Raw genomic sequence first — 144,179 nt, 5'->3', positions numbered from 1 at the left:
AAGTTTTTCAGAAAAGCTGGTTTTCATTTCTGAACGAGTTCTGTGGCTACCACCAATGGTGTTTCACCAAGGGTTATTTATAGGTCTAGATTTTCTTATTGTAGAAAAAGCTCATGTACCATATGTTTATACAATGTAATTTTTATGGGTGCTAGCTTCCCTCCATTGTCTACATGAGGTCTCTGAGTGCAGAAGTTTACAGCAGGATCTTCACATTAGCAAATATGCATGTAACCATTTGAGTTCTGTCTGGTGTCCCATCAGTGAAGGATACTGAGCCTAAGCTACCCCACCTCAGACATGGAATACCATGTGCGCCTGAAATGCTCAGCTAGAAGGACTTTCAGTGCTTCCCATGATACCCTTGTCAGATTCTTCCACCAAAGGGAAGAGATGGTGCGGGGGATTTCCTTGTTTCTGATGGAGTCATACTCTTTCTGGATGCTCTTATACTCCCTGTGCCAGAGACAATTCCTAGTAGCTTATGCGATGCCCCAGTTTTAACTAAGTACACGGACCACCTGCCTGCCAACCCTTAGCCTTCTGCTGCATTATCTTTATCCTCCTACCCCTAACTCTCGCTGACCTTCAAATGATAAAAGCAGAACATGGTGCTACACTATAAATATACATGGTGGCTGAGATTTCAAAGCAGCCTAGGGAATTTAGTTTTTTGTCTTCCAGGCCTAAAACCCTGAGTCCGCTTTGAAAATCAGCCACTATGTTTTTTCAGGAGTAAAATATAAAGGGTGTGTAAATACTATAGTGATGAGCCTGGTATAAGGACCTAGGCCTCAGTCCTACACCAGGACTACACAGGCTCAGGAGAAGCTAAATCAGTACAGTACAGTACCAGGCCCTAGATAGCTAGAAGACCTCCACTGATGTACACTTGCTGTAACTTTATCAGCTAAGTGGAGTTGTCTCCTTCCTCGGTTATGGTTAGGAGCAAAAGTTTAGATACAACAACTTCTCACCTTTTCCTGGTACATGAGATTTATCCTGGACAAGGGAGGGTTATGTTCTGTAGGAGATTCTTGTTAAAATATTGTCAGCATGTGACTGTTTTTTTTTTTTTATCTCCCAGCTGGAAATAGTGCATACACAGCCTCATCTGCTTAATAGCACATCCTGGCTAGAGTCCTCAGCTACTTTTGTTTCCCTGTTAATTGAAGACATTATTGGTGATTGCTACAAGCAGGCACTACTTTAGAAAAAGCTGGCAGGCCCCAGCATGACACAAGAGACTCTCAATGAAGGAGGGGCAGGCCCTTCCTTCCCTACACAACAGCAATCTCGCGGCTCAAGGTACCCAAGTAGCAAGTTGGAACTCGGTCTGGCATGGCTCGGCCTCTGACTATTATTAGAACAGCAAAAATGCCTGCCCCAGGCCAGTGTGCCAAGTGAGAGTTGAACGGCAAAACAATTAAATCCATCTTTAGTTGCAAGCTGTTAAGGTATCTTGAGACAGTGTCACTTCCATGACCTTGTAGAATGTCTGCAGCATTGCGGAAACAACTCGCTCCTCTTTGTAGCAGAAGAGTTTTTATGTTATTCTCTCCCTCCACCCTAACCCTCCTCCTCTTTCCTGAGCAAATCCCCATAACAAATAAAGTTACACTTCAAGACTGGATTACGCAGGCTGTTAGGTTTGCATGCCAGTGTTTACTTTAAGTTAAAAATGATACTTCTGAGAATTCAAATAATATGTTTAAAGTATTTCCAGGTTATTGCTTTGCTTGTATTCATTTTGGCACTGATTCTCTCCACGGATATGTCAGTTTTGAAGGAGAGATGAATGCCGTTCAGTTACAGCCTTTGCCTATTGATCATATGTTTAACATCTGTTTACTTTGTTTATGTGCCGTTTTGAAGGGATTCACTGAGAAGTTAAGAGCACTCACTGCAGCAAAATTTCTCCTACAGGAACTTGCTGGCACTTGGGTAAATTCTCTCTTATGGCAGAGAATCATAAGAATTATTATTATTAGAATTATTAGTACACACAGAAGTTATGTCTAAATCAGACCAGAGGATCACAACAGTCCCTTCTGGTCTTAAAATCCATGGATGTATGAAAGTCGTTCGCCCCAATGTGTCACTATAGTGGCTCGCCTGGGACTCTCAGATCAAAGGGTTGCAGAACTTCTGTCTAGGCTGCAACCCTTTGGAACCTATTCCCCTCCTTGGCTGCTTGTTCTACACACCCCAGCATGCCTGATCTCATCTGCTCCATCCCTGGACCACGATCCAAATCCCTGTTCCCACAACTATGCTCCATCTTCTCCAGAGTCTGGTAGCTTCTCCAGCAACCGTCCTTTGCCCATTGCTTCCCTTCTGCTTCCATTCCACCTGGGTGTTTGCCCCATCAAACTCTCACACCCAGTCATAATATACCCCATGTGACAGGGTCTTCCAGACAAACTACACCCACACACACATCTGGGGTAAAACTCAGCCCTCAGACTTCAGTACAAATCAGATGGGAGTTGTGTGCAATGTGTGTTTCAGAGGGCAAAGCCTGGCCCCAAGTGCTGCATTATACTGCAAATGGGACCAAAAAAAAAAAAAAAAAAGATAAGGGACATAATATGCTTTCAGTTCTCTCTTTGAAAAGTATATCTATGAAAATATTAAAAGAAACTCTTTTAAAGAAAAAGGATCCTCAATTTTTTAGTATCCAACTTGAGATACAGTACCTGAAAGGAGCTTAAATTTCAGAAAGTGTTGAGTACCTACCCTTTGAAAATCAGGCCCCTTCACTAATGCCTGGCTCCTACACAGTATTTTTCATGAGTAGATTTCAAATCACCTTGTTAAGGAGATCAGTATCTTGATCCCTGTTTTACAGATGGGACCCCAGGAGGTGCAGTGATTTGTCTATAGCCACCCAGCAGCTAAGGTGGGACTAGAACCAAAATTTCCTGAGGCCCAGTCTAGTGCTCTATCCACTAGGTCACCTCTTGGATGAAAATCTTGGCCCATGGTGTTTTAAGTCTCTGTGAGAGAAATATGAGGTGAAATTCTGACCCAGTTGAAGGCTGTGGCAAACTTCTCATTGACTTCAGTGGAGCCAGGATTCCAGCCCTGGTGTTATCTCTATTTGTGCTTTTTCTAATGAACCCACACATTGCTATGATGCATTTATTATTTCCCCCCCAATTAGTAGCAATGCATCTGAAAACAAATGCTGGTTAAAGGGTGGAAATCCTTTTGAAATCCTAGTAGAAAGGAGAGTGTGTATGAGTTTGAAATAGTCTCCTACCCTGACCAAACAATAGCATATAATCAGGGAAGGCAGAGTATTAATCCCTCCACACCCTGTATATGCATGAAGATGCACTTGACTCAGTGTATTATATACACCTAGTTGAAAAATTTCCATGAAGGAAATAGGCAGCAGGTTTAAAACAAACAAAAGGAAGTATTTTTTCATACAATGCACAGTCAACCCATGGAACTCCTTGTTAGAGGATGTTGTAAAGTCCAAGACTGTAAAAGCATTCAAAAAAGACCTAGATAAGTTCATGGAGGATAGGTCCATCAGTGGCTATTAGCCAGGATGAGCAGGGATGGTGTCCCTAGCCTCTGTTTGCCAGAAGCTGGGAATGGGCGACAGGGAATGGATCACTGATGATTACCTGTACTGTTCATTTCCTCTGGGGCACCTGATATTAACCACTGTCACAGGACAGGATGTTGGGCTGCATGGACCTTGGTCTGACCCAGTATGGTTGTTCTTATGTTCTTATATGCTTATGTTTTTCTTTTAAAAGTGGCTTTTTTGACAAAATGGAAATTTATATGAACAAATTTCAGTTTTCATCAAAAATGTTTGGGTTTTCTGTAATTTTTTATAAATTACTGACACAAGCTAAAGCGATCTAAGCCAGGTTTAAACCTATATAACCTGCCCTAGGGACTGTGCTGTGATGGGGTGGGAAAGCTTGTGTGTCCCAATGATACTGAGAGCTGCGCTGGTTGGAATTTTAAGTGCCGGTGGCACCCCAGACAGGTCAAGAGGCAGGAAGGGAGACGAGTTGCAGTCTACTGGTCCTCCAGACTGGGGGAGGAGCAATAGCCAACAAACTATCCTCATAAAAAAGGTTAAGTTGCAGAAACACAGTAAGATAGCCATTCCAGCAAACAGCATGATAGACAGACAACGCAGTGCCTTCCTCATGCCTTTCACAGGGTACTGTTAACAGCTTCAAATTAGGCCCTTTGGCAACCAGCACCCTGGTCATTCAGAACAGCCGGGACACTGGGTGCATTAATGTAGCACTTACCCCTGCTGGTAGCCTGATGAGTCAATGAGGTCACTAGCTCCCCAGCTGGAGAACCCAGCAAGGATGGCAGGCAGTGTAAAAAGCCAACCCAGGGAGCAGAAAGGGGCTCCTTGTAACTGCTGCTATATGCTTGTATTGTACCTGGAGTGTAAGAAGGAGACAAACAATAAACACATGTGGTGAAGGTACCTGGGTAGACCTGTGTGCTGCTTAGTTCACCAAGAGGACTTAGCAGCCAGGGTTTTCCTGGAGTAGAAGAGTCCATTCATAATGCCCTAAATGACATCTGACAGCTCAGGAAAGATTCAGATTCAGAAACCCATGTAGCCGTGTTTATACAGGAATTTGCACTAAATTGGTTTATCAACCAGTTTGACTGAAATTGATGCAATTTTTGTGGGTAAGCAAGCCCCACACCTTCCTTTCTTTGCTCACTGTGCAACATGTTTAATGGTCCTCCTAGAGGACACGTGGGTATATCTATGCGGGAACTGGCAGGTGTAATTTCTGGTTCGAGTAGATATATCTTGCTAACTCTGTCTGAGGTTGAGCATTAAGATAGCATTGTATTGTGGCAGCACAAGCAGAGGGAGGAGCTAGCCATATGAGTATGTGTCTAGGGTCTCGGATGGGATCACACCGAGGGCTGCTAGCTCCTTCTGCTCGTGCTGCTGCTGCTATTTTTATTCTATTTTTAGCACACTTTCTCAATCAGAGCTATCATGGGTGTGTGTCCTGGAAATTACACCTTCAGAACCAGTGTAGACCTACCCCATGTGAAGACTGGGAATGTATATAGCTCTGCCAATGTGTGATGTCTCAAAGAACTTCACAGAACAAAGGGGCTGTGCTTGAAATCCTCCAGCAAAATTTCTGGAAACTCTTTTTTTAAAGGGAGGGATATAGAATATGAATGTTGTAGAATAGGAAATCAAGTCCTGAAAGTGACTGGACTCTGCAAATAGTTAGAGAGAATATAGGAATGAAACCATTCACATGTGCTTTATTATGCTTTAAATAGTGGTCAAATACAAAGAAAGGAAAACTTGGTCAAATTAATTAACACTTAGTCAAAGAAAAAAAAGACATAACAGGACTTTTAGGAATGACATGACATTGAGATAAAGGAATAAGTCATTAATTGGTTATCTTAGTAGGGCTATAGAAAGAGCCCTAACAAGGTCAACATGACTTTGACAGTGACCACAGCTATATTGCTCTTAGGAACTGAAAGTGAAAGAGCAAAACATAAAGGAAGAATGGAGATAAGGAAATTGAATACGTAATTATGCAGAGGTCTTTAGGGAGGGTCAGATGATTGCAAGACAGGTCAAAGGGCAAAGTGTCTAATCAAAATGGCTGAAATAATAGTTGTCTGTACATGCATTGTCCCTTTTCAAATTGACATCAAAGAAAATTGAAAGCACGGATAATGGCTTTAAGAAGATAAGTAAGAGGATAGACATAGAAATTTAAAACAGATAGATTAAATAAGCTAATGAATAATGTACCAGAAAAAGAGACACGAATGTGTAAGCTAAGGTACAGGCAAGTTGAACAATAAAACAAACAATTACAGGCTTTGCTTACTTGAAGATTGTAAATAATGGAAATATTAAGATTTTACTGCTTAACAACAGAAATTAATTTAATGGCTGGATTTTTCCTATTTCCATGCTCCTTAAACAGTATGTCTTTTTAAACAGATTAAAATTGGGAATGGATGTAAAATAAGAACTGACCTTTGCTCCCCCAAACTATTTTAGCATCTCAGAAATATTACTAATTTTTAGACATTTAAATTTATCCATTCATGCTTCTGCCCTTCCTATTTTTGGCTGAATGTGCTGTGTTCCCTCCTCCTGAAACGGGGAAGCACAGTGTTAGAAGTCTTGCAGGTATTACAGTCTGTTCTCATGTTCCAGCTCAGGTTTGCAGACTCAGGATGTGTTTTGATGCAAACTGTCCTTGGAACAACTATCATGTCAGTGAGTATGATGCTGTTCATTTCAATTCCATCGGCAGGAAGGTGTTTCCACTTTCCTGCTGTAGTGTCCCTTGTGGAAGAGAACAGAAAACACAGGCGTAGGTGATTTTTTACTGAATCTGTTATACCAATTAAAGCCCTAGTGTGGATGTAGGCATACCAGTATAAAGGTGCCTTATGTTGGCATAATTATTCCTCCTTCCATATGGGAATAAGAGCTTGTCTCTACAGTGCTTATGAGAATGTCAAGTAAGACAGTGTCAAAAGCTTTATAAAAATCAAGACATAGCATGTTCTGCTTCCCCCTCATCCACTAGGCCAGTAATTATGTCAAAGAAGGAAATTAGGTCGGTTTGGCATGATTTGTTCTTGACAAATCCATGCTTGTTATTTCTTATAACCCTGTTGTCTTCTAGGTGCTTACAAATTGATTGCTTAATCATTTGTTCTAGTATCGGTCCAGGTATCGAAGTTAGACTGTCTGGTCTATAATTCCCCGGGTCCTCGTGCCTTCCCTTTTTAAAGAGAGGTACTATGTTTGCCCTTCTCCACCCCTCTGGGACCTCACCTGTCCTCCATGAGTTCCTGAAGAAAACCACTAATGGTTCTGAGATAGCCCATTACATCAAGGCTTCATATTTGTTATTTATTTATTATTTTTATATTGAGGTAGCATCTAGAAGCTCTAGGCGTGGGACCCCATTGTGCTAGGTGCTCTACAAACACAGAATGAAAAAGGTTCCTGACCCAAAGAACTTACTATCGAAGTAATACAAATAAATAATAATCAATTCTCTGCACTGCCTGCAAATTCATTTCTCAATGAAATACAAGGTGCTAATAACCGTTTACCATGCAAAGCCATAAATGGTCTAAGCCCTGGTTGTTTCAGGAAGCTGCTTTTCCTCTTATACTCCTTCCCCACAATTGCAATTGGCACAAATGTTTCAGCTGTCTCCCCTCTGAAGTGAGTTCTCACCCCTTGAAGTTTTGGGAGTTGCTGACACTCAGACTCTCTTAGGATGGGTTTTTTGCTATGTACTGCATCTTCCAAACAAATGAATAAATAAAGTACTAAACATGTTTTTCAGAATTAAATCAGACAACAGCAGAGTTAAATTATAGTAGAGGGAAGGGGAAAAACTAAGAGGCTAGAGTGTAAAGGGAGGAAAGCAAGTAGAGCCAGACCCTTTGGCCCACAAAGTCCTGATTGTGGTGCTCTGGCAGAGCAAAGGGGACGTAAAGTGGCCCTTACCAGGCAACTGGAAATTCCAGTGTGTCTGGGGGAGAATTCCTGAGTGGTGTAAAACCTGCACTACCAGTTTTTCACCCCCTTCCTGGCCTCCAGCCTAAGGGGCGTGTTGAACATGTGAGGCGGATTGCCGGGGGGGCATAGCTAGAGTGCACTTCCACTCTGACCACAACGAGGCTGTTACAAGTCGGTGTAACTGAAAGCACCTGTAAGGTGTTTCTAAAGTACGCTGGGGGCTGAGTCCCCTGCTGCCGCCACGGCGATTGTGGAGTGGGGTGAGGCAGAAACGTGGCCCAAGACCATCTTTGCCGCATAGCCTCACCTCCCCGAGGAGCACTGGGCATTGAAGGCATTGTTTTCATTCACCTGAGTATGTTAAGCACAGGCCAAATCCTATGTTCGTCTAAGGCCTTGTCTACTTAGGAGGGTTTAGCTGGTTTAGTTATACTGGTTGAGCTATACTGGTGAAACCCTCCAGTGCGAACACGGTTATACTGGTATAAAAGTTCTTATACTGCTATAGTTTATATAGGATTTCCTGACCAGCATAAGCTATATCAATGTAAGCATGGTTTTATCATTGTAACTGTGTCTACACTAGGCTTTTATTGGCATAGGGTTTGTCTACTTGAAATATTACAGTGTAGAGAGTACCTATGCTGATAGAAGGGGTTCTTCCATCAGCATAGGTAATCCACCTCCCTGAAAGGCGGTAGCTAGGGCAATGGAAGAATGCTTCTATCAATCTAACACTGTCTACACTGGGGGGGTTAGGTTGGCTTAACTACATCGCTCAGGGGTGTGGATTTTTCACACCCTTGAGTGAAGTAGCTGGGTTGACCTAAATTTTTAGTGTAGACCAGGCCATAGTTTCATAAATTCCAAGGCTAGATCATCTAGTCTGACCTCCTGTATAACACAGGCCAAAGAACTTCCTCAAAGTAGCTATGTCAGTAAAAACATTTTTTTTTAAAAAAATCACACCTTACCTGACATAGCTATGCTGCTAAAACTTTGCAGCGTAGCCCAGGCCAAAGTTACAAAGCAACTGACTTTTAAAAGCTCTCCAGGTTTCGAGGTTGCAAGCCCGATTTATAGTGCCATGGCATGAAGATATTTGTCACAGTTTTAATGCTCTCACATCTCTTAATACATTGCTTTAAACTGCCAAAAAAGGTAATATTCTCAATCAAGCCAACTATATTTTATACACAAGTTATGACTTACTCCTCTCAGCACTGGTGTTAATCAGATTTCATTTATTTTTATAGCATAGGGACATTAACATTACCCTCTAGAAATGTTCCTCTTTCTATTTGTCCTTGGATAAGAAATCTCCCATATTAGGATAACTTTCTTCCTCCAGATAAATGTTTCCTGATAAAATAATATTGTTAACCTGTAACAACCGCAACATGAAATAAATGCAGTTGTCAAATAAACTTTGAATGGGGAATATAAAAAACAACCAAAAAAAAAAAAACCCAACAACAAACAACCGAACCCAGGATACAGATTAAAATATTGTGGTCTTGTTCTTTGATATTCCCGAATCCATTTATTTCCCTGGCTATCGCACATGATTGAATAGCAGAGAAGTCACCTGAAATAGTACCAAATGGCAAAAGATGTATTAGTGTCACAGATGTAATGTGCTTCGTCTCAGGATGTATAGGCTTGTGTGCCGTTCACACTGCTGCACGTAATAGGGATGAGCCTGAATCAAACACCCTTGAAGATACTTTATTTGCACATTTCAACTATAGACGTTGTGATGGGGCTTCAGAGGCTCAGAAAAGGTTTAAGGGAGCCTGAGTGCTCTATTAAGCTCACCTGATACACCTGGGGAGGATGAGGTCACGCTGAAGGAAGAACTAGAAAGAAAAAACATAAGACAGTCAAAGGGAGAGGCAGTTTTGAAGGCTCCTCTTGAGAGGACAGGCTAGTTAAAGACCTGGTCAACGGGGAAAGAAAAGATGTGTAGCTATAGGAGTCAGGATCAGCTCCTGCAGTGGACTCTGTAAAAGGGCAGGGCTTGAGTGAAAGGATCCTGTGAGTTAATGTCCTGAGAAAAGGGTGAAGAATCAGAGTGAAGAAGAGGGCTGGAACCTCAAACCAGCAGAAGTGAGAGAAATCTAGGGGAGTTTATGGTTGGAATGGTATTTGCTGGAGAGTCAGGGACTGAAGGGAAGTCCCACAAGGAGCAGAAGACCTGTTGTTGGGGTTTCCTGAAAGACATTATTTTGAATCTGAAAGACACTATAGCCCTGGAGGGATGGGACTTAAGAGGAATCTGTCCGGAGGGCCTGGTCAGGGATGCAGGAGACCCTCATGAGGGAGCAAGGTGGAGGGATGCTGTGGGAAGGGGAATAGAAAAGTTCCAAGGGGGTGCTCTGGAATAGTAAGGCTGCTACAATATGTTTCAAAAATCTTCTTATTCTTATTTGTCCCTTTAGCCGTTATTTCAGTTTGCTAGAGTGCCTTGATCTAGTCCTCTGTGAAACACGACTAGCTCAAAATGCTCTTATGAACTGTAATCATGTGCCAGCAGGGTGAGCACGGAGAGTCAGTCCGCAGCAGTCTAGCATGGAGTAGAGTCTCACTCTCGCTTGCTGTGAACTAATTATTCGTGTAGCCAAGCCTCTAGTGAGGTCTTACCCAAGTCCTAAAGAGAAACAGGTTGAAAAATGCCAGTTTTTTGTCACCATGTTGGTCCCAGATATGAGAGAGACAAGGTGGGTGAGGTAATATCTTTCATTGAACCAACTTCTGATGGTGGATGGGTCAAGCTTTCGAGCTTCACCAAGCTCTCCCTCAGGTCTGGAGAAGGTAACCAGAGTGTCACAGCTAAATTCAAGGTGGGACAGATCGTTAAGCATAAAGTGTTTGAACCCTTTTCACAAAGTGATTCCTCCATATCTGACCTCTTTGTCCTCAAAGAAAACCTGCATAATGCCTTCAAAAGATGAGCCTTGGAACTTAAATTTATAACTCTGGGAGTTAGAAACCACAGACTTAAGAGAGACACTAGTTTTATGGCTCATTAAAACAATTTGTAATATACTTTGCTGCGTACTAACCCTCCCTTGTCGTACAACTGCAGAGAGATATTACCTCACCTACCTTGTTTCTCTCATATCCTGGGCCCAACACAGCTACGGCAAAAATGCAAACAATTAACTTCTCTGCAGCTCAGTTGCTCTCATGTAAATGGAAAAAATGATACCTACCTACCTCTTGTGGTTTTTGTGATAATTAATGAATGTTTTTAAAGTACCTTGTGAGTTTGTTGGAGAGAAGGAGCTATATGCTATATGTGCAGCCTAGTCTAACCCAGAGGTTCTCAAACTGGGGGGTGAGCCACCGGAATGTATTCTGGGAGGGGGGCAGTGAGAAGCTTTAGGGGAAAGAAACTTACCGGGCACATTTGACCCTCAGCAATGAATAACTAGCAACGCTGATTCCTCCAGACGTCTCAGGTCCTCAGAGGTCGCTGTGCATTTTGGCGGATTTCTGTTAAACTTGCGGAACATTATGCAAAGTCGTTGCCATCTGTACGTTAATCCGTTTGCCACAACGCGGTGCGCACATTTCATTACAAGCATCGACCGCAATCGCAGACTTGCTTTTACTGTGATTACAATGGACCGTTGGCTCATTGGTGCTATTCGCGGAATTGCTCTGCTCCAAAAAAGGGGTGCACCCGTCACACTAGCAACAATGTGATGCCAGTAAGCAGTATCTCACTTAAAATTTTCATTACTCTATACTTAAATGGCTCCGTTTGAATCGATGCCTTACTGTTTTTAATGTTTAGTGAGAGTTTCATGCTGATATTTTTTTATTGGCATAAGGACTTGTGTGGCGGGAATGTAGGGCATAAACTGCTAGTGCCACAAAGAAGTGGGGCACAATCAAATAAGTTTGAGAACCACTGGTCTAGCAATAACTGCAGCAAAAACTCAATTCAAAGACATGACATTAATGTAGCTCTTCTTTCTGACAAGCAGATATACTTTCATTTGTAGACACAGAACATCTTTGGTTGCACCATCTGTGGCCTGTTCACCTTGTCTTACTCATGAGAACAGCCCCAGTGACTCATGGGAATAAATCAGGCATTTATTTATTGGACCATTGTCACTGTTCATACAGCTACACTTTCCCTACTGGGCCTACTGGCACTTTCAGACTTTTCAGGTCCTGCTTTGCCGCTCTCAACGGTCAATTTTTCTTCTTCTCTCTGGCTTCTCTCCCTCCATTTTTCTGCACATTCCCTGTCATCCTTCCTGTCAGACAGGAAATTTTCTCCTGCCACTGCTTCAGAAATTGTCTGATTTAATTATGTGTCTTTCCAATAGACAGCAGCCTTTTTCATTTAGCCAGTGTTCCACTCACATCCCCACAATGGTGGGAAGACCAGGGGATGGAAAAGATGTCAGGAGCTTTTTTAATTATAGGAGCTTTTCTTAGAGCTTTGGCTACCCATTAAGTAAATATGTTTCTTATTTTAACCTCTTGAGTGCCCCAGGCCTTGCAAGTGTATTTCACATACATGGATGTATGCTGTAAGATGTAGGTCATGCTATTACACTGATTAGAATGGACTCTGCCTTTTAAGATATGCCTCTGGGTGTTGGTCCTTCAAAGGAGTAACTGGATTAGCCACTAGGTCAAAGACTAAGTACCCAGTCCTTGTGACCTAGAAACTCAATACCTTGTCCTGGGCAAGAACTACTGCTCATAACAAGCACTATTTTCTGCCTCCGTGTCCAAAGTTTACCTGTTTTTCATGCTCCTATTCCAGTCCCAGTGCGCTGTCTCCTAGTGCTCTCCCAGCCATCAACAGTTGAGGACAGGTTGATGTCAGATGATGGAATTGGTTATCAGTTTTCCACTAGTGACTAATGTAACTTTCTGAGAGGCATTGAAATCCAGTCACTTACATTCCCTGGGAACTATCAGAGATCCACATTTGTAATTTCAGCTTAATCTCCTGAGTTCCCATCCAATGTGTTAACCAAAACACCATCCCTTCTCTCTAATATGTACATTACATTCACTTATGGGGACCAAATATAACTTCTCTCTCTCAGTCCCTCCCTCCCTCCCTCCCCCTGACCCCCTGCTGAGGATCTTTTTCTTTTCCTAAATTCAGTCGTTCACATTTTTTCTTATTTCATTTTTTCCCCTTGCTTGTCTTTCAAGATTAAGGCTTATTCAGAAAAAAACAGCATTCTGTGGCTTATGTGAATCAAGAGTTTGTGCTGTGTATATTGAGCCATGGAGGCCTAATGAGATTACACAGGCAGTATCAGTGGAAACATTGTAATTTTGTGGTGAGGGTTTAGGAAAGTAATGAAAGTAATGTCACATATTTCCTGTTTTATTACCTCAAAGTGTACCAGGTGTTGTCAACAGTGTTAGTGCTGTTTATTACGTGGAAGACTAGATTATTCAGGCTCGGGAAATTAGAATTAGGTAACAGTCAGTGGTTCAAATGCAGCCCACAGCCCGGATCCAACAATTGGAGCCATGCATGCCTGGGCAGCACCCCATTGACGCCAAATGAGCTCTATGTGGGCCGGAAGGGCCCATCTCTGAGTTCTGATTGCAGGGTCTAGACCCTTGTATATAGTGGCCAGATGTCATGCCCATCTGATAGGTGTTTGCTGGACTATATGAACTGAGTTGTGATCTCAGCCTGGTTTCTATTGGATAGTATTGATGACACAAGCCACCACTACAACTGGTAACTTTACTGGACCATGTCATTGAGAAGACAGGGACTGTATGAACATAGAGACTGAACAAGAATGAAGCCATCCTCTACACCTCCAGAAGTGGTTTCTCTGGATCAGAAGTGGGCAGTAAGGGGAAGGTTGCCCTATCACAAGTGATGCTAGACCTGCCTTTTAGTCACCAATGCAGTGTTTCCTGCACTTCCGATTAAAATTGAACCAACTAAAATACTTTTATTTTTGATCATATATAGCACATTATATTTTTGTTACTGGCAGAAGACTTAAAGTAATGTCAATGACTTTTTTACTTAGAAAATTTCTATTTTTACTTGTGTAAGAAGCCTGTCTGAAAAATGTGATATAAAAACTTGACATTTTATATCAAGACACAATGTATATGTCATAAACTTCTTGTTAACACTGCAAACTCCTTGGGTCTAAAAATAACCCACCTCTTTCCAGATGAGTACTAGCTCCCTCCTGTTTCTTAGAATTTATGTTTTTCCCTCAGAGTAACCACAAAACCACCCACCTCTTTCTTACTGCATGCATGTCTAAAAGTGCTGGTGCCAAACAACTGTTAATTTCTCTCTCCTAATAGGGTAAAACGGTTCCTTTCCCACAAAACCTGAATTCATTGGGTTTGTAAGCCATTATGAGTTATTTACACAGAGACAGAGCTGGTCAAAATATTTTCATCCAAACCTTTGCCAATAAATGGCTTCTTGACCCTTCGAAGGGGGGTTGAGGGGGGGGAAGAGTGATTAAAACAGAAAATATTTAGCTTTTCGTTTATTTTTTTTCTAAAATGAAATTAATTTTTTTCCATTTTTGTTCTTTGATTTCCCCTCCCCCCCACCCTTTTCCACTTTCCCCTTTTCATAAGGGGAAAAAACATAAAAAAGGGGAAGAAAAGGGTGGAAACTTTGTAGTGACAGATATGGCAGTTTCCTGCCATGTCTTTGGGAGATCTTGCTTAAGTCTACGTATGATTGTGGGCCAGGGATTGTAGATAATTACATGGCGGAGGGTGATCACAACTCCTACAAGAATTAAGAGCAGTGGGGATGATTAAGCAAATTCACTCTGGTTGTAACACCTCCAGAGAGGTACCACCACTTGGAGAGGTGTGGTTAGCCCACACTGGAGGTGTGTACATTCTAGTGTGCACTAGAATATTGCACACTAACTGACCAATATGGACCGTGCTAAAGTATACTACAAGTTCCCCAGTGTACATTAATGTATGTTTAGTGCATGCCGCAGGGTCTGCATGGGCCAGTTAGTGTGCAACACACCAGTGTACACTAGCATGTACACCCCTCTAGTGTGGACTATTACACTGTATAGACAAGCCCTTAGAGAGCCATTGGCAGAACTGGGATTGTAATGTAGGAATCCCTGGTTCCCATTCTCTTGTGATAAACACTGGAGGTGAAATTTAAAAATGAGATTATAGAAAGCAGTCAGTATACTCTGTTTTAGAGCAACCTAGGGCCTAAAAGTGAAGGGATGAGGCTGCTCAAGAGGATTTTGGTTTCATGTATGTGAAAAGAAGATGAATTTTCTCACTCAGTTCATTTGTCTAACATGGGGGCGGACAGGGGGAGGGGGGATGAGAAAAAAGAGCCTTTTCCTTTACTTGGAAAACCCTACAAATACTAATTTGTCATTAAACTTCCCCTTTCAACAATGTGTTTGGCTGAGCTGAAGCTTTGAAGGTTATGGATTCTGAATGATTGTGAAACTATCTGGGGGACATGTTCAACAGCATTCATCTTAACTAGGGTGACCAGACAGCAAGTGTGAAAAATCGTGACAGGGGGTGGGGGGTAATAGGAGCCTATCTAAGAAAAATCCCCAAATATTGGGACTGTCCCTATAAAATCAGGACATCTGGTCACCCTAATCTTAACAGAGTAGCAAGAGCCAGGGAATAGTCTGTAAACTATCCACATCAAATGACATAGCACAGAACTAGCCCTGACCTGCACAATGGCCCTGGTTCAGCAAGGCATTGGGACCCAAGCATGTACATAAAGTTAACCACATGCTTAAGTGCTTTGGAAAACCAGGACTCCATTTGTGATGCAGCTTGGAAAGGATTTTACAGCTAAAGGTTACATACAATTTTCCTGATCTGAGTGATTTTACGATGACTGAAACAATGGTTTCTCTCATTAGTCAGTTCTGGATGGTTTAAAATCAGAATCCAGGAGAAACTGGAGATAACATACCAGTGAGGCTGCTTTCTCCTCTGTAATCTATAAATGAGTGTATAATTTCTATCTGGATGTAAGGTAAAAAGGCTTTAGGAGCTTGACTCTACTTCCATTGAGTATCGCCCACTGATTTGAATGAAGCAGGATCAAACCATAAGTTCCAGATTCGCAAAGGTTTTGGGGCACATGGGGGTTATGTGCCTAAACATCTTTTAAGGTCTGGATCTAAGTGTCTATGTAATTCAGTAGTGATGGATGGAGCATGGCAGTGTTACTGTTCATTCACTGTCCCTAGCAAACCACCAAGTATGAACAGTGTCTCTGCAGATTTCAGAGTAGCAGCCGTGTTAGTCTGTATTGGAAAAAAGAAAAGGAGGACTTGTGGCACCCGGAAGCTTATGTTCAAATAAATTTGTTAGTCTCTAAGGTGCCACAAGTACTCCTTTTCTTTTTGCCTCTGCAGAGAAACTGCTGGGGGTGGCCATTTCTATTTGCTACCAAAGGAAGCTAGTCTTTTAGGGATGGGTAGCTGGATTCTTTCTAATCTCACTTGGTGGGCGGTAAGTGATGAGGATCTCATCTAATTATAACAGGAACATGGGATTTGCCATGAAGAATCAAGCCATATGTCCATCAGAGTCTAGTATCCCAAATCCAACCACAATATCTGATGCTTCAAAGGAAATAAAAACCATATACTGCACCTGGTCAGTTGAGCAGTGTTGTACAGGGGAGAGAGAAAAAAACATAACCTGTAATGATCAGCTCAGATCCTTTAGCCTGAGATTTGAAGTTTTTACATATGGCTATATAACAGCATTGATAGCTGGATTTTTCTTAGTTCTTATGAGATAGATGATACCTTCCAGTGGTAAATGGAAACTGAGGCACACAGACTCTTTGTATCCATTTCAATAAGGACACTAGGTTTCTGGGAATTAAATATTATATGCACAGAATGGATATAGCACTTGTCATCCATAGATCTCAAAGCACTTTACAAAGGCAGTAAGTATTGATATCTCCATTTTATAGACGGGAAACTGAGGCACCGAGCGACTTGTCTGAGGTCACCCAGCTGGCCAGTGGCACAGCCAGGAATAGAATCCTGATCTCCTGACTCCTAGCTCAATGCTCTATCCACTAAGCATACCTCCCTTAGGTACAGGATCATCAGAAACATTTTCATAACTCATTCTAAATTATCATTTGTTTGCTTAGAGTGTAAGCTCTTCAGGGCAGATTTTGTGTCTTCCTCTATGTTACCCTGTTCCTGTTTGAAACCTCTGGCTGTTACCACTATCTGAGTTATACATGATCAATAATAATTAATAGCACGTACATAAAAATGCATAGGGCTTAACAATTAATTCAGTGTTCTGCCTACAAGGAAAGATGGAATCTGGGTATCTAAAAGCATACGAATGGCCATACTGTGTCAGATCAATGGTCCATCTGGCCTAGTATCTTGTCTTTCGACGGTGGCTGGCACAGATGCTTCGAAGGGAATGAACAGAACAAGGCAATTTATCGAGTGATCCATCCCGTTGTTCAGTCTCAGTTTCTAGCAGTCTGGCTATCAGCAATGCAATGTATAGGATGGCACAGGGAGCACGACCAGCAAAGTGACAGCACTGGCCTCAATTATCAAACACAACATTACATCAGACAGGTTAATGTTATGACTCAGACGCCCAGTGGTCCAGTATATATGGCATGATGGGGGAAGTACATTTCTATGAGATTTATTGATCACTATGACGCATTACAAGCATTCACACAGGACTCCCCAAATCCACTAATCACTGAACTTAGTGTAAACGTGGGCAGGATTCTCCGCGGTGCACATCTCTCCTTTGGTTGATCAGAAATTGTGGTCAAGGATCCAGAAAAGATATGCTATCGGCTTTGAGAATTTGATTTTTCTTTAGCCAAACCTGCCACCAGCGTGCTAAAGTCGCAGACTGTGGCCTGGTCTACACCACACGGTTAGGTCGACATACAATGACTCAAGTTGACCTGACTATGGCAGTGTCTTCACTTCAGTTTGTCTCCCACCTACATAAGTGCCACTCTACGGCAGTTCAGTAACACCACCTCTACCAGCGGTGGTGTAGAGTCACCGGTGATATAACTGGCTCTATGCAGTGTCAGTATAGACACTGCATTGCTTATGTTGACTGTTATTAGCTTTCAGGAGCCGTCCCACAATGCCCCACACTGACAGTACAAGCGCTCCTGCCGAGGGTGTCCGCCACTGACACAGGACACCGAATGTGCACACACACCAACCATTTAATAACTGCTGTGGCGGTATGCCAACGGAAGTTAGGTCGACATAACTTCGTAGTGTGACTTTCAGATCATTCTCTTGTTTTGTTGTTGTTTCCTGTAAGAAGTCAGAACTTCAGCTTGTCCGCTGTTGACTTAGCAATGATGTCAGAATGCTTGCTTTTTCAACGCTCAGGTCTGGGCTGGAGCTCAGAGCTGGAAAGGAAGGAGCTGCTGCTGATGTAGCGTTGGGCTCCATTGTGGGTGAGAACTAGAGAATCTGCGATCCCTAAACAGCCTGCTTGTTCTGACTCTTCGTCATCCCAGGCAGTGCTGTTTCAGTACGGAACCAGAGACACGTCCTAGTCCAGACTTCAGAGCCCAGACTGCTTTTGACTCCAAAGACACAATTCCAATTACTCATCAGACGGAGAGGCTAAAGAAAAAAAAAAAACAGCACACTCAGACACTGAGTCCATGTATTTTTGCTTATTTATGTTGTGTCAGTAAAAACTTGGGAACTCTCCTCCGCCCCCCCGCCCCAAAACGACTATCCCAAAACTATCCAGGCAACTTATGGTCACTCTTTCAATGTGTGTCCAGTGAGGCATCATGTTAGGCTGGGATTTTGAAAGAAGGCTCAGGGAACCAGGGGCTTTTCAGATGCAAGGCTTAATAAATAGCATTTTTTGGTCCTCCGAGCTGGGCAACCTTTTTTGTCTGAAACTCATTCTGGTGGAAAAGGCAGATTCAGCAACACCCAAATGTTCTGCACATTCATGTCTGGGTCACCAAACTGGGCGTTTGGGAAAAAAAACCAGAATGTTTAATTTTGTCCTTTTTGAAAAGAAATATTGGGCTTTTGGGGTTTTAACCTACTTTTCATTTCAAAATTTCCCTTTCACTTTAATTTCAAAAATGTTAAATGATTGACATCACAATCAAACCTTTCAGTTTTGTTGAAATGAAACATTTTATTCAACTCAAAGAACGTTTTTGGTTTGCTAAACATTTCTAAAAAGTTTTGGTTTTGGTTACACGTGAAACTCTTTTTTTTTTTTTTTACATAATACATTCATTATTCACTCAGTGTTCCTTGAGCTTCAAGTCAGAAGCCAATCTCTAAGGTTATGTCTGTATTGCTTTGTAAAGTGGGGTCTGTGGGACCAAGGCTTCTGGACACTGTTTTTCCAAGTTCATACTTGAGTGTTCACACTGCATGGCACAATGAGGTTTACAGTTCCTGGACCTGAGTATCACAACCAAGATCATGTCTCCATATTGCACTACATAGACCTTCTGACTCGGATCTGTGGTTTAAGCTGCATCCACACTACAAAATGACAGGGCTTGGACCTGAGCCACAGGATCCTAGGGCTCAGGTCTTGAGTGCTTTTTGGTCGCAAACCTGAGATAGAGCCCAGGCTTAGTGTGCCACGTACACATACAGTAAGGATATGTCTACACTGCAATTAAAAAACCCACAGCAAAGAATCTTTAAAGTCTGGGTCAGCTGACTCGGACTTGTAGGGCTCGGGCTTCCAGGCTAAAAATAGCAATGCAGGCATTCGGGCTTGCGCTGGATCCCGGGTTCTGAGATCCTCCCAGAATTCATGAGGTCTCAGAGCCCAGGCACCAGTCTGACCCTGAACATCTACACTGGAATTTTATAGCTTTGCAGGCTGAGCCCCACAAGCTTGAGTCAGCTGACTGGGACCTGCCCCGGCCATGCTGCGGGTCTTTCATTATCATGTAGATGTACCCTAAGAGACCTGGACAAGACCTAATGTGAGGGGCAGATTATCCCAACTCTGCCTACTACTGAGTTCTTAGATCTTCCTCTTGAAGCATCCAGTGCCGGTCACTGTCAGAGACATGATACTGGACTAGTTGGACTCTGGGTCCGATCCAGCCTGGCAATTCCTATGTTCTATGAAAATCAAGCTCCCGTCACCTCTGGCTATGATGTGACCTTCTCTGCAGTCTCCAACAATTTACCAGACTCCAGTGGAGTCTCCAATAATTTACCTCGATGACTCAAAGGAAAGATTAAAGACAGAAAATGTGGTGTGTTTGGCTATGGGACTGTGGTGACACATCATGATGCTGTTTTCCATGCACTGCACTTTTAAACACGTGGAGGCTCTGTTTGGCTGCTAGGGACAGCCTGGGGTAGTTTACAGAGCAGACACCATGCTCTGTTTTCTCTCTCACAGGAACTTATATTTGTTCTGTGAAATGGAAATACTGTCAAAATTTCACATTCCCCTCCCCCCACAAAACTGTCTTCCCATTGTTCAAACAACTCTAATTAAAATGCCAGAGGGAGGTGGTCAGAGCTAATTCAGTGTAGTCACACCATTTATTTTCGACCCTAAGGGTACTGCAATCAAAAACCCATGGCACTGCATCTCAGAGCCCAAGCCAAAACATCTACACTGCCCTGCCGCCTGAGCCCCAAAAGCCCGAGTCAGCTGACCCGAGCGTCGATGCAGGTCTTTTATTGCAATGCAGACATACCCAGTGCCTGTTTGCATATTGTCTGCAAATAAGACCTGGATATTTACAGATTTGTTCACTATTTGGAATCATTCAATGTATGTTTTCTGCTAATGTATCGAGGGATGACTGTTCGTGGACTTTTCTTGGCTGGTATTGCTGATAACGTCAGACCCTTTGAAGTAAGTGAGTAATGCATATTGTCAAAGTGAACGTGTGGTTTTTATTAGAAGGAGGGCTCCCCGGTGTAAAACTTGACCAATACTAGAACTGAACTAGATTTAGTAGTGCCTACCGGCGGTTTCATTGAATCCAGAGTTTTCCCTTAATAAGGACTTCAGGATTGGGCCAAAAATGTCTTTCTAGTCAATATTGTTTTTGTCTGGAAAATGTGGATAATACCCTTACTTATCTACCTCAGGGGATTTTTGTGAGGGTTATATATTCATTTATTGTATTGTGGTAGTGCCTAGGAAAGCCAGTTGTGTCCCAGGCCTCCATTGTGCTAGGCACTGTACAAACACAGAACAAAAAGATGACATTTGCCTCAAAAAGCATAAGTTTGTAAAGCTTTGGAGGCATAAAGTTCTATACAAGGGTGGCTATTGATTTTATTGTTAATGTCTAATTATTATTTAGTAAAGAGCTCTGGAAATATGAAATACAGAGGCCCAGTTTCACAGAATGTTTGCAGAGTATTGGCCTTTTGTAGTCATCATAATTAATAATGATACTACTTAGCGCTTATCTGAAACTTGATCCAAAGCAAATTATAGAATCATAGAGGTGAAGGACTGGAAGGAACCTCGAGAGGTCATCTGGTTAAGTCCCCTGCACACAAGGAGGACCATTCCTGACGGATGTTTATCTAACCTATTCTTAACTCCAATGACAGATATTCCACAACCTCCATAAGCAATTTATTCCAGTGCTTAACTGCCATGACAGTTAGGAAGTTTTTTCCCCATGTCCAACCAAACCTCCCTTGCTGCAATTTAAGCCCCTTGCTTCTTGTCGTATCCTCAGAGGTTAATGAAAAAAGTAGTTTTCCACCTTCCTCATTGTAATAACCTTTTATGTACTTGAAAACTGTTATCATGTCCCCCCCTCAATCTTCTCTTCTCCAGACTAAATAAACTGAGCTTTTTCAATTTTTTCTCATAGGTCATGTTTTCTAGCCCTTTAATCATATTTGTGGCTCTCCTTTGGACTTTCTCCAATTTGTGCACACAATATTCCAGCTGAGGCCTTAATCAGCATGGAGTAGAGTGGAATAATTATTTCTCGTGTCTTGCTTACAACACTTCTGCTAATACATCCCAGAATGATGTTCACTTTTTTTGCAACAGTGTTACACTGTCAAATCATATTTAGCTTGTGATCCACTGTGATCCCCAGTTCCCTTCCTAGGCAGTGTTTCCCATTTTATATGTGTGCAACGGATTGTTCCTGCCTAAGTGGAGTATTTTGCATTTGTCCTTATTGAATATCATCCTATTTACTTCAGACTATTTCTTCAGTGTGTCCAGATCATTTTGAATTATAATCCTAGGCTCCAAAGCGCTTGCAACCCCTCCCGGCTTGGTATCATTTGCAAACTTTATAAGTTTACTCTCTCTGCCAGTATCTACATCCAACACAAACAGCCACGTATGCCTGCGCACAAGTAGTATACCAACTTTGAGAGGTGTACGCTGATATAACTTGCAGCAACTCAAGTTTTTAGTGCAGACGTGGCTCCAGTATATTAAATGGGAGTCTTTCGATAGACTTCAGTGGAGATTGGATCAGGCACCAGGGTGCTTTTGGTATACTTAAGATTTTAAAGCAGAAAAATCCCTCCATGTTTGCGTGTACAGAATATACCAGATGATATAAAAACGAAAGATCACATTATAGGAAGATGTTTTTACTTTGGAATTCTTAATAAGTAACTGGGGCTGGCTGAGAAGCATCAGAGGATATTATCCATATAGAAGTCCAATGCACCATAGGGGACCAGGCGAATGGCTACATTCTGCAGCACCATCCCTTGCAGAATATGGAGCTTCTGGAAGGAAGTTAATATAGCTTGGAGCTGCGTTAATTCTGTCAGGATCTCTCTCACTGATGCCACTGTGCAGCCATAGGGTACTAAAAGCTTGATCCTGCCAGGAGCTGAGCACTCTGGCACTGGCCCAGCAAAGCTCTTAAGCATGTGTTTAAGTACATGTGGCCCAATCCAGGTGTCGTAGAAATTAGTAGAAAGAGTCCCACTAACTTCAAAAGGTGCTGGATCAGGCTCATGAGCATGTCATTGATGGATCACAGCCAGAGTGCTCAGCCCCAGTATGATCGAGCCTTAAGTCCTGGAACTGGAAGCTGTATGAAATTCATAGACCTCTTACATGGACCAACCACTAAAGGTTAGTAAGTGTGGGTTCCATGGGCATCTCTATGAAGAGGTTTCCTGATCCTCTGGTCCCAGGTCCGCAGATTTCTTCATGGGAGGGAGCAATCTAACCCCTAGGTAGCTCAGAGTGAGTCCATCATTTCACTGGTCTTTGCATTACATCTAAATAAATTACATATATAAATGTACCAACACTTAACTGTATTGTGAGTCAAATCACTTTAAGTGTAAGCTGAGCTCCTGATTCTTAATATACTAAACCTTTAATAGACTTACAATTTTGAAACTGAAAAGATCAAAGTAATAAGCAGTGGTGTGTATAATACATAGTTGGAAACACAGGTATTTTTCTAGTATATCTGTATCTGTTAATTTATGCTGCAGGAGCAACAGGCTTTAGGAACACAGAGGCAAACATGATAGTTTTTTTTTCTAGAATATTGAATGCATGAATTGATTTCAGCCCTTTTCAGTTGCTCATAACTTTCTGGGGAAAATTCTTTTTGAGGATGAAATTTTCCATGCTTGGACTCATGTGAAAGATAAATGTTTTTCTAAAGTTTTGAGCCAAATTGTTTCAGTTTCAATTATTTAAGAGTGAACTAAACATGTTTTTTCTTGTATGTTTCAGTTAGGAATGTTTCATTTCGGTGAATTAAAAATGACTAAAATTAGAAACGTAAAACATTGACATTGAGGTTGCAGACATTTGCAGATGCACTTACGTTTGTGTTTGGGAACAGTCCCACAGCTTTCTAGAGGACTGTCATGGTACTACTCATGGGTGCAAAGTAAAGCATCTGCATAAGTAGTTGCAAGATCAGGGACATTCTTTGTTTTTTAGGTTCCATAGTGATCTAGGAATAAAGGCAATTTTTTTTAAATAGTTTTAAAGGTATGACTATTTCAATTAGGTGGTTTCACTGACAAACAAATGCAGTGAAATTTTTATCCCCATATTTTAGTGTGACGGTTCTGGTAATATCCCAGTTCAAGTCATATATTGCCAGATTGAAACAGGTATAAGATTGAAACTCCTGAGCCAATTTTCTTCAGGTCTCATTGAGATCAACAAAAGAAGTCAAGTTTGAAGAAAACCACATTAATGATAGGTATAAAGTTATAAATGGCTGACCTCTGCATGTACATCCAGTGGAGGACCAACTTCACAACTGGCATAGCTTTCTAAAAATGTCAAGGTGTCCCATAGACCAGAATGGAGCTGAGTTTGAGATGACTCTATTTTGTGTAGGAAAAGCCAATTTGTTTACTTACTTACTTAATAATTATCTGACAAATATCATAAAGTGATATATAGAGAAATCTTATGGTAAGACTGAACATGCAAGCTAAACTTTTGGAAATTCTTGATTTCTCCACACTAACATTGCTTTAAAGATAGATGAGGAGTACTTGTGGCACCTTAGAGACTAACCAATTTATTTGAGCATGAGCTTTCGTGAGCTACAGCGACTGTAGCTCACGAAAGCTCATGCTCAAATAAATTGGTTAGTCTCTAAGGTGCCACAAGTACTCCTTTTCTTTTTGCGAATACAGACTAACACGGCTGTTACTCTGAAACCTGTCATTAAAGATAGATGGAATTATAAGTAACATGTAGCTAATACTTTACTGGCAAAATGCTGCCTTCCTTGGTGCTGATGCACAAAGAGAGTAGGAAGAGGACATAGCCCCTCTGTTTTGTTAACAGTAAAGCTGGTTAATTTTTTATTCAAAATTTTGCAATGTAGCTGAAACGTTTAGATCCGTGCCTGCGGAAACAATGCATTTACTCACATGGGTTTGATCTTGCAACCTTTGCCCTATAAGAGCCGCTTATCACAATATACTGTTTTGTCAGCAGATAGATAGGAAAAGTGATTCCGATACTGTAAAGCAAGTCAATGGTTCTGGTTGACCTAGCATCTGATTTCAACCTTGTCTTCTGTCACTTAATATAACAAATTATATTTGTGGCACATTTAGCTGTTTCTACCAGTTTGGGTCAATGGACTAACACACTGGCATAGACAAGAGGTTTTTCCCTTTTCTTTATGTATAGTCATGCATGTTCCAGGATCCAGCTTGCAAGTTCTGATTGATTTGGCACAGCGACAGATTCTGATTTTTTTTCTTTTCCATGTCACAGAATCTGCTTTTAACAACTTGTCAAGCAGTCTCTGATTTATTGGCATAGCAGAATATGGGGTAGAATCTAGTCATTTTCTTTTACATACCACAGAATTTGTTTGACAATTCACTGTGCGCACTCTGGTGGCCTGGCACATTCACATTGGCATAGCCCAGTGCATTGCTCCATACCCTTAGCTGGTTGTGTTCAGCTCAGTTCTGCTTTGAACAACGCTTATCAATCTGCAAGCCCATTGCTTGTTAAGATCACTGAAAATGTTGGTTAGTAACCACTTTGCTGCTTCCTTGAATAATTAGCACACTATACACCTTGGAAATGTGCTGACATCGCAGGAGATTATCAGCATTTAAAATAATGCAACCACATTCCATGGCACCGAAGGTCAACAGGAAGTGGCTAATCATTCTGGCCCTGAGAAAAAAGCTAGAATTATGTTATCATGACTCACCATGGCCAGGGCAGGATATAGTCATTATCTAGAAAAAATCTAAGAAAAATATCCGATAATAAACTGAATACTACACTAAATCCTAGCCAAGCCTCCTAAAATTGTGGTTTCTAAAAGTTTTCTCTCTTTGGACAACCCACATATGACACTGAGGGCAAAGTTTTCCTTTCTGGTCTACCTGTGCTTGTTTCATGCTCAAAACCAATGTACAGGTCAGACTGTGGGGCTGTAAAATCAATCTGGGGCTGATCTGATGGGCCAAAATGTGGTATTGTGTCAAAAGATTCTACTAAATAGTTAAAACATTTCTTCCCTCCTGAGCAAGATTAACTTTTCCAGAGGTGTCTTCCCTTTTTAAGCAAGAGAGGATGTGTTTCTCAGACCAACAGAATCTTTCAAAATATAAGAAACTTCCAAAATGGGACCACTGTATTTATGTGGTTAAGGCAGAGCTAAATCTATGTCCATACTCTGGACAGAATCAAGAGGGCTCCTTTTCGAAGCATGAATGGTCTGTGCTGGAATAAGGGGTTGTACAGTGCATACATAAATATGAGGACCACAACATGTAAGGCCCAACGAGGGATTGGTAGGGGTAAACAACTTGTGCCCAACATTCCTGCTACTTCCTACTACTTCCTACTACTTCCTACTTTATAGATCATATTGTATGGCAACTACCAGAATTAGGCTCAGGCTGCAAACCATTTACACACCTCAGAATTCGGAGGCGTTTTTATCTTATTTCAGTTTTGCTAAAACTGACCCAGTGGTCTCAGGTTGTAGGCCCAAGGAGATTGTGTTGCAATAATCTAATCTCAAGGTGACAAAGACTTGGGTATCTGCAGTAAGGCCTGCATTTGAAACAATAGGTTGAACTTGCTTTGCCAAGCCACCACCCAAGCCGCAATCTCAAGTAGGCACTGGGCAGCAGCACCTCGTCAGCAGGTATAAATGGTCATAGCTCCAGAATGACCATTTACGGCAGCTGAGGATCATTCATTCCCCAGTACCATTGCTGCTTCACCATCCCATCTCTAGAGTCCTTCCCAAATCATGGGTATTCAATACCAGTTGCTCTGGCAAAGATTCTCAGATATCTAGATGGATTTCAGCAAAGGTAGGAGGAAGGTTATTGGGAATCAGGGAGCCACTCCTAGAATTTATGCCGTGGTGGTCCCTGGTAGTGTGTTACCCCTAGCACCTGCTTTTCTGGGTGTTTGACCACTGACATAGACTCTGCCCCGATATTAAATCCCCAGATTCTCATCAAACTATAGTGAAACTCCAACAGTATGGACTTCATAGTGTCTTACACAGCTCCATTGCAAATCTATGTCATAGTCCAGGAAGAAGGTGTCTGTGACCAGGATCTGACCCCCTGGTCTTTCCTGTAGCAGTGCAGAGCACTGAGAATTTTGCAGGGTCAGCTTCTCCACATTCATCTTTGAAAGTGAAGAGTCAGAATCTGCTCTCCTTACTGATGGCTTTGCTCTCAGCATGGCCTTTCTTAGTGAGAAGAAGAGGTTTAATATTCATGCTGTGTATTTGTTTTAGCTCAGCCTGTCTTAGGAGTTTCCTGTGCTGTGTACTGTGGTTACTTTAATGCCACCTTTCTGACACAGCTACGGAAAGGCGGGCTATATACAACATTTGGTCACGCTCAACAAAGCTCAGCGTAATGAAGGCCCTTCTTAATGTGCTCAAGCAAACAGCGCGCGAACATGTGGGAAATCCATTCTGTTGCCCTAAAAGGAAAAGAGAATGATGTGGCACAACAGTGAACCCTTGAAGTGAAAGGTGAGCAAGGCTAGAGTGTTGCTGGATAATCTTAATTTTGCTTCCCTTTCCTGCCATGAAACAGTGCTCTCAAGTGCATCCATCTCATTTCCTCTGCCTTTGTACACAGCACAGAAACTATTCCTCTCTTCTACCCTTTGACAGTAAACACCTCTCTTCAATAGTCAAACAGCCCCACAACCCGTTTCCCCCCCCAAAACATGTTAGTCCACACACAGTATTTTATGCGTAACGGGGGCTCCACAACTGTAGATCGACTAGCCTTTATTTGTGGATTTATGAATATTATTTATTGAAGGAATTGGTGTTTCATTTTATAATCTTCTCAGACTGAGCCAATGCTAATGCAATCAAGGGCAGTCTTTCCCCTGATTTCAAGCAGCACTGGATTAGGTCCTTAGCATGGGAAATAGCAAAAATAACACATAGCTGTGATCCAGCAACAAGCATCGCATGGGGGCTCATTTGAAATGCAATTTACCAACTAAGATTTGGCCAATTCCAGACTGTGATGTGACATTCTTAACTTTAAAGAATAGTAAACTGGTCAGCATTTTATTACAAAAATAATACACTTTCTGTTGTGACAGTATCACACTCTACTGGGATGTTGGAGGCCAATATAAATTTGAGAACTGTCTGGTGGGAAACTGCAAATGAGAATAGACATTGATAGATCTGTTGTTCCTTTTTCACCCCTTCTGTACACAGGCCACTCCCAGACAGTTCTTAAATTTATATTGGCCTCCAACATCCTAGTAGAGTATGATACTGTCACAACAGAAAATGTATTAGTTGGGTTTATCTTTAGTAATGCTCACTATACATGTATCTGTAAGCTTAACTTTCTGGGCAGTGCTGCTCTGTCTATAAATAGGTACAGGATTTATGCCCATAAGTATACATTTATTCATGTTAAAAATCACTTGAGTATTCCCCTGGAGCTTGGTACTCAATAAGAGTATCAGATTCTGGCCCATAATAATGTTTGACTTAATCAAATGGTGGAAAACAAAAATGGACGACAGTAATGGTTCAGAACACTACACCTTGCAGTTTAGTCTGAATTATTAATGTGCATAAAATATCATACTAACTATAGATACGTCAAGAACACAGGGGGGGAAATCTCTTATGGGCATAAATACAATACACATTTACAGACAGAGCAGCACTGCCCAGAAAATTAAGCTTACAGGTACATGTATAGTAAAGATAGATCACAGCTAAATACAGAGGAGATCCATTTGGTTATAATATGAGCTTTAACAATTATAAATTCATATAGGATGGCCCAGTGGATAGGTGACCAAATGAGGTGTCAGGAGATCTGGGGTCTATTGCCAGTTCTACCACTGACCTATGTGAGCTGGTGAAGTCACTTCATCTCCCGCTGCCTCTGTTCCCTCCCTCCCCATACCCCTTGTCTTGTCTATTTAGATGTATGTTCTCTGGGGCGGGGACTTTCTTTTCATATATGTTTGTACAGTGCCCAATACAACAGAGCTCTGATCTTGACTGAGACCTCCTGATGCAACTGGAATACAAATAATAACCCTGATTCAGGGAGGTACCTCAGCACGTGCTTAATATTAAGAAGGCAAACAGCCTTATTGACTTCATTGAGTCTGCTCATGTGCTTTAAGTTAGGCATGTGCTTAAATAACTTCCTGAATTGATTAAAATCATAGTGTACACAAAAATACACCTTTGTCCTTTTTATATTCTCCTGGTTAAATAAGGTTGCAAAATACAGCCTTTCATGAAAATATACCTTGTCTTTTATATATCTATATCTATTTACAAGGGGATTTAGTAATCATTTTTGGAATGGATTTCATAGCATAAATTGTATAAGCACCCAGAGAAGCACATAAAACTAGTAGGATCTGAGTGTAATTTTGCAAAGTTAAATTACTGTTATGTCAGAAGGATAAGAAATGTGTTTCGTTATTATGATATAAACAAATATCCCTGCATTGCATTCAGGTCTTATCATTTAATGATGTATAACAATGTTTTGCTGTTAGCCATCAATATAATTTTTTAAAATCTAAATTACTTTGTCTTATATCTATTTTACGCTGATCACTATGTGACTTTAAAAACCACAGGGCAGAGTAGTTTTCAAATGGTTATCAGTCTCACGGGCTAGGTGTCAGTTGTGGGCATCTTTCAGAAACTGCAGGTTTTAATCTAGGTAAAGAGGATAAGAGCTCAGCACAGGAAGGAAGAAACTGCAAGGATCATTGATTAGTTTAGGCTCCTTTCCCATCTCTACTCCCGACCAACTCCCTGCTATATTTATACCTGCACCATTGACCCTGGTAAAGGGGTAAGTGTGAGGGTGACTCTGCAAAGCAATAATTTCGGTATAATTCAGTAGTTTAAAATTAGTTATACTAAGGCCTCAGCCAAAGCCCACTGAAATCAATTTAAAGACTCCCATTAACTTCAATGAACTTTGGATTAGGCCCCAGTTCATCAATGCACTTAAGCAGTTCTTAGTTCCATTTTTATTCAGCAAAGCACTCGTACACATTCTGCCTGTAGTCAGGGTATCAAGCCTTTCTCCTAATCATTGTGAATCTTCTGTTTTCCCTAACCGTTCTCACCACACTCTGTGACCAGGACAATTGTACCGAAATGTTCTACAGAACGCAGGGCCTGAATACATATTAGCACAGCAGAGCTTTTAAACAAAAAGATGAGTTCTTTGGTGCAAGGAAGCGTCACCTCATTTGTACTATACCTAGATAAATAAGGAAGATCCTGGTCCCAACTCCGCCCTGATGTGCCAGTGCCACCCAGTTGACTTGAGTGACATTCATCTGTGTGCCTCCGGGTACGTCTACACTGGCAGAGCTGAAGTGCCGGCAGTTACAGCGCTGCTCAGAGCGTGGCAGCTATCCCAGAGAGCATCTCTTCCTCTTCTGCCGCTAAGATTTGTGGGAAGGCGGAGGGAGTCATGGGGCATCCTGGGTCCTGGCCCAATGCCCTGTGATGCGTTGCTTCGCATCCCAGCAATCCCTGTGCTTCCATACACATTTGACACCATCTTTCAACGGTTTGTGTACTGCACACTCTGCTCTGCCTCTTTGGTCTGCAGGAACGGATCCTGCACTGTTGACCAATGTGCAGCTTGCTCTCACTCACATGTCACGAGTGGCGGCGAAGATATTCCTTAAACTGCAAAGGCAAGAGCAGTTCAACATTGATTCAAGTTGCACTGGGGGAGGTCTAGGTTGGATATTAGGAAAAACTTTTTCACTAGGAGGGTGGTGAAGCACTGGAATGCGTTACCTAGGGAGGTGGTAGAATCTCCTTCCTTAGAGGTTTTTAAGGTCAGGCTTGACAAAGCCCTGGCTGGGATGATTTAACTGGGAATTGGTCCTGCTTCGAGCAGGGGGTTGGACTAGATGTCCTCCTGAGGTCCCTTCCAACCCTGATATTCTATGATTCTATGATTCTATGATCTCACCAGGTGTAGTAGCTACAGCACGAGATTGCTTGTGGCATTCACGGAGGTGCTGACCACAGTGGAACGCCGCTTTTGGGCTCAGGATACAAGCGCTGAGTGGTGGGATCACATCGTCCTGCATGTCTGGGATGACGAGCAGTGGGTGCAGAACTTTCGGATGAGGAAAGCCACATTCATGGGACTGTGTGATGAACTCGCCCCAGCCCTGCGTTGCAAGGACACGAGAATGAGAGTTGCCTGCCGTTGGAGAAGCGTGTGGCGATCGCACTGTGGAAGCTGGCTACTCGAAACTGCTACCGATAGGTTGCTAACCAGTTTGGAGAGGGAAAGTCGACCATTGGACTCGTGTTGATGGAAGTGTGCACGGCCATTCATCCCATCCTGCTCCTAGACCACGACTCTGGGCAACCGGCATTTCATTGTGGATGGCTTTGCCTCCCGCACCTTATGGTAGGCATTCCGCAGCTCCTTCACTTTGATCCTGCACTGCAGTGTGTCCTGGTCATGGTCCCTTTCTGTCATGCATCGTGAAATCTCTCCGTAGGTCGCATAATTCCTCCAGCTGGAGTTCAAACCGATGAGCAGAGAGGCGAGAACAGGCACCGTGGGACACCTCCCGGAGGCCAATCGCAGCGCTGTGTTCACCGCGTGGAAAGCTCTACGCCTCTTGTTGGGGTGGGTTTTTTACAGCACTGCAACTGTGCAGTTTCTGCACACTAAGTGGCTCGGCAGCGTGTGCACCTCGGGAGTCACAGCGCAGAAAACTGCTTTGCTGTGCACAAACTTGCCAGTGTAGGCAAGGCCTGAGAGCAAAATTCAGGGCCTCCTGAATATTACTGGTTTCTATTATCGTAGCACCTGGAGACCCTTCATGAGACTGGGGGCCTATTGCAATAGGCACTCCGCAGATACATAGTGAGAGAGAGCGACACCCCCTACCCCAACAATTATGATCGAAATTGGCCAGACACACAAAGGGTGGAAGGGGAAATAAAAGGTCTGGAAGGGTGAAATAACTTGCCTGTAAATTCACACAGCAGGTCTCCTGACTCCCACTCTAGTGCCTATCTTTTAGAACACACAATCCAGCATGTTTCATGAGGCTGGATAGTCATCTGTCTTGGATGGCGCAGACACAATGAATCCTACATCTGAGCTGGGGGTTAGACTAGATGACCCTCACAGTCCCTTCTAACCCTATGGTTCTATGCTGTCATGTTAGCCTGTGATTTTAGAACCAGCCTCAGCGGGAGCCATGGGCGCTCGGTAGTCTTCTCTGAAACAGCTGGATTACTTTTACCTTCCTGAAATGATTCATTTAATTGAATCCAAAACCCGCACGAGTTCTGATGCCCTGAGGACCCAAAGAAAAACTGCTTTGCTTAATTCGACATCATCTTTATTTTTATTAGAAGAAAACTACGTTGAGGGGTGGACATTTTCTTTGGAAGGTTCCTGTGACAGCCCCTAAAGCAGAGTGATTGAATCACTCGCAGTAGTTTTCTTTCAGAAAGAAAAACCCTCCAAATGTCAGCTATTGCATACTTTATTGCAAGGTTCCCTAATCATCGCTTTGCAGTTTCAAATCTTTTGAAGCCCCCATTTTTTCCCCTTCCCTCGGTACTGTGATGAAAAACAATTTGACATACAGCTGGTTTTCTAAGAACAAAGTGTTGTTTTAAGTTGGTCTTTAGCTATTCATTACTGTAGTAACACCCACATACAGTAGCAGTAAAAATGATTTAAGCATGATGTATCTCATTTTGCACCTTTTTCCATTATTCTTAGAATTGCATTTGTTTTCATTAGGGTTTTACACAGATCAGATTGAGCTGGGACTAGGGCGAGTGAGGTGATACCTTTGCAGATAATAATGCATTGCACCAATCATGAATTGCACTAAATAATCTTCAGATAGGGGATTGCCATGAAAGAAATGACATGCTAGCAGTTTAATTGTCAGAAGCTAACTCATGTTAGCAAGATGGACTAAGGATGGGTAACAGCATTTCCCAATAGTGGGGGAAAAAAGGAAAAATGAAGGTAAGATCAATAACATTAAGACAAATGCTTTAATAATGTTGCTTAACTCCATTTGTAATGAGGGGAAAGAACAAGATCCTCTGGAAATTAAAACCAATACTGGTTTGCTTAACAAATGCCTTGTCTGCATTTAGAATGAAATATGGAAATGCACTAAGATGAAAAATTATTGAGGAGAAGCATACACAAAAAAGCATATTCAGAAAAAAGAAAGATTTCGTTAAAGAAACACATTGGATAGGATAGCGGAAAAGGTGTGCAAAATAAAAACTTTGCTCGAAGTAAAAGTCACAGGTCATTGAAAAAGAAATTCCGTGAAAAATGCCACAGAGTGTTTTTTGCTGAAATTGGAACGTTTCAAAAATTTCCAACAACCGCTAGTTAAAAATGGATTTTCCCATCTGGTAATAAGCCGGACCAAAAGAGCCCCAAAGTGGTCCGTGGTTTGATTTGCATAGGAAAAGAATGTGGTTGTCAAAGGCAGCCCACAGCTTTGTCATTGTCTGTATGCTGTTGCTAGTCTTCTTAAAACTTTTATTATCCTTCAGGACATGAGCTGATCACCAGGCAGGTTCAGAAATTAATTTCCACCCCTGGTGTAGCAGTGGTTCACAACTGGGTGCGTTATGTGGGGGTGGTTATGGCTTTTGAGTGAGACATCAGCACACAGTTTCCGACAGGTTATGGGGTTAGATGGATTTTGTTCCACACTGGACTTTGCTCAGTTGTATGTTGGAAGCTATGTGAATGGGACAGCCACTGGGTTATTAAGTTCTCAATGCTCTTTTAAGTTTCTTAGTATACAGGATTTTGAGACAGATCCTCAGTTGGTGTAAATTGGCTTAGTCAATTGAGATCACTGGATCATAAGCAATTTACACCAGTTGGGAATTTAGCCTTACAAGTGTATTTAGTAACAGAATGTTGCACATACATGATTTATTTGTTACAGGGATCTCTGTTCTTTTTTAAAGAAAAAAATCAACAAGTTGTTATAATGATAGTACTCTGTGCTTCTCATCAAAAATCTCAAATCATTTTCCAAATATTTATTATTACACTTTACAAAACCCCTGTGAGGCAGTTCAGCATTATTATTAAAAAAATGCTGGTAAATAAACTAAGGCAGAGGAAGATTAATGTGATTTACCTAAGGTTACACTGAATCAGTAGCAGCTGGGATTAGGACCAAGAGGACGTGATTCCCAGTCCTCAGCCTTAACAACTAGACAGCATTGCCTCCCATTTGTGCTACAGAAGCTAAGGGATCTTAATTACATAGACAAGCAATTCAACTCAGCTAAGTAAAGTTCAGAACCTGTTGTCACTACAGTTAAAAACAGTTTGGTAAGTGATCTGAATAGGAGCAAAATCCATTCTGAGATGGGTGAGTTCAGATCTTGAACATAGAGAATGGACTGGTAGTAGGAAAAAAGCTCATTCAAATAAATTTTCTTTCTATTCCTTGAAAACTTCAAGCTCTTATCAGGATACTGCAATTACATTCTATGGAATCAATTACACTCTGGCCCCCAAACAGCAAAGCAATTTAGCACGTGCTTGGCTTTAAACAACGTGAATGCCCAGTGAGACAACACACATGGGTAAAGTTACTGCTGTGTATGTTTGCAGAATCTGAGGCTTGCTGGGGCATCTCTTCTTCTGTCACTACGCCTGCTGTTTAATCCCTTATTTTAAGAACCTAAATAAAATATTGCAGCATTTAGGTAGCTACATTTGACAACATCGTGGGGTTTCATTTCTTGTTTATACACAGGAATGATTTGTTGAGCATATTCTCCTTTATTATTTTCATAGCAAAGTAAGAAAAACATAGTCAAGTTTTAATTAAAATTTCCCCAGAAAAACCCAGTGGGTTAAATCTAAGGGATTTAAAACAAAACAAACAAACAAGCAAAACCATTCTGCAAATCTCTTTTTCAAAAGTTCTCACTTGGAAAACCCAAAGCGCTGCTGGAATTGCCACAGTTAGTGCATGGTAATCTGCAATACACTAATCTAAAGTGGTTGCATGTAATTGGAGTTGAGATGACAATTCACGAGGAAAAAGTGGTGAAAATATTTTCCCCAAAAAAATTCTGTGTAATTTTTTCAGCATTTCATTAGGAGTGATTATGTACACCTGAAATTTAATGTTTCCCCCTAAATTTGGTGAAATTAAAAAAGGTTATTTTTGCATCGCAAAGTGCCCAATTTCTGTTTTTGTGACAAAGCTTCAACTCAACATAAATAATTTCTATCTTGAGATTTGGTCTCTTTTTGAAGAAAGAAAAAATTTGCAAAATTGTTAAGCTGAGTTTAGGCACTGAAGATCTCGTTTGCATTTTTAATTTGCTGTGTTAAAATGTATTACTCCGACAAAGGTGTTAAGGAGAAGGTTGTCCATAAATTATGTTACTTTACATTTTATATTTCTCTGGCTCTGAATTGCTATTGGACTTCAGATGCTTTGGGGGATATGTTATCTATGTGGCAGGCTTATTCCGCATGATTTACAGAAAAACAGATTTTTAAAACAGAAATTTTACACACAGAGCAAATTATTCAATTTTTGAGCATTTTTTCATTTCATTATAAATATTTCAGAGCCCTTTATGTCATTTTTTCCCCCCAGGGAAATATACAAGAGCTGATATCTTAGGAGCAGTTTCTGTCTATCACACAAAATGTGTTAAACAGAAACCTCTTGCAAGGAGCACTCAGCAAATGGGTGCCAAACCAAAAAGAGGGGTAATAATAATAAAAAAATCCATTTCAAAATGAAAATATATTTTGGGGTTTTTCTTTATTAAATGAAAAACTGAAAATTTTATTCAGAAATGTTTTGAATGTTGTTTCAAAATGTCCAAAAAAAAAAATCAACAATGTCAGTTTGATGCAAGATTTTCATAGTGGTTGAATTTTGACTTTTTTCTAACCAAGCTGTTTTGTCATTTCCAAAATATTTGTTTTCAAGTTTGGGTTGTTGGGGTTTTTTGTGGGGAGGTGTCAAAATTATTTTCCAAACTCAACCTGAACCCACAAGTATTTTCAGTGCCTTAAAAATGCATTTTTGAGTGAATTTACTATTCACCAAAAACATCTCTGTCAAGTCTTCTTCCAAATACACGTTAAATGATTTCAGTCGGAGCTTTGTTAAGAAAGGCCTTCAGAAGTTGAGGCAGAATTTTGCCCTAAAAAAGCCACTGAAGTCAGTTAGAGTCTTTCCATTGACTTCAATAGAATTTGGTTCAGGCCTCAAATCCTTTATTATCGAGGGTGGATTTTTTGTTTGTTTTTTTGTTTGTTTTTGTTTGTTTTTTGTTTTTGTTTCTTTTTGGTGTGTGTGGAACAGGGAAAAACAACAACTACAAAACCCCCAAAAAAACAAAACAAAACACCCATGACATTACTGGAATTCATGCAGTTAGCGGTGGCAAATTATTAGCTGGAGACGTACAGTGCACTAAAGAGTAGAGATGAGTTTCACTCACCACATGAGGCTGGGGCTCTAGGTTTGTAATTCCTGAAGCTCAAGTGGGTAGACAGTCAGACCAAGTTTTCTCGTGTTAGCCTTCTTCTGCAGACAATCTGACTGTATTTGATTAGCTTTAGTTTGGAATGATTTTTATTAGAAATATGTTGTAGCTGGCTTTAATCTATGTTTGTCGCAGAGTAGAGGAAACATGACTGAGTGGCAAGTATATAAGAATATAAAACTTCTTGCATCCAGTGATCGGCAGAGCGCACCTCAGACTTTATTCCTTGTAAACAGGGTTTGATTCATTCATCTCAGGTTGCTAGCAACTGGGTTTCATTTTGCATAAGCAACCAGAAGACTAATGTTAATAGCCCACAAAGATGCGGTAGCCAACCCAGAAACGAAACACATTCTGAAACGGAGAACTGTTGCAACCGAGCCTTCTGTCAGGCTGATTCAAAACAGCAGTGTTCTAAATGATGGGTGAGACGTAAGATTTACAGACAGGTAAAAGACCAGAATTTTTACCCATGCGTGGCAGCGAAGCAAATTGTTAAACTTATGAGATTCTAAAGGCCTGTTTTCATAATATCTCCTAATGCAAAAGTCCCCTGAGACAACAAGACAGCTTACCTGCCAACTTTGACATTTCTATAACCAAATCAATATTTCAGTGGCCTCACACTATAAATCTGATGTTGATTTGAATTTTCTGAAAGTAACAAATGATCCAATTAGAAAACCAACAAAAAGGTGAGAATAATTATGCTGTTTATTCTTCCATGATGATAAGGTGGGCTTGACAAGACAGAATACTCTTCCTAAACCAGAGTCTGTCTGTGCTTGCAATTGATCTTAGAAGTTAAAGGTTTCCCTTGCATTTTTAACATGCTAAGTTAAAATGTATTACTTTGATAGAGATGTTAAGTAGCAGTTTGCCTACAATATCACATACCTTTTGTTTTATATTCCTCTGGCTTGCTGCAGAATTTCAGATGCATGTGTGGATATATTGTCTACATGGAAGTGAGCCTTGCTCTGCAATGATTTACAGTAGCACACAGCAGGTTCACCCAAGCAGCTCTTTTCTTCACAGTATCATTCATATGGAAAATATGGAAATGGTAGAAGTATTAAATGCCTTTTCTGTTTCAGTTTTCACCAAAAAGGTTAGTAGTGATTGGATGCCTAACATAGTGAATGCCAGTGAAAATGAGCTAGGATCAGAAGCTAAAATAGGGAAAGAACAAACTAAAAATTACTTAGACAAATTATATGTCTTCATGTCACCAGGGCCTGATGAAATACATCCTACAATACTCAGGGAGCTGACTGAGGAGATATCTGAGCCATTAGCAATTATCTTTTAAAAGTTATGGAAGATGGAAGAGATTCCTGAGGACTGGAAAAGGGCAAATATAGTGCCAATCTATAAAAAGCGGATAAGGACAATCCGGGGAATTACAGATCAGCCATTTGAACTTCAGTACCTGGAAAGATAATGGAACAAATAATTAAGCAATCAATTTGCAAACACCTAGAAGATAATAAGGTGATAACAGTCAGCATTCTTGACAAATCACATCAAACCAAGCTAATAGCTTTCTTTGCTAGAGTAACAAGCCTTGTGGATGGGGGGAAGCAGTTATGTGGTATATCTTGACTTTAGTAAGGCTTTTGATGCTGTCTTCTATGACCTTCTCATAAACAAACTAGGGAAATGCAACCTAAATGGAGCTACTATAAGGTGGTTGCATAACGAGTTGGAAAATTGTTTCCAGTGCTTTACAGTCAAGCTGGAAGGGCTTAACGACTAGGGTCCCACAGGGATCAGTTCTGGGTCCGGTTCTGTTCAATACCTTCATCAATGATTTATAAAGTTTGTGGATGCTACCAAGTTGGAGGAGGTTGCAAGTGCTTTGGAGGATAGGATTAAAATTCAAAATGATCTGGACAAACTGGAGAAATGGTTTGAAGTAAATAGGATGAAATTCAATAAAGACAAACGCAAAGTACTCCACTTAGGAAGGAACAATCAGTCGCACACATATAAATGGGACATGACTGCCCAGGAAGCAGTACTGTGGAAAGGAATCTTGGGGTCATAATGTTGTAAGCAAGACATGGGAAGCAATTCTTCATAGAATCATAGAATATCAGGGTTGGAAGGGACCTCAGGAGGTCATCTAGTCCAACCCCCTGATCAAAGCAGGACCAATCCCCAATTAAATCATCCCAGCCAGGGTTTTGTCAAGCCTGACCTTAAAAACTTCTAAGGAAGGAGATTCCACCACCTCCCTAGGTAACGCATTCCAGTGTTTCACCACCCTCCTAGTGAAAAAGTTTTTCCTAATATCCAACCTAAGTTCTGCTCTATTCCATACTGATTAGACTTCAACTGGAGTATGGTGTCCAGTTCTGGGTGCCACATTTCAGGAGAGATGTGGACAAATTGGAGAAAGTCCAGAGAAGAACAACAAAAATTATTAAAGGTCTAGAAAATATGACCTATGAGGGAAGACTGAAAAAATTGGGCTTGTTTAGTCTGGAGAAGAGAAGACTGAGAGAGGACATGATAACAGTTTTCAAGTACATAAAAGGTTGTTACAAGAAGGAGGGAGAAAAATTGTTGTCCTTAATGTCTGAGGATAGGACAAGAAGCAATGGGCTTAAATTGCAGCAAGGGCATTTTAGGTTGGACATTAGGAAAAACTTCTTAACTGTCAGGGTAGTTAAGCACTGGAATAAATTGCCTAGGGAGCCTGTGGAATCTCCATCATTGGATATTTTTAAGAGCAGGTTAGACAAGCACCTGTCAGGGATGGTCTAGACCAGTGGTTCCCACACTTGTTCTGCCGCTTGTGCAGGGAAAGCCCCTGGCAGGCCAGGCTGTTTGTTTACCTGCTGCGTCTGCAGGTTCAGCCAATCACGGCTCCCAGCGGCTGCGGTTCGTTGCTCCAGGCCAATGGGAGCTGCTGGAAGCGGCGGCCAGTAGGTCCCTCAGCCCGCGACGCTTCCCGGAGCTCCCATTGGCCTGGAGCAGCGAACTGCGGCCACTGGGAGCAGCGATCGGCCGAACCTACGGACACGGCAGGTAAACAAACCGGCCCGGCCCGCCAGGGACTTTCCCTGCACAAGCAGTGGAACAAGTTTGGGAGCCGCTGATCTAGATAATACTTAGTCCTGCCCTGAGTGCAGGGGACTGGACTAGATGATCTCTCACAGTCCCTTCCAGTCCTATGATTCTATGTCAACAGGAGCATCTGGGGGTTTTTTTGGTTATTCAAATTGTTGTTTGGATGGAACATGCTTAGAGGTCCAAATTTCCAGCTTTCTCTTTTTTCCCCCATAATTATCTTCAGTGATCATTTATATCCAGTTTTTTCAATTAAGGGGCACACAATGTAACCCCTTAATTTTTAGTTACCTGGAGCTAGATTATGCATGAAAGCAAAGAGGAACTCCACCTAAAAATCATGAGCAATGATCTCACCCTGTATCTGTGTTGCTAATGGACTTGATTTTCAGAGTACCCACAGCCCCAGTTAGTGTCAATGGAGCTGTGAATGCCATTGACCCAGTTTAAAAATCAGGCCCCAAAGATCCCATTGTGCCACTTGTTTATACTCCCAAATCAGGTCAACTGGTTGCTGACTTAAAAACAAAACAAAACAGGTATGAGAAACAAAATGAAGCATTACACCAGAAAACTATCCTGATACCACTGGCTAAATCTTCCATTGCATTGTACTTTGAGTAGTCATTTACACCTCAGAGAAAGTGGGTGTAAAATGCTACTAAATCAGGTTGGGGATGATTTCCACCCACCCTATCCTGTAAATGACTGTACAAAGTGCAGAGCAATAGTGAATCAGACCCAGTAACTCCATCCCAAGGCAGTGCTGCGAGGCTGTTCTGAAAGTTTTACAGCAAAGTTTGTTTTGTGGGATCTAATAAAAAGACCACAGTTATTGTTCTCTGACTATTCGTATTCTTTCCCTCACACTGCAAAGAAAATTGGTTCATTCATATTCTTATAGGGTGGGCAAGATCTCCTTGCCTGGCATTCTTCTGAAATAGGAAAGAGATGCCCTACTCAGCCTGGCTTAACATTGCCATTATCTGTATAATAAAGCTAGACCGTAGGTACAGTATTTATACACACACACACACATAAATTTATACAGATATACCGGGTATGCACAAGGATAAACTGAATAAGAATGACAATAACTTCAGAATAGAGGAAGAGGGATGCAACTTAGTAAGTGACATCCAGAACAGATCTGATAATGTCAAATGACTAAACTAAGAGCTTTTTATGAACATCTCTTCTCAGATAGACTATGTGGGGAAAAAATATACATGAGCTGATAATGTGAGATTTCCTCCTCAATTTGGCAGAAAAGTTGTTCCTTATTCATTTTTCATCCCTTTTTCTTTTGGCAGATTTTTTTTTCATATTTAGCACAAAGAAAGACAATTTTCTTACATTGTACAAACCTATGTTACATTTTACAGAAATGTAAGGAGACAAGGTGGGTGAGGTAATATCTTTTATTGAACCAGCTCCTGTTGGTGAAAGAGACAAGCTTTTCAGTTTACACAGAGCTCTTCTCCATGTCTGGGAAAGGTACTCAGATGACTACACTGCAATTAGACACCCGCAGATGGCCTGTGATAGCTGACTCAGGCTCATGATAAGGGGCTGTTTAATTGCTGTGTAGATGTTTGGACATGGCCTGCAGCCCGAACTCTGGGACCCTCCAATCTCGCAGGACCCTAGATCCAAGGCTGCAGAATGAACCTGAACATCTACACCACAATTAGATAGCCCCTTAGCCCAAGCCCCATGAGTCAAAGTCAGCTGGCTTGAGCTAGCCCTGGGATTTGACTTGCAGTGGAGACATACCCTGAGCCTCACAGCTAAATACAATAGTGGAATTGATAAGGAGTTAACATGTTAACTACGACTGAAGGTGTGTTAACTGCTCACTTCAACTTGAATTAGGGTGACCAGATGTCCCGATTTTATGGGGACAGTCCCGATATTTGGGGCTTTTTGTTATATAGGTGCCTATTACCTCCCACCCCCATCCCAGTTTTTCACACTTGCTATCACACTTGCTCACCCTACCTTGAATTCTCTCTTGCAACATTTGTTAACTGCTTGTCTGTTCTACCCTTCTGTTTAGCTGTGACACTCTGAGCACCTTTCCCAGACCTGAAGAAGAGCTCTGTGTAAGCTTGAAAGCTTGTCTCTCACCAGCAGAAGCAAGTTGGTCTAAAAAATAATATTCCCCATCTTGTTTCTCTAGTATCCTCGGACCAACATGGTTACAACAATACTACAAACCGCAATGTAAAGGCCTGCACGTTGGATCATAATTGGATCACAATGTTGGTAAAAATGATACCCCTGAATCTACCTAGGTTGCTCTGTGTCCCTAGCATCCTACTAGTAAGCATCTTCCAAGTAATTGAAATAGAAATAAATAATTACATCACAGCTGTCTTCCTTCCTCCCAGCTCGACAGGAAAAATACCTGAATTAGTTGCTATTTATTTTCTATGCGTGTGTGTAGACTTTGATAATGAAAAGGCATGCTAAAGATGTACAAAGCCGAAAAGTCTCAAGAATTTTAGCACAAATGGTTACTTTTCCAAATATTGTTATGAAAGTCTGTTTTATTCATCTTCCCTGCATCCAATTACAAAGCAGAAACAACAAAAGAAAAAAATTAAACTTATCATGGAAACTGCTGTCCTATGGGTCTTACACCTATTTTCATACCAGAATTGAGGGGAATTTTGCCATTGGCTTTAGGCCCTGATTCAGAAAGGAACTTAAGCACATGTCTAACATCAAGCATGAGTAGTTCCAAATGAAGTCTGTGGGACTACTCACATGCAAAAACTTCGGCATATGCTTAAACACTGCTGAATCAATGCCTTAATGGGAATGGAAAAAAGGCTTTTAGCTATTATCACTACAAAAGCCCCCCCACCCCCCCCGCCCGCCTCGCTCTCCTGCAGGTAATAGCTCACCTTAAGTGATCACTCTCATTACAGTGTGTATGGTACCACGCATTGTTTCATGTTCTCCATGTATATAAATCTCCCCATTGTATTTTCCACTGAATGCATCCGATGAAGTGAGCTGTAGCTCACAAAAACTTATGCTTAAATAAATTTGTTAGTCTCTAAGGTGCTACAAGTCCTCCTTTTCTTTTTGGAGTAACACTAGTGACTCCATAATAAATAAAATATTCTCAAATAAATACTTCCCTTGCTCAGGAGATACAATCTGCTGGACTTTGCAGAGCATCTATTTGCATTAAAGCTTTTTCTTCCTTTGATTACATTTTTCCCCCCCTTACTAGCCACATTTGGATTTTGAACTCATGTTTTATTTATTCCTTATCAAAGCCACCAAAGTTTCTAATCCATTAGTTCACCAGTTTAGGCTTCAGTAATAGGCAACATGTCAATTCTTGTTCCAAAGCGGGTATTAATGAATAGATTTCACTCAGGCCATGCCGCATCTGATTGGAATGGACAGTGGTGCATTTCAAAAGCATCCGGGTTCACAGATCACCTTGGCCCCAGTTTAGGCACTTCTGGTTTCTAGCACCACAAAGGCATTAGAGAAGGAACTATAAAAGCAGGATTTCTTTGACTGGATTCTTTGCAACAGAGTCAAGTAGAATAAACCTTTTTCAAATGTAAAAAAAAAAAAATTAAAAAATCCTAAAATAAAAGGGTTGGATTTGCTTATGTTCTTTGAAGCTTTTCTTTGTAGACAGTGTGGGTAGGAAGGAGAGGAGGAATGGAACCCAAAATAATTCAAGAAAACTTTTAGTTCTGTCTTTGAATTTTATAAAAGCAGCTGCATTTAATTAATTTTTTTTACAGAGTGCTGAATAATCACTGACTCTGCAATACATTGGGCCCGAGCCTTCTCCCATTAAAGTCAATAGGGACTGTACTACAATGGGAGCAGGAGCAGGCACCGTATTTTTCTCTAACAAAATAAAAATTCCCAGGACTTGCTATGATTCTGCTCCCACATTAGGAGCTATTTCCTCTGAGATACAAATGTGCTCCTAAAATATTGGTTAGTCTCTAAGGTGCCACAAGTACTCCTTTTCTTTTTGCGAATACAGACTAACACAGCTGTTCCTCTGAAACCTGTATTGAAGATGTCAGCCACCAGGAAGCAATTGCTAATTGAGCAATAAAGGGATATTTTCACATATACCAAGAACAAATAGGGCCAAATAAATAATTCTGCTCACATCATCCCTTCCACCTGGAGAACTCAAAGCACTTTCTAAAGAGTAATCAGTTAAGCCTCAAAACACCATGGTCCACGAGAGGGGGATTATTACAGCAATGGTACATAGTCACCCAAGATTACACAGTGAGTACTTGTCGGAGCACAACTTAGTCCCAGCCACATCGGACCACTGGACAACCCTGTAACAAAGGAGTTTATTATAGTCTCTCCAGCAAAGCACACATATATGCAGGGCTTGACCGTGCACCCACTGAAGTCACTGTTAAAGATCCTGTCAGCATTAAAAGGGCAGGATCAGACCCTGAATTCACACAGCTCAACGGGCTGTATATTTACTTTGTACCGTAGCTATTCTGCTGTGTCTATACATCTGTTTTTCGCAAAAGATGGATTTTCCCCCACCACGCAACACAGCTTCTATGCGCTCATCTTCCTTAGCTCAGTCTTGACGGATAAGGCCATAATGGTGTCAAACTCATTTGCTAATTTGGGAGAAATGTTCAACTGCGTTAAGGTTGTGTTGCTCCTCTAGAAGATGGTGATCCATTTGGACATTATGCTTTAGGTAGTTATGCTGTGGGCATTGTGTATATGGTTGTTTGAAGCACAGCTATATAAATCCATGCGTTAATAACTGTAAATTATGGTTTATCTGGCGGAATTTTCTTTTTCCTCCACGTGCAAACACCTCTAATCTCCATTGTGCTTCAGAATGTAGCTGAAGGTGAAGCAATATGTGTCTCCTTCATGGGCAACAGATCAAACTATTAACAGCATGGTGGAATAGCAGGCTAGGATTTGGTGGGATTTATGAAAGGGCATCTGTAGGCAGCATGTAAAAAAGGTTCTTGATTTCATAAGTGCTTCTATTTCCTAAGTGCATAACTGTTTTCTCCTCCGTAGCTAGTCAGTGGGCACAGAGAAGGCTTTTTATCCCATTGAAGAGAAAATTTGGCACCAGTGATTAAATTGGATTAAGGGTTTTACATATTTCAGTGGCAGTTCCTAATGATAAATTGACCTCAATGTTTCAAACATAGAGGAGGAAAGGAGCACACCAGCCTGTCTTTGTTTCCTGTGCTGAAAAAACAGTGATCTCCCATCTGAGGGGACACTATGCCAATTCCCTGCAAAATCCCTTAGGTCCAACTCCGCAGCCCAGATGCCAGTTAGCTAGGCTGGTGCTGAATAGCTCAGCAGGGGTCTGGGTGGGGTTAGGAATCTGCTCTCCTCCTCATTGCAGACTACATGAGGAACTGCTGTATAGATGCTGCTTCTGCAGTAGCCACTGTTGTTGCCCTCATTGCCAAGAAGGCCAATAGCATATTGGGCTGCGTTAGTAGGAGCATTGCCAGCAGATCGAGGGATTATTCCCCTCTATTTGGCACTGGTGAGGCCGCACCTGTAGCATTGCGCCCAGTTTTGGTCCCCCCACTACAGAAGGGATGTGGACAAATTGGACAGAGTCCAGCGGAGGGCAACAAAAATTATTAGGGGGCTGGGGCACATGACTTACAAGGAGAGGCTGAGGGAACAGGGGCTATTTAGTCTGCAGAAGAGAAGAGTGAGGGGGGATTTGATAGCAGCCTTCAACTACATGAAGAAGGGTTCCAAAGAGGATGGAGCTCAGCTGTTCTCAGTGGTGGCAGATGACAGAACAAGGAGCAATGGTCTCAAGTTGCAGTGGGGGAGGTCTAGATTGGATATTAGGAAACACTATTTCACTAGGAGGATGGTGAAGCACTGGAATGGGTTACCTAGGGAGGTGGTGGGATATCCATCCTTAGAGGTTTTTAAGGCCTGGCTTGACAAAGCCCTGGTTGGGATGATTTAGTTGGTGTTGGTACTGCTTTGAGCAGGGGGTTGGACTAGATGACCTCCTGAGGGCTCTTCCAACCCTAATCTGCTATGATTCTATATTCTAAGCACAGAGGGGAGAATCCATGGAGCCTCTGACCCCCACCACTCTTTTCACATGGACTCCCACAGGGCAGAGCTCTGCCTACTTAAATTGCAAGCTCTTTGGGGCAGGGACTGCCTTTTACTTATATGGGTGTTCTATGCCTAGCCTGGTGGGCCCCAGTCCCTAATTATTAGGGCTTCTGGTCCCTACTGCAGTATAAATAAATGATAACAGCACATGGAATCTGCAGCCCTTCCAAACCCACTCGCCGCCCCCTGCATAGCAGAACAGCACCGATTCTACTGCCATGGGTCGCAGAGCATAGAGTGCAGGATTTAAAAGCAGGACAGCCATCCCCACTGTACAACAGATTCTAATTGGCACGAGTTTTAACTAGGTGCAGATTAGCCCCTGGGCACGATCTTTGTCTGGCTCTTTGATCCTTCCTCTCCGCTCATAAAATAACTCTGCATGCACATGGAGCAGACAAAGAGCTAATGAAATGAGAGCTGAAGCTAAGCTTTGCCGATTTTCACTTTACAACCCATATTTGGTAAATTCCTGTTTAATTGGTCCCTCCAAGGCCTGGAATATTCATTGGTACGCACATGGCAGCAGACGCAAATATGCAAAGTTAAATGGTCCACGTTATTTTAGAAAGGTGCCTACAGAAATGGTTAGACAGAGCTATTTCACTGATGTCTATACCAGGCAGGTGCACTGTCGTTTCAAAGGACATGGAGAGAGAGAGAAAGGAGGAGCTGTTCTCTGGTAGCTTTATTTAACTAGCGAGTGAAGTATGGTGCTTAGAAAAGAGGAGAGAGCTTTAGGACAACTGGGTTCTTTTACCATCTCTGCCACTGATCTTGTCCAATTCACTTTAACTTCTCTGGGCCTTAGTCTACTCGCTTGTAAAACAGAAATACTACATGGCTCCCTCAGAAAGTCCTACTGAGGTTTCATGTGTGTAGATCCTATAAGAGGTGCTGTAACGTGATAAATTTCAATGGCAGTGAGGTGCCTAAATCCCTTAGTCTGAGCTAAAAATTCCATATGTGTGCAGCCCAATGGACGGACATCCTCCAGTATATTTATGCCAAAGTGCTTTATAAACAACGTGCACATAGCGCTGCTGGATGGTTGTGGCGGCCACCACAGAATAGCATGACAGGGAAGGAAAGTGCTGCCTAAAGACACCAGGGCAAAATCCTCCTGGGAGTAGAGGGCCATGGGATCTTCAGTGTCTTTACAGAGCAGGCAGGACCTGGACTTTCACAGATCAACATATGCCTTCAGTGTGAAAATCATATTTCTCTTTGCTACTATTTTATCTGCTATTGTTACAGGTAAGTAACAATACGAACCCACCCCTGAAGCAGAGGTTTGTGGCACTCAAAATCCTGTCTCTTTCACCAATAGAAGTTGGTCAGTGAAAGGTATTACCTCACCCACCCTGTCTTTCAGTCAAGAGTCCTATAAGTGAATGGGATGAGTGGGGGGAAATCCTGTCTTTTTTCAAGTAGTTTACAATGTGCATCTGGCAGCATTTGTGTGGTGAGTTTTGTGGTTTGGCCTTGGTCAGTTTCCCCTGTTGCTGAGGTAGCATAGCAGGGGGGTGATAAATACCTTTTGAAAAATAGGAAAAGGTGGTTGCAAACCCATAAAAAGGAGCAGGGCCTCTGTAATACCTGAAACTAAGAACTTCTGGGTGGTGGTTGGTTTTTTTAAACTGACTAATTTAGATATGGTCTACACTACAGCCCTATATTGGTACGCCTACGTCGCTCAAAGGTGTGAAAAATCCACCCCCGTGAGTGATGTAGTTTACTGACCTAACTCCCTGTGTAGATAGGAGAGCTTTTCATGCCAACATAGCGACCGCCTCTCGGAGAGGTGGATTAACTACGCCGATGAGTTAGCTCTCTCCTGTCAACTTAGAGCATCTTCATTGAAGTGCGACAGTAACGCAGTTGCGCCGATGCAGTGTTTGAAGTGTAGACTTGCCTTTACGTTTCAAGTTGACAGTGTCTTTTTTATTTATATCCTTGTGGCTTTGTCCCGTGTGTGCCAGAAGGAAGGAACGATGGAAAGAAGAAGGGAAGAAGGATTTGTGGAGAAGTCTGGGTTTTAGTCCCGCAGGGCTACAGATGCCCTGTGTAAATTTTGGCTCGAAACATGACCTGTGAGTCTCTGTTTCTTCATCTGTAAAATGGGAATAGTAATCCATCCCTCCCTCACATGAGGAAAAATTAATTAATGGACACTATGGTGATGCACACCCTAGTAAAGCCCATAAATTCACTGGCATTATTTAAATGCCAAGAAATTTTGGCCTGTGGCATGGCCTACATGTGAGGGTTAGCGATTTGTTTTAGTGCCTTTCAAACTATTAAAGGACAGAGACTGTGTTAAAAGGCATGAGAGGTGGGTATCATGAGAATCCTTCCCAATGCCCTTATCCTGAAAATCCTTATTTACCACGAGGAGTCCCATTGACTTGGCTGGGCCTGTACATGAGAATAAAGGACTGCAGCATTGGGGCATCTTTATTATGTACACGCAGAAAGTGTGTGACATGTTAATCTGCAGATCGCAGTTATTTTCCATTCATTTCAGCTGCTGTAATGAGGTCACCCAAGAGGTTATCTCTGGACAATTAGCAACCAGTTAATTACACAAAGACAGGGCCAGATCCTCCAACCATTCGTCATGCAGGGAATAATACCTACCTCTTAGATAGCACTTTTCACCAATAGCTCTGAAAGTGCTTTACAAAGCAGTTCAGTCATTTACAGATGGGGAAACCAAGGCACAGAAGTGAAGCAGCTTGCCTAACGACACCCAGCAGGCCAGCAGCAAAGTCAGGAACAGAACCCAGATCTCCTGAATCCTAGTCTAGTGCGCTATCCACTAGGCCACACTGCCCTGGCGAGAAACAAGAGTTCTATTTGTTACAATTTTATTACCCCACTGACTTTTTAAATATTATTTGTATTACCACAGTAGCATCTATTATCCCCAGTCATGGACCAGAATCCCATTGTGCTAGGTGCTGTACAAACACAGAACAAAAAGCCAGTGCTGCTTCAAAGAACTTACCGTGGACCTTAAAGGGTTATACAGGATTGGCCCCACAAAAACAATAGCAAAATTCTGAGTTCACTGTAGCAGGTACTGGAATCAATAACCCTCTGGCATTGGTAAACACAGTTCTTGTGAAGCTGAGCAATATTAAAATCACTCTGAGTCATCTGATATCCTCCAACATGAGGGAGCGTGCTTTATTCCTTTTAACAACCTACACAGCAATTGCTGCTCATAACAAAATGATTGTAGTCGTGATTTCCCTAGAATGGCACCCTACGGGCCAGACCAGGCCCCCTTGAGCTGCACATGGAGTGGAACCCCAGGGGCATTTCCTCATGGCTCTTACCACAGCCCCATGGAAGGGGGACTCCTAGTACAATCCCCCACCTCCCTCTGGGGCCTGGACTGAAAGTGGAGGTGAAGCTGGAGCAGGGTGGGGGAGGAATGTGCACAGGAAGAGGGTAGTGGGGACACATATCACATACCCACCCCCACTCTGGCCCTGGTGGCTTAAGCTGAGAAAGAGAACACAGCCCATGCTGTTAACAGTTCAGTGTAGGCCCCTGCCTGTGGGGATGCACAGGAGCTTAGACTGTGCTGTAGTGGGTGGCAAAAGTAAGCAGCCATAGGTGCTGGAACTAGGGGTGCTGGGGGTGCAGCCGCACCCCCTGACTTGAAGTGGTTTCCATCATATACAGGTTGTACATTTTGGTTCAATGGCTCTGAGCACCCTCCCTTTAAAATTGTTATAGCACCCCTGTAAGCAGCAGTGGTCAGAGCAAGCTTGGACTTTGCCCAAGATATTTTTCTTTCAGAAAGGACCAGTCAAAAACTTTACAGATATCTCCCGAGAGTCTTAGTTGTTTTAGGCCAGCAGGACAAAACACTACTAGCATCCTCCAATCCCTCAAAGATTACATTCTGGAGAGCGCTACTTTGTGCTCGATATCTTAAGTCTGTATTCCTACTCTGTACGTGTATTTATGCCGCTAATACTGATAAAAAAGTCATCTAGATAACCTATTTAAACAGCTAAGAGAGTTCAGTGTCTCTGCTGAACCAGACGGCCTCTGAATTTAAGTTTAAAAAGGATTCAGTCAATTATCAATAACATCATGCAATATGAATGGAGCAGGTGTAGACTATTCAAACGTTTAAAAGACAAATAGGAGACTGACAGACAAAAGAAAAAAATGTGTACACGATTAAAGAGATAAATAACAAGATAAAAGAAAATACTCTCACTGAATCATGAATTCTTAATTTTAATGAATTTGCATGGACATGGCATACCAGAAAGTTCACCTTAGTTCTTCAAGACTTTAGGGTAGCTCTCATTGTTATTGAAAACTTAATTATTCTATGTTCCCAACAAGAAATATTCAAAATTCATAAGCCAGCCCCCACACCAAAAACAAGTCATGAGATTAACTGAAAAATCATGAGGTTTTTTTTTTTTTTTTTTTAAATAATAAACGTTGGGTTCTTTTTATTTGTCTCCTGGGTTTTAAGTCACTAGGGTACGAACTTTTCTCTTTGCAATCATGAGGGCTAGACTCTTAGTATTATTACATTTTTTTTAAATGAAAGCTAAGGTTCTCATATAATCACGTGGCTCCAGTAGCTGGGGCTTTAAAAAGCTGATTATCACAAGAGCTGGCAACACTAATTGCTGTTAGGGTGCTACAAATTTCTATCCTGGTCCTTTTAAAATTGTTTTGATATCAAAATAAGTAAAATAATAAAATACAAAGAAGGTGAATTACGGCAGTTATGACACTGGAGATGCTATCGTTTCTGGTTTAAAACTCATTGTTTCTCTGAGCTTCAACTTACCATAATGCATGTTTCGTTTTCTAAAAAGACTCAATAGTTTCTTTGGGATGGAGTCTGCTACCCTACGGTATTCTATATGGATTCTTATATCGCACTTATCATCATACTATCCCTTACTCATGTCTCTCAGCACTTTGGTCCATAAGTAGCTACATTAAAACCTCCTAGACCATTTGTAGAGTAAGACTCTTCTCGGCGTGAGGAAAGGTAGCAGAGTGTGGCCTTTGATTCACAGATTAGGACTTAAAGACAAGAGCTTCACATGCTCAGATGGGGTAAATTAGTGTAGACCCAATGTTTCTTCAGCTTTTCAGGTTGGTGGCCCCTTATTTGAAGTCAACTTTTCATGACCCCCTGGGGATTTACTATAAAAGTAAGAGTAAGAAAAAATAAATGCATCCAGGGTAACAATGATAAGGGTATCTGATGTATTGGTATATGTGTATTTTGAGAGAGTGAAGAATGCTTGGCTTTGAAGAGCAAGGGTGCGCAGGGAATGGGAAAGTGAATGTTCTTAGATTGTAATAATTTTATTCTATTTCGACCCCCTGATTGCCTTTCATTACCCCACTGGTTGATAAACACTGTTGTATGTTTGTTTGTTTAAACAATCTGGGACTATCCTTTCCTTGAGTGCCAGTGAGTTTCTGGGTTATGTTTTAAGATGTTGATTTTAATCTTGAAAATCCTAAAAACCCATATTTTTTAAGAGACAAGGTGGGTGAGATATCTTTTATTGACCAACTTTGGGTGGTGAGAGATCCACAAGCTTTCGAGATACACAGAGCTCTTCTTCAGATCTGGGAAAGGTACTAAGAGTGTCACAGCTAAATAAAAGGTGAAACAGATTGTTTAGCATAAGGATAAGTCTTAACTGAGTTCTTGATTTTTAGTATCTCACAAAGTTATGAATTTAAGATCCCAAGCTTGTCTTTTGAAGGGGTTATGAAAGTTTCCTTTGAGGACAAGACTTTCCAAAATGCCACCTTCTTAATGGGCGACCTGGAGGAAGAATTTATGGACCAATGCAATATGAAACCAATGTTATACCTGAGAAATTTTCATCCTCTGGACAGGCAACATAAACGCCTGCATAGATTTCCACCACAACTTCAGCAACCAATACTCATCCATCAACCTCTCTCTAAAACACTCCCACACCTGCATCAGCATTGTGGACACAATGATCAGCTTCAACAAAGGAACCCTACAGATAACTATCTACAAGAAACCCATGGATTACCACACCTACCTTCACAATCCAGTAACCACCCCAAACATACCAAGAAATCTGTTATCTACAGCCAGGCACTCAGATACTACAGAATATGCTCCAAGGAGTCAGTCCAAGGTATATACCCTGACACACTTTAAAAGGCCTTCACCAAACAAGGACACTCCATCAGAGATGTAGATTGCGTCATGGAATGAGCCACCCAAACACCCAGAAAACCCAGTCACACCTACCTCACACCCTTAGTTGTCACCTACCACCTCACACTGGAACCCATAAGGGGTATCATTAAACAATTACAACACATACTCAATGGGGAACAGATCCTGAAAGAAATCTTTCCTGAAACCCCTCTACTGGCCTTCAAACAATCCCCAACCTTGCCAGGCTCATCATAGCATAGCATAGAATCATAGAACTGGAAGGGACATCGAGAGGTCATCTAGTCCAGTCCTCTGCACTCAAGGCAGCACAAAGTATTATCTAGACCATCCCTAACAGGTGTTTGTCCAACCTGCTCTTAAAAATCCCCAATGATGGAGATTCCACCACCTCCCTAGGTGCAGAAGGAAGCTGCCCATAGACCAAGACATACCAATTCAAAACAGAACCAGACCCTGCCATAACAACAGATGAAAAACCTGCAGACATATCTCCACTGATATAATGATCAATACCCCACAAAGCACATCCGTCAAGATACGTGTCCTACACATGCCTATCACAACCTGTGGCATACCTCATCCAGGGCACTAAATGCCCCAATAACAATTATGTGGGTGAAACCAGATATTTACTACACTCCTGAATGAACGCACACAGCAAAATGATAAAAGACAAAAACACCACATCAACCACAGGCAGACACTTTTTATAGAACAATCACTCCATATCTGACCTCACAGTTCTCATCCTCAAAGGAAACCTGACCAACACCGTCAAAAGACAAGGCTGGGAGCTTAAATTAATAACTTTATTAGACACTAAAAATCATGGATTTAGTAAAGACACTGGATTTATAATCTACAATCTTTAACCCATTAACCTTCCGTTGTCCTGCGATTGCAGAGGTGTTAACTGTGCGCTTCACCTTGAATGATCTCTTGCAACGTGTGTTAACTCCTTATACTTAACAATCTGTTCCACCTTGTATTTAGCTGTGATAGTCTGAATATCTTTCTCAGACCTGAAGAAGATCTCAGTGTAAGCTTGAAAGCTTGTCTCTTTCACCAAGAGAGGTTGATCCAATAAATTATATTACCTCACCCATCTTATCTCTCTAATATCCTGGGACAAACATGGCTACAACGACATTGCAAACACATTTTCAAAGACAGTTAGGTATTGCTGCACTCAGCAGCATAACTGAGTTAGGAGCCTAAATTTCATTTTCAATATTCATTTTCAATTGTTGGTGGAATGTTAAATTCCTAAGCACCTAAAACACTTTTGAAAGTGAGATTTAGGGTCCTAAAACAATTACCCATTTTGATGATGATCATAGCAATCCCTAAATACCTTTTACAAATCTGAGCCTAGATGCCTTAAGACCATCCTGCCTGAGTAATCACCTCTCCCATGACCTATTGCCACAGTAGGGGCACTCATGCTGAAGACCTATTGGTATAAATGAGAGGGAATTGCTGGCTGGATGGTTTTTATTGTGTGGACTTCCCGTCTTCGGAATTCACTCTTCTCCTTGTTCTGAAATGCCCTGAATCTGCTAACCTTCATACATTGCAAAATCTCTTTTCTCAGGCACTGGAACATGGGTTGGAGAATTGAAAAGGGGAGGAGTTGTTTCATCGATTTTTAAGGTCAGAAGGAGCCAGGACAATCATCTAATCTGACGACCTATGTAACACAGATCAGAGAACCTTACCCAGTAATTCCTACATCTAGCCCATAACTTCTGTTTGAATTAGAGCCCAAATTTTAGAAACACATCCAATCTTGATTTAAACACAACCTTATGTAAATTCTACCAGTGGTTAAGTACTCTCACTGCTAAAAATTTGCACCTTATTTCTAGTTGCAATTTGTCTAGGGTCAACTTCCAGCTACTGAATTTTGTTATGCCTCTGTCTGCTAGATTAAAGAGACATCTACTGGGTTAGAAGTTGTTTGTGAATTTTTAAGTTGCCTGTCTCAGGTGGTGGGTTACCTTAAATTGTACTGCTGTGTATAGGACTTATTTTAAAGATATGACTAAGGCCTCTGGCATATATAGAAAGGCTCCCTTTTTAACATTTTTGTATGTCTGAATAAATGTATATGTACAGTGGAGCTGAGTAAATAATACATTTTTTGATTAGTTGGTAATTTTGAAAAGTAAAAAAAACTGTTTTGGATCAAACAAAACATTTTCTTTCATTTTGAGCTTTTTTAAACATTTGAAATAAAATTCAAAGTAATTTCAAAATAACTTTTTGTTTGGAATCAAACAATAAAAAATGGTTCATTTTGGAAAGTGTCAAATTAAACGGGGTTTTTTGTTTGTTTTTTTTTAGAATTTTTAAGGTTTTGTTCAGAACAAAAAATTTGGTAAACAAATTGACACATTCACAAAATATTTCAGCCACGCTGAATTTATTTATTTACCGACCAAAAAAAGTTGTGATCAAAATATTTTGCTCAACTGTTGTGTATAGCACCTAGCAAAATGGGGCTCTGGTAGCAACCGAGGGTTGTGAGTGCTCATGTAACATAAATAATAAAGCTTATGCATATGTTATATCTTCAAATGTTTGTAGGATGGGGTCCTTACTGGAAAACAAGTGAGCCCTCTTTAGCTAATTCAGCACTTATGAATATCCATAGAATGCAGCCAAAGATTGTGCAGCCAAGAAAATAAACGTTTATATTAAAACAACAACAAAAAAGTAAGTTCAAATCTTGATAACACTGCACTTTTGTCATAATTTTTAAGAACTTTTCCCCTTCATTCAATTATGGTCTCATTCATTCTTGCCACTTTTGGAAAGCAATTTTTTTTTAAAAGAAAAGTCCTATCTGATTGAAAGCATTTCACATGCAAAAAAAAGCCAAGTTAATAAAAGAACAGTTCCTCTATATATACAGAAAAAGATCACATTATAAAAACTGCCTCATTAGAAAAGCCTAGCCACTGACGATCTGTCTTATATATTTCTATAGCGCCTTATCACTGCAGCATCTGATTAAGGAGTGAAATGATTAAGATAAATGACACAGTTACGGTAACTGATCCCCTTCCACTATGATTCTTAAATCTGCAAATGAGAACTCTGAATTTGGGAAGAGGGAAACAAGGGCCCAATCTTTCAACCCTTAATGACATTGAAATCAATGGAGGTCTGCTTGAGTAATGACAGGCTTCAGAGTAGCAGCCATGTTAGTCTGTATTCGCAAAAAGAAAAGGAGTACTTGTGGCACCTTAGAGACTAACAAATTTATCTGAGAATAAGCTTTCGTGAACTACAGCTCACTTCATCGGATGCATTCAGTGGAAAATACAGTGGGGAGATTTATATACATAGAGAACATGAAACAATGGGTGTTACCACACACACTGTAACAAGAGAGTGATTACTTAAGGTGAGCTATTACCAGCAGGAGAGCCGGGGGTGGGGAGGAAAAAACCTTTTGTAGTGATAATCAAGGTGGGCCATTTCCAGCAGTTGACAAGAACGTCTGAGGAACGGGGGTGTGGGGGGGGGGAAATAAACATGGGGAAATAGTTTTACTTTGTGTAATGACCCATCCACTCCCAGTCTCTATTCAAGCCTAAGTTAATTTTATCCAGTTTTCAAATTAATTCCAATTCAGCAGTCTCTTGTAGGAGTCTGTTTTTGTAGTTTTTTTGTTGAAGAATTGCAACTTTTAGGTCTGCAATCGAGTGACCAAAGAGATTGAAGTGTTCTCCAACTGGTTGATGAATGTTATAATTCTTGACATCTGATTTGTGTCCATTTATTCTTTTACGTAGAGACTGTCCAGTTTGACCAATGTACATGGCAGAGGGGCATTGCTGGCACATGATGGCATATATCACATTGGTAGATGTGCAGGTGAGCGAGCCTCTGATAGTGTGGCTGATGTGATTAGGCCCGATGATGGTGTCCCCTGAATAGATATGTGGACACAGTTGGCAACGGGCTTTGTTGCAAGGATAGGTTCCTGGGTTAGTGGTTCTGTTGTGTGGTATGTGGTTGCTGGTGAGTATTTGCTTCAGGTTGGGAGGCTGTCTGTAGGCAAGGACTGGCCTGTCTTCCAAGATTTGTGAGAGTGTTGGATCATCCTTCAGGATAGGTTGTAGATCCTTGATGATGCGTTGGAGAGGTTTTAGTTCGGGGCTGAAGGTGATAGCTAATGGCGTTCTGTTAATCAACTTAGACTTGAATATAGACTGGGAGTGGAGACTGGGAGAGACTGGGAGAGACCAGCTCTCCTGCTGGTAATAACTCACCTTAAGCGATCACTCTCTTGTTACAGTGTGTATGGTAACACCCATTGTTTCATGTTCTCTGTGTATATAAATCTCCCCACTGTATTTTCCACTGAATGCATCCAATGAAGTGAGCTGTAGCTCACGAAAGCTTATGCTCAAATAAAATTGTTAGTCTCTAAGGTGCCACAAGTACTCCTTTTCTTTTTGCTTGAGTAATGGAGTTTTCTAAGGGTTCAGATATGAACAGACCTCTGCTTCTGCCCCTTACTATCTGCATCATGGGTTGGAGCTTTTGGAGAGTGGAAAAGCAGATTACAGGGCTGGTGTGTGTGCAGTGGGCAAAGCCTAGGTTCAACTCCCAAAATGCTAATCAGCATCACTCAGCTTGCGTGGGGTGGGGTGGGGGAGTGGGTGGGAATTGTGCCAAGAAAAGGACTGGCACAGATTACTTCCTCCCTGGAACAAGAGGGACCCAGCTGTGGCCTACTAAGTCATAACTAGGTTTTCGCTCTGCTCCTGGGCCAATCCAGCTACTTGCTGTTCTATAAGGCAGAATGCAAGGTACTATTAGCCCTGTTGACTTCAAAGGGAATTGGCTCAGGCCCTAAAGTACTACAACTGCTGAAACTCTACAAAGGTTTGCACAAATGATTTATTGCAGGGTGCGGAGACGGTGTATTTACATGCATTTAAGTTTGTTATAAACATTTACAAAACATTAGGACAAATACCAGCATTCTCAGCTAAATATGTCTGACCGCAATTATTTTTGATGAGTAAAATGGCTTGCAAAACAACTTGAAGGGGTTGTGTGTTTTTTTTTTTACTTTTTTTCCGTTTTGTTTTCAAAATCCTTTGGCTTTGAAAACATGTATAGCACTGACGGGCAGATAATCACACCCTGCAAAGGTTCATGTAGAGTTAAAGAAAACCAGAGATTTTCAAGAGATTAGGGACAGAGATATCTACTTTAAACTGGTTTGTGTTGCCCTTCAGTCAGCTGTTGCGGTTTTTGCCTTTCATAAAGCCCACCTTAAAACCTGAGTGTAATGAATGTGTCCAATTTGGCTCAGATCTGCTGTGCCAAGCAAGTATTTTTCTTAACTAAATATTGTATTTTGGCCCCAGTGAGGCTGATTTTTCCATTGGAAATGGTGGCACAAGGGCTGTTGACCATAGCACAAGAAAGAGTCCATATGCTGAGCACTTCTTTGAGGCTGCTGGTTATAAGGATGAGAATGAAGAAGCCAATCAGGGGGTTCACAAGTTGCTTAGGCAAGACTGACTTTATAAAATTGGCTCTTTTCCTGGTTTTTAGCACTGAAGGCAATAAGAACATAAGAACGGACATGCTGGGTCAGACCAAAGGTCTATCTAGCCCAGTGTCCTGTCTTCCGACAGTGGCCAATGCCAGGTGCCCCAGAGGGAATGAAAAGAACAGGTCATCATCAAGTGATCCACCCCCTGTCACCCATTCCCAGCTTCTGGCAAACAGAGGGTGGGGACACCATCCCTGCCCATCCTGGCTAATAGCCATTGATGGACCTGTCCTCCATGAATTTATCTAGTTCTTTTTTGAACCCTGCTGTAGTCTTGGCCTTCACAGCATCCTCTGGCAAGGAGTTCCACAAGTTGACTGTGTGTTGTGTGAAAAAAATACTTCCTTTTGTTTGTTTTAAACTTGCTGCCTATTAATTTCATTTGGTGGCCCCTAGTTCTTGTATTACGAGAAGGAGTAAATAACACTTTCTTATTTGCTTTCTTCACACCAGGCATGATTTTATAGACCTCAATCATATCCCCTCTTAGCTGTCTCTTTTCCAAGCTGAAAAGTCCCAGTCTTATTCATCTCTCCTCATACCGCAGCCATGCCATGCCTCTAATCAATAGGAGCTTCTTCACTGTATCTCCCTGTGAATCCATTTTTGTAACATTGTGCACTGCAGCAGTATCTTCCAGAAAGGTTTCCCCACTCTAGGATCAGTGCATTTGATCCTGCAATCCTTACTCCCATAACCAGTCATCACTGACTTGAGTAGGCCCATTGTCTTCAATAGGCAATAGCTCCTCAGGGGCACAGGAATGAAGCTCCTTACTGCACACCTTACAAAGGGGCTCATCTCCACCCAGAAGTCTCCTCTGAGGTGGCGTTCAATGCCTTGCAGAATTGGACTCACAGAGTGCTTGAGTCCCCACTCCACCCAGGTGAAATTCACTCTACGGGAATGCTGGATACAGAGTAGAATGCTCATAGAATAAATAGAATTAGTACATGAATGGTAAGGCAAAGCTTTACATGTAACAGGGCTCACCTGCATTCCGATTACTAATCATTCCTCACCATTAAGAAACAATGCATCTCTCCTTCCCTCATCAGGCTGAAAATGGCAGATGAAATTTAATGTTGATAAATGCAAAGTAATGCACATTGGAAAGCATAATCCCAACTATACATATAAAATGATGGGGTCTAAATTAGCTGTTACCACTCAAGAAAGAGATCTTGGAGTCATTGTGGATAGTTCTCTGAAAACATCCACTCAGTGTGCAGCGGCAGGCAAAAAAGCAAACAGAATGCTGAGAATAATTAAAAAAGGGATAGATAATAGGACAGAAAATATCATGTTGCCTCTCTATAAATCCATGGTATGCCCACATCTTGAATACTGTATGCAGATGTGGTCGCCCCATCTCAAAAAAGATATATTGGAATTGGAAAAGGTTCAGAAAAAGGCGACAAAAATTATTAGGGGTATGGAACGGCTTCCGTATGAGGAGAGATTAATAAGACTGGGACTTTTCAGCTGGGAAAAGAGACGGCTAAAAGAGATATGATTGAGGTCTATAAAATCATGACTAGTGTAGAGAAAGTAGCTAAGAAATTATTGTTTACTACTTCTTATAATACAAGAACTAGGGGTCACCAAATGACATTAATAGGCAGCAGGTTTAAAACAAATAAAAGGAAGTATTTCTTCACACAATGCACAGTTAACCTGTGGAACTCCTTGCCAGAGGATGTTGTGAAGACCAAGACCATAACAGGGTTCAGAAAAGAACTAGATAAATTCATGGAGGATAGGTCCATTAATGGCTATTAGCCAGGATGGGCAGGGATGGTGTCCCTAGCCTCTGTTAACCAGAAGCTGGGAATGAGTGACAGGGGATAGATCACTTGACGATGACCTGTTCTGTTCATTCCCTCTGGGGCACCTGGCACTGGCCACTGTCAGAAGACAAGATACTGGGCTGGATGGACCTTTGGTTGGACCCAGTAGGGCCATTCTTATGTTCTTAAAGTACATGAAGCTTTCTAACACTTAGTCACACTGATACAGTAACAGTAATTCTACCAGTAAAACAAAATCTCACTTCCAGTGCCCACACATAACAGCCAGGAAGAATTTCTTCCCAACGCACAGGAATGGCAAGGTACATTACATGATCTCTTCTTCTAGAGTGACAATACCAAACTGCTATAGGTAGATGGGTGTAGTCATTAGAAATGGGCCATAGGTGTAAACTGCAAGCTGCTGTTTGTGGGTGGACCCCTCTGCTTGTGCAGAGCCTGGCTGATGCCATTGGGGTCCACATGGGTCTGCCCTCATGGAGCAGGATTGGGGCCTTGAAGTTCAGTCATGTAATACCCGGAGATTTGAAGACATTGAGCACTTCAGAGGAGGTGGATGGCAGCCTGCAGGATGAAGTCTTTATGATCCAGATTCAAACTTGGGGTTGGGTGTGTTTAACCTTGTGTCTTGATCTTGGCCTGTCTCTTGTGATACTTTCTGCTGTGAAGTCACTCTGAAATTCATGATTTCTGTGCTGTTAATGTAGCACAGAAGTCATTTTTTATATGAAATGTCCTTTTGTGAAACAGCCCATCATGAACAAATGAGGTCAAGCAGCTTCTAAGCATCCAGATTGTTCCCAGAAGGAGTTGAAATAGAAGGGAAGAGAATGGAAAATATGGAGATGTGGATCAGCTGAAAATTGGCACCACTTTGTTTAAACTCTGTAGACCCAACTCTCAATCAGCCTCTATCTCATATGCAGTCACTTACACCATAGGTTAGTGAATGCAAAGTGGGTATGAATTACCACCAAATAGCAATGGTAGCATTTTACACAGTTTGCACAGGTAAAAAATGACTACACAAAGAGCAAAGCAATGACCAAACGGGTCCTAAAAGTTGCCTGAGTAAACCAAGGGCTTGCTCCAACTCCCATTGATCTGAATAGGTTCAGTATTGATCTTTATATTTGATTTAATCATGGGGGCTATAATGAATTTCCCACATTCTCAAAACGTAGCATATTCATGCTGAAAATAATTAATACTGAACAGGAGATTTTTATCAATCTGAGAGATAGCTGAAATTAACTATGCTTTCATGTACGATTTTAAGTAGGTCAGATAAGGAGATCTGTTGTAACCAACTCTTATTTTATAGATAAAGATTGCTCTGTACAGACACACACGTACACTTTATGTCTATAGAAAATCTAACCCAAGCAGCAAAGTCTCCTTACCCCACAGAAAGTAGTAGAAAGTTCATTGAGCAAGTTCATAGTTTCACAGGTTTTAAGGCCAGAAGGGACCATTATGATCTTTTGCATACCACAGGCCTTATAATTCCACCCAGTAATGCCTGCATCAAGCCGAGTCAGTTAAAGGTTTAAATGAAGATATTTTAAACAGAAAACAGCTTCCCTATGCTTCATTTGTTTTCTCGATTTTATCCTGCCCTCTCTCTACATTGAATAACTCACAGACTGAGGCAAAATATCATCCAGCAGTGTTTTAAAATGCTTACTCTTTTAATTACATTTCCCTTTGGGTAGTAAGATCAATGATAAGAATAAAACTGATATAGAAGAAGACTAAGAAGTGCCCCACAATGGAATATGTTATCAATTTGATGGAGTTTCAGTTAGCCTAATTCTCTGATGGTGTTCATTAATCCCTTGAGGAGCACAACGTATCAAAATTGAATTTCTGGAACATATGCTAGAAGAAGCAGGGAAAAGATGTCTTTATCCTGTGATACGTTGTAAGCACATATTTAACAACTTGTGCTAAGGTGTAAAAAAAAATTACAGATCACTTTGTGCTGTGAGTCCTTTTTTCTTGTGTATACCTTTTACCCATCTTTTAAATTACTGTTTATATTATTATTTATTTGTAAGTGCTTAGTAGCCCTACTCATGGACCCATAGTTCATAAATATTTGTTTAAGTGGGATTTAGGCCTAGGGCTGGTTGAAAAAAAAATTGTGTGGGAAATTTGGAGAAAAATTGTTTTTCATTTTTTCCAGAAAAAACTATTGATGAAAAGCCAAAACCCCAAAACCTAAATCTGGGTGGATTTCAAAAATTGAAACAACTTTTTGGTAAAATGTTTGGTTTGGGAGATTTTTTCCCCATTTCCCGCCTTTTTTTCTCCTCACAGAAAAAGAAGAAAGAAAGGCAATGGGGGGAGGGTGAAGGACAAAAGAGAATTGTTTTTCTAAAAACTGAAACAATGTTTTTTATTGAATAAAAAATTAAAATCTTGAAAAACATTGTACATCGAAAAGGTTTTGTTTCTTTTAAATAGCCATGGAAAATTTTCAGTCTGCTTTATTTAAGCACACGCCTAAAGTTAAGCATATGCTCAAGTGCTCTGCTGAATAGAGAGAGATATAAGTATGTGCTTAAATGATTTGCTGAATTTGGGCCTGTTCCTAAGTCCAGTGAAGTCAACAGAAGGATTCCCTGGACTTCAATGCACTTTGCATCAAGACCTAAATGCACATTCAGCATTTAATCCTGCAACATTAAAGTAAATGGGAATTTGTCAACTGACTTGAATGGGAAGAGGATCAGACCCAAAGGCCCTAGTTCTGTAAACAGTTTACACATGTGAGGAATCCCACTAAGCATGTACATAAGTTAAGTGCATGAGTAATTGCGTACATGTTCAGAGGCTATGGGCCAAACCACTGGTCCACAAACATAGTGTAGGACAGACCCACACTGCAATATGCATCAATCACTAAACTTTCCCAAGCAGCCGTGGCGTTTAAGGGGTGGTACAGCCTCCTGCCCCAAAAGCAGCTTTCCTGCTCTGCAAATCAGTGTGTGAGGGGAAATGGGGCACTGGGTGCCCTAAGGGCCTGATCCAAAGCTGATACAAGCCAATGGAAAGACTCCCATTGACTTCAGTGGACATTGGATTAGTCCTCAAGGGAAGGCCCTGTCTCCTCCTGCTCACGTATTCAAGCAGGCTGCAGGACAGCGTGAGCAACAGACTCCTTGCACATCAGCGTAAGGGCCTATCACAATCTGACACTTCTCCACCATCCTTTGTTTTGACAGAATCATGCTATCCATGATTGTCATCACAGAGTGCGTATAGTGGATAGATAAGGAGGGACCTGAGCCAAAGCCCATCAAAGTCAGTGACATTGGATCAGACCCTTAAAGCACATCAGTGATTACAACAGAACAGTTAGATACATCCCACATGCCTAAAATAACTGTCAGCAAAAACATGACCCAAAACTTGGGTGCTGTTGTAATACATAAGACAAATAATATTTCCTCTCCTCTCCCCCTCCCCCCACCATTTTCTTGCTTTTTTCATTAGAAAATCTTTTGGAAACTTAAAAAAGGAAAGAAAAAAAAAAAAACCTCTCGCAGCATTTGCAACCCGAAATTAGTGCATGAAAATCTAAAAATGAAACTTACTGAGGGGAAAAAAAGTGAAATTGCCCAGGCTTTGTGAAATGCAAACAGTATAATTAATGGAAAGTAAATGAGGATGTTTAAAATGCTTTCATCTGGGGTGTTATATAAATAACATCTGTAATGAAATGTATTTTATGGAAATATATAATTTTTAGATCATTAGTTTCCTTTTAAAATGCCTGATAACCTTTTTATCAGATTTAAATAATAAGGCCTTAATCCAACCATGGAACTACACCAATTTGCATGTGACACAATATAAAGCATGGTACTATTGAGATCTGTGCTATGTCCTATTATTTTCTATTAAGTTGCGGGCCAGAAGAAAAAAACCATCATCCACTGTTTGGTTTATTTCTCTTCAACATTTCTGTTTTTGTACAGTTGTGTCTTTGAAGTGTGGAAAATGATCGTTTAGGAAACTGAGAACTAATACTCCTGAAACTGCTGAACTTTCAAGTCAGAGGGAAGTTATTTTCTGTGTAGGTGCTAAAAATATTAGTCCTCAAAATAGCATGACCTGACTCTTGCAAACACGGTAATTTAAGGACTGGTGTGCACTGGGGTCCAGTTTAATAATTTTATGTGGGCACTGTCAGTCTTTCCTCTGAAATATTTTTCCTGAAATATGGACTTTGATGCAACTGACAGACTACAACAATAACAAAAGATTAATGGCCAAGTCTTATAAACATGAGGGCAAATTCTCAGCAAAGAATGGGATGTTGAGGGCCCAATCTTTGATGGGGCAGATCCTCAGCTGACTGACCTCAGGGAAATTATGCCCCTTTTATACTACTTGAAGATTTGACCCTGTCATAGTCCCTACATGCGTATAACTCCTTTTATAGTTAATGAGATTTCTGAGCGCCGAAGGATTACATGCTTGGATTTACCTATGTATGGATTAATCATACAACGTTCCGAGCGTAACTTTATATGTCACCTTTGTTAATGACTACAGCATAAACAAAACAACTGCCATTTTGCTGTGGAAACCAAAGAGCTGCAAGAAAGAAGATTGTCAGATCAGAATCAAATGCAATCCACAGTTTCTCACCTCTGTTATTACTATGCATTCCCCATTCTTTCCGACCTGTATCTTCCCCCAGATATAATACTGAGTATTCACTTTCCAACTTTATGTAATAAAGAAAGATTTGCTCATTCTTATCTTTGTAAACAACCCAACTGCGGTTCAACAATTTTAAAATGTCTAAGATTACCCAATAATTGTTCAGTGTGTATTTGTGTAGGGAGTTATAACCATTACACCTTTAATATTTTCTGTGTTGTTACTCATTGTAGTCATATACCAAAACAAAGACAACAGTACGACCCCATGCAAAATGGTTAGAGAATAAGTTAAAAGATGCTTCCACATAACTAACCCACAGCTCTTCATTTCTGGGGGATAAAAATCTAATTTGGTTCCCCTGTTCTTTTAGGAAGGGGAAAAAAATCTCTTTTATGGTGACTCTATACCTTGTTTTGGATGTAATACCCTTGGGGGTTGTAGCACAGAACTAACCATTTGCATGTACATCAAGGAGGATATTTCTATACAGGAAATCTAACGACTTTATTTTTAGTGACTTTAATGCTTTGATAAGTAAAGTTCATGGAAAAGCCATGTAATTGGTACAGAACTTTTTTACCCTTGCATCAAGCCCCTTAATCCTTAAACATTAGAGTAATTTTGCATCTAGCCCAGGGTAAATTAGTTTCTTTGGATTTTTTCAACTTTCCAACATTATTTATTTTCAATTTGAAATTCTTTTAATATCAAAGTGGGTATAATTAACTCCCCATTTCTGATGATCTGAAAATTAAAATGAGAAAATACAAATTATATATCAAAGAACTTTCATAAAATATACCTCAGAAAAGTAGTGCCAGTTTACTGAACCTACATCGCAAATTTTTGTGGATTGTTTTTTCATATATAAAAACCATACTTTAGTGCCATCTAGTGCACTGAAAATCATCTAGGAAACTTTCTCAAGTCACCACTAGCCCACCTTTCCAGAAACACTTCAAAAATCCAAGATTTGAATTTATCACATGAAATAAAGAATGGGCTGTCTATTTGTTACCCATTATAGGCTCAATTGCATCTGACCTGGCACTAAAAGACATGGGGGTAAGTATAGATGAAGGGCTCCAAGTGGTCCTTCCTTCCCCCTCTAAAAAATTCAAATGGACTCAAAAAGAAAAGGAGTACTTGTGGCACCTTAGAGACTAATACATTTATTTCAGCATAAGCTTTCGTGAGCTACAGCTCACTTCATCGGATGCATGCAGTAGAAAATACGGTAGGGAGATTTTATATACACAGAGAACATGAAACAATGGGTGTTACCAAACACACCGTAATGAGAGTGATCAGGTAAGGGGAGCTATTACCAGCAGGAGGGCGGGGGGGTGGGGACAAAAAACAAAACAAAACAAAAAACAAACAAACAAAAAACCTTTTGTAGTGATAATCAAGGTGGGCCATTTCCAGCAGTTGAGTTTGTTTTGTCTCTTCTGTGTTAAAAATCAGAGGAATCTTCAGTGAAATTCAGTTCACAACTAATATCTTGTATTTGATACCTAGCTGTGAATGGTTTAGATATCTGAAATATATAATGTTACCCAGAGCCTCTACAACCTCTCATTCATCTCTGATCAAATACTTTACTGCCAGGTGCTAGAAAAAGAAAAACAAACAACCTATCATATATAGTAGAGCTGGTAAGGAAATTTCAAAAAAAGAAAAAAAAAAAAAGAAATTGCACAATGATTTCACTGCTTTCCCTCTCCCATTTTATGATCAGCTCTCAAGAGACAGATACTGTAGATAAAATAAAAATTATACTACCTAGCCCTGAAATGGTATAAAACACATATAGTAAATAATAGACATTAGTCCTAATTGCTGTTACACTGAAGTCAATGTGGTATCACCCCAGAGTGGAATCTGGCCTATTATACCTGCTTGGATTCATCGCATTCTCTCCAACTCACCAATGCAAACTTTGGTTTTCAGTGTCCCATCTCCAGCATCAGTGTTGTCATTTACTAATACAAGAAATAGGCTAGAACCCAATCAGATGCCGGTGTGAAAACTGCTACTGCCCCATGGGCAGTACTAATGCATGAATCCTTGACTTGGAATCATTGATAAAGATTTTTGAACAGATCTGCTGCTGGTGTAACTTGGGCTGGATCTTTGAAGCCACTACACCGATATACACTAGGGTGACCAGACAGCAAATGTGAAAAATTGGGATGGGGGTTGAGGGTAATAGGATCCTATATAAGAAAAAGACCCCAAAATCAGGACTGTCCCTATAAAATCGGGACATCTGGTCACCCTAATATACACTAACAGAGGATCTGCACCTTTGTTTCTAATGCAATGGGTTATATACTGCTGGCTAGTTTAATGCTCTATTTTCTGTTGTCTCCACTCACAAATTTTTGGAATTATCCATTCCCCCCATGCCCCATGACTATGTAAGAAGATGGGATGAAAAGCACGTTCTAGGTTAGTTAAATAAATAGGCTAATGCAAATGACACAACGTTCCCAATGAGTAATAATAACCTATGAATTTCTTCAGTTCCCTAAATTTGGCTAATCTAGCCAAAGCCTAAAGTAGCATTTATGTATATGCCAACTAGTCTGCCATGCATAAGGTTTGATAGCTTTGTGAACATTTTTGGAACACTGAAAAAAAAAAAATCCTACAGGGCCCATGCAGAGTAGAATCCAGGCTTGTATTATAAAAAACAGATGGAACAACTATTGACACAACAGCACTGTGGTCAAAGAAAGGCTGTTTTTTCCTGATGAATTCTACCTGAATTGAAAATACGGAAAGTCTTCATGAGAGTGGGATCCGTGAGGCTGGGAATGCTCTCCCAAGGAAAGTGGCTAATGGCCCAACCCTTATTATATGCAGCAGAAAGCACTTAGCAGGTTAACGGACCCCAGTGCTAGTAGATTATTTTACTATTGGAGGTGTTTTCCATTCTCATTTATGATTCTGTGATTGATGCTTGATTCAGGAGGGGTGACCTGATTTGGAGTAAAAAATAATTAATGAAATCTTTGCCTTTATGAGCCTGTTGCTAAATTGAAACTTGAACTTACAAATGTAGAATTATGTACAAAAAATAAATGCATTGAAAAATAAAACAATGTAACTACAAGTCACCTCAGTCTTACTTCTTGTTCAGCAAATCGCTCAGACAAACAAGTTTCTTTACATTTGCAGGGGAGATAATGCTGCCCTTTTCTTGTTTACAGTGTCATCTGAAAGTGAGAACAAGCATTCATATGGCACTCTTGTAGCCAGCGTCACAAGATATTTACGTGCCAGACGTGCTAAAGATTCATATGTCCCTTCATGCTTCAACCACCATTCCAGAGGACATGCGTTCATGCTGATGACGGGGTCTGCTCGATAACGATCCAAAGCAGAGCAGACCGACGCATGTTTATTTTCATCATCTGAGTCAGATACCACCAGCAGAGGGTTGATTTTCTTTTTTGGTGGTTCAGGTTCTGTAGTTTCCGCATCAGAGTATTGCTCTTTTAAGATTTCTGAAAGCATGCTCAACAACTCGCCCTTCTCAGATTTTGGAAGGCACTTTAGATTCTTAAACCTTTGGTCAAGTGCTTTAGCTAGCTTTAGAAATCTCATATTGGTACATTCTTTGCATTTTGTCAAATCTGCTGTGAAAGTGTTCTTAAAACGAACAACATGTGCTGGGTCATCATGTGAGACAGCTATAACATGAAATATATGGCAGAATGCGGGTAAAACAGAGCAGGAGACATACAATTCTCTCCCAAGGAGTTCAGTTACAAATTTAATTAATGCATTGTTTCTTTAACGAGCGTCATCAACATGGAAGCTTGTCCTCTGGAATGGTGGCCGAAGCGTAAAGGAACATTTAGCATATCTGGCATGTAAATAACTTCCAATGGTATCCATAAAAGTGCCTTGCAAACGCCTTTTCTCACTTTCAGGTGACATTGTAAATAAGAAGCAGGTAGCATTATCTCCTGTAACTGTAAACAAATTTGTTTCTCTTAGTGATTGGCTGAACAAGAAGTAGGACTGAGTGAACTTGTAGTCTCGAAGGTTTACATTGTTTTGTTTTTGAGTGCAGTTATGTACATTTGTAAGTGCACTTTCACAATAAAGAGATTGCACTACAGTACTTGTATGAGGTGGACTGAAAACCACAATTTTCTTTTGTTTGCCATTTTTACAGTGCAAATATTTGAATAAAAATAATAATATAAAGTGAACAGTGTACATTTTGTATTCTGTGTTGTAATTGAAATCAATATATTTGAAAATGTAGAAAAACATCAAAAATATTTAATAAATTTCAATTGGTATTCTATTGTTTAGCAGTGCGATTAAAACTGAATAAATAGTGATTAATTTTTTTAATCACAGTTAATTTTTTTGAGTTAATAGAGTGAGTTAATGGCGATTAATCGACAGCCCTAATATTTAGCCTCCTAACTTCCACTGAAGTCAATGGAAGTTAGGAGAAACTAAATACCTTTGTGGGTCTGGTGCTAAATCTCTCTGTGCTTCACCTCCTCATTTCTAACATGAGGATAATATTATATCCTTTGTCTATCTATTTAGTTTGTAAAGTCTCTGGAACAGAGAGTGTCTTTCATTATGTGTTTGTACATTGCCCAACATGATGGGGCCTTGAGCTCAGTTTGTAACTCTAGGTTCTGTAGTGAAATTATCCTAATCTCCATGGGTATGGGTGCGTGCAGTGGTGTTGGTGATTTCTCCTCACCCATTGTAGATGGGATCAGCCACAGGAATCTTCATGCCCCTGTGGAGGACAGTAGCGGTGGTGGAATCTTCGGGATGCAGCATGCCCTGAAGTGATAAGGTCCTTGCACCTCAAAACACAGAAAGTTCACAACATACGTGAGCTTCACGATAGTCTTTTAATAGTCACCGCCCTACTCATCGCTACAAGAAAGACTAAAATAGCATGGATCTGGTTAAGAAAAAACAGGTGTCAGCACTTTTATTTTAACCTTAATGTGAATTGGCAGGTGATCTGAGTGATAAAAACTCTAATATGATGGTAATTTCACAGGGAAGAAGCTAACATGTTTTATCCACTGGCTTTCTTTTGTTCACTGCTGTGAATTATCAAGTGACTCAAGACAAGAGGGGATATATATTTCCAGCTTTGTCGTTTTCTTAACATCACACATAGCTCAATGAAATCATTTGGTTTGCTAAGGTTTTCAGAAGGAAGCACAGAGTTTATATAACGGAAAATGTAATAAGAGGTTACCGGCAGAAACATAATGTATGGTTAGCACAGGGGTCCCTAATGATCCAACCAATTCACTGTTATTTGAACCAGTGGAAACCACCATGCTTTCTCAACCTCCCAATTTAGCTACCAGTTACAACCAGTGTAGGACCATACAATTGCAGAGTGGATTAGACTAGTACAAGCTGTTTCAGAGAAGTTGCAAGAAACTCTGCAGTAGGCAGTTATGGGATAACCTACTCCTAGGAAAATTTTCTTCCAAACTCCCAATAGTTAGACATTAAGATGGTAGGAAAAAAAATTACACAAAAAGTTTCTCTGTCAAAACCTGGTCTTTTTTTCTGAGATGAAACTTTTCATGAAAAGACTGTCAACAATCTCGAAGTTTTCTTATTCAGCACTATTTTCTGTACTTTTTGGTAAGTGAAAGATTTCAATGATTTCAAACATGATTTTGATAAAAAATATTTCTAAAAATGTTGCAGAAAGTTGAATGAAAAATGGAAAACTTCTATGAAACAGATTAAAATTGTAAAGCTTCAATACAATTGTTTTCCCATTTTACAATTAGTTAGATGTTAGCTTATGTACTGAAGCAGAAAGGTTTGTATCCTTTCCAAAACTATTTATTTAAATATGTACTATTATCCATATACATGCATAATCCTTTTTGAACTATTCTGCTATCTCTTGGTCTCAGTGTTGCAGCAATGAGTTCCACAGCTTAATTGTATGGAGAAAAAATATTCCCTTGTATCAGTTTTAAATGTGCTCCCTTTCAATTTCATTGGCTGTAAATCTGCATAACCACACTGAAGTCTGTGGGAAGATATGAGATTTACACCATTGTCAATAAGAGTAGAATTTGGCCCATACAGTCAACATCTTCTTCATCTTTCTTCAGTCCACAAAGTACCAGTTTTGATCCCTTACTTCTGGGAAAGACGGAAAATAGCCTTAATGGATTAATTTGTGTAGAGCTAGCTGAGTTACACAAATATCCTATTTACATAAACTTTGAATACTACCCCGAGTGGTACTCTAAGTGCCCATGCCAGAGCATCTTACCCACACTGTTCATGCTAAATTCCATCTGCGTAATCATGTTCTGTCCACATAAATGCCCTACAAAGTACAGGGCTGCCTCACAAGCCCATGAAAAATCCATGCCACACCAGTCTGTCTTTGCCTCAGGACATAATTTAATGGATGAACCAAACCTTTAGACAAAAATGTCAAAATAAATTATTTCCTCTGCCCACCATGAGCTGCAATTCCCAGAGGCTTTTCCCTCAGTTACCTCAGCCCCTCAGGGTCCTTACCCTAAGCTAGGAACTCCTCTGGGAGCCATCCCCCAGTCTGCAATGTTCTAGCTTAATTGAGCTCTTAATGGCCTTTCTAAGCACCAAATCCTTATTCAATGGCTATTAGCCAGGATGGGCAGGGATGGTGTCCCTAGCCTCTGTTTGTCAGAAGCTGGGAGTGGGCAACAGGGGATGAATCACTTGATGATGACCTGTTTTGTTCATTCCCTCTGGGGCACCTGGCATTGGCCACTGTCGGAAGACAAAATACTGGGCTAGATGGACCTTTGGTCTAACCCAATATGGCCATTCTTATGTTCTTATGTTTTAATGTGTTCCTCAGGCTATCACCTGACCCCTCACTCCACAGCCTCAACTGGGAGGCAACCGATCAGTCACAGGTTGGGCTGGGCCAATTCCAATAGGATACCTCTTTCTATGCTTCTTCCCTCAACTGTTGTGTTCTGTTCTGCTCCAGGATATCTCTCCAAACCCATTCCTAATGAAAAACAAGTCAACAACTTAACCCAAAACCAAGGTACAAACACATAATTTCAGACCCACCTTGAGGAATTCTAGAGAGGTACAATGATGGATATCTGAAGGGGAACTGAGTCAAAATTATATGTGGAGCTGATCAGCAAATCCAATCCCACCAATCTCAGAGGCCATCTCAGGATGCATGGGAGCTGGGAACCCTCAGGGAAAGTGGTCCTAGATTACGTAGAACTTTTATATACTAAAAATACAGAAAACAGATTCACTAATCAGTGGTGAAATTTGTCATTGCTTCAATATAGCCAGGAGGCAAACTGAGACAATTTAATAGATATGTCCAATGTTTAAGCCAGAGCAAACAGCACTGATTAATTTTCCCACTTTCTGCTCAAAAGCAAATGCCAATAAATTCCAGGTCTGAAATGTTACTATTTAACCCAAGGAACAAATGAGTTGACCCCATTGGCCACAGAGGCAAAGAAGTAATAGTGGTGATCTTAAGAATGGAAGCCAGTCTATTAACTCACTCTGCCAGACACAGAGTCTATCCCCCACTGGGTGTGATGAAGTTATGATGAGTTCTTTCAATGCATGACCAGATAACTTTGGGTACGGCAACAGAAATATTTATTTTATTGAAGTGAGTTACCTGCTGATTGTGGTCCAGATGGACCCCAGGTGCAAATATCACTGAACAGTGGGGCAGATTGAGCCTGACCTGCTCTGTGATCCACATTTGCCAGAAAGGGCCAAGAGCTGCCCTGATTTATACCTGGAGCAATCCCACTGACCCCATGAGGGTCATGACCTCAATGCATGACCAGATAACTTTGGGTACGGCAACAGAAATATTTATTTTATTGAAGTGAGTTACCTGCTGATTGTGGTCCAGATGGACCCCAGGTTCAAATATCACTGAACAGTGGGGCAGATTGAGCCTGACCTGCTTTATGATCCACATTTGCCAGAAAGGGCCAAGAGCTGCCCTGATTTATACCTGGAGCAATCCCACTGACCCCATGAGGTTTCACAGGGGTGTACATCAGTAGAGAATACAGCCCAGAGGTTGCAAGAGACCTCTCAAAGCACAGGATTCCCACTGATATCATTCCCGACCTTCCTTCACACCTACCTGTGTCTGCTGATACTAACATCTGAAGCTACATCTATGCTCTCCATTATTTAGACCTGTCAATATGGGCTGACTGATGGGGTTCTGAGCAATCTCCAGGAGTCGTAAATGAGGTACAACATTTATGGAACATCGCCTCTTTTCCATGAACCATCCATCCTCAAAGTTACAAATCTGTGTAGTTTTGACTTGATCTCAGATTCCAATTTACCTTGATTTGGAGTAATTTTCATAATACTCTTTCCCCCTATGGTGTTGTGGGTTTTTGTTTTTGTTTTTCGCTTGGTTGGTTTTATAAATGCTCCAAATGCCCATAGAATCATGTATTTTAAGGCCAAAAGGAACTATTAGATCATCAAGTCTGACTTGCATAACACAGGCCACAAGTTTTCATCCAATAAGTCCATGCACTCTCTTTTACACAAAACTGCAGGTTGGCTGTACTTTCCCAGAAGCTTTTCTGAGTCGCAAAATGTTAAGACTTTGGCCTTTCTCCAGCAATGATTAATTTTTGTGGGTTTATCCCTCACTAAGCACCCACTGGAATTATCTCCACCCCCAGAGCGAAGGTTGTCAATCCTTACTAAAATGTCACTTGCCCAGTAGTTCACCCCAGGTAACTAGCCGTTTTCACAGGAACTGTGAACAGAAACCGGGGCTGAAAACAGCAATTAGCATCTGTGGGTGTCAAGCAGGCTTGCTCTGCTTCACAGCCCACTTTCACCCAAAGGTGTTAGCCACGAATGCCAGCTGTAAGGTTTATATTTATCACAGATGCACAGTTATCTTCTCCTTCTATTAGCCGTCTCTGCAGTCTCCATTCATTTTGAATATTCCCCCATTTGCTGTTTGAAACAATTAACAATCATCCTCACAACCTTCTTGCCCAAATTGTACTGAAGCTTAAACACTGTTTCTACATAAAAATGACTTTTGCAATGGCAGGATCTAAAAATCAGTTTTAATACAAGGTATTTTCTGTTCCACTTAACTGCCTTACCCAACACCTAACCTTCATATAAAGACAATCCATCCTTTTCCACCTTGCTTCTGAAATAATCATTATCCTTGTCTGCAAATGAGGGAAAACAAAAAAGAGTTGGGTTAGGAGCAAACATGACACTGAAAATAGATACCCAAAGGGTAGAATGTCTTTGAATAGGCCAGAATATTTTTCATGCACTTCAGTTTCTTTCTGCAGCCAAAGAACCTTCCATCCTCTGCCCCTTCCCCCAGCTAGAAGTTTTCCATGAGTAATCCCAAAAATAATATTTGGATGATTGAAATGTTAAGGCATAATGTTACTGCATAACACAGCATGTCAAGGGTTTTCTTATGGGATGGAAACCTTTTTTCCCCCGATATACTAAAAGAGAAGTTAATGCTGTGGCAAAATATCAATGGAGTACTTAAAAAATTTATTTTACACTTTAGACATTTTGTTCTAAATTGATGTTAATTTTCCTAGAGTGACATCAATCATTTTGAAGAAGAACACGGTTAGGGAGTGACCTGCATTTCTGAGCTCACTGTGAATGAGGCAAGAAATAAAAGCCCAATAGTACCTCATTTTCCAGCAGCAAACTCCCTTTTGATAGCTCAGATGGACTTGGTCCTGTAAGGTGACATGTTCCCTCTGCAAGGTACTGTGTGCTCTCTGCTCTCATTGATTTCTGTGATCCAATCTCAATGAATCAGGTCCTACATTTGCAACATGCACAAATGCCAAAAATCTACAACAGTTGTTCCCTATCTGTTCAGGCAATCGTGACTTTGGTTATATATACCATACCTGCCACCTTCTAATCACGTATGCGTGCTTCTAGTCATCATGGAATTTGAGCTGCTACAAGGCTTCTACCCTTGGTGCTCCAAACCTTAATCTATATTGTACCCTGACTAGTTAGCAACATTCACTCAAAGCTCTCTGTTTCAGCAACAGCCCTGTTAATGAACTCAGTGGCTGGAATGTTCACAGGTGGGTATCACAAACCCCAGCAAAGTGAAATTGTTTAACAGATATTTGTGGGAACACAGCAATGCTCTTGTAGTTAAGCCACTGGACTGGGACTCAGAAGATCGACATACAATTCCTAGTTCTTCCACAGACTTCCTGTGAGGATTTGAGCAAGTTCTTTAATTTCACAGGGCCACAGTTCTCCATCTCTAAATGAGGATAATACTACTTTCCTACCTCACAGGGGTGTTGTGCAGCTAAATCAGTAAATACTTGGGGAATCAGTAGGATACAACAAGAATGGGATTGAGGGGAGCAGCTATACGGGTATGTTCTGCACATGTGGATTAATATCCAGGAGTCACTTCATCTGTGATAAGTGCAATAGAAAATCTGTTTTATTAGTTGGTTTTATGTTCAGAGCTGATCTGCTTCTCTGAGCCATTAAAAATATTGTTGTATAGTAAGTTAGACTTGAAAAGGATGTTTGATGCTGGTTTTGGTTTTAGCACTGCAAGTTACCGTTCACATTTCACACTAGCACTGTACTGGATTTCCCATCAAGGTTTACTTAAGCCTCAAAAAAAGAGACTGTTTTTATTCACTTTTTTTAAAAAAAAAACTCACAACGGAAGCTGTGAGCCCAACAACCGCCTTGTCTCCTCTCTGGGTGGTTACTTTAACAAAAAAATGAAATGTTACAAGTGAACAACTCTTGTTAGATGCCTCGTAATTTTTCAAGTGAAAATGATTTTGTGATCAGACAAATGATTCATATTTCCTCAGTACTCACCAAAGAGCATACTTAGAAATTTGATTCTTAGAAGTTAAAAGTTCATTTGTGCAGGAGGCTCTGTAGGTGCCATACCCACATTCATTATGATGAGGCAACCTCATCAGGAAGTCCCAGAAGCAGGTTTACAGTCATTAATAATAATAATATTTTGCATTTTTTGTTGTGCTTCCCATTTGAAGATCACATGGTGCTTTACCAGCCGTAGCTGCTCCTCTTAGATTAAAAGGGTATGAATGAGATATTAGATGAGAGGAAGACTGGGAGGAAGTTGCTTTGTGACAAGTCTGGGACTTGAGATCTGAGTTTGAATCCCCGTTCTATAACAAACTTCCTATGTGACTTGGGCAGGTCATTTAATGTCTGTGCCTCAGTTTCACATCTGTAAAATGAGGTTATTACTATTACTTTGTTTTACTTGTCTATTTGGGCAAGGACTGTCCATTACTCTTTATGTTTGTACAGAGCTTAGCTCACTGGGGTTATGATCAGAAAAAGACTCTCACTGCGACTGCAATATCATATTTTCTTTCTTTCTTTCTTTCTTTCTTTCTTTCTTTCTTTCTTTCTTTCTTTCTTTCTTTCTTTCTTTGTCAAGATGCCGAATTTCCATAGGTCTGCAGGGTCTTTTCAGTTACTTATGGATCCTTACATCAACTTTAGAATAGAAATTTCATGTGACCAATCTCAGATTTTCAGTCCTTTCCTCCTTCCAGCCTGGTTGAAAATGGCACACGAATTTTGCCCCTCAGTGGTGTATGGGTTCCTCCACTTCTTTTCTTGACCCAAGGTGGCATCTGGAAAAGTCTAGAAGAAGATTAAAAATGACGGGGGGGGAGGGGGGAAGGAACAGGGAAAGAAAAAGAACAGAACTTTTTCAAAGCTCAAAGTTTTCTCACATCCCTGGATCTATGCAGGAAATAGCCCGACTTGATTATGTAAAGAGTTGTCACTTTGGATGGGCTAGCACCAGCAGGAGAGTGAATTTGTGTGGGGGGGTGGAGGGTGAGAAAACCTGGATTTGTGCTGGAAATGGCCCACCTGTTGATCACTTTAGATAAGCTATTACCAGCAGGACAGTGGGGTGGGAGGAGGTATTGTTTCATATTCTCTGTGTATATATAAAGTCTGCTGCAGTTTCCACGGTATGCATCTGATGAAGTGAGCTGTAGCTCACGAAAGCTCATGCTCAAATAAATTGGTTAGTCTCTAAGGTGCCACAAGTACTCCTTTTCTTTTTGCGAATACAGACTAACACGGCTGTTCCTCTGAATTCTCTCATACATATTCTCACCACTCTGTAACCAAGACTAGCAGCCCTCTTTTAACTCCAGTGCCCACAGCTGGTCCCTTGATGCACCTTTTGGGGAACAAATTCAACCCTGTCTGAGTAAGTAGAGCCCCCATCACTGCAGAATTTGAGCTCCTCACAATCTTCAGTGTATTTATTCTCACAGTACCCATGTGAAGTAGGGAAGTGCTATTATCCCCATTTTATCAGTGGGGAAACTGCGGTACAGAGGCTTGCATGAGATCCCTCAGGAAGTCTGTGGTGGAGCAGTGAACTGATTGTAGCTCAGCCCAAGTCCTAAGAAAAGGTTCAAATCGCTGGACCACCTTCCCATTCCTTCCACCTTTGCTGGCACTCTCAGGCCATTGACTGACTTTTGTCGGAGACCAGAGGAAAAGTTTGCCTTTGGTACCAATGGACTTTTCTACAAAAGATCGTTGCATTATCTAACCTGCTTGCATAGCCAGTCAGCATAGCATATGTGCAGTCCAGGGCCATCTCGGGATATCACAGGATCTGCTGCTACTTATAATACTTTGGATGGATGTCAGTGTGTGCGTATGTGTTATGACTGCAGCAGTGAGCAGATGAGGGGTTTGTTCATTATGGGATTGATCCCACTGAAATCAGTGGGTGTTTTTCCACTGGTTTCACTGAGCTTTGGATCAGTCTCTACTGGAAAAACAATAACAACAACAGGCAAATCATTCTAATTAAGATGGGGCTTTTTATTTATTGCACCTTTTAGGAGGCTTTGTGTGGAAGGATGCTCACTTGTTTAATATTTAAAAAAATGGTAACTTCAGTCACTCTGTTTCATTCATATGAAACATTTCAGAGCAGTTGACAAACACACAAAATTATTTTATTTAAAGGTAATAGAGAGTAGATATCAAAATATGGGGTTTTTTTGAATAACAAATACATTAAAGGCTCTGCTTTACTTAGGTAAATACCACACGACTTCATTAAAGAGGAGATAACCAACCCACTCACCAAATAACAGTAAACAAACTAAGACAGAACAAACGTGCATTAAAATAAATCAGTGCCTGGCTAAACATGGTAACAGCTTAATAAGCTGCTGGTTTAGTACAGTCTCTCCTAACTGCCAGGAAATAGGCCATCAAACCTTCATCTTTAAAGTAAAGCCACTGCTTGTAAAACTTCTGATTGTTGCAGAGTCCTTTGACACCAATCAAAATCCTAGATACTTTTTGGACCTATTTGCTTCTTGTATAACCTAGCAGCAGGTGAGCTGAGAGAGACACACACACGTTGAGCAAACATAGGTCAGATTGTAACTTCTTCCTGCCTGTCTGTCTCTCCCTAAAACCATTGTGGATAGAAAGACTTAACAACAACGCTTGACTGCTTCAGTTTGTATTCATTTTCTCCTTTCATCTCCTGGGGTAAGTCGATGCTCATTGTGATATGTTGTTAACCACTGATGCCTGGTCTGTTTTGTAATCTCCCCACTCCAGCGCAGTCTGTTGTTTCTAACTTTTAAATAAGTTTTTATACCTACCCACCCACCCTCACAGATAACAATAAATCTGATGCTATAACCCAGTATGAAGTTCTGATTCTTCTTCAAGCCACATCTTCCCTAGTGTATGTAACCCACTGCTCAGTGTGAGCTGTGCATTCCTCTCTGTGTCTGATATACAGAGGGTATGAAACTGCTACAGCTTGAGTTCTTTAGCTCAAGCTGTAGAAGAAGCTCATGCTGTTAGTTCTCGAGGTCCTGCTTTCAATTTCTGGTGATAACTAAGATGACAGTGCATTACATGTACCCCATCACTTCTTTTTATTCTTTATTTACTGGTCTTGTACACTCAAACCTGTATAAATTTCAAAGGGGTTTTGCCATGCTGGGAGGATATGTCATGGTCCATAAAGTTTCCTCCATCTTGTCTTGTTACCCATAGGCCCAAGTCCCTTAAACTACAATTTTAATGGATGTCTGCTCCATAACTTCGTGTTGCTTTACTTACTTTGTTCTCTCCTCAGCTTGGTTGAGTTTATATTAAATTTAAATCAATAATGAGATTTGGGCTGAAGCAACACCTCAGGGCAGCATAAAAGCCCAGCAGGGATCATTAGACGCTCTATACTGTATTCCAAATAATTTGAGTCACCGATTGCTTAAAATTCCAGTGAAGGGTTGCTTTATACTTTCACTGCCATTTATAGGACAAGCTAACGCACTTAGTGCCATGTTCAAAAGCAAATTCATAGAGGGGCAAACCCTGGTATTATTACATGGGTGCATACAGTCCAAGGGGCAACAAGACTGGCAAAGTTCCACTAGGCTAATGTGGGAAAGATGTGAAGAGCCCATATTCCCCATGAGCCACAGAACTGATCTGTGTGGGACTCCATCAACAGCAGCAGATGAGGGTGGGTGATCAGTGCATTTGTACAAGTCACCCTTTCCTATGAACTAAGGAGTACTGCTATTGTAGAAACTTATCAAGCCTCTTTCTTGTGGACAGCTTGTTTAGGCCCAGATCTGGCAACATACTTGAGGGTATGTTTTAACGTTAATGACATACTCTAGTGTTTTGTTGAATCACAGTCTAACTGAGGGAGCGGGACCTTAATGAATCGTTGAATTAAGAATCTCATCTAAGATTGGTTTATGTAAAGGTGCGTGGCCAGATCCTCAGCTGGTGTAAGTCAGCTCTTGGCTTCAATGAAGTTTTGCTGATTTACACCAGCTGATGGTCTGGCCCATAGTAAAAATATATCAGTTCGGAAATATACATCGATCATTGTGATTTTATCTTTGAGGGTAAGTCACTAACCTCTGATCTGCCTTTCTTTCCCTCCGTAATCTAGATAGCTAATTCATAAATGACAAGTATTTCACCCAGAGATGGCATGCAATCCTTGATGGTGAGGGGCACAATTTAAAGGTTCAGCGGGAGGGCACGTGGCCGCCCCACCCATCACCTCTGGGATGAGGAGCAGCAGCAGAGCCATGGGCACCAGGGCAACGGCGAGCAAGAGCCTCAGGGACCACCTCATGGCAGCTGGGCTCTGCAGGCAGGGGCCTGCTCCAACGGGTGTCACCGGTTGGTGCTGGGCTCCTTCGGGGAGAGGCACGAGTATGTCAGGGACGCAGCTCAGAGCCGTGCCACCTGCGGAGTGTCTGGCCATGCAGAGGAGGCCCAGCTTGGGGAAAGCTACCGGGCAGGATGCAGAGAGCAGGGGTCCGAGTGGGCCAGGTGGCTCCCACCAGCATCCAATCCACTGGCTCCTGGCAGGAAGAATGCAATGGTTTCCAAACACAATTTAAAAACCTCTGTGCTAAATCTGGGGGGGGGGGGAAGGGGGCACACATGACCCCATGTATCCCCCGCCCCACGTGTCGCCTCTGATTTCACCCATATAAATGCTGGAGAAGGAGCAAAGCAGAGCTATGTAAAATATCTTAGGTGTAGCCTTTACTGCAACACTCTCCCCTCCTAGCCTTTCCTTTGGGTCTTTGTTAAGCATTAGAAACAGATTTTAAAAGCGACAGAGACAGACAGGCCGACACTTCCTGGGCAGAAGGTTAGCTGAAGAGCTGATGTTGTTCAGTGTATCATGTGGTCCATTTTCGAAATGATCTTCTTCGCTGCAAACCTCTTTGCTCAGTTTCATGTGGGAGCTGGGCATTCTTTTGCAGGAAAGTCAGCAAATGGGAGACAGCCCGCGCGCACCCCCCAGGGAATGTGGGGCTGTAATTATGTCACCACTTAGTGGAATAACGAACACTGATGGGCTGAAATGAATCCTGGTCCCAACAGATTGAACTTTTTAGCCTGTCCCATATCAGCCATCTCTCTGGTTTTAGGGATAGAATTTCAGTAAAGGGCAAGGCCAAGTTCAGAATGGGACCCTGAACAGAGCTTGGCCGTAATAATATCACTTTTACTTAATTGTCTGGAGAATTTTTGCTACCATATATCTAGCAGGAATTTAACCCCTTATTGTACATATCGGTTCTGTAATGAGGGATTTTAAAATTAATGTGAACTGAGCAGAAATAGCTACATTTATACACAATTATATACATATCCTGGGCTCATCGCTTAAGTACTCTGTCTCATTTCACCTCTGTACAGGGGAGGGAATGATACTTATCTTACAGAGATGACCTTAGTTAATTTCTGATAGTGCTTTCATAAGGCAAAGGGCTGCTTTGCAAAGAGCTGGGCATCTCTCCCTTGTTAAAGTGACAAGCTTTCGGTGTGATACACAGTCTTGACACCCCATCAAAGCAACACCCATCCACTTGGAAGCACTCATGTGTGGCTAAGTGTGTAGCTGCACTGCCCCCTAGTGTTGACCCACGGATGATGAGTGTTAATACTACAACAATTAGGGGCAAATCCAGCCCTCCCAGGCCAGGTGGGCCATCAGCATGGCAGGATTCAGCGTGTGCATGATACAGAACCCAGCTGACAAGCTCTGTGCACGCGGTGGGTTTGGAATCAGGAAGGTGGGACAAAGGATCTTGGTGGAGTTGGTGAAAGATCATAGCATGACAGTCCCCAGCCGCCAATTCACTTATAGGTAGGCTGGGCCCTGGGAACATGATCTGGCCACTAGTCAAGGTTCTAGTGGGGAAGGCTTTTCCCTTTGGAGCTACAGGGCCTGAGCGGTGTCCAAACAACTAGCGGGAATCAATGCTAAAACTCAGTTTCGCTAAGATCAAATGTAACCTAACGGTGCATGGGGTGAATAGCTAATTACTGTTCTTGGTCTCTGGTCATATTAGTCAGTTTAAAATCCTTCATCTTTGGACACAGATGCCATACAGAAGAAGAAAGCATTTGGGGGTTTTGTTTTCACTGCCAAAAAGGTGTGTTTTTACCATGGGTAACTAATGCACATTAACTATCCTGCTGTAAAATCCCAGTGAAGGCAAGGCACGGTAGTTTTACCACAAGACAAACTAGGCAAGGTCAACTATGGATGGGGAATATGGTTTGTTGGACTCTCCTAGCTATCCTGCAGTACATCTACAGCTGCCTGGTCCCCACTAGGAGACCTGGGCTAGTTATCCCGCTGTAGGAAAGACACCTGTTTTGCAGTGAAGACAGCCTTGAGTGAGACACAAAACACCAGCCTCGGGTTGACCTATAGCAGGGCTTTCCTAAGTCCAAAGCTAGATAGCAGAGAGAACAAGAATGCACTCTCCCCGTCTAACACTAGTGCCGACTTCATTAGCTGGCTCTTTTCACCTGTGACAATCATAGCAGATAAATCCTAGGTTGACGTATTGTGCCTATCTCCAGCAGCACATCTGTGTTAATGGCTTGAGACGTGCAGCTGATAGACAGACCTAGCTAAATGCTTGAGTTATTCACACGACTGAATAGCTGCAGTGCTGATGTGTCTATTCCCATCACAATGCAGAGGACATATTGCCATGCCAGCCATTAGCATTAGTCGGAGTCAGGCATGTAAGTCCCCATGCATTAGAGATGAGAATATACATACAGGTAGGAAGCTCTTTTTATGCTGAGCCTTTGTATCAAAGGGGCACCTATCTTTTCCCCAAGTTTTCCTACTCCTTTAAAATGTATCCATCGAACAAATTGCAGCCCCTCTGTCTTGTTCTTTAAAATTGCATTGCAGCATAATAAAGAGAGCATTTGGGAGTGTAATTTTTCACACTATGTGCATCACCTAGGTTCTGTGTCTGCATCCTGGTCCCGTGCCTAAGATTCGTTGAACAGAAATTGCCGGTTTGCATAAATAAGGTGTTTGCAAAATAATTGACTGAGATTTCCAAAAAGTGACTCATGATTCTTGGTGCATCCATTTTCAGGTGCCCAAGTTGAGCCATCTGAAAGGGACCTGGTCTCCAGCGAGTGGGCACTCAGTATTTTGTGAAAACACTGAGCTTCAGAACTGATTCATTCAAAATGACCAGGCTCTAAAGTGGTCAGAAATTGTTCTTTCCTCAGAAATTTTCAAGTTTTGGGCTCCAAACTCAAAAATGGAAAGAATTCAATCATATGTTTCCAACAAAAAGACAAGAATTTCCACAGAAAGCAGACACTTTTCATGAAAAATGTCATGCTGTTGAAAAAAAAAACCTGTTTCAAGGGACAATTTTCAGCCAGATTTTGACCAGCCCTACTAGTCTTGAAAATGGTGGCCATTCACTTTATCTAGGTCTGCCTTTGAATGGTGTTATTATAACCCTACAATATAACCAACATGAACCATACATCCCAGCATGTGAATAACTACAACAGAAACTTCTTAAGAGGCCTGGCTCTAGGTCATCAGACAGGAGAAGTGTAGAAAAAGCTATTTTACAAAGTTACCTTCAAATTAATTGGGTAGAAGTGCTATAGTTCTTAATGAAATGTCCCGCTGTTAGCAAATGTGGCTGCATAACATTTACTGACACAGTGAGCAAGTTAAGAAAGAGTGGAACATTTTAGTGTTCACTTTATTGTTAACAGGGGCCCCATATCCCACACAAAACACGATTCAGCCAGCTGTAAACATAATCTCCGCAGTCCTTGGAGGGTTCTTCCTTTGATGCTCAACTTATTCAAGGCATTTCCCATCAGCTGCCTCCAATTTTGTGTGTGTGATAAGTTATTTAGACATGATTTCAAAAGCAGGATGGGTTATGAGGAGAGATAAGATGCAAATAAAGCTCATCCAGTCATTCAATCCAAAAACAATATGCCTCCATGGTGGGATATTAGAACCTCTTTGAGGATCCCAAGTGAGACATCTTCAATCAAATCAAAGCTATCGTTGTTATTACACTATGTCATAGACCGGAGGATCCTTCCCTATCTGCAATGGGCATCTTGTGTCAGGTTTCCCACACTTTGGAAACCAAAGCAAACCCTTTGATTAAAGAGAATAATGTGCTGTGGCATGTGTGAAGTTGTCTATTTCCCCCTTCTTGTATTTAAGCCATATTAAGATGAATGGCAGGGGTGGGTGCGTGAACAGCTTTAGGTGGAAATTTAAGGAAAACAATAACTACAGGGAAAATCCTTCAGTACTTACTGAGGTTAAACTCTTATTGAAGTCGTAGGCTGTTTTGACTATAGAATTTGGACCTATAATAATTTGGTAATGGAACAAGCGGAAAAGGAAGGTTAGATCCCCATCAGAGGATAGCATCAAAGCCACACTAGACCATCTATTGGTGTTAAAATGGTTTAGGGATAAATATATGATATAAATGATCAATTTCTCATGACCAAAAGCTGAGGTTCCTCACTGATGAGCCTGGAAATCCATTTGACCAGCCTCACGCAATATTTGTGTTGTGAAAGTAAGCCAAGCTACTTTGAGATACTTTCCGATCAGCTCTCACAAGTTAGGCAAGGTCTGGTCAGTTGAGTGAGTGGATGATGAAAGAAGACCAAGGAAATATAGGAAATAATAGTGGTGATTCAGTGAGATCATTCCCTCTGTGTCAGTGATGATCTAATGTCCTAGCATTGTGATACTTTTGGAAATGCTGTACATGATTCACCTTACATTTGCATTGCTATAAATCAGGTGAAACTCCATTGAAGTTATTGGAGTGAGTGCAGAATCAGGATCAGTGTTTTTAATCTGAGAGGAAAAGTCCAGATATTAGCCACTCTGGTCATTAATGATCCCATGACACTTCCGTGTAAGAAAAGAGATATATTATCTCTGATGTTCTGGATAAGTTCCTATTGAGGTAAATTCCTTTCTTCATCACCCTTGTGGTTTCAGCTGGATTTGATTATCTTCCTGATTTACATCCTTAAACTATTGTGTTGTGTTGATGTACTTGGTTAAACAGCTGCCATATTTCATCCCAGAGGGGGCAGCATTTCAGTGATGGGTAAATGTAATCCTAGTTTTAAAGTACTTTGGTGACTTCTTTGGGATGAAAAGTGATGTATAAATGAAAGATATGCATTATTAGAACATGTGAAGACTACTACTTGCTACCGTTTTCAAAGTAGTCTTGATTCTACCTTTGTTCCCTAAAATGGGGTTGGGGGAGGGCAGGTAAGGAGAAGAAAAACACATTAAAAACCAGATTCAAAGCTCACTGAAGTCACTGATAATCTTTCCATTAGCCTCAGGGGCTTTGGATCAGGACTTAACTCATGTTTAGATTAAAATTAGGTATAAACGCCTCTATTCCATACTCTCTACAATCTGTTCTAGATTCCCATACCACCTTCAACATTGTAGTACATGAGCTCTTCTAGTCATGCCCTCAGTGACGTGATTGGTTCATTCTCTCTCATCATCTCCCCACAGAGTGAATTGTCTGTTCAGGACAGTGTTTGGTTTTGTAGAAAGGGGGGCATTTTAATGGTTTCTTTGTTTAATTTTTTTCCGTGTGCAAGCTGGCCTGTGTTTATGTCAAAGAAGGCAGGTTGAAGACGTGCCTCTTGCAGTTGGAGCAGCAGGCATTGATGTTTTGATGGGCCTCAGTTCTCCTGAACAGATGAACTTTACCTTTGTGTAGAAACCTCCATTGTGTCAGAGAAGCAGACGTGTTGACCAGGGTTTTCATGCCAGAACTTTAGGTGACCTTTTAGATATGTTAGACCTAGGCCATTGAGCACTTGGAAGCTAAGGATCAAGACACTGAACTTGACACCCTATTCTATGGGAAGCCAGTGTGCCGAGTGGAGAACAGGTTTGATGAACCTGCAAAAGCTCATGTGGACCTTCATCCAAAGGAGATTGCGCCCTGGCAGCCCATTCCTTTTAGTGCTTCTTTCTGCCCACCAGCCCAACCTCCATCTTGCTCAGGTTCAGCGTCAGCTAGCTCCAGTTGCCTGTGGCCTTCTTTAAGAATAAAGTCGCCTGCCTGGTGGAGCACATAAAGTAACATTTACTACTACTAATGTGTTTTGTGATTTGGTGGCTTTACCCTTAAATGGTGAGTAATGGACCTTTCATTTGATTCAACCCAAACACAAGATGACCTGCTTCCCAACACTGTGTTATTGTCAAGGCATTCCAGCACAAGTGGCCCAACCTTATGAAAATCTAAACAAACAGAGCATGTGAAAATGGCATTTAAGCCTGTTAAGAATAAAGTGTTAAAATAAACCTATTAGGCAGCAAGGATATGTTTTGTAAACACATCAGGATTTGTGAACAGATTGTCATATTGCGTTAAAACCATTTAAACCGCCATTTGTGACTACAGCCATTTCATACCAGCTTCTTTTTCTAAGTGGGTAAAGAGACATATGTGTTTAGTCTATTAGAAGAGACAGCAAGCACATTCTGGGAGTACTGAGATTACGGAGTCTCAGTTACACTCACACATGAGCTAGCTGTAACCTAGGTCACCCCTTCATCACTGCTGTTCAGCTAAACTGCACTCTCGAGCTGCCATAGGCAGTCCCTTTGCAGGGAGTCACCTAACCCGGCTGAGACCTTTCCTCCTCCCGCATCCTTTTAAACAGGATCAAATGCCAACCATTTTTCAGTGCAAAACTTGGAGCCAAAGAGTTAATAAGGGCCTTGATTCAACCAAGCATTTAGGCTCCCAATTCATCAGTCCTTCTCTATTCAGCAAAGCACTTAAGCATGTGCTTAGCTTTAAGCATGCACTTCTAACCATTGATGTTGACAGGATTTACGCACGTGCTTAACTGCTTTGCTGAATTGGGGCTGAAACACAGAGTCTCTACCAAATATATATAATTCTCTTTCCTGTAAATTCTTCTCTTGGGATCTCTCTCTCTCTTATCCTCTTTCTCCGTCTCCATTAGTCACTCAGATACTTCAGAGTGGTAGTCGTGTTAGTCTGTATTAGCAAAAAGAACGAGGAGTACTTGCATTCTCACTTCAACCTCCCTGGACATTCAATTACAGACCTAAAATGGCAATTCTTCAACAAAAAAACTTCAAAAACAGACTCCAATGAGCAGAACTGGAATTAATTTGCAAACTGGACACCATCAAATTAGGCCTGAATAAAGACTGGAAGTGGATGGGTCATTACACAAACTAAAAACTATTTTGCCATGTTAATTTTCCCCCCTACTGTTACTCACATCTTCTTGTCAACTGTTTGAAATGAGCCATCCTGATTACCACCACAAAAGTGATTTTTCCTCCTGCTGATAATAGTCCACTTTAATTGATTTGTCTCATTAGAGTTGGTAAGGCAACCCCCATCTTTTCATGTTGTCTGTATATATATATATATCTTCCTGCTGTATTTTCCACTCCATGCATCTGGTGAAGTGGGTTTTAGCCCACGAAAGCTTATGCCAAAATAAATGTGTTAGTCTCTAAGGTGCCACAGGTACTCCTCGTTCTTTTTTCAGATACTTCAGTGATGGGTGTCATGTAAGCACCAAAATAGGCAGACAACAGATAGGTATGTAAATTAGCAAAATTATGATTTATGGAGATGTGTGTTGAAGGGTCAGCAGTTTGCATTTCAGATACATCTGCTAAACACTAGTTTATTATTTTTTATTATTTATTTAGTGTAGGCCACTGATGAGTGTGTTACAGAGCCCCCTCTGTGCCTGATCCACAGGAGATAGAGTCTGTTACAGCCCAGCTGGGGAGTTTTAACTCAAACTGTAGCAGCTCATGCTTTTAGCTGTAGAGATCTTCAGGTCAACCCATAGTGTGGTGGTCAACAGCTAAAAGCATGAGCTGCTATACCTTGAGCTAAAAAGTCACAGCTCTGTAGCTGGGGCTCTAACAGACTCATATCTTCTGGTGATCAAAGACAGAGAGGGACACACTGACGAGGAAGTCACACTACTAATGTTCAATCAATGGATAAGGGATACAAGAAATGACGTTGGGATGTCCAGAGTGAACATAAGCAGTGAAAAATCTATATAGAAACCTCAACTTTGAAAAGTGACTTGATTTTGGGGGCTTCAGTTTTCCAGTGCCCAACCATCTTTGAGCTTCGGGGCCTGTTACTCGAAGTGTGCTGAGCAAATCAGGCTCCTGGATGGTGTCTCAAGTTGGGTATCCATAATTACTAGCTACTTTTATAAATTTAAACCTGTGCATAAAATCTTCTGTGCTGAATGTAACTGTGAATGAGGCATAACAATACAGAACCAAAATGACTGCCCAAAGGAAGTTCAGCTGGTGGTAGTGGACACCACCTCATGAACGTAAATGCAATTGTTCCTTCTTATGACACCGCTTACAGAGTGCACACAAAATAGCAAGTGACTAAAAAAAACCCTCATCTGGATTCCAAACAACCTGAGCAACTGAGAATGAACACAGCAATGTACAAACATCACCTTGCCTCCCTGCAATAAACAGTTGCTCCCAACAGGTCTATGCACAGGTCTAAATTTGAAACCATTCACAGTAGCCATGGTAATATTTGGTGGGTATAACAAAAGATGCTTCACTGCCAGATAATGGCATTTTAGGAGCCTGAGGTTTGGATCAAGCCCTAAATTCAGTAATAATTGGTAAAGAAATTTACAGCACACTTCCATATTTTTGATTTATGTTTAGTTGTAGAAGGCTTGTCTATGGGAACACTATATGATGTAAATTTTGCTGACATAAGTAGTAGTGTAGACATGGCTTGGGTCTAGAACCATATACATGCCAAACTGGATGGAGAACAAAAATGGACAACTACAGCTGTTGTATTGATAAAGAATTCAGCACCCAGGTCATAGGTAATCAAGACTAACAGCAGAGAGTTCAACAGAAACCATCAACATCTACAGGTTGTTCCACCAAAAGAACAATCAACAGAGTAAACTCTACAGATAGTCAATGCAAAACACAAAGAAGAAGACTCAAGGATTCCAAATGGACCACAGCCAGTTGTTGCAACTATCAGACAGCCAGATGACCAATTTGTTATTCATTCAGGTCATGTAATTAGAAAACCAGTACAACTCAGAGACACTTAACAGACTGTTCTGTATGGAACTTCAAAGATAGTGTGATAGTGTAAATTTTGTAAATGGTAGGAATGTAGAATTTAAAGGGAGAGATATAAAGAAATGCTAAACTGTATTATACAATTCAGTTACTAGGTGTAATTTTACTTATTTAAGCTAAACTTGGCCATATGGACAGAACATGGGGGGGAGGGATAGCTCAGTGGTTTGAGCATTGGCCTGCTAAACCCAGGATCGTGAGTTCAATCCTTGAGGGGACCATTTAGGGATCTGGGGCAAAAACTGGGGATTGATTCTGCTTTGAGCAGGGGGCAAAAATCTGTTAGATGATTTAATTGGGGATTGGTCCTCCTTTGAGCAGGGGGTTGGACTAGCTGACCTCCTGAGGTCCCTTCCAACCCTGATATTCTATGATTCTATGAACATTAAAGGATCGTATACTGAACACATCGGGTGTGTATCTCACTCAGAAGGAAGCCCGGTAGCCAGTCCACATCTGGTACAGGATCATGAGGGCTGTGTCTACACTTGGAGAAGGGGGTGTCCTTCCCAGCTCAAGTAGACATTAACTCTTTTTGAGCTAGCCTGCTAAAAATAGTAATGTAGACGTGGCAGCATGGACGGTGTCAAGCGGAAATATGGGCTAGCTGCCCCAAGTACTTACCCATGGGGTCCAGGAGGGTTTGTATATGGGGTGACTAGCCCATGCAGCCGGTCGCTGCTGCTGCCCGAGCTTCCACAGCTACGTTAATATTTTTAGCGATGAGAGCTAGTGCAGGTATGTCTATGAAAGCTAGGAATCACACCCCCAGCTCCAAGTGTAACCTTAGAACACTTTGATCTGTGCCTCTTTGAAACAGGATTAGATTAAAGCTCACTAGGGAACTTTTAGTGTGCAGCAACAGGGTCCATATGGACACTTATTGCACGGCATGCTAGTGTGGGGAAGATTCCCACCCGTTTGCCGTAAGCCAAGTGGTCATACTGAAAAGCCCAGAGTTCTTCAGAAAACCTTTCCACAATATTCTCATTTTGACTGTCTAGTATTACCTCACAGCTGAGTATATCACATACAGTTTTCTAAAGAAAATGTGTGTGTGGTCACTTAAGACAAATGCATTGGTCTTCTCTGTCCAGATGATTGTCTCCCATGCTGAGAGTCAGAGCAAGCGTCCTCACTGATGAGTATGTTACAGATCTCCCTCTGTGGCGACCCACAGAGGATATGAGTTGCTACCACCCCAGCCATAGAACCATGGTTCTTTAGCTCAAGCTGTTCAATCCCCAGTATGTCATGGCTGTCATATAAGGCCTGTGGTCACTTTAGCTGTAAGAAGGCTAATAGGTCTATACGGGGTGGCATTTCACGCCATATACACAAATTGCAAGATATGAGTGCCACATTCTGGGGTGCAATTCAGATCAGTGAGGAGTTGTACCCCCACCTGCCCTGTAACCCTGGGTACCTTGAATGCTCTGCTGCTGTGGCTTACAACCCAGATACCAACAGCCAGCAGACAAACATGTAGTGTCCTGAGTGTCTGTGTGTTGTGCAGCCCTGGTTCAGTCTTGTGACCCCAGCAGCCTGCCTACAACACAACAGTCCCCACCCCCCCGACCTCCACCAGCCTCGGTTACTACGTGTAGGGGGACCCCAACACACTCCCAGTCCCAAACTTTCCCAAACCCATCTGCCCTGAATTGTCCAGGCTGCGGACGTGACCGAGGCAGGCTCCTGGTGTCAGAGCACTGAATCAGACACTGAGGGAGGGAAGTTCCTGCTTGTGTCTGCTGGCTGTTGGTGGCCAGGCTGTGAGATGCAGCAACTGAGCATTTGAGACACCCAGGGTTACAAGGCAGGCAGGAACACAATCTCTCACTGGTCTTGGTTGAACCCCACAGTGTGACAACGAGATCATGTGCGAGATGCCAGTGAGGTTGTAGCCCTTTTGGGGACATTACAAGGAAAGCTTGTACTTCCGCTGCCCACAAACTACTTGTTACATGGACAAAAAGGGACACAGCTAGTACCTTTAATTAGCACTAGATATGCAAACAAGACCCTTTTTGTTTAAAATCTAAACCCCATTCCTTCTGTGTGGATATAAAGCCATATAGGACGAGATCCTCAGATGGTGCAAATTGGCGTAATTCCACTGACTTTAGTGAAATTTGGCTTTAATGGAGCTTTGCTGATTTATACCAGGTAAGGTTCTGGTCCATGGTTTTCTTACTTAAAAAGCTCTAGGGGCTCACTCATCCCAGACTACCATTGGCTTCACTGCCATATGGCCAACCCCAAGTATTCAAAAATCAGGAAAGCAGTTTAAAAATAATGAGATTGTAATTATTATTATTAATAATAATAATAGATGTTGGATGCCTTTTGTTTACTTACTGGTTTCTGAGCCTTTTAGAGTTTACATTTTTCAAGCTATTCTTTATCACCGAGGAGGCTAGAAACATGTTTAAAAATAAAAGCTGAAACTCTAATTTAATAACATGACTCCAGGAACTGGGGCTTCTAGATAAACAACAAATATAGTGAAACTCATAATACAATTGCAGGAGTTGGCCACACCACCACTGGGAGTTTGACTGTGCAAGGAATGTCGGAATGAGCCCGTAAGCAGCTGTTGCTAATCATAAAATTCAGTGCGGTTGACCGTGAGTTATAAAGTGTTGTTGCCTTGAGGCTTGTCTACACCATGCATTAATCTGCACCAGTGTGTCATGCACTAACTGGCTCATGCAGATCCTGCTGGCACACACTAAAAGTTCCCTACTGCACATTAACTTAGCCCCATTTCAAATAGAACTATGTTAATGTGCACTCAGGAACTTTTAGTGCAGGCCAGCAGGTTCCACACAGACCAGTGACTGCACAACATGCTGGTGCAGATAAGAATTTACACTGCGGTGTGGACTGACACCCCATGTAGACAAGCCCCCGGCTATCAGTGTCACAATGAGATATATGTTAATTATTTCATACTCTTCCCAGCATGGTGTTTCTAGGTTTGATCACTGGTCCTAGTTGTTGCTTTCTCCAAAAAGAATATCAGTCTGTCTGAAGTTAATTTATTAAGATTTGGCTTCAGCTCCAGTTCATCCTTTTTTAATCTGCCCCGTTATCCTGCCTCAACAAAACCCTATTACCTCAGTTGCTGTAATGGCATCCTAGCTACAAAGGGCTTCAGCCTGCTCACAGGCGTTAACCCTTTCTCTGACCCCTGAAGTTAGTTTCTGTGACTACTGATGGAGAAAGAGCGTTTAAGAATTGGGTTGCAGTGAGTTTCCCTGAAATTCAGATAAACTAGGAAAATATGTTCAAAGCTGAAGGCTCATTGATTTGATCACAGCACTTTCAGAACACCTAGAGGAAGGTCCTTTGTTGCTGTAAATTGTCATAGCTGCATTGAAGTCAATGTCAGATCAAAGAGGACCTGCCCCATATCACCTATTTCTTATTTACTGATGTAAATTGTCGTAGCTCCATTTGTTATGTTTCATGGCATACAAACAGAGAAGCTAGATAAAAACATGACAGACTCTTGCTGGAACCCCAAAAAAGAGAGAGACAAAGCAGGCTGCTCCCACTTTATTTTAGACTGGCTGGTCGTAGACTGATGGCAGCTAGGCCCAGATCCTACAGAATTTCCTAGCCTGCAAGCAGGACCAGGAAAACACCCCCAGCAGTTAAAGAGACAGTTTACAATTTCAACACAGTTTTCAGTACACCACATCTTTGAAGTCAATGACGGGTCAAAGAGGATCTGCCCAATAAAGCTATTTCTCCTTTACAGTGAGGGCCCTTTACACCACTCTGGAAGTGTAAAGGGATCTCACAGTGAATGTCATTGTTTACCCCATGGGTGTAAATGTTTTTTTCTGCATTGCACCAACTTCAGGTGAAAGCGGCCTTAAATGAGAATCAGGCCAATAACGTCTGCATATCCTCAGACTGAAAACAAAAACTGTACTTTCAGTGCCTCAGTAACTTTTTCAGCACAGTGCTCTCTATCCATCATGTTTCAGAAGCTGACACCACTTTACATTTACTCAGTGTTCTTCTGGGAGGATCTCTCTGAAACTCCTGTTTGGAATATTAGCTGTAAATAAGCTTCCAAGATAAGCTTTCTATCATAAAATGAAAGCTTTCCCTTGACTTTCTTTACAGATGATCCAATACAATGTGCTCTACTGTAATACTCTCTTGTTCAAGTGTGCCTCTGATATGTTTAATGAAATCTGTCTTTCAACTCCATAGACATTTGCTGTAAATATTCCTGCTATAACACATACACACACCTAGTACTAGCAGTCACATTTCTAGACTCAACAGAACACTCTAACAAAGACAGTGTTGTCTGTGTAAGTTGTCATAATCATTAGGGATGAAGATGTATACAAAATACCACAAGAGATAGGCAAGAACTCAATTAAAGTTGCCAGTTTAATTCAAATGATTTAAGAATTTCCCTCCACTCCTAAAGATGGGTCAAGAAGTTTCCTATCTTTAAATTTCAACTCAGTGGCTGATAAATTTGAGGCATTTCCTGTCTGCAGATACTGCTAAGGCTGCCATGCCATCAGAAATGACTTGAGAGAGACAGCCAGGGAATCAAGCGGCTTCTTAGCGCCTCTAAATAGGTTGATGCCTATAATTCCTAAAACCATAACAGCTCACTAGTAATTTCTGTCATTTCAACAATATAGTTTTAGAAGAGATTTAAAAATGTATCACCACTATTTCATCAACTGCCACATTTCACCTTCTATAGCCACTATTTTGTATCCTTCTTTGCTATCAAATTGACTTCACTTCTTCAAATGACACATCTGTTTAAGCCTTATCTGTTCAAAGAAAGCTAATAAGCATAGCTAGGTTTAAAAGGATTAACTTGGATGGGAATTCTAAAAGTTTTCAAATATTCTTGATAATATTTGCTATTTAAAAAAAAAAAAGGGATGGGAAAGAATGAAAAAAGAAAACGCATTTACCTTCTTAGAATCTCTCCCAAATTTACAGTCACATGAGATTAATTCCTTGGGAGGTCAAACAATGAGGCCCAAACTTCCATGTTAAGGGCATTCCTGATTAAAATATCCTGTAGCTCCAGATAGCCATCTAACATCCCTAAATATTTTTAAGATCAGTGTGTAACAAAATAAATGTATTTCTGTTCCTAATACTAAAATTCAGAATAATTTATATATGTCTATATATAAACTGTATATAGAGATTATGGATATAATTTTATAATATATTCAATGGTTTACTTCAGAAAGGCTGAGAAAAAGAACCTGCCACCTCTGAAATGAAGAAAAATTCTTTTTTAACCCGTTACTTTCAGTCTGTTCAAAAGAGGCTAAAACCTAATGCTCCAATCCTACATTGTGTAGCATACAGGGTGTGATTCACCCACACAGAGTCCCATGAACTTCAGAAGGGCTCCGTGGGAACACAATACTCCGTCCACATGTTATATGTTGCAAAAGCAGAGCCTAAAATGTGGGAAGTGGGGTCAGAGCTGATTCAGAAACATTTTAAGTGCAGGAGAGAGATCATATCATTTTCAGGCAGGCAGAATAGTCCTGATCTTATGTGATGCTGAGCAACCACAATTCCCATTGGAATCAGTGTCAAAATTTCCATTGATGTCAAGCGTGCAGGACTAGAACTTAAAGCCCTGCACCAACAAATATGCAGTTGGCTTTATGCAGCTGATTGGACCATTTGGGTTCAGTGGAGCAATTCACATCCACAGAGATGCTCATGCTCACAGGGGTTTGCAGGATTGGGGATTAAATTCGGTGCCCATACAGCATATTAGACTGGAGTATAAAACTTGATAGTCATTGAAACAGACAGAGAGAGACCAGGGTGCAAAATTTGGGCTCAAGATTGGACACCCAAACTTTGGAAAGTCAGAGGTTCGTTCCCACAACAGGATGACGGGTGGGGGAATGGTGGAAGGAGGTTGCATCAATCTTATCTGTAGTTAAGAGCAGCATTTAGAGTTAACTGAAAGATAATTTGGACCAGAAATTCACTGTAAAGAGATATCAGAGTTAACAGTGCTAAAGTTGACTTGCTCTCTGCTACAAGCAATAGCTCATCATCCTCATAAGAGTACAAGGACTACTGTTTTTGTTTGTTTGTTTGTTTAATAAAAATAAATGTGAGACCATACAGCTATAGCCACCAGTTCTACAGAAGAGATTGACTCTGACTCTCCCTGTATATGGATTTTAGATGCAATTACAATTGAAAAAGGGGGGAAGCCAAGCAAAACAGACACAGGCACTAATACTGTATCTTTCAGTCACAAAGATGAGCTGCTCACTCCTGGCATTTAGCAAATTAACACATCAGTGACTTATGCATAACTTGTGACTTTAATTCATAGCTTGACAAACCCTAGACAAGAAACCAAGTTAACAATGTTATATTTCTCAATAAATGCTTCAAAAGGCATTCAGTATAGTCAACTGGAGCCTGAGAGTAGCTTAAGTGGTGCAGTAGATGTGTTTCCACAGACATGCTAGTCCACACACTCTGATGTGAAGGGCTTTTGTTAATGCTCAGACATGGGCGAAGGAGGTAGTGTTCATGTCTGCAACCGAATAGAGTTTAATCTAGAGTTTGGGTTTAAGGTCAATCCAGACATGGGGTCCACTTTGACAGCATGGAAATCTAATGAGATTTTTGCTCTCTTGGACAGGATGTGAACCCAGACTGGAAAACAAGCTTCTACCACATTTTGGATTAAATTTTAAAAAAATTGTAGTTTATGAATTATCATATAAAATTTTAAAAAGTCAAAATTCTTCATGAAATGGAATTTCTGTCCTCTGCAAAACACTAGTATTCTGCCTTTTTCAAAGCATCTACGGTGGTAACTTTTCAACTTTTGGTTGAACATCATGTATTTTGATATATATGGTACAGTTAAACAATCATAGAAATAAAAGATTGAGAAGGAATATACCCATTAGTGACTGTTGCTAATTTATAATGTGTACCATGCAATATGTTCAATTCGAACTAAAAAAGTACCCCAAATTATCCATGGTATGACTTTGATCTGCATTTGTGACTAAATAGTGGGTTAGTACAGTATTGCCAATTCCAAACATTCAAAAAGCATGAACCACCATCCCAGAGAATCATGAGATAGTCTTAAAAATAATGACATTTTAAAAAAAATAATACATTCAGGGCTCATTTTATTTGCTTTCTGGTTCTGGGCTTTTAAGGTTCACTCGGGTCTGATTTTCAAGCCTTTCTCCACAACCCTGAGGGCTAGAAATTTTCTTTCTTTAATGAAAGCTGAGCATCCCATGCAATCTCTTGATTATGTACCTTTAAGAAAAACACGATATATCATGAGGATCACAATAAAATCACAAACGTTGGCAACAGCTGTCATTAAAACATTTCTTTTGTCTACAAACCATCCATCTCGCAACCACTTGTCCTTCTGTTGGAACGTCTGAGAATTTTCTCAGCCTGCTGTTCACAGGCATTTCTAATTCAATACGGAACACCTTCCAGGTAAGGTCTAATCACCTCCAATCATATTCCAAGGAATAAATGCTGGCTACGATCAGAAAATCTACAAGCAAAGGGTAGCACAGGGCAGAAGTCTTTCATGTGGATTTTAGCTCACCCCAAATGCACAGAAAGGCTATGTTGCAGGCACTCAACAAGCAAAGTTATGGGTGTGCATACTCCAGTATGGCCTGTGGACCAATGGTATGGTCCACATGTATTTGTTCATATACTTCTTGGTCCTAGTAGGTATGAGTGCATCTTTCATAGGAGTAAAACTCTGTTTGTCAGATTATTTACCTAGAGTAACACTAGTCCCCACTCCACATAGCAGCAGCTATGCTGTGAAGGCCCTAGCACTTTGATTGGCTAGGAATGTGCAGAGAAGAGGATATGGCCTCTTCATCCCTTCCCAGAGCCTTGGGTGGCTAGAAAGTTGTAAGGAAGCCACACTTTTAATTCCTGCTGACTGAGTTCCTCCCAGTAGAGAATGGCGTTGTCATTCAAGAAGAGACTGTGTGGCCGTGGAAGAGAACACGTGCTGCCATTGCAGAAAGGTAGCAAGTCACACTGGATCTTGAGTCCACGGTCCCCAAGAACTTGCACCATATTGGCCGCAGCCCAAAGGGTTAAGATACATTAATCCAGCACTAAGGGGCCAAGACTGGAGGGACAGTGAGGTCTGTAAGTGTTGGAAATAAGATTTGTTTCCTACTCCCATTGACTGTGCATTTCCATGGCAAGGTGGTTCAGGCCATGGTGATAAAGATGTTGGGATAGATCTGTGCATTGGGGCAATTCTTGGGTGAGTTCCTGCTTGTAAAGAGTTTGAGACAACTAGCAAAGACAGGAGCTCACCACCTCAGTAGCCTCAATGCACCCCTATTCATAGCCATTCCCACAAGGGGCCAGGATTTGGCCTTGTGTATGTAGAGGATGGATATTTCATTCCCAGTGCACTGCAGAAAAGTTACGGTTCCACAAGGTGGTCGTTGAAACCGTCGCCAAAATTACATTTATGCTTCTTTGGCCGAATGGATAAAAAAGGCTTCTCTCTGGCTTGCAGGTCACCCAGAGAATCTGTTCCCACAGTTCTATTTAGCTAATGAAGTCATCCAAACCATGCACAAAGTGGCACCAGTGACCCTTACGTCGTTGGATGCCAAATTTGAAAGGTAACACGATAGCAGTTTTGGATGAAGAAACAAAGCATGTCTATGTGTAACCACATAAGCAGGGGAATGACAAACAAAGATGCTATAGAATGGAAATAGATAATTTCGGACAAGGAGAGTGTAAAGTAATCCCCGTCGCTTGTTTCACTGCTCATTGCCATGCGGGCTTGGCTTTCTGTTCCCCTTCTCTACTTTTTCACCTTTTATAACAAATAAAAAGATTTGTTTTGTAACATGGAGCAAAACCACATAAACAGAGTTACTAATTCCCTCCAATTTTCAAATACAATCGAATGTACAAGTATCCCACTCATGGCTGGGACAGACACTGTCCCCTTGTACTAAGAGACTTGATATTAGATACTCCAAGAACGGCTCATTAAACATTTATTTCCTCTTCTTATTTGTGTCCTCAAACAAGTTCACTTTTCTTTTCCTTTTCCCTTTTTTTAACACAAGTTTGAAAATAGAAATAAAAAACAAAACAAGCTTGATGATCTTCATGTTTTTAATAAGGGGAAAATGTTTTTGCTTAAAAATATATACAACGTTTAAGTGGGAAAAAGAATACGGAAATAATTTCAGGTTTTAAAAATGTTTCATTGTAACTGTGAGAATCAGGCCCTTTGTACTCAGTTAATGTCATGGAGAATAATTAGATGTAGTAAGTAGGCCAGAGGAATAATAGACATAAAGTGCCCTCTTACTGTCTTGTGCTTGCTATTTATCTAGTTAGCTAGCTAGCTAGCTTGCCAACAAAGGAAATTTTTCCAGTTATACCAGTATAATTATACCTGTATAGTTAAATAACTATTGTTTATACTGCTATAACTCTCTGCGTGGCCACTTTTATTCCAGAGTGGTTTAAACCCCTTTCAAAGCAACATAAACTAAACTGGAAAAGGCCTCTTATACTGGAATGAAAGCGTCTAACTGGGGAGTTATACCAATTTAAATGTACACCCTATCTTACATGGTATACCTTTCCCATGTAGACAAGCCCTTAGCTGCTCAGACAGCTCCTGTTACTGTTGTATCTAAGCACCTCACATGTTTTAATGTATTTATCCTCACACTACCCCTGTGAGGTAGGGAAGTGTTTTTATCCCCATTGTACACATGGTCAGCTGAGGCCCTGAGAAAGTGACTTGCCATGGTCACACAGGAAGTCTGTGGTGGAGCAGAGGTTGAGGCCAAATGTCCCATGGCCTATGCTAGTGCCCTAACCACTAGATTATCCTTCCTCGGCTCTAGCTGATAACAAGTAGTAGCTCAGGGCAGGAAGCAACTTCTGCAGAGCCACTGCTTCCCCTCCTACACAGATGGCTGGGATGATTTAGTTGGGGATTGGTCCTGCTTTGAGCAGGGGGTTGGACTAGATGATCTCCTGAGGTCCCTTCCAACTCTGATATTCTATTATTCTATGGGCAGCAGAGGAGTAGTTGGATCCTTGACTGCACACCTTTCTAATGCACATGTCAGTGCACCAGAGGATACATGCTGTGTCAGGTATAGGGCTGGTACAGGATAGAGTGAGTACAGACAATGATGTAAACCAGGAGGTAGGCTGCAACACACTGAGTCACAATCGGTTTCCTGGTCTGCTCTGAGAGCAGCACAACCATGCACTGCCCTGTACTCAGGATTTGAGGCAAAATCACAGTTGACCCACCAGCATTTGTTGTCCACTGACTGAGTCTTGCGCATGTGTAATTATACAGACCTCTTTAAATAAATCTATATTGCTATAAATGAGTTATTTTTATAAGACCCATGAGTAATGTTTCAGTCAAAAATCTACAATCTAAAAGAACACATTTTGTCTTAATGAGATATGTGGTGGTTTTCCTGTGTGTACCATATTGAAAATAGTGAATGTTTCCCTATGGGCCATTTAACTACGATAAATCTAAAAGTTGTTCCTTATAAAGAAACATTGTCAGCAAAAAATTGTTTAACAGTTGTTTTAAGGTCATACTTTCTGAGCCCACTTATGCTTCCCACAGTATTTACGGCACCACTATTTGATATAGCTAACAACTGATTGATTAAATGTGTGGGGGGGTATTTTCATTGAAAGATTGTTTTATTTCCATGTTATCGGAACTTGCAAAATGAATTAATAACAAAGTATATGGTCATTGACCAAGAGCACTAAAGATGAGTGTGAATTGGAACCTCTAATATGATTTCCAACACACCTTTTAGGGTTTCCACACGCAGATCCCCTCACCGCTCTGGTTTTAGTCCCAGCCCAGACCAGGAAGAGCCACTTTTCCAATCCAGCATGGACACAGTCCAGGATGGAGAACATTTCTCAAAACCAGCTCATTCCATGTGATTTCTCTCAATTTGGACCAAAAATCTCACAGGAGCAACTCATGAAACGTCCACATGGTTGGAACCAAAATGTCATGCCAGTTTTATCTACAGCCAGTATTCCAAATATCCTTTCTGTCCCAATGGCTAAAATACATGCTCAGGTCTTGAACATCTCCTGCCTCAATTACTGCAACCTCTTCCTTTCTGGATTCCTTGATACCCATGTTCCCATCAAATCCATCAAAATGGTGCAGCTAAAATTGCTGTCTGCCATTCAGCAAAGCACATAAGCACTTGCTTAACTTTAAGCCTGTATTGAGATCCCTTGAAATTAAATCTACATTTTTGTTAAAGGGATTTAAGCACAGGTTTAAAGTTAAGCCTCTGTTTAAGTGCTTTGCTGAATTGTGGTTATCATCTTTGCCCAGCCGCAAGATCGTATTACTGGATTCTTCAGCTGGCTCCCCACTTCCCACTATTGGTTCAAACCAGTTCCCATTGAAGTCAGTGAAAAAGCTGCTATTAACTTCTGTGGGACTGCATAGGGGCCCACAATGTATTTTTTTACATCCAGGTTGCCCGCAGTCTGCTTTGTAGATCTTGTCTCCTAGCGTGTCCCCAATACCTCTTTGTTCCTCCACTGATATCATCCTCTATGTCCCATTCATTTCCTTCTCTATTCCAGTTTTCATCTTTTCTTTTATGCTGCCCCCCCTTAAAATGTTGGCTTTAAGCACCCCGTGCCTCAGTTTACCCATCTGTAAACTTCTCAGAAGTGTAGGAAGTATCTTTGCATGTATCTGTGTAAACTGGGTTTGGGAACCCAATGAGCCTGAAAACCGTTACTCATCAAGTGAGCTGGGACTTCTCAGGCTTGTGAGTACTCAGATGAGACAAATGGCAAGCTGGAATTTCTGTTTTTATATGAATCTCAGTTTATTTGGTTGTTACCACATTCTCCCCATTCCCACGCCGCCACCCCCACATGTCTGACTCTGGATGATGACCTCCCTGGGGCAGAGACTGTCTTCCTTCTCACATGTTTGTACTGCGCCTTGCACAATCAGGCCCTGATCCTTCACTGGAGTTCTTCAGCACTACTTTGTTAAAATAATAAGGTGCAGGAATTACCTTACACGTTTCAGCAGGAGTAGCGGACTCTCAACTCCTCACAGATTAGGCTTATTATTATTTTTTCTATTGCTTTACCCTGTGGCGTCCCCAACCCCTCACACCTCAGACTGTGTCCAGCTAACCAAACCAAAGCAAGCCAAAAGTCAATGATATAAACAACTAATTACTTATGTTAAAACAAAGCATATTGGTGCCTGGCTGGCACCTCCTGCCCAACCGTCAATTAGAGCCTCACAGAAAGGAACAGAATGTGTTTATTTTATTATTATTATGTATGTGCAGTAGGGTAGCACATAGAGCCCCATTGTGCTAGGCGCTGTACGTACACATAGGATACGTTTACACGGCAGCTGAAGGTGTAATTTCCAGCTCAGACAGACATATGCATGGTAGCTTTGATTGACCTAGTGTGCTAAGAATAACCGTGCAACTGCAGTGATGTGAGCAGCAGCATGGGCAAACTATGGTCCGCGGGCCACATCCGGCCAGCAGGACCATCCTGCCTGGCCCTTGAGCTCCTGGCCGGAGAGGCTAACCCCTGACCCCTCCCCTCTTGTTCCCCCTCCCCCACAGCCTCAGCTCATCTTGCCGCCAGCGCTCTGGGTGTCGGGGCTGCGAGCTCCTGCCGGGCAGCATGGATGCGAGAGCCGCCAGCCAGTCCTGGTACTCTAGACTGTGCGGCGGCGTGGCTGGCTCCAGCGGGGTGGCATGGCTGCCAGTCTTGGTGCTCTGAGCGGCATGGTAAGGGGGTGGAGAGCTGGGGGGTTGGATAAGGGGCAGAGGGTTCCCAGGGCAGTCAGAGGACAGGGACCGGGGGGGGGGTTGGATAGGGGGTGGGGTCCCGGAGGGGGCAGTTCGGGGTGGGGTGTCCTGGGAGGGGGCAGTCAAGGGAGAAGAGCAGAGGGGGTTGGATGGGTTGGGGGTTTGGAGGGGGGCAGTCAGGGGGCAGGGGCCAGGCTGTTTGCAGAGGCACAGCGTTCTCTACCCGGCCCTCCATACTGTTTCGGAACCCCAATGTGGCCCTCAGGCCAAAAAGTTTGCCCACCCCTGGGATAGCCTGAATACCATCCCCTCTGAGACCGTAGGTAAACATTTGGACAGTTAGCAAGGGTCACTGACCAGGCTACCATGACCACACTGCTGGTGTTAGTGTGCTCACTCGATCCAAGCTAGCACATGTACGTCTACCTGCAGCTGCAACGGAGATGTACACGTAGTGAAAGATCCTCCCTGACTGGAGAGCTTACAGTTTAACTAGACAGGATAAAGACCAGAAGGGAAAACAGAGGCATAGAATGGGTCAGACAGTAGGTCAGCAGCGGAACTGGGAATATTCCCCCTGACTTGCAATCTGCTAGACCATGCTGTCTCTCTCTCACTAATGATTAAAAATGAAGATGTGCCATCCCATATAAAATACATCCAGTGCATTAGCTGCGTCCGTGTGAGGAAAGCAGCCTGCCACATGACCTCCCCAGGCTGCGGTGCCATCTGTAACTCTATAAGCTATCTATTTCTGCTCAACAGCTCACTAATAATGCAGGCAGCCCTTGTTCTCTCTAAATTATTTTTGTGAACTGAACTGGGAGAGCACTTGTGAGAGAAGAGCGTTTTGTCAGAGTTTTCCATGCCATTCTGAATGTGACTGGCAGCATGTACTGGCAAGTCTCCATCTGGACAGCCTAATAATGTCACTTCTAATAATAAAGGATGGAGAGATATTTCATGAGCTTGAAAGCATTACTTTACTGCAGACTTCAGGGGCCTCTTATTTCCTGGAAGTGTTAATAAGTAGGATGAGGGGTGGGGGGAATAGGCCTTATTAAAGGGAAGTTCATCTAATCCTGGATAAGCCAGTCAGTGAAATGGTATTTTTAAAAGGATGGTAGCTACTGTATTTTACCTAGAAATAGCTTCAGCCTCAACAGTGCACAGGACTGGGAATCAGGAGACCTGGGTTCTAATTTCAGCTGTGCTGCTGACCTGCTGGGTGATCTTGGTTAACTCACTTCATCTCTCTGGAACTCTGTTTTACCTCCTGCCCTTTGCCCAGCTTGTCTATTCAGATTGCAATCTCTCACTCTGTGTTTGTACAGAACCCAGCGCGATGGGGCCGCACACTCAGCTGGGGCCTGTCGGCGAAACTGTAATACAAATAGATGATAGAAATAATAACAGTCAAAGACAAAAATTCCAGTTATTTAAATAGGAAGAGAATCAGACACTTTGGCCAAGATTTTCAAAAGTGGCTAGCAGTTATGTGTGTCAAGACACCTTAACAGGGTCTGATTAGCAGCACGTGAGGAACATCCACCCAAACAGGCCCCTCTTCGGTATCTCAAAGTTCACACCCAAAATCAGTCGTCACTTTTGAAACTCTGTATCATTGTTTCTATCTCTCACCCAGAAACTGAATTTAAAATAGCATGTATGAAAATGGCTTCTAGGAGAAAATACCAAACCACCCTATTAATAAATAAAATCAATAGGAATATTTATTACTCATCCTTCTTTTATTCCCATTCCATATTTACCTAGTGTTTAAAACATAAAGCATATGTATCTGTATCCTCCAGAAGAAAGATGCTTGTTTTCTTATTACAGAAGTGCCTGAGTTCATTGCTGTATGTGTTGATGGTCACAGTTAGTATTTTAATCCCACATATCCAGTCCTGCAAACACCAATTCATTGATTTTATGGCCACAAGGTCTGAGTTCCTGCTTAACACATGCCAGACAATCTCACCCAGTAATTTCTGTATGAAGGCCCTTTCAGCATAAATTGGTAGGGTTACTCAGATGAGCATGGACTGCTCAGGTGTGCAAGGGATGCAAGATTGGGCCTTGACGCCTGATCCTTATAACTGATAAGTGTCTTCTGAGAAGGGCTGAGTGCTGGCTGCCTTTTGCAGGCAATGGGAACTGAGGTTAAGAGCAGTTTGCACCTTCCCACAAGGCACCTAGCAACCTGCAGGATCAGCCTCTACAGCCACAAGCTCCAATCTCAGGACAAAAAGAAAAGGAGTACTTGTGGCACCTTAGAGACTAACCAATTTATTTGAGCATGAGCTTTCGTGAGCTACAGCTCACTTCATCGGATGCATACCGTGGAAACTGCAGCAGACTTTATATATACACAGAGAATATGAAACAATACCTCCTCCCACCCCACTGTCCTGCTGGTAATAGCTTATCTAAAGTGATCATCAGGTGGGCCATTTCCAGCACAAATCCAGGTTTTCTCACCCTCCACCCCCCCACACAAATTCAGTCTCCTGCTGGTGCTAGCCCATCCAAAGTGACAACTCTTTACATAATCAAGTCGGGCTATTTCCTGCACAAATCCAGGTTTTCTCACATCCCCCCCACCCCCATACACACACAAACTCACTCTCCTGCTGGTAATAGCTCATCCAAACTGACCACTCTCCAAGTTTAAATCCAAGTTAAACCAGAACATCTGGGGGGGGGGTAGGAAAAAACAAGAGGAAACAGGCTACCTTGCATAATGACTTAGCCACTCCCAGTCTCTATTTAAGCCTAAATTAATAGTATCCAATTTGCAAATGAATTCCAATTCAGCAGTTTCTCGCTGGAGTCTGGATTTGAAGTTTTTTTGTTTTAAGATAGCGACCTTCATGTCTGTGATTGCGTGACCAGAGAGATTGAAGTGTTCTCCGACTGGTTTATGAATGTTATAATTCTTGACATCTGATTTGTGTCCATTTATTCTTTTACGTAGAGACTGTCCAGTTTGACCAATGTACATGGCAGAGGGGCATTGCTGGCACATGATGGCATATATCACATTGGTGGATGTGCAGGTGAACGAGCCTCTGATAGTGTGGCTGATGTTATTAGGCCCTGTGATGGTGTCCCCTGAATAGATATGTGGGCACAATTGGCAACGGGCTTTGTTGCAAGGATAAGTTCCTGGGTTAGTGGTTCTGTTGTGTGGTATGTGGTTGTTGGTGAGTATTTGCTTCAGGTTGCGGGGCTGTCTGTAGGCAAGGACTGGCCTGTCTCCCAAGACTTGTGAGAGTGTTGGGTCATCCTTTAGGATAGGTTGTAGATCCTTAATAATGCGTTGGAGGGGTTTTAGTTGGGGGCTGAAGGTGACCGCTAGTGGCGTTCTGTTATTTTCTTTGTTAGGCCTGTCCTGTAGTAGGTAACTTCTGGGAACTCTTCTGGCTCTATCAATCTGTTTCTTTACTTCTGCAGGTGGGTATTGTAGTTGTAAGAATGCTTGACAGAGATCTTGTAGGTGTTTGTCTCTGTCTGAGGGGTTGGAGCAAATGCGGTTGTATCGCAGAGCTTGGCTGTAGACGATGGATCGTGTGGTGTGGTCAGGGTGAAAGCTGGAGGCATGCAGGTAGGAATAGCGGTCAGTAGGTTTCCGGTATAGGGTGGTGTTTATGTGACCATTGTTTATTAGCACTGTAATGTCCAGGAAGTGGATCTCTTGTGTGGACTGGACCAGGCTGAGGTTGGTGGTGGGATGGAAATTGTTGAAATCATGGTGGAATTCCTCAAGGGCTTCTTTTCCATGGGTCCAGATGATGAAGATGTCATCAATATAGCGCAAGTAGAGTAGGGGCTTTAGGGGACGAGAGCTGAGGAAGCGTTGTTCTAAATCAGCCATAAAAATGTTGGCATACTGTGGGGTGGGAGGAGGTATTGTTTCATATTCTCTGTGTATATATAAAGTCTGCTGCAGTTTCCACAGTATGCATCCGATGAAGTGAGCTGTAGCTCACGAAAGCTCATGCTCAAATAAATTGGTTAGTCTCTAAGGTGCCACAAGTACTCCTTTTCTTTTTGCGAATACAGACTAACACGGCTGTTACTCTGAAATCTCAGGACAGTTAACTCATCTTGTCGTTCTTCCAAGACAGATAAATTAGGTCCCATTGCGTGTGGTTCTTTTGGATAAGACCAAAGTCCTGTCTCCTCTGTATGCTGCAAAAGACCCCAGGGCATTCACTCTTCAGAAGAGCAGGGGTTTGTCCTTGTGCAAAATGTCACTTCCCATCACCAATATGGAGTGTCACATTAGAGGTGGCTGCATTTTCATGGGACTGAGTATGACATTTATAGGCCCCAGTTCAGCAATACATTTACACCTGGGCTTAAATCCCATTCAAGTCAGTGGGACTAAAGTACTTTGTTGTACTTTAAGTACTTTAAGTGCTTTGCTGAATAGGGATGCTGTGCTGAATTGGGTTGTAGTTTGGGAAGAATTCTGGGATCCTTCCGTTTGAAAGTAATATTATTTATTTACCATTGATAAACATTTTAACAAAAAGTCACAGTAAATGAAAAAGAAGCCTATGTTTCGAGTGTGCAAGTCAATCTAAAAGCAGTACCTTTCCAAGCAAGATTTAGATGATACACTCTGTCAGACAAAACCCTCTGCTCTTGCCTATAGTCAAAAACCAAGCCCCCATTGTTAATTCATGCTACTATTTTCTTTCCTTTTAACTAGCACTTATATCTGACAGCTGTAAAGGCTTTCAGCCATAATAAATCTCTCCCTGACTTCCCAAAGCAAACAGTGTTGAAGAGAGTGACCCCTCCAATAACATTTTGTCAGCTCAAATCACCACTATGTTGTGAGTTACTCAGACAGTCTGTGCTGAATATTTGTTCCCAGCCTTCCTCTGGTCCTTCTTTCAACTTTCTTTTACTTGCTATCCTGACTCTGGTAGACCATAGACCCTAAAATAAGGTAATTCAGCTGCAACTGTTACTAGTTGATTGGCTAAAAGACCAGTTTCTCAGCCTCTTTCTTTCTTTCTTTCTTTCTTTCTTTCTTTCTTTCTTTCTTTCTTTCTTTCTTTCTTTTTCCAACTCTTGAGCTGCACCTTATTCCCAATAAAATTTTAGCATTCCATCGAATCCAAACTCCTGACTTCACCTTCAAGGCATTAGCCTCTCTGTTGAGAGGGATATTGATTTTCAGTTCCTGGATCCCTGCCATGCAATGGGACCTGGATTAAGACCCCCAAGTTATAAACCACTGATTAGGTTGAAAAGGCTTTTGATCACTGCCAGCCTATCCTGAATTTGAACAGCTAACTGTGAGTCATGGAAACTAGAGGTACAAAAAACCTCTTGGGGCATTGTGCCCTTGTCAATGCAGGATCGCCCCCCATTGTACACATACCAGTGTTCAGTCCAGTCTAATTTTAAATGTCCTTTGAAATGAGGTTTTCAACACTTCCCTTGGGATGCTAGAGGAGTTTGGAGCAGTCAGTAAATCAAACATTGTATCCGGAGGCTTAGAACAGAGAGGCCCAATTCAATCAGTACAGAGCAAGCTGGGTTTTCTTAAACCAGCTCCACTCAGCATTCCAAAGGGCGCAATGGCTTCTTAATGTGTGACTGGGCTTTCTCCTGCCTTATACAACAGGAGACTGCTGTGGTAGCGTGAAGGGGCTTGCAGCCTTCATACTTGGGTGGAATCCCAACAGCCAGGCGCACAGATATAGATGCCCATTTTCAGTCTCCACAAGGGGGTTGTGATAGCAAATAAAAACGTATTCAAAGGCTGTTAACGTAATTTCCAATGTAGGAGAGGGATTATCATAGAATCGTAGGACTAGAAGGAACCTTGAGAGTTCATCTAGTCCAGTCCCCTGCACTCAAGGCAGGATTAAGTATTATCTAGACCATCCCTGACAGGTGTTTGTCTAATCTGCTCTTAAAAATCTACAATGATGGAGATTCCACGACCTCCCTAGGCAATTTATTCCAGAGCTTAGCCACCCTGACAGTTAGGAATTTTTTCCTAATGTCCAACCTAAACCTCCCTTGCTGCAATTTAAATCAATTGCTTCTTGTCCTATCCTCAGAGGTTAAGGAGAACAATTTTTCTCCCTCCTCCTTGTAACAAGTTTTATGTACTTGAAAGCTGTTATCATTGTTCCCCTCAGTCTTCTCTTCTCCAGACTAAACAAACCCAATTTTTTTAAATCTTCCCTCATAGGGCATGTTTTCTAGACCTTTAGTCATTTTTGTTGCTCTTCTCTGGACTTTCTCCAGTTTGTCCACATCTTTCCTGAAATGTGGCACCCAGAATTGGACACAATACTCTAGTTGAGGCCTAATCAGTGCAGACTGGAGCAGAAGAATTACTTCTCATGTCTTGGTTACAACACTCCTGCTAATGACATCCCAAAATGATGGTTCCTTTTCAGCAGGTGTTAAACTGTTCATTCATATTTAGCTTGTGATTCACTATGACCTCCAGATCCCTTTCCGCAGTACTCCTTCCTAGGCAGTCATTTCCCATTTTGTATGTGTGTAACTGATTGTTCCTTCCTAAGTGGAGTACTTTGCATTTGTCTTTATTGAATTTCATCCTTTTTACTTCAGACCATGCCTCTAATTTGTCCAGATCATTCTGAGTTTTAATCCTATCCTCCAAAGCACTTGCAACCCCTCTCAGCTTGGTATCATCCACAAACTTTATAAGTGCGCTCTCTATGCCATTATCTAAATCATTGACGAAGCTATTGAACAGAACCAGACCCAGACTTGCAGGCTCCCACTTGATATGCCTTTCCAGCTTAATTGTGAACCACTGATAAGTACTCTCTGGGAATGGTTTTCCAACCAGTTATACACTCACCTTATAATAGCTCCATCTAGATGTACTTGTGGCACCTTAGAGACTAACCAATTTATTTGAGCATGAGCTTTTCACATCTGATGAAGTGAGCTGTAGCTCACGAAAGCTCATGCTCAAATAAATTGGTTAGTCTCTAAGGTGCCACAAGTACTCCTTTTCTTTTTGCGAATACAGACTAACACGGCTGTTCCTCTGAAATCCATCTAGATGGTATTTCCCTAGTTTGTTTATGAGAAGGTCATGCAAGACAGTATAAAAAGCCTTACTAAAATTAAGATATACCACGTCTACTGCTTCCCCCCATCCACAAGGTTTGTTATCCTGTCAAAGAAAGCTATTAGGTTGGTTTGAAATGATTTGTTCTTTACAAATCCATGCTGATTGTTATTTATCACCTTACTATCTTGTAGGTGTCTGCAAATTGATTGCTTAATTATTTGTTCCATTATCTTTCCAGGTACTGAACTTAAGCTGACTGGTCTGTAATTTCCCAGGTTGTCCTTATTTCCCTTTTTATAGATGAACACTATATTTGCCCTCTTCCAGTCCTCTGGAATCTCCCCCGGGTTCCATGACTTTTCAAAGATAATCTCGAATGGCTCAGATATCTCCTCAGTCAGCTCTTTGAGTATTCTAGGATGTATCTCATCAGTGACTTGAAGACATCTAACTTGTCTAAGTAAGTTTTAACTTTTTCTTTCCCTATTTTAGCCTCTGATCCTACCTAATTTTCACTGGCAATTCACTATATTCGTCGTCCAGTTGCTACTAACCTTTTCGGTGAAAACCGAAACAAAAAAACCATTTAGCACTGCCATTTCCATCTTTTCAGTTATTGCTTTTCCCACCTCATTTAGTAATGGGTGTACCCTGTCCTTGGTCTTCCTCTTGCTTCTAACGTATTTGCAGAATGTTTTCTTGTTACCCTTTACATCTCTAGCTAGCTTGTTTTGTGCCTTGGCCTTTCTAATTTTGTCCCTACATGCTTGTGTTATTTGACCTAGTTTCCACTTTTTGTAGGACTCTTTTTTGAGTTTCAGATCATTGAAGATCTCCTGGTTAAGCCAGGGTGGTCTCTTGACATATCTTCCTATCTTTCCTACACAGTGGGATAGTTTGCTCTTGTCCTCTTAATGATGTCTCTTTGAAAAACTGCCAACTCCCCTGAACTGTTTTCCCCCTCAGACTTGCATTATTAAATATAAAGAGTATAAGGAGGTGGTGGGATTAGGGTGACCAGACAGCAAATGTGAAAAAACCTGGACAGGGGGCATGGGGTAATAGGAGTTTATATAAGAAAAAGACCCCAAAATCAGGACTGTCCCTATAAAATTGGGACATCTGGTGACCCTAGGTGGGATTCAACTAGGAGACATTGGCACCTCATTGAAGGAAGAATTGAGTCATTTCCCTATATTGTAATATAACTTGGCTTCAGTTCAGGCATACTTTTGGTAGGATCAGATTCTAGAGGGCAGGGCCAGCCACCCAACAAAGCCCTTGCACTGACTTGTGTGTACTTCACCACAGGGGTGGTTTACCTGGAGGGTGTCTTCTGAGTGTAGTTGTCATGATGAGGTGTAGTGGATGAGCAGGTCTGTGAGGTAACTTGGGCTCAGATCACTTAGGACATTAAAGAGAGTAACTAGTGCTCAAATCTCACTTGAAAGTGAATCTGCAGCCAGTGCAGAGTATCAAGCATAGGTCTGATATGCTTTAACTAACCTTCCCTTCATGAAGCTTCAGTTTGCACCACTGAGAGCTTCCAAGTGCTCTTCAAGGTTGGACCTAACATTTCAGAAGCCTAGGCCTGAATAACCCTGGATAATCCCAGTGCAGTCTGGATCCAGGAAGAAAGGGTGGAATATCCTGGCTGGCCAAAGACGGCCCTTGTTGCTTTCTGGGAACCTAGAAACATTCTGCCACGATAAACTACATTGACGACAGATGGGCAAGCACTCTCGATTGAGAGAGAGAGGTGATTGTCTTTGCCAATTCTTCAAAATACTTCCCCTTGCCAACCAGTATCACTTCAGTCTTATCCAGATTTGAGCATCAGCCAGCTGGCTTTCACACTGGTCCCTGTTTTCACCAGACATTGGTAGGGCAGGAAAAACAGGGCTGCCAGAGTGTACTGAGAAGGAGGAGACAGAACTGAGTACCGTACACATACTCATGAAGTTGAAGTTCAGCACAGTTTCCTCCAGTGACTTCACATATACATGGAATGGGACTCCACAGCTGAGGAAGTCAATGGGGAAAGGGGAGACTCCATTTACCCAGGCACAAACCCTGTACGATCTCTCAGAAGAGGTGAATGGAAGTACACCAAGGCAACTGGCTATGCTCAGCCAGGTCCCATGGAAACTGAAGACATTATGATCCAATATGGAAGAACTTGTCCCCAGACCATTGGACTTGAAGAGCAAGTTTATTCTATCTAGAAACCTCCTGTCAAACTGGTGAATCTTTGGTATTGTTCTAAGAGATGCTCTAGAGTTTTTCTAGCAAAGCTCGATTCCCAGCATTCATCCAAGCTGAATAATTTCCTACCAAGCTATGGCTTGCTGTCCTGTATATGTTACTTTACATTGCCTTACTCTATGTCTCATGCACCTGACTTGATGTAACAATGCAGCAATGCAAAATCAAGAGGAAATAAGAGAGTAAAAAAGTGTTCATGTATTTCTATGGAGGCAGTGTTGCCTAGTGGATCAAGCACAGGATGTGAGTCAGGAAATGTGGGTTCTATTCCCAGCTCTATCACCAACCTACTGGGTGACGTGACCTGGGGCAAGTTGTGTCACTGCTCTATGCTCAGTTTCCCCATCTTTAAAATGGGTTAATGATCCTCACCAGCTTTGAAACTGACAGATGAAAGCACTATGTCAGAGCTAAGTGTTGTTATTTTTATTAATCCTGTATTAACTCCTAGACACTGATGCACTGTTTTAGTGGCTCTCACATTTTAACCTCTGGCCCACATTCTGAGTTAATTACATTAGTCAGCTGATATCCTTAGAGACAGGGTTTGATACTCTTACTTGTGATGGGATAATACGTTCTTCTGTCACTACTCCCATTGGACTCAATAGGACTACACACAGAGTAAGATACTAATCAGTGTGTGCAAAGGTATCAGAATCTGGTCATTATTTATCAATGTATCTTTCCACCTTTTATTTTACACTTTTATTTGCAACGTCTCATAATGATCACCCAACTACAGGAAGACGTTTTCCAGACACCAAGTGGTTTGGGGCTACCAAGAAAGGCATCTCAAGCAATGAATAGCTCTAGCTGATTTCCTTGGAAACCTGTGAGTCCTTTTTCATTCCATAAGAAAGAAAGCTAAAAATCATCACCTTTGACAGGCAAATGTACTGTTTTGCTTGAGGCAAAGGGGAGAAAAAACTGCATTGGACACATTCTTTTATGAGACAAAACATTTAGAGAGGAAAAGGTGAGTTTGATTGATGATGAGAGGCAGCCTACAAAACTGTCTGATTCGGTTCAATATTTTGAGTAAATAGATCAGGTTTATGGTAAACAGCTCAGGAAATGTCTATGCATTGGGATTTTCCCTATATGCAGAATCCTAAAAGCAACTTTTCTTTCTTTCTTTCTAAAACCCCAATGATTTCAGTTGTATCTGGACTCCAGAGTACAGTACATTGTGCTTTAGAAGCAGTATGACCTAAAAGAAGGAGCAATGAACAGGGACTTAGAAGATCTGGATTGTATTCATGGCTCTGCTACTAATCTGCTGGGTGACCTTGGGCAAGTCACTTCATCGCTCTGTGCCTCAGTTTCCCCATCTGTAAAATGGAGACTTATGATATAGCCCTCCTTTGTAATAAGTAGTCAAGTAGATGGACCCCATTCCCCTCCTTGTTTCAATGCACTGCAATATGCAAATATAACTTTGGATATCAACCATCATGATGAACTTTCACTTTAAGACCAAATTCTGACAGGCATCCACTAGAAAGACTACAGGGTGTTGCACGACTGTGAGGTCCACTGTCCATCCTTAGTGCTACTCTCCCCAGAACCCATGCAAAGACTATTATTCAAGCCTTCTGTGAAGAAAGCCAAGGAGAGGCATTCCAGGATGGAGGATAGGCCAGGATCACAGCCTGCTAGTTTATACACATGTGCCAGATAACCCGGCAGCCACTTTACAGTCCTGAAAGCAGATTATTCCTGACCTTGAGGAGAATAATATGTAGAGAGGTGCTTGTGTGGCTGCTTAGAAGTTGAATATGAGCCCATATTAACATAACTTTTGTAACCTATACTGTGTATGAGTCCATTTAGAAACTGCTTACAATAGTTTCCCCGACCCTAGCCAGAATTTGGACCTCAGTGATTTTTGTACTGTGATTTCACTTTAAGAAGGTACCAATCAGGGTGAAATTCACTATTGTGAAGAGGGCCAGCACAAGGCCTAGGTACTAGTTAAATCATTCTTAACCCCTAAAGATAGGGGGACATAAGTGTTGCAAAGGCCTCATCCAGCCAGAGGTAAGCATCACCGCTGGTAAGGAAGGAGAGGGGATAAATAATATTCACACCAGGGTTTATGAATGGGGATGCAATGTTACCATTCCCACAACAAGAAGAGCCTTTCCTGAGGAAGATGGCAACACAGCATCCTCACGGAAAAATCGAGAATTGGCATGGGTTTGCTCCCAAGTAGAAATTCACTCTTTTTTGTAGACAAATTGCCCTGGTTTTTCCCTCCAAAGGGAATCCAGAAATGACCCTTTTCTAACAATGAAGCAAAACTGCCTTCTGTTGTTTTGTTTTGTTTTAAATATTGAGGTGGAGATGAGAAATGTTCTGCTTTTTTCATGAGCCTGCAGGAATGCGATTTTTTGCCAGTCTCGATGGCTATAAGAATGTTTTTTGCCCAGAGACAGTCAAAACACTGGTGACATGACCAAGTCGATTGTAACCACCATGGAGTCCTCAGGATTATCCATGGAAGAAAAATAAATACAATAAAATAAATAAACTGTAACCTACTCTAATAATACATTTCCCAGACTACACAAAATGTTCATCCACAGAAATATTTAGAATGTTTCTTCTTGTAAAAAGCCTTCCCTGCTCGGCTTATGCTCCCAAGGGAATGTAATTTGCGTCCCCACTTTATCAAGTGAAACTCCTTTGCTGGCCATTGCATTAGTGCATGGAGAGAGGCAGAACCAATTCTATCATCAATCCCTCTCTGCCTCCTCTCCCACCCACCTGCTCAAAGAGGCTTCACTCCAGTGGAAAGACAGGAAATGCCAATGCAGCAGGGCAAGTGGGTGTGGACCATTGTGGGCTAGCTCCCCCCCACAGCCACATTAGGCTGGGCCCTAAAGAGAAGGGTCAAATACCATAGGAAGATGGAGTGTGGTCTAAACCTCAGACCAAGGGAATAGAAGTCAGAACTCCTGAGATGAAATCCTGACTCCATGGACGTCAATGGCAAAACTCCCAATGCCTTTGACGGAGCCAGGATTTCACTCTTGGCGGGTCTGTCTGCTATTGAACTGCTGCTTGACCCTTGGGCGACTCACTTTACTGCACTGCACCTCAGTTTACCGGCTGTAAAGTGTCAATAATTTTGCTCACCTACACTACCTCCCAGCAGCTTTGGGAAGCTTAATTGATGGATGTTTGTAAAATGATTAGGAATCCCTGGATGAAAAGTACAAAGTACTCTTAATAACCTGGGCCAGATTATCCGCTGGTGTCAAATGGCATAACTCAATTTAAAACCACTGAGCTACACCAGTCTACACCAGCTGAGGGTCTGAGTTTGTCATTATTTTCTGCATTGGTGAGTATTCAGGAAATCTGAGCTAGGGATAAGACAAACATGAAATAACCAGTGCAGCGGCATCTAGCTATTCAGGGGAAGACAAAGCACAAAGTACTTTGTTTTTATTACTGTGCAAAACCTGTCAAGTGCTGACATTTTAACCTTCAGAAACTCCAGGAGGTGGTGACAGCTTTCAGCAACTCATGCAGCTCCAAGATAAATGCTCTGTAAATGTAGGGATGGAGTCTTGAAAAATGAACGGCTCCAGTGGGTAGGTTGCAACCATCTCAGTGGTGTACAGGAGATGACAGTCCCTGTTGGTCTTGATCCTAAACCAGTGAGTCAACGGGAACTTTGCCATTGATTCCTAAGGGCACAGTATAAATTTCCTAATGCGTGTGGCATGTGTAGCGTGGATTAGACGCCTCAGGACTGATTCTCTGCTCCGCTACACCAGTTTTATACCTGTGTGCGTCTCAGCTGATGACAGTGGAGATGCATTGGTGTAAAACTGGTGTAACAGAGTGGAGATACGGGCTCAAACGCATCAACTTCTGAGAAATGATCAGGCCAAGAATTTCAGCAAGATTCAAAAAAGGATCAGACATTTATATGGATCATAAAAATATCCAGGTTTTTAACAGTTAATGGCAACATACATTTTCGGAGAGAGATAAAACCTCATGTCTCTGTGTTTAAGCTAATCTCTGACCATTAGAGACCAGGATGAGATCCATGTGGGAGACAGATTACCTCGCTTCTGCTACTGCAGGGGTTCTTACTCCTTCCTTGGAAGCAGCTGCTACTGGTCACTGCCAGAGACAGGATACAGGACTGGATGGACCTCAGGTCTGATCCACTCTGGTGATTACAATGTTACTAATAGCAACAAGGCTTTCTGATGAAAATCATCTTCTTTCCCCAGCCTTTCCATTTTAAACTTCTATTTGTTGAGGTTAGTAAATTGACCATAAAAATAGCACTCCAGGCTGCAGCTTGCCCAGCCTGGTTTCAACTGGAAGTGAATTTGATTTTGTTGAACCTAAAAAATAATCACCTGGGTATTTTCTATGTTCTAAAACTGCCTCAAGAGCCCACTGTCGCAGTTTCCGAGTAACTGTATCTCTATTCCCCTTCCATGTATCTTGAGAGCACCCACTTAGGGTTTCCGTCTCCTAGCCATCATCTTTCTTGGGTGGAGACCCACATCTCTCTCCCTTCTGACTGGGGGTTTTAAGGCTGCCCAGCTCTCTGTCTTACACTGTGGTATCCCCAGCAAGCCTATATGCCTAAAGGCCAGTGCTTGTGCTTTACTTTCTCTATATATGAACCTTCCCTGGGGGTGTTAACACTCTGGAGGTGTTTATGACATGAGTGATTCACGCTAATCACGCCCCACTGTTTTTAGTTCCTGAAGGAGCTATGGTAAGCTTTCTTCATGGAGTAGAACACAGTCATACATCCAGTCCCTGGTCCCCAGTGATAACATAAGCTTAATACAATATGTTACCCTGCAGATACTGCATACAGTTGCAATACCTGTCACCCCCACAAAATGGAAAGGAATGCACAATTAACCAGGCTTTTTATTATTTGCTTGTATTGCAGTAGCACTCCATTACAATTCGGGTGCCATTGTGCTAGGCATTGTACCTGCACATACTGAAGAGAATCTCTGTCCCACTGAATTTACCATCTAAACAGACAAATATTATGATCCCCCATTTTACAGATGGGGAACTGAGGCACAGGCCGATTAAACAACTTGCCCAAGGTCACACAGGAAGTCTACAGCAAAGCCAAGATTCGACCCACCACAGCTTTAGAATCCAGCCTAGTGCCTTACTCACAGGACTATTCTTCCTCTTGATACTCTGAGCAGATTAGATGGTAAGTGAAGCTTTGTTTATTTCATGCCTTTTTTCAATCTAATGCCACCTGCTATTGCTATAATTTGGTCACAGATGTTATCGTTATAAAAGTAAAGCAAAAGAAAGACGGTTGCAATTTGAGTCTATCCTTCTTAATGTCTCACTTCTTCCATGATGCTCACAAAAGGAGAATTATTAACCTGTTATTCCCCTTGGATTTCCCAATATGTCCTGTCTTGTGTTGTGTCTTTCTTTAAGCCACAAGGCTGCATTCTGATCCATGCCAGCAGACTCATGTGGCTATCTGAAGCCCCTTTTAGATGTCTTTGTAACGCTGCTATGGAGTTTACTGCCGTGCATCCGATTACAAGATGGGCCAGTAAGCTCTCCAGGGCAGAGATGGTTTTTATCTTTGTGTTGTTTATGTGCTGCACTGCCAGCATGCCCGCAGCAGGTTGGGTACTTCCTACCTGAACCTACTACACATTATAGATCCCCCAGCTGTTTGCATCACTGTAACACCGTCATGTCCATCAGCCTGTTAACATGTGTACGATATGCTCACTGGCTAGCACTCCTGGGCTACTGCATTCCAAATGAGCAGTGAACTAAAGGATGTCGGCAGGCTTGAGAAGTGAAGATGGTGGCTGTCTGAAAGAGCAGTGAACTATGAGTGAGGACCTGAGAAGACTGATTATTGACACCTTTAGGAGGCCAATAAACTCTGTTAGTTTGTCTCGAGATCATAAACCTCTATAAAGATCACTTAAGGTGACTGAAGCACCCATTCCGCAAGGTGCTTAAGCACGGGCCTAATGTTAAGCATACGAGTGGTTCCGTTGAAGTCAAGGGCTTAAAGGCTTAAAGATAGGTATGTGCTTAATTATCTTGCTGAATTAGGGCCTAACATTTGAGTTAGATTAAGCCTTCCTTCCTCTTTTTTAAAAGTATGCTACACAATATAGTCTGAGTCACTGGGCTACCACTACATTTCTTCCTGATGAACAAAGATAGACCTAGCAATGTTTGCATCCTAGGCATGCTTGGGCAAAAGCAGTTCTTTTTCATGAACAGAGGGTTGCTGCTTTTTTAGGCCGAGCTCTGCACCCAGTGACAGAGCAGCATATTAAGCTGCTGCTGCTATGTATATTATTATCATTTATTTGTATTATTGTAGCACCTACGAGCCCTGGTCATGGACCAAGACCCCATTGTGCTAGGCACTGTACAAACACAGAATAAAGGACTTACAGGCAGCAATGGAGGGTGCCAATGAGATTCATCTGCCTGCAACAATAATAGGGGAGTGTATGTGAAAGGAGTGGCGGAGGGGGTAACGTGGGCAAGGAGGAGGGGCAGAGATAGAGTCATGGGGGCCTTGGAGACATAGGCACCAACTCCGAGGGTGCTCCGGGGCTGGAGCACCCATGGGGAAAAATTAGTGGGTGCCCTGCACCCACCGGCAGCCAAGCACCCCAGCCCCCGCACCCCGCCTCACCTCCACCACCTCCCAGCGTGCCGCGTCTCCGCTCCTCCCTCCCTCCCAGAGCTTGCCACAACCCAACAGCTGTAGCAAGCTCAGGGAGGGAGCGGGGAGGAGCGGGAACGTGGCATGCTCAGGGGAGGAGGTGGGGCTGGGGGGGGATTTGGGGAAGAAGTCGAATAGAGGCAGGGAGGGGACGGAGTTGGGGCAGGGACTTTGGGGAAGGGGTTGGAATGCGGGCAGGAGGGGGCGGGGCAGGGGTGGAGTTGAGGCAGGACCAGGGGCAGGAGGGGGTTGAGTACCCACCGGCGCCAGAAGAAGTTGGCGCCTATGGTTGGAGACACCTCCAGTCTCTGCACTCAGGGTAGCTTTGTCCTTTTAATCTCCAGTTATGTGATAACCGGCCTCCCCACCTGACTCCAGAAGTTCATGCCCCACCCCTAATAGAACCCTCTTTATTTCCCCAAAGCCCTGACTGGAAATAGCCTCACCTGACCCCACTGCACATCCCCAGGCCCTTCTCCTTCCAGAGTCAAGATATGTGGAGGTTCAGCTGATAAACACAGGGCTTGTTATATTCAGCAACTGCCCCTCCCCCATTCTCCTCCCCTCTGCGTCCCTGCTTTCCCTTCCCCATCTCCACTCCCCTACGCTCTGGGTTCCTGCTTCCCTCCACAACACCACTGCCCCATGACCCCTGGTGTCAGCTTCTCCCCCCCCCCCCCCCCCAGGTCCCTGCTTCCTCCATATGCACAATATTCAGCCCTCTTAGACTATGCACACACTACAATTTAAGTTGGTATAAGTTATGTCGCTCAGGGATGTGAATGAGCCATCCCCCTGAGCAACGTAAGTTACACCAACCTGAGCATTAGCGTGGACAGCTCCATATCAGTGGGAGAGCTTCTCCCACTAACATAGCTACTGCCGCTCGTTGAGGGTGGATTAATTATACTGACGAGAGAGCTCTCTCCCATTGGCTTAGAGCGTCTGCACTAGCAGAGCTATAGGGCAGAGCTGCATGGGTGCAGCGGCACCACTGTAAGCTCTGTAGTGTAGCCATGGCCTTAGTCCCTCCTTTGCTCCCCATCCTCAACTCCACTTCCTCCCCTCTTGGACCCTGCTTTCCTCATCACCGCCATTTACTCCCTGCCCACCTCTCCAGGTTCATGTCCCCTCCCCCGGGTGTAAAAATCTGCAAGGAACTTGGAGGGAGGAGCATAGATTGCAGGAGGGAAGGGTTTGGAGGAGGCACCACAAAGTCAGTCTGTGTGCACATGACTAGGATGCTAGCTGTAGGGGCAGCTCCTCCATAAAGAGTGCTTTTTATAAAGAGCCAGATTCATTTTACGAGGATGGAGTCCTTTCACGTTATTACCCAGAAAACAGTTCATGAAATGTTCTGAGTCCCTGCTTCCCTAGTCACTGTTGCCCCATATTTCTAGTTCCTGCTGCTTCACCCCTTTCCCTATTCTTCTTTCCTTCCTCTTCCAAGTCCCCACTTTCTCTCCTCCACACCCTGTTCCCCCAAGTCCCCACTTTCCCCCTTAAAAACCTCTCTCTAAGGTGCTCTCATTTCTGTTTGATTCCAGGCTACAGGCAATCTCCCCACACAGCAAGTTAAGCTGTTTCCCCTCATAAGTGTAGGCAGCCATGTAAGGGGTCCCAGAAAATTTCCTCTGCCTGCAGCACTAGGCTGACTGTGGACCTGATTTTCCTGTGAATCAAGTTTTTCCTAGTGTCTTAATTTTCACCAAAATCAGTAGGATTCTTCCCACTGATGCCCAGAATATTCCTGTGAATTTTGGAATTGATCAGATGTGGCATTCAAAAGTTATTGCATTACTCACAGATAAAGTAAAAAAATTGCATGAAATTGAGTGTACCAGACAAACGGAGAATTTCCATGAAGTTGAGCATAGAGTCTCACTTCCTTCAGCCAATGAGTCTTCTGGAATTTGAAACGGGTCACCTTTCATCAAATCAAGGGCTCACAAGATCACAGTTCACAGTAGTATAGTTGCAGATCCACTTCAGAATTTCCATTCGGAGTGTCTAAGCCTGCATTCTTTGAGCACACAAAACTCCATTGCCATCACTGGATGTTTAGGGTGCACCAGGAATGCAGGCCTGCAGGATAAAGATGGAAGGAAGCTAACGGGATTTTTGCCACCAACACCCTAAATGATGCCCCATTTCAACCTATTAAACACATGCTTAAGACCCAGTCACTTCAAGGAAAGTAAATGCTTAAGCACTGTCCTGAAGACAGATGGTTCCCTGAATCAGAATCTAAGTGCTTTGATGGAATATTTACAGCGAGAGCGAATAATTGAATACTTAGTCTGCTCTGTTCATGTGCTCATCTGTTCATCCAGTAATCTGACATTTTGCATATGCCTGATACAAAATCCATGTCATATTTGACCACATTTGCAGAATGGCTGCTATTAATGAACCAGCAGTTTTGCAAAATCTTTCAAGCGATGTTTTTCCCTAGCCCAGCACATTTTTTCCAGTATATTTAAAGCTTTATTTCTGAAGATCTAAAGTGCAACATTTTGCAGATTATCTCTGAGCCACTGCAGATTTGTTGTATTTTTTTTCCCAGAGACTGGTAAAATCACACTGGCTCCAGAGGTTCAACCTTCTGCCCCTGCAATAGAGGTCATCAGTAGCATGGAGTCAGCTTTAGATATCTCCCAATCAGAAACAAATAAAAGTTAGCCCACTGGGATTTCAGCTAGGCCATTACTGCCCTTCCAATGAACAGTTAAGCTTTGTAGTGTGCCTGCTTGAGAAACAGCTGTTTGTCTAACCTCTGAACTGCTCAATACATTAATCTGAGGCATAATTTAGCTCTGTCTGAGCTTCTGAACATGGCACCAATAACTGGCTAGCATAGATTTACCAGCCTTAAAAATAATCAGTTTGCTTAAAAAAAAGTTCTCCTCTTCTCTTAGTTTAATGAGACAGGATAATATTTGGCAAGAATATGCCCAGCACACAGCATAGTTCATACTGTTCTGAAAATGCTCCCTGCTTCACACTGCAGCTTGTTCTTGATGCTCATCAGACAGCCATAAGCAGTTGCTGTTATTTTTTGGTCCAACACTTGAGAAGTGAAGTTGGTCTTTCAAGGGGGAACTTTAAAACGGAGAGCATGTGTGTGAGAGATAGTGTTTCATTGGAACTACGTTTCAGAACAAATGGAGGGCCATTTTGGGGAAACTTGCGTTAGATTTACTGTGTGTTGACACGAATGAAGGGCTGGTTAGAGAAAAGAGTTCTACTAGAAGGTACTTTTATGGATAATCCTATAGTTCTCTGTCACATGGCATGCTGGACCTTTAAAGGTCCGGTCCAGATTTATCTTTACCCTAGTCTTGGTTTCCACACAGGACAGAGGGATTCTGGGACATGTAGTCCCGGAAGACCAAGATGCTGGAGACTGGCAAGGAATTGCTGGGGAGAGAGCCGCTGTATTTAAACTCCTTTTCCTCAGTATACAGTGAGATCGGAAGGAAATGGGTTGTTGGTGTTTCCTGTTTCTGTGTAGCAACAAATTGTGGGTATATTCAGTGAAAAAGGGTTTAAGAAAAAAGCTGAGTAGCTGTTGGAGGGACCATGTAGAGAGCTGTACTTGGACTCCAACTTAAAGGGCCAGCAAACTGTGACAACCTCTCTATGGTACCATACAAACAAAGAACAAGGTTCAGTGTGGTTCCGTTGTGCATTGCCAACCTGTTCCTTGTCCAGCAAAGAACAAAGATCCTGTCACAGGGATGGGAATGGCTGAATCATTCCTAACAGAGATGAGTCCAAGCCACAATGTTCAGAGCTGAATCCAGATGTCCCAAAGCTCAGAGTTACTCAGATCTGAGGTTTTGCTTTGGACTTATCCCTGTAAGAGCCTGAATGAAAGCCCATTGAAGTCAATGAGAGTCTTTACATTGACTTCAATGGGATTAACATCAGGTCCTATTGGAGGAAAAACTTAGAAGAAAAAAATACTTTGATATTAGAAACTGAGAATAAGTCCTGTTTTTACAAGATAGCAAATGAAATGTTTTGTCTGATTAGATGCTAAACAATGTAAGACTGAATCTGAGGGGAGACTTTCCTCTCAAGCACAAATGTTTAATTCTAACCCCTTTTTATGAGCGCAGTGAGTCATGTTCTCCTGGTCTTCCAGAGAGGGATAGAGAAATACAGGGGTAATTACTCTTGGAATTGTAGAATATCATGGAAGGGACCTCAGGAGGTCATCTTGTCTAATCCCCTGCTCAAAGCAGGACCACTCCCCAATTTTTGCCCCAGATCCCTCAATGGCCCCCTCAAGGATTGAGCTCACAATCCTGGGTTTAGCAGGCCAATGATCAAACCACTGAGCTATCCCTCTCCCCAAACTCTTCTTAGAACATGCTCCTGAGAACAGCTGCTATCTATCTCTGTATCTAGGTAATTACAGGTCCCTTTTCACAGTAGTATTGGAGCATGGATTTTTATCCTCCCAGCCCCCTGCAATATAGGGGCTTCCGGGTAAAGTGACCACATTGGGGTAAATTGATTCCCTTCCATCCAGTAACTCAGTCTGAGCAACAGTTTACAAATGTGCATAAATGCTGTGAGTAAGAGCCATTCCTTCCAGATACACACTGTTGCCAACTCTCACAATTTATAGTGACTCTCCCTACATTTGGAATGATTTCCTAAAACCCCAGCTCCTGGAATCAGGTGATTGCATCAGACTTTTTTAAAAAGTAAGTTTCCAGCCAGGAAGAGAAATGCTTGAAAATGTGACATGCATGCACACTAGGCGTGCAAAACCAGAAAACAAATAGAATGAAACCCCGCTCCCCAATTTTTTGTTTTAAATCTCATGATATTTTCAGACATGACTTATGATTTTTGAAAGCTTGGGGTTAGCAGTCCTAGGAATAGCTAATAGTAATAATTCATAATGTGCTTGGTGCTGTGTGAGTGAACACAGTCATAATGAACACAATCCCTGCCTCAAACAGTTTACAAGCTATAAGACAGAAGTGGAGAAGACAAGAGGCACAGAGAGAAGTGCAGAAGAGGGATGTGGCATTCTGTGCCTCAAAACAGCACCCTGGAACCCCCATATTCACCACTGTCATATAATTATGACGTTTTGTACAAAGTATGCCTTGTGAGGTATCATTTTTAAAGTCTTGATGTGCTGAACATTAATATCTTGTTGGATTGTATGGACTATCATTGAATGGGAAGTTATGAAGTTTTGCTATGTGTGTGTTACGGAAACATATTGTGAGAACACCCACAACCAGCCTTTCAGGTACAACAATGGAGGAGCCAGACATGCTGATTGCCCATTCAATGGAATCCAAACTCCCAAGGACTATCTTAGAAACTGTATACAATGGAGACTTCTCAGAGATAGCACAGAGGCGGTGTAGACTGCTTGACCCAAGTCAAGGGTTTTTCCAGGAAGCTGGAAGAAACTATAAAAGAGGGGAAGTGACATCATCACTTGACCTCACTCCCCCCACAACTCAATGTCTGGAAACACATTTGGAGGACAAAGACTGGTAGGGAGAAGGTGGTCCCAGGTGGGAGGAGAATTCCAGCCTGTGTATTGAAGATATGTAACCTGCTTGTACTATCTATCAGGGTGAGACACTGCTTGATTCAAATCCTGTTTAGTTAATAGAACTTAGATGGTGCAAAAACAATGAGGAGTCCTTGTGGCATCTTAGAGACTAACAAATTTATTTGGGTGTAAGCTTTTGTGGGCTAGAACCCATTTCATCAGATGCATGGACTGGAAAATACAGGAGCAGGTATAAATACATGAAAAGATGTGAATTGCCTTACCAAGTGTGAGGTCAGTCTAATGAGACAATTCAATTGAAATCAGGTTATCAAGAGAGGGAAAATAACTTTTGAAGTGGTAATAAGAGTGGCCCATTTCTGGCAGTTGACAAGAAGGTGTGAGTAACAGTAGGGGGAAATTAGTATTGGGGAAATTAGGTTTAGATTTTGTAATGACCCAACCACTCCCAGTCTTTATTCAGGCCTAATCTGATGGTGTCCAGTTTGCTAATTAATTCCAGTTCTGCAGTTTCACATTGGAGTTTGTTTTTGAAGATTTTTTGTTGAAGAATTGCCACTTTTAGGTTTGTTATTGAGTGACCAGGGGGACTGAAGTGTTCTCCTACTTTTTTTTGAATATTATGATTCCTGATGTCAGATTTGTGTCCATTTATTCTTTTGCATATTGGTAACCATCTCTGTCCTTTATGCCTACTGCTTATAATCCCTTAAAATCTATCTTTCTGTAGTTAATAAATCTGTTTTATATTTTACCTAAAACAGTGTATTTTGCTTGAAATGCTTGGGAAACCTCAGCTCAGAACAAAAACTGGTGCATGACTTCTCCACAATGAGGGAAGGGCGGACTGGATTATAAATATTTACTGGTCAGGCTTCTGACCAGGGCAGGATGGTACAGTTCTGGGGTGCAAGGCTAGGGAGCTGGGGGGAATTGGCTGGAGCCTCTCTATTGTCAGTTCATGAGTGACAGGGAGAAGCATCCATGTAACTCATGCCTGTGGATGTCTGTGTAAGTACAGTATCTGACAGAGGTTTGTGTCTTAGCAACAGCATTACACTATGAGAGGAAGCCCAAGTTGGTTGGACAGAGGGCTCAGTGGTCCCACCATTCAGGCTGCACCCTGGGAAAACTCTGCCACCAGGAAATAAGCCAAAATTGCTTTTTGTTTATCTAATGACGAGTTTCTGAGGAGAAACATGAAAGAAGGAAGTCTTTAAGAGGGATTTGAATGAGGAGAGGATGTTGGTTTGGTAAATTGGGATTGGACAAGGTAAGGGTTTGTGACAGACCCAAACCAGTGGGGTACAGGAGTCTGGTAGAAGGCAGATATACTGACCACTGGATGAATAGTTTTCTGTTCCCTGAGTGACCAGAGCAGGGGCTGCCCTAGAGCAATCAGGAACCTGCTAGAACCAATTAAGACAGGCAAGCTAATTAAGACACCTAGAGTCAATTAAGAATTTACTAGAATCAGTTATGGCAGGCAGACTAATCAGGACACCGGATTTAAAAAGGACCTCCCATCAGATAGTGGAGGGTGTGCAAGGAGCAGGAAGTGAGAAGGTGTGCTGCTGGAGAACTGAGGAGTACAAGCGTGATCAGGCTTCAGGAGGAAGATCCTGTGGTGAGGATAAAGAAGGTGCTGGGGGGAGGCCATGGGGAAGGAGCCCAGGGAGTTGTAGCTGTCATGCAGCTGATTCAGTAGACGTAGACAGCTGCTATCCACAGGGTCCTGGGCTGGAACCCGGTGTAGAGGGCGGGCCCGGGTTCCCCCTATCCTCCCAACGCCTGATCAGAGACAGGAAGAGATGACTTGGTCTGTGAGCAACACCAGAAGGGAAGGTCTAATTTGGAAAGGGATCTGGTCTGTCCCCGACCCACTAGGTGGGACAACAGAGACTGCGGAGATTGTTCTCCATTTCCCCCATGCTAGCCAGTGATGAGGTTAGCTGAGTGAACAGCAGGCTTGAGCCTCTAGCAGAAGGGGCCAAACTGAGGGCTGCCATGAACCTCTGAGGTGAGCAAAATCCGCCAGAAAAAGCATAGGAACCACCAAGGCAGAGGAGGAACTTTGTCACAGGTTATATATAAAGGGTGGTGCCAAAAGAGGCACAGAGATGGAAGCAAGGGAGGAAGGTGAATTGGGCATCTCCCGATAGTGCTGCCATTGCTTTTGCCCAGTGCCCAGGTTAAGGCACTGGACTGGGACTCAGGACATCAGGGTTTAGTGCCCAGCTTTGCTATAATCTTCCCGTGTGCTCCCTACACATGTTCTTTAGTCACTCTGGGCATGATGGAAAGCCTGTTGAGCTCAGTAAGGAGTCTCGATGACATCAGTTGGCTTTGGATCAGCCCCTCAGTGACTCTATTCCCTATCTGAAAAATGGAGCTAATAGTACTTCCCTATCACACAGGGCTGTTGTGAGAGCAAATGCATTAATGAGTGTCTGTTGCTCAATTGCTGTGGTGATTGGGGGGTGGTAGATAAATACCTAGGGAGGGAAGACATGCCACTGTTAAATTGCTAAGGACATCTTGTCGTGCTGTTCAATGTCTGAAGCATCAGAGATGGCAGAAGAAGATGCACAGGTAGGCTGGCATCAGCATTGCTACAGTAACTACCCCATCCAGCTTTACAGAACTGTTTAGCCAAAGTGCATCACATTCCCCACTGCCCTCATTTTGCTTAATCTGCATTCTTGCAGTTCTGTAATCCTCCTGGGAAACTTCCTATAAATAGTGTCTTGGCAATTAAACCCTCTTTCCCTGCAAACTAAGCTTTAATTGCTATTGGCAGGTAGCTTGTAGTAGCATCTCTGATGAAGGAACTAGAACAGTGGTTCTCAAACTAGGGCTGCCGATTGTTCAGGGAAAGCCCCTGGCGGGTGGGCCTGGGCTGGTTTGTTTACCTGCTGCATCCACAGGTTTGGCCGATCGCGGCTCCCAATGGCCACGGTTCACCACTCCAGGCCAATGGGGGCTGCAGGAAGGGTGGCCAGCACGTCCCTCGGCCCGCGCGGCTTCCCGCAGCCCCCATTGGCCTGGAGCGGTGAATCGTGGCCAGTGGGAGCTGCGATCGGCCAAACCTGTGGATGTGACAGGTTAACAAACTGGCCCTGCCCGCCAGGGGCTTTCCCTGAACAAGCGGTGGCCCTAGTTTGAGAACCACTGAACTAGAGGACGAAACACATTTTAAATAATGAGGGTTTATCTTTCCAAAGAAAAGGAAGTTTATCTTAAATGCTAATTCTATTATCTGATTGAGAATCTAATGTTTTCCTGTACAAATTGCTACCCCAGGGAACACCCAGGAACTGAATGTTAACTGTGACAACCTGCAGCATTCACAGAAATATGTTGAATGTTGCCTGGAAAGCCGGGAAAGACGTGACACCTCACTGCATTTACAGGAGTTTGGGTTCATTATTTTTAACCTTAAAATCCCAAATTCACGGAGTTTTCTGTTAGAATAATCAAAAGGAAACGAATTAATAAATACACAAGAACTGAGCCAATGAATAGATGCAAACTTCAAGGAACTCTGCTGATTTTCGCCATTGCTTGTGGTACAAGATGAAGCATTGCACATTTCTAAATGACTCACCAAGGAAACTTTACAGTAAGTGTAATACCTGTCATGAATAGGCAAGAGGAATTGGGCTATTCAGAAGCATATCCTGGGATTATGTTTCACATATGGCATTTACCTGGAAATATAACACGATTCAAGGGCTGGATGTTGAAGCTAGACGAATTCAGACTGGAAATAAAGTATAAATGTTTAACAGTGAGGCTAATTAACCATTGGGACAATTTACCAAGGGTCATGGTGGGTTCTCCATCATGGGCAATTTTTAAATCAAGTTTAGATTTTTTTTAAAAAAAGACCATGCTTTAGGAATATTTTGGGGGAAGTTCTATGACCTGTGTTTATACAGGAGGTCAGATGAAATGATCGCAATGGTCCTTTCTGACCTTGAAATCTATAAATCTATGGATGAATGTTACTAGCATACATGTCAGCACGGGTAAAACAGAGGGAAATGGCCCTCCCCTCATCTCAAAAGGCTTGATCATGCTTCCATTTAGATCACTGTTGTTCTTGACTGCACTGTGAATGGGATCAGACCAATTGTATGCAAATAGACCCAGCCTTTCAGAATCCAAGCATAGCTTCTGAGTCTCTTACCTGTGTTTAGATTAGGTGAGGCCTCAAATCAGAGTTTTGATTTGCATTTTCCAGGGCACCGCATCAGGCAAAGTTCCTTGTTTTGGGCCACATCCCATACAGTGATGAGAGCCCCCAACTGTAATTGATATCAGTGTGAATTGAGGACACTCAGCCTGTCACATAACTAAGCAGATGATAGGTTTCTGGAAATAACAGGCACTAACTTTGGGTGACTACTGCAAAAATGTTCTGTGTATTGTTATTCAAATTACTGTTTTTTTAAAAAAATCATTTTGACTGTGCATGTCCCCTTCACATTTGCTTTCCATAAATATTCTAGTATATGAATTTCCTGGCAGGAATGCTTGTGGAAACGGCAACACTGCAGAACACTGGCTGGAGTCCCATTTGGAATGTGCAGTTCCAGAAGTTAGTCGTCACACTGAATTTAGTTGCTCTAAGAGTCACATTCATCCAGTCAGGAAACACAATCATGCTATGGGACCTACATGTCCAGTCAAAACAATATATCAAGTACTCTCAGCCACCCGCTGGAGACCAAAAATTATTAGCAGATAGTCTTTGGTAAATAATCTTGCACAAAGAACAGATTGCAGAAAATCACAATCTGTTCATGGGCAATGCTCAGGGAACCTGATGGCCAAGGCCCCAATCCTACAAAGTCTGACACACACAGGTAGCTTCACAAATGTGAGTAGTCCCATTGATCTTGAGTTGTCTACACAGTAGATGGGAGGGTGCTTCCTAGTGTGGGTAGACAGACATGTGCTAGCTCTGGTCGAGCTAGCATGGTAAAAATAGCAGCATGAGTCACGGCTGCGCAGGTGGCAGGATGGCAGCTTGGGCTAACTACCTGAGTATGTGCCCAAGTTGGGCACTACCTGAGTTGAGCAGGTTTGCACATGGGTGGCTTGCCTCTGCTACTATTTTTAATGCCCCAGCTCAAGCAGAGCAAGTGCCTGCCTGCCTACCTGCACTGAGAGGTACTCACCCAGCTGCCGAGGAGATCTATCCTTTAATGGGACCATAGGCGCTGACTTCTAATGGTGAGGGTGGGTGCTCGACGCCCGCTCTGCCTCTGGCCCCGCCCTAACTCCACCCCTGCCCCACACCCCTCCCGCCCCCATTCCTGAACCTTCCCCAAAGTCCCCGCCCCAACTCCACCCCTTCCCTTCCCCTATTAGACTCCTTCCCCAAATCCCCGCCCCAGCACCGCCTCTTCCCGGCCTCCTCCCCTGAGCGCTCCACCTTCCCGCTCCTCTCCCCTCCCTCCCAGAGCTTGCTACAGCTGTTTGGTGGCAGTAAGCGCAGGGAGGTAGGTGGAGGAGAGAGGACGCGGTGGCTCAGGGGAGGAGGCGGAGGCGAGGAGGAGGTGAGGTGGGGTGGGGTGGGGGTCGGGGAAGGGAGCTTGGCTGCCGGTGGGTGCAGAGCACCCACTAATTTTTCCCTGTGGGTGCTCCAGCCCCGGTGCACCCACAGAGTTGGCGCTTACGAATGGAACTACTCGTGGGTAAAGTGATTCACGCACACAAACATTTGCAGGATTAGAGTGTACGTGATTTGTGAATTATTCACCCACATGCTTCATGCTGAATGTCTCTGAAGGCTTGCCTTTTTTTTTTCTTTTTTTTTTTTTGGTGACATATCCCCCTAGCTGGGCTTACCATGTATCTTGCAGATTAAGACACATCAGCCAGCAGCTCCGGTTGCTGATTGAAAGAATCACACTGGGCTCCAGAATTTTTCCAGTTACTCCACACTGTCATTCTGACAGCCCCAGTTCACCTCTCCAAGAGCCCCAGCATCCTATGACACTGAAAAAAAGATTTTCAATGGAGTGTGGAATGAGGTCTGAACATGGAAAATATGGAGCAGGAAGTACCTTTCTGTCCTGGATTGACAGCTGTACTTGACTTTTCCAAGAAAAATACTTCTTAAGGTTTTGGCTGTGACCCAATGCTCTGGCCTTACAAGCGAAGGGTACGACAGGCTGTTTTGCCATTAACCTTAAAAATGATACAGTCTTGGGTTATTGGGAATAAATATTTCCAATTATTACTATGTATGATGGGGAAAATGGCTTCCCATTAACTGGTCCCATTTAGGCGCTTTTGGTTGATCAGCCACCATTAAAAAGGAATACATGAAAGGATATAGATTTCAGAGTAGCAGCCGTGTTAGTCTGTATCCGCAAAAAGAAAAAGGAGGACTTGTGGCACCTTAGAGACTAACAAATTTATTTGAGCATAAGCTTTCATGAAAGCTTTTCTCCTTTTCTTTTTATGAAAGGATATAAATGCTCATGCCTCAAGACTGTAGCTAATGGAGGTTAGGAAACTTACCCATGGGGCAGGTTATTCCATAGCTACCTACTGCAGGGTTTCTTGTGTCTTCCTCAGAAACATCTGGTTATTGGATATTGCCAGAGACAATATACCGGACTATATGGACCAAGCCTGGCAAAAACTTCTTTGTGTTTTCTAGTTTGTTCATCATATTAAAAATGAACCATTATTAATCCTTTTTGTTGCCCTCCGCTGGACGCTTTCCAATTTTTTCACCTCCTTCTTGTCATGTGGGGCTTTGAGCAGGGGGTTGGACTAGATGACCTCCTGAGGTCCCTTCCAACCCTGATAGTCTATGATTCCATGATTATATTCTAATCATGTTCATGTTCATGGTAGTTGCAAAGGGCTATCCAAGAACAGGGCCCTATTATGCTTTCTGCTCCCACCCCTTTATATATTTGTTTTTGGAGCCAGATCCTCAGCTGATGTAAATTGGTGTTACCTCACTGAAGCCAATGGACCTATGCTGCTTTACACCAGCTGCGGTTCTGGCTCCTTATCCCCACATCAGAACAGGTACATTTTTATTGCAGTCTAATTATTTATTTTAAATCTGTCCTAACTGGTCTCTCTCTTTCTCTTCCCAGAATGCCCCTTTCAGCCCTGGTGGTTGATCAAGATCATTCAGAGGTCCAGTTCTTTTAAAGCCAAAGATACCGTGTCCATAACCCAGTGAAGATTCCTTCCTAACCATTCTTGATCCCTACCTCGCTGACAGATGGGAGGACACAGCTGCTGTACCTGGCTCTTAAGTCATCACCTGGAAATAAACACTTTAAGAGCCAGAGAAGCATGGCAGCTAAGGGCACAGAAAATGGTTCTGTCGCATTGGAAGTCTACCCGGAAGTCAATGATGTTCCAAGTTGCATTAACTCCCCTTCTGTACTTTTCACCCTCTCCGCAATCTTCCCTGCAAAGGAGAATTAAGTGAAGGAATGAGGGTGGAGGAGAGGAGGAGAAGGGAGGGACAGCCAGAGAAGAGGGATTTCAAAGGAGCACCAGAGAAGAACCAGTACTCTTCATTAACACTGTGGGATAATCAACATTGCAGCCTAGGCTCGATGGGGCTTTCCCATCTTCTCCCGTCACTCACTCAGCATGGGGTTAGAAACTGCTCCCCCTTGAGGATGGACTGGGAAAGATGTGCTGAGAGCAATAGGCCTCTTCAAATCAAGAGTCAAGTAGGCCTCTTCCACAGGAGGAGATAATCAAGTCGATGGAGATGGTGGGTGACTATTATTAGGATGGAATTATTATTTGTAGAGCTGGTTGAAATTTTCCAAATGTTGATTTTTTCAATAAAAAAGGCAGGATGAATTTTGAAAAACCTTGGCGGTCTCAATAAAAATTAGGGCCCCTTTGTGCTGGTTACCGTCAATGACCACTAAAAAAGGTGCCTGTAAAAATGCATCGCCTAAATTTTCAAAAGGGATTAGCTATGCTTCAATTTTTGGGTCCCTAACTTGAGCCTCTTTAAAGGGGTCTAAGTTTCATAAGGCCAAAGGCCAGTTTTTAAATGTATTTAGGCACCCAGAGAAGTATATAAGCACCTAGTGCGGGTTTCAAAATGCCTGGACATCTAACTTCCACTGACATCAGTGAGAATTAGGAGACTAGGAGCTTTGGAAAATCCCACTAGATGTCTCTCTGCATCTTGAGGCACATAAATACCTTTAAAAATATAGCCCCAGGTGCTCAGCACTTTCTGAAAATCAGGACCATTTAAGGTGTCTCATGTTGGATTCCAAATATTTAGAGTACACAAAATCCTGAGTGATTTATTTTTCAGATGTAGGCCCCCATCTTTATATGCCTTATTGGAAATGTAGATAAAAGCAACAACTTTTATGGCAAACATGGGAGGAAAAAAACATTAATTTTCCAAACTTTAGCTTGTTTTATATGTATAACCTTTATTTCCATGGTGAGGATGCCTATTAAACTGACAAAAAGGGAATGGCAGTAGTAAAAATGAAATTGAGAGGAATAATGAGTGTTATATCATTATTTATGAGCATAAAAATGTAATAGGAAAATAAACTAAGACATTTGTTTTAGAAATACATTGCCACAAATAACATATAAATGACCATTTAATGTAATGAGGTTTTTTCCTTCTAATGAAGTGTAGTTCCTTTAAAAATAACCCATGAATAATGACAATAATGATTAATATATATTAATAATTACCCATAATGGGTAATTAAAGTTTAATAATTAGTGTGAAAGACAAAAAAATTACAAGAAAGAACCATTTGATCACATGGAAACATGCAGAATTTGAAGGATGTTGTATAATAACTTCAGCATAGGTTAAGGGTTGTCCATTTAAAGTCTGCACTCATTTATGTTCACGGTTATGGGAATGTAACAGTTGATAGAGCAGTTTGTGATAGAAAAATTGAATATGTAAATATTATTCCAAATGTGAGTCCACTGTGATGGGGTTATCTTCACAAATGCAGTTCTCATTGGCGAGATTCTACAAGCAGGTGCTTTTTGAAGTGTCTTCTGTAAAAGTGGGTTTGACTTTGGCAAGTTATGGGCCACACACTGAGCTTGATGAGGCAGATTCTCTGCTGGCATAAATCAGCATAACTCTCTTTTGCTTGAATAGAGCTATGCCTCTATGCACCAGCTGAGGAGCTGGCCTGAATTTTCTAAAGTCTGTTTGCATTACAGCTGAGTAGTCTCTCGAAGCAGGCTTCAGTCTCATATGTTGGTTTTGATATTTTTGGTGATCAGTTCCTTCTTCTTACACGGAGATGATAGCAAAAGAGAATCATGGCTGGAACAAAGTACGAGGTGAGTTGCCATACTTCGAGCTGTCGGTGAAGAGCATCCTTCTCTAGTATAAAATCTCAATGCTTTGAACTTATATGTTTGATAGTGTGGCAGCTCCTGGAGTCTCCAATCAAGGATCAGGGCCCCACTCTGGTAGGTGCTGTAGTAAAATTGAAAATCCCTGTCCAAAAGATCTTATTGTTGAAATGTAAGGAGAAACAACAGGAGAAGGAACCAAAAGCACAAGGGGGAGGACAAGGTGACAGTGCAACAATCATATAGCACGCAGCAGTCACAGAACGCCCACTGCATGCTTTTCATCCATAGAGCTCCAGAAGTTTTACAAAGGTTTTATTATTCCCACTATACAGATGGGGAAACTGAGGCACAGGAAGAGTAAAGTCAGTTGCCTAAGTCAGCATACTGAGTCTGTGGCTGAGCAGGGAGTAGAACCTAGGGTAAGATCCTGTGCTGTGTGTGGTGTATTGAAAACTGTGCTAAACCCCCCAAGTTGTCACTTTAAATTGCAATAGCTTTCCTGGCCCTGCTTGGAGGCTAGGGGCTCTGTAGGGAACTGTGAGATATGGGCCTAGCAGCAGGCAGTCTGCATACAGAAAGCCTAAAAGTAAGGAGGGGTGAGCTGCGCCTCCTGCCCCAGGGAGCAGCATGCTTCATCTCTCTGTTTTCAGGTTCTTGTGTGTGATTGTTCTGAATTCTAAGAAATAAAGTAACATTATGTTGCAACCTTCCAGCAAGAGTATTTGTTTTTATTCAACTTCTCTGTGTGTATACTGTGAACATAACTCTGTGCCTCAATACACCTGCAACTCAGGGAGGGAGTTAATGGACGTTTTACGCCACCTTTGTGCCTTCTTGATCCTAGGCTAGAGAGGCCCACAGTATAGCTTAGACTGGGCCTGTGTAAATTACAGCTGCCTGCTAGGGTCTGACCCGCAGACTACAACATTGCCTGGAACCTCTCTGAAGCACTGCATGCTCCGGTCCCACCCCTTTCTTGTCCCTCCCTTCCCAGTTCCAGCTTCAGGGTACACCAGGGTTTGTGGTGGGGGTCCTTGAGGGCCAGTCATACGGCTGTCTTCAGCAATGTGTGTGGCGAGGGAGTCCTCCTGCAGCTGGATATAAGGCTTTTACAGCCCTTTTGTGGCACTCTGGTCCTTTTACCTGACATAACAGAGCTGTAGGGCCTGTGAGGATCCCACCCTTTGTACCTCTGCTCCTGCCCTAGGATAGCAGGGCTACTACAAGTATATAAGAATCTGAAAAATCCCTACATGGTGCACTTTAAGGAAAACACGCAATAGGAGAAAATGAACGTGGACATTTGTGTGCGCAAGTGAGTGAAATTAGCTTTTCCCTAAAAATGGAGAATTAGACTGTTTCATGAAATTAATGGAAAAGAGGATCCTAGAAAGAACAAAGAGGGGCCTGGATAAATTAAAGATCTTATCTGAAACCAAACTGGAGTAATTGACTAAATTAACTTGTCTTAAAGAGACATGTACTGAGACATTGCAAAATAAAGAAAAGATAAAAGGAAATTAGAGACTGTAATATGGCATATAAACAGCACTGGGAAGAAACTGAAGGGAAGAGTAAGAATGCTGTTGTCAAAGGGGGAGAAGAAAGGTTTTACATGTGTATAAGTCACTAAACATGTCATTTCATCTTCCAACAAGAAGCCTAATCATCTTTCTATTGAGTCCCAACAGAGAAATTCAGCATTCAGATGATGTATATTGGGGAATAATTCAGACAGGCTATAAGCAGGTGCACCTCTTATTCAAATCATTGACCCTTTATTAATTTAAAGAGACAGCAGGTCTCTTTTACTAATACATGTGAATAGCAGTCATATCTTCCATGGAGATTCGTATTTGACTTTTTCAATCGATATGTAAAGCTATGTAATATTGCCTTTTCCTCAAAAGCACTGTCAAAAATGACCAAATGGGCAACAGTAGTTTTGTACCAATAAAGCTCTATAATGGGACATTCTCAGGTTATTACGGTAGTATTCATCCGACGATGCACTTTGCAAACAAGCTAAGAGCGTTAAAAGCCTTTTTGTGTATGTTTGGCAGAACAAAGACACTTACATATTCAACATCCTCAGTTTTGGAAATATTACTATAGCATAAGGAAGATAATGATGCAAAACCCCTTCATATACTGAATAAAGCTTTTGTCAAATATCTTTTCTAATTCCTGATCAGAATACTAACATAGGATTGCATTAAGAAGATATCTTTAAGGGACGGATTTATTAACCTCCCAGACATGCTACAAATCCTTTTTTTTTCCTTGTAAGCATATAAGACATCAATAAATAATAATAAAAATAACAATTATTAATATTTATTATTAATTTGTATTGCAGTAATGCTTAGCAGCCCCAACCAGGAATTGAGCCCCACTCTGCTAGGCACTGTAGGTACCCCCTGCAAAAAAACTAACAACAACAACAAAAACCTGCTCCTGCCTTAAGAACCATGCTGCAAGTTGCTGAATGGAATTTACAGATGGAATTTACAATGGAATTTACAGACGCTCAACATCTTAAAGAATTGATCTTTTGTAGAGGTGAATGGGATGGGACAGACTGGAGTTATGTTGGGTCTATTGTTATTTAGAAGCCAGCTTTATTATACACATGGGTAATCCAAGAATGGCATTCTGCAATTGTAAATTAAAAGGTATTTGTTTTAAAGGAAGGGAAGTGCCTAGAGTTTGAGATAGGCTCTGATAAAATGAAAAGAGGTTTAAAAATAATTTTGCTGCCATTTGGTGCAATTTCACAAAAATAATCCTGTGCTGGAAAAATAAACGGCTATTTAAAAAATATTTTAATGTTTATATCAAATCTTACCGGAACATGTCCAACTACTTTAATGATAAACTAATAATAATTAATAAATCAATTTGGTTTTTATAGCACTTTTTATTCCAAAGAACCAAATCCCCAGTGTGCTCCATGGGATCAGTACACCATACATTTCACAGGGTCCTCTACATCCAGCAGGAAAATACAGCCATCTCCTTGGTGGTATGGCCCCAGCTACGCTGCACAGCCATTTAGGACAGAAAGGGTCAAATCAGGGTTTCCTCTACTGGGGGTGCAGGGAGCCAGAGACATGGTGAGCAAGTGAAGTTCTGCTCAGTAGAAGTCCCTGCAGAGGGTGGTAAATCCTCCCTGTCCTCGTGAAATGGGTCTGTAAATTATACCTCCCCAATGCCATGTGCCAGGGAACAGAGGTCTGTCTGGGTCCCTGCTTTCTAGCATGCAGGGGATTATGGGAGTGGGGCGGAATGGGGAGTGGGATGAACAGACCCTGTGGATTCATCGTTCTGTGGATCCATTGTGGAAGAGGCAAGGGCAGTGCGCTGGAAGAGCAGGGGCTGTGGCAGCCCCCTCAGGGTTCTGTAGCAAGCACAGAGAGGTTCCCCAGCATCTCTACAGGCTGTGGAATCCCACAGATCTGGCCACGCACGTCTTGTCTACTTTGGCAGGATTCCCTCCAATGTAAACAATAGCTTCTCCATTCGAAACTGTCAGGAGAATTTAGGTAGGCCAGGGTGCAATATCTGTATTGGAATCTGGCCAGGATGGAGATGCACCCCTCCTCTTCAAAAAAAATGCAGTGGGATCTTTGTGGTCAGGAGACCCTTTGCAGCCTTTCACTGAAAAATGACATCTGCTACATCAATAAATGTGTCTTACTCTATTCAGCAACTTTATATCATAGAATCATAGAACATCAGGGTTGGAAGAGACCTCAGGAGGTCATCTAATCCAACCCCCTGCTCAAAGCAGGACCAACTCCAACTAAATCAACCCAGCCAAGGCTGTGTCAAGCCAGGTCTTAAAAACCTCTAAGGATGGAGATTCCACCACCTCCCTGGGTAACCCATTCTAGTGCTTCACCACCCTCCTAGTGAAATAGTGTTTCCTAATATCCAACCTAGACCTCCCCCACTGCAACTTCAAACCATTGCTCCTTGTTCTGAATCATCTTTCCAGGGTTAAATGAATATAGCATGAGTCTTTTATTTCAGCACGATGGGCTAGATTGGAAGCGTATCTTACCTGGCTGTTCTGAGCATTAATCTCCCTGTAGCCCAGTGGTTCTCACGCTGTGGGTTGGGATGCCAAAGTGGGTCTGGACTTGCTGGGGCCTGGGGCCTAAGCTGAAGCCCGAGCCCCACTGCCCAGGTCTCAGTTTACAGGCCCCTTGCCTGGGGTTGAAGCCCTAGGGCTTCAGCTTTGACCCACCTTGCGTGGGGCGGCAGGGCTTGAGCTGGCTCAGGCTTTGGTCCCCCCCTCCTGGGATCGTGAAGTAATTTTTGTTGTCAGAAGGGGGCCCCAGTACAATGAAGTTTCAGAACCCCTTTTAAGAATCTAACCAAATCTTCCACGGAGGTGTGGAGAGTGAGCAGAGCCATGGGTTGGCACGAAGAGCGAAATAAGCTGTGCCTTGTGGAGGGGAATATCACAATTAATTCCACCTGAGAGCAAGGGACGATATGTGACTCCCAGAATCATCCCTCATTCTGGTCCTTACTGCTCAATGCAGCTCGATACCATTTGGTATAAATGTGCATAGTCCATCCCTTAATCTTAAATCATGTCCTTTTCAAGTCAAACCCAAAACTGCAGATGTACTTTGCTCACTTAGTCTGATAGAGGCCATATCACACACTAGCCTATCATCCTTAATAAGCCTGTAGGTTTCATTTTTCACTAATGTTACAGGGAGTTGCAGGGCTGAGAGCTGACATTCACCTGCAACAAACTCTGCGGTGTCCGTTTTTATTTCAGCTCTTTCCATAAAATGCTGGAAATGACAGAGAATCAGTGTCTCTCTGAAATGAGAACTATTGTCAACACACAAATTCCTAACAATGACCCCAGTCCTGCAAATGTGCACTTCCCTCTACTCCTATGTAAAATCCCATGGAAGTCAAATTAACTCATGTGAATAAAACTTTGAACGGGCACAAGCATTTGCAGAACCAGCGCTAGTTTATTTTGTGAAAAGGTACGTTACATTTAGAATATATATTTCCCCTCTCTCTTTATGTTAATCTATTTCTCTTAAGTATTTACAATGCCCCCATTACTGCAGTATCTGAGCACCTCCTGGCACCCTTTTGAGGTACTGAGCTACTGCTACCCCCATTTTAGATGGGGACCGAAGTCAAGCAACTTGACAAAGGTCAAACAAGAAGTCGGTGGCAGAGCACATATTTGACTCCAGGTCTTCCAAGTTCTAGGCTAGAGCCCCAGCTGCTGGGCCATCTTCCTTCTCTGTCCATGACCGTTATTATTATCATTCCTATGACAATGATGACTGTGCTTTTTTCAGAAGATGACTAATGTAAATATTAGTGGTGACCGGCAGCTAGATAATACAATGATTGGTCGGTAGATTAAATAGATGTATTATCCTGAGACCACTATACACAGTCAGTATTGCAGGAGCATTTAGACCAGCGTTCTTTTTTCTTCCCCCTAGTCCTGCAATGTCCTTTCTACTGACACATAAACTAGCATTTGATGCTAGTATTATTTACATTTTTAATTACTTTGTGTCTACTGGGTATTTACTTTGAACACAAGTGGCAAGCTGTTTGGGAGCTAGTGTTTCTGCAGCACAGCTAATTAATTGATGAGAAATAAGTAAATAAAGAGTCTAGCAAAAGCAAAGGGAAAGAATACAGCCTGCCTGTTTCCTTTCATTTTCATGCTGTCACTCAGTCGTTGCCCTACTCCAGTCTCCCTCCTATATATTTTTTTAATGTTATCGTTCACCTTTTGAATTGAAACAAGGTTGCAATCTGGCTGCAAAACTTTCCCCAAGCAACAGTACATTACGTTAATAGCAGATCCACCATCCTTGCGCTGCCTTTCTTTGCAGCCATGCCCACATCCTTACATGTCAGGTCAGGAAATTCTCAACATGTGTTGTGCTTTGAAATATAAGTCTGAGCACCGGGGGTCAGGAGCGGTTGTAAACACAGGGAGGGCATCGAGATGAGAAAAGTAGCATGGATTTTTATTGAGGCTATAAGGATTCCAGTAAGGGGAAAGTCATTTATTGTTTTTTCTCCTATAAATCATTTTAACTTGCAGAGAATAAATATGAAATTAGCTTTTAATAAAGTGCGAGCACAAGGGCTAGGTCTTCTAGTGCTACCCCCACAACTGGAGCTAGCTTTTCAAAAACTCTCATCCCCCCAAGAAGCTCCCATTGAGTGATTCCAGGCACTTCCATTGAAGTGCCTAAGGCTTTGTCTTGACTTCCAGTGTGTAGAGTCAGATCCTGTTAGCTTATGACCAGCCTAGCTTGTTTCTGAAACTCTAGTCAAGGCAAGGCAAGCTCTACCTTAGCATCTGCTAAGTGGGTAGAGTTAAAACCTTGCCCCCCCCCCCACCTCAACCTGCTTAGTGCATGTTACAGCACAACAAGCCTTGGCTTGAGTGATGTTTTAGAAGGTGTTAGGTGCTTCAGGCTTGTTAACATGATCTGATCATATCAAACCTTGACATCCCAGTCAAGGCAAGGCCTAATTAGGAGCTGAACTCGATTGACCATCTGGCCCAGATCAGAAAGGTCGTGTTCTTGCACCCATTTTGTGAAGGTGGAAATGATTATACAAAAGGTGGGCCAGGGCACTAGAGAATCAGCCCTAGTGCGGGCGTCCCTTCTGTGTAGCCTGCGGCCACCCTGAGAACAAAATGGCTGCTGCCTCTTAACAGGTCAATTGCTTAGAAATGTGAAGGAGCAGTAGACAGAAACCAGAAGCAATGCAATGAGACACCTACGTATGCCACAGCAGCTTTTGCCACCGGTACATCAGGTGTGGCATAAGAGAGTTGAATATTATTATGTCAGGCCTTAGCCCTGAATGAGGAAATGAGCTACTTGAGGTTAGTGCTGACAGTGGTGTTAGCTTCCTCAGAGGAGAAAGGAGAGTGTGGGGCCATGCCTACTTCCTCCCCGCACCCCCCAGGCCAGCTTTGGAGCACGGATAGTGTGAAGAGAGTGACCTATTTCAAAGCATGGGGCCATCTCTGCACGCTGATCCTTTAGGGTATGTCTACACAGCAGTTAGACACCCACGGCTGGCATAACTTAGGCTACGGGGCTATTTAATATCAGTGTAGACAATGTAGCTCAGGCTGCAGTCTGAGCTCTGGGACCCTCCCACCTCGCAGGGTCTGAGAGCTCGGGTTCCAGCCCAAGCCTGGACGTCTACACGGCAATTAAACAGCCCCTTAGCCAGAGGCTGGAGAGCCCGAGCCATCTGTCAAGGGAGCTGCAAGGTTTTAATCGCAGTGTAGACATACCCTTAGAGGCCTCATGCTTGCATCAGGCACTATGTTTTCAAGAGCTCTCACTGGGGCAGTGCATCCCTTATCCGGAGCTCTGACTTCCCTATATATGTCAGAGGAGGGGCTACTTTAAGGGGCTGGTAATAAGCTTATTATGATTACAGGTCTAGCCAGAATAAGTTTAGAGGTTCTGCAGGGCTGGATTAAGGCACAGGTACCGTACATCCGTACCTAGGGCTCCAGCCCTTGGACTTGTGTGAGTACATCAAAATCAGGGCTTTCATTTAACAAACAAACAAACAAACAAAGTTTCTCACATTCACGATTGTGAAATAGAAATTGAAAATGTGACCCAAGTGTGACGCACTGAAATCTGCCTAAGTCTGCAGAGAGCCAGAAACAATAGCCCCAAGAAGAGGGGACTGCCCCATGCATCTTAAAGGTACGTTAACCCCAAAGACCACTGCTTTAGGGCCCCCCCACCAGCCCTTCCCCAGTAGAGGACTCTGTGTGTGGCAGGAGGAGAAGAGCACAGCAGACTCGGCCCACCTCTCCACACTGGCTGCTAGGGTGCCTACCTGCTTTGGCCCTGCCTCTCTGGGATGGAGGAGAAGGGGACCTTGTTGCTGCCTATGCTGCTCCTTCAGAGAGAGGACTTCTGGTGCCACTCCTGAGAGGGAGTTGGAGGTGCCACATTGCTGTGCCTGCCTCTGTTGGAGGGGAATCACCTGCTACCCTCCCTCTGAAGGGGGAGAAGGGGCAAGGCAGTGGTGTGGGGGTGGGGCTTTGGGAGTTAAACCATGGTGAGCACCAAAGCAGGGTGTGCCCTGGGCCTCAGATTACCTTAATCTAACTCTGTTACAGAGATAAATACAACAATTCATGTCAAAAGAGAATTAGCACCTAAGGCACCTAAAAATAGAGGTACCATTGTTTAGTGGATATCTTGGAAGATTTGAGCCTTAACTATTTTTCTACTGTTTCCTCTCGTTTTGCCATGTTCACTTAATTTCACAGAGGAGCTGTGAGATTTAATGAATGAATAATTGGAAAGAGCTTTGAGATTCTCAGGTGAAAGGCACTATATGCTATAACTGCAAAGTATAGCTACCATGTACCACTGCCATTTGAATTCTCATTTAAAATCAAGTAACACTAGATTATTTAAATCAAAACTAAAATAACTTCTCAGTTCTGCTAATTTTCTTCATGCATAATGCATAATAAACATTCATGTACAAACTGATAATATTTTTTAGCAAGCTGCATGGAGACTTTACTGAAGTAAACACAATACTGCAACATTTTCTGCCACACAATTGCTGATGCTGCACAGTTGCTGATCTTGCAAAACATTCATGCACATGCATAATTTATTCAAATAAGTAAGTACCATGAGTAAAGTTTCATGCATGCGTGTTTGCAGGATTGGCCCTTAAATGTATACCATCCCTGTATTTCAGAGAAAAATCTATGAATCTTTTTTTTTTTTTTATCTCAGCAGGAGAGCCCTATGAATTGGCAACACAACAAAAACTTGACTTGTATGCACTCCAAAACTCTCAATGAATTGTCTACCTGCAAAATTGCTTTAGTTTAATTAAAGGTGTGATTTTAAACCAGTGTGGTTAGGCCAGTGCAAAAGGCTGTGTGGATGCTCTTAACTTTTTTAAAATCAGTTTTATTTCATCTTAAACTGATTAGGAGCAGGTTTCAGCTATACTGAAATTTGTCACTCTGAAACCAAAATAAGTGACCATGCAGGGGTTTGGACTAGCGAACTAACCCCTAGAATGAACTAATGCAAGTTTGTGTGTGTAGACAAAGACCAATTTAGTAAAGCAAATAGACCTCGGTCAATTCTATCTTTAAATTTAAGCAAGGTTCAATTTTACATATATAAAATGTGAATCCAGAGTTAAGCAGATAATGTACTTAAAAATATGTATAATTCTGAAACTTTTAAATTCCACCAATTGCTGCAAGGGATGTGCAGCCTTATTGGGTGACTGATCAAAAGTGTTTTGTTTTGTTTTTTCAAACAGAAGTTTCAAAGTGGGAAACTAGTCTTTTATCCAAAATGAAAAACTTTCTTAAAAACAGCTGACTTTTTAAAAATCTTTAACTTCTCAAACCCCTTTTTTAGCAAATATTTTATCAAAATGGTTAGTGAAATCCTTTGTTTCCCAAATCCAGATTTATGATAAATTATCTACTGAAAACCTATTGTTTTTTGGTAAAAGAAATTTTTCTATAACCATTTTGAAAAAAAGGCAGAGGAAAAATTTAGACAAAACAAAAAGGGATTCTGTTTCTAACCCTGCAAAACAGAGACAGCTTCAACATTTCAGAATTTTGTGATTTCCCCTTCTCTTCCCCCCATTTTTCAACCACCTGTAATGAATGCCATTGAATAACTATGATTTCCTGGTGAGGTTCCTTTCCTGCAGGAGTGAAGGAATGTTAAGGTTCCAGAACCCTAACCAGTTTTCTGATTGCAGAGTGTCCATGAGCGGATTGTAATTTCCTTGAATTTACTGAAATTTACTGAGATATTTGAAATCATTCAATTCAATCATTTCTTTGTAATTTCTTTTCTCCTATTGATCGCTGTGAATATTTGATACTCAGCAAAATAAGGGTTTGACACACAGGAGTACTGGTTAGAGACTGACCTTTATTTCTTGGTCTGGGTCACCCGACTTTGGTCAGGATGCTAAAGGTCACATGACATAGGTCAGTATCCACTGCCTCTAATAGTTACTATTACACTCCATAGTGGTAACACGAGATACTTTGGTTAGTTGTGACTGGTCACATGATATCATTTTTGATCCCTTATTGGACAAGATTAACTACTGCAATCAAGAAGAGGCTTTGAAGTCTCATCTGGGGAGTTAAATCCTTAAAGGAGAGGTCATAGTTTAGTAAGAAGCAGCAGTGAGCTGATAAACAGGATTAGGGATGTTTAGAGAATGTTAAACCTTTTACCTTTTCAGCCCACACAGGTGTTGCCTGAGGCATCATTCCTAGGAAAAGCAGGGCCACTGTAAAATGTATTGGCTGAGTACAGCATTTACATTACATTTCCTCGCATCACTTTCCCATGAAGTAGTTGCATGTGTGTGCACACTCCTGGCTGCAAAGTGTATGGTCTGAACGTTTTGTGGCTCATTTTGGGCTGGATCCCGTAATATGCTAAGTATCTCCCATGAGCTACTTCTTGTTTCCTTCCACAATAGTCATAGGGTTTTTCAATTGTTGGGTGCGTGAATGGCCCTGACAAGTTCTTCCATGGTGCATGGTTCCTCTAGGAGCCAGCAGACCAACAGCTATTCCATATTTTGTATTTCATGGCAGTCACATGTCCGCATAATTAGAATAGCCCACGTCTGCATATTGACTTTTCACCCGCCACCCCTTGTTCAGAGGTGATTCAAACATCGCCAGGTCTTCTCTGTGCCTGCAGGAAGGAGTTCAGTAATGTCGATGTGCATTTTGAACATCTGGTCGAGTATTTTGAGCCATGTGAGCCACATTTCCAGTGGGGTAGCCATCAGTGAGTCCTTTCAACTCACTACTACAATCCTTTCAATTCACATTGTATGCTTAGTACTTTGCAAGAGGTGCACAGTGATTTGTAAGACTGTCTACTCGAGCGCTTAGAAGAGCTTTTGGGAATACTGTCCCCCTGCTAGTTGTTAAGTGCTATCTGTCCCATATACAATATGTTAAGCAATGTTGCCTATTATTGTTCTGTAATTTTCTTTCATCAACAACCACTGTAATTGGTAGAAGGTAACAGTGGGTATGTCTACATTTTGAGCTGAAGGTGAGATTCCCAGCTGGAGGGGACATACCCACACTAGCTCTGATCAAGTTAGCATGCTAAACATAGAAGTATAGCCATGGCAACAGTGGGATAGCAGTGGGATGGGCTATAGCAGTGGGATGGGCTAGCCACCCAGAGTACAATCTCATCCAAGGTGCGAGGTATGTGCTCGGGGCAGTTAGCCCCTCCTGCTGCTCTCACCCTGGTGCCTGCACTCCTATATTTATTGTATATCAATCAGAGCTAGCAAGGGAATGTCTCCTTGAGCTGGAAATTACACCTTCCAGCTCTAGTGTAGACATACCTGTGGGTGCAGAGCTGGTTGTGAAAGGTGTAGCTAGATCCTTACTTGACATGTTTAATTTTCGCTGTGCCTGGGTCCTGACAAGAACTTTTCAAAACTCTGTCCCTCTGCTGTGTCAAGCATCTCACAGAAAACCCACCACTTCAAGTGTGAACACCAGAGCATTGCGTGAGCTCAGAATGCACTTTGCATCAACATTGTGGGGCATAAGACTCCATCACTTGAATCTCTGCAGAAAGATCACACCAAAGGGGCATGGGCAAGGCCAAAGAGAAGTTGCTAGGCTTCAGTATAGAAATCGATGGCACTATTTGTCCAGCCCTGTGACAGAGCAGAGCCAAAGATCAGAAATTATAGGATGCTTATAGCCCATGAGCCCCTAGAAAACACTTGTGACTTTGAAGACAACTTGGCTTTTTCAAATGATAGCTCTGGATTCTGAGACTAACAGCATTTAGAGGAATGCTCCAAGATTGTTAAAACAAGTTATACGTCAATGCAGTATCACATGTTTAAGCCCTGATTTTAGCCCTTTATTTATCTTACGTCATTCAATGCCTAAAATAACAATGCAAATATTAAAGGCAAAAAGTCAACGGGAGATTTGCCTAGCAAAAACTGAACCACAAGACTGAGCATTTGACCCTATGGTGGACAGTCTTGTTATTTTACTTCTAACATGCAAGTTTGATGCAGAGAAAGATGACACCAAAATAATTTCCTTTTCTAAAATTACCAGTCTGTAAAGCTACAGTAGCAGTTCCTGAAACAACACAATTCAGGGAGGGTCGTGCTACTTCAAAGACTGATAGTGTTATTCTTATTGCTTCCTTGCAAGTATTTCAAGACACATGAACCTTTTTAACAGTAGAATGACATGCAGCTTTGAAATAATAACTGGGGGAAGAGGGTAAACTGAGCCATATTTATTCAAGCATTCCAGGTGCCCTCTGCAATTGGTGACCAAGTCAAGTTATGAGAAACAATAGCGTCCC

The 144,179-nt window shown here is 42.1% G+C and overlaps 1 long non-coding RNA gene across 1 annotated transcript; it reads left to right on the top strand.

The window, feature by feature from the left end:
• The first annotated feature begins 32,502 nt into the window (after positions 1–32,502).
• LOC142070950 (uncharacterized) lies at positions 32,503–132,443 on the top strand. The gene is made up of 3 exons (XR_012666885.1): positions 32,503–32,580; positions 115,147–115,304; positions 129,498–132,443. It is a non-coding gene; the product is annotated as an uncharacterized LOC142070950 (long non-coding RNA).
• Positions 132,444–144,179: the final 11,736 nt, after the last annotated feature.

This window comes from Caretta caretta, chromosome 1 (genome assembly GCF_965140235.1).
Source record: "Caretta caretta isolate rCarCar2 chromosome 1, rCarCar1.hap1, whole genome shotgun sequence".
In the NCBI taxonomy this organism is placed as follows: domain Eukaryota; kingdom Metazoa; phylum Chordata; order Testudines; family Cheloniidae; genus Caretta; species Caretta caretta.
This window is presented reverse-complemented; position numbering and strand designations above follow the sequence as displayed.